The sequence below is a fragment of the Gymnoscopelus microlampas genome (genome assembly GCF_963454915.1).
Source record: "Gymnoscopelus microlampas genome assembly, chromosome: 16".
NCBI lineage: Eukaryota > Metazoa > Chordata > Actinopteri > Myctophiformes > Myctophidae > Gymnoscopelus > Gymnoscopelus microlampas.
The window spans coordinates 38220311-38341029 of NC_139953.1; the positions used below are offsets into that span (position 1 = coordinate 38220311).

Genomic DNA, 120719 nt, shown 5'->3' on the forward strand with positions numbered 1-120719 from the left:
AACAAAGACAAATGTTCCCTCCAAATATGGGAACAGACAGGCCGCAGGTGCAAGACTCGGCGTTGCCATGTCAGCTTATTATAAGCTACGTTGGGCTTGTTTTTCTGTAAAGTTGCTTGTAAATATTGGTAGTTGCGGTTTTTTTGGCTTGTTAATAAAGTGTAGTTGCTTATTTGGGCTTGTTTCCTAAATGTTGTTTAAACCAGTGGTTCTAAAATATTGTCATCATGTCTGTCAAGTACCCCCCTAATTAATATGTATTTGTTCACATCTACAAGTTCTGCTATTTTCAAGATAGCCTATATATATCGTTTCTTTTGGGCTTGTTTTCATAGACCTGGTTGCTTATTTCTCTCGCAACATCTGGCAACGCTGCATTCAACAGCAGAGCTGAGCGCCAATATCAAAGCAGAGGGTTTTAACTTTGTTTGTTATTATATTAACAATTAACTAAATACATTTACTCAAGTATTGTACTTAAGTACAGTTTTGAGATATATATATTTTTTACCTTAATGGAGTATTTCCAAGTTTCAATACTTTTACTCCACAGTACTACAGCTCTGAGGAAAATATTGTACTTTTACTCCACTACAATTATTTGAAAACCTGGTTACTATTTAATTTACTTAAAGTATAATTTACTTTAAGTACTTTTACCAAAACTGGTTATTAATAATAATAACCGTTTCCATAGTGGAAATCATGAGATCAAATGTGTCTCTCGTGTCTCGTTCACGTCAGAGGAAGATGGCAGAACGTTTGGGTAACTTTTAGACCAGACAATCTGACAACAACAATTGAATCTTCAGTGTAAACTACAGGACAACTGCGTCAATGCAGATAATTATCATGTAACGATGAAGATGTTTCATCAGAGAATCAACTGAATTCACAACAAATCGTTATGAGCATCAATCATAATGGAAGACAGACACAGGCACAGCACCATGCCTTTACAACCACAGAGACACTGGTAAGAAGCTAATGTTCAGCGGTGGGACTGGGAAAAGTACTCAAATGTTTTACTTAAGTAAAAGTAGCATACTGCAATATAGAAATACTCTGTTACAAGTAAAATCATTCTAAATGTAGGTCTACTTGAGTAAATGTAAGTACCAAAAGTAAAAGAAGGCCTTCAGAATGTCCCATTTCAAGTTTTCAAATGTATAAAAGTATTAGTAGCAGATCTACAAGCTCACAATCATTGTGAGCTTGTAGATGTGCTATTTTCAAATGGTCTAAAAGTATATACAGGGGCTAAATGTAAATACAGGGGCTGAAGTGGAGTGGTTAGTGTGATTTGTAATAATAATCAAAATCTATAAAGTAACTAGTAGCTAAAGTTTTCATATAATTGTAGTGGAGTAAAGGTACAATATTTCCCTCTGAGATATAGTGGAGTAGAAGTAAAAGTATTGGAAATTGTAAATGATGAAGAAAGTAAAAAATACCAAAAAATGAGTACAGTACTTGAATAAGTGTACTTAGTTACTTTACACCACTGCTGGTAAGTAGCTAATGTTAAGCCAATGCAGTTATCCTGATGTAGACCAGAGTGATTCCCAACCTTTTTAATTTCAAGGACCCTTCAATTTGAGCAGAGTTTTTATCTCTGGGATCCTCCTGACCTACACTCACTATACAATCCACAGTGTTAAAGGTGCTGTAGTGATATGTGTTGGTTAAAACTAAACCAAATATTTTGTTAAAAAGTGAAAGAGCTCTATATTTCCATTCACAGAGTGTTTGTTCAGTAACAGGGGTCTTCCTGTCTTTCCAGCTCTTTTACCCATTTACCAGCTTCAATTTTATAGTGTTCCAGTTCAAAATGTGTAATTTCTTTCTTTCATCACTTTTTCTTATCCTGTATCCTGTGTGTGAGTCCCCTCTCCTGATTATATTACATTTGTATCCTGACCTGAAAAAGGTCTATTTTCTGCATATTAAAGAGCTGGAGAAACAGGGAAACCTCTCTAGTAGTCTATAGCAATGATTACTACTATTACTATATTTGGACCCCACTTTGAGAACCACTGGATTGGCACAATAACCCCGGCTACGCCGGACAAGCTGCTTGTTGTGAACTTATTCACTGACATCTTTTCCGCAGATGATGTCCAACAAGAGGATAGCCCCCCGCCCCCACCTGAAGGGTCCGTGGCCCCCCGTTGTGACTCCCACTAGGCATGATCATGATGTTGAAATCCTCTCTACTAGAGACAGCAGAGCTGAAGTGTTCTCAGAGATGGCAAGCTTCAACGCAGGTGAATTCACTTACCGCTTAAAACTCTAGCTAGCTCAAAGAGCTACTATGTTGTACACATCCAGTGGTCGCTGGTGCAAGACAAAATAAATAACAGTGAAGAAAATAAATAGAAGTCTGCACACAGCTGTAGCTCTGAATTGTTTTTACTGTGCAATCATCAGAAACACATTTTTTATCATACACCCAAGTACAATATTGCTATACTAAATCCCACCAATATACAAAAACAATACGAAAAAGAATCCTTTGCAAGTATCAAAAACCAGTGCAGGTATTAAGAGAAACGGCACTGCAGTGCAAGCATCCAAACACTGTCAAAGAGTGTTAAGTATTCAAAGTGCAACATAAAATATAAAATGACCCTAACCATAAAGTATGAGGCAACAAAGTACAGGGTGAAGTTATATTAGAAAGGCAATATGTAAAGTGTCAGGATGTCCTTTCTTTTTTTTAAGTGTAGAGCCACTGAAGTTTTAGTATTATTGGTTCTGATCTGTGTTCGCTGATGCGTGTTTTCAGGGGATCTGCTAGTTTGTCCCACATAGCCAAGACCAGCAGGACACTTAAAGGGATATTTCACTTTAAAAAAAAATGTTGGTCATTTTATCATCTACTCAGGCTTTTGTGAGCCCCCCAGACAGTTAAGTTGCTTGATTCAGTATTTAGATATTTGATATTCCTTCTATCATACACGCCCCCTTCCTATACAAACCCATTATAACTTCAAACTCCATTTTCAACATGTTAGATTAATCAAAAACACCCGTCCTTGGTTCTGGTGACTCATCCTGCCCTCCTAATACGTTAGGGGGGCGTTTTTTCCCCGATTACTTTTCATTTTCCAAAAACAATATTACAAATAAATGACAAAAGTAATTGAAAAAAACACGGTCTCCTCACATATTAGAAGGACAATATCAGTCACCAGAACCCCGATTAATCTAACATGGTTAAAATGGAGTTTGAAGTTACAATGGGTTTGTATAGGAAGGGGGCTGATAAAATTTATACCAAATATCTAAATACTGAATCAAGCAACTTAGAAACTGTCCGGGGTGCACCCAAAAGCCTGCATAGACGATAAAATGACCAAAAAATGTTTTGAAAGTGAAATATCCCTTTAAGACATCAGTGGTGAAATATTGAGATACATTTGAAGTTACCATTGGAATGTTATCCAAGAAAGTTCGGTCCAGGGTGGGTATGATCTGACCTGTCCAGTAGAGATCTAATATTGGGAACTCTTTTGTTCACTATTCGGGGTAGTCCTTGATAAATAGACTTCAATGCATTGTTGGAGTTAATGATATGCCAGTGTTTTACCAAAATGTTATTAATTTCCTTACTATTCTGCCCTGGCAATTGCGTCGTAGCAAGGCTTAGACAGACAGATAACAAAATGAAGTTCCAGTCAACCGTTTTGGTGAATATGGTGCATATGTTCTTCAGACCCATACAGGCCTTTCTTTCAGCTTGCATCATGTTGTTACATACTCTTGCATTCACGTCTCTTTCCACCAGATGGCAGTATGTGTAAAGGGATGCATTCCTTCCTTTATAATATCTGGACATACTGTAATGGAATATCTGGATATCTTGACTTGGTTCCATCCTGACTATGTAATGTTTACTACATGTTGTATATACTCTGTTACCTCATTGTAATCCATTGTACATCATTATATATTTTATGTTGCACTTTGAATACTTTACACTCTTTGACAGTGTTTGGATGCTTGTGCTGCAGTCCTGTTCCTAGGACTGTGCCATTTGCTTCCTTGCATTTCCAACACTTTTTATCTTGTATCAGGCCCAACGTAAATAAACGTAATAAATGTTTGTATCTATCTATGTATGATTTAGCAATGAGTAAATGTACTTCTGTTATATTATATGTAGCCCAACCAATATCATGTACCAAAAGTCCCTTTGCCAGATTAGCCATATGGTAAATGTAGACCCCACGATGAGCATGGCTCTAGTATGGAAGCTGTGCGTGTGCCACGCCCATACAAGTGCATTAGACGCACGGTTCAGGAAAAGATAGACCAGAGGCGTATTTTTAAGGAGATATGATGACCAACCAAAATCCCACGTTAATACCATAATGGACAATATCTGTTTCTGAGTTAGCAGTTCTTTCAACACGCACAGAAAAAGGAAAATGAATTGTTTTATTTTGTCCAATAGCTCATTATTGTATAGTGTCTATTCAGGTTCATCAGCCAATGTTTTAAGCTGGTCAGGCTTCATGATGGAGTCTTCATTCTTTGACACTGGGATCTTCTTGTTCTGTCCCATTTGGGTGAGTTCCTTGGCTGAAGGTGGCCAGACTACACACACAGCAGCCTTGCCGTCACGGATGACTTTTGGCCTGGAAACAAAGCCCACCATCATCTCCATTTGCTGCACCATCTGCTCCAGAGTTGAATCCAGTGATGCTGAGGCTTCTGGCTCCTGGACTTGTTTCAGCTTGGTTGCGAGGCCATGGGTGGCGATATCAGAGGAAACGGCAAGCTCCTTCACCAATGCAGGCCCTGCCTTCGCTTTCTGTTAATCCCGCAACTTCAGCTGCTCTCCGTGGATCTGTTTGCCGCTCATTGGCCGATAGACGGGGGGTCAGTCTTCTGGTTGAGCAGCACCACCTTGGGGCTCTGCTCGTCCATCGTCCGCAGGGTGCATGGTGACATCAGGGATCTCCATATATGGGCATAAAAGGGACAAGGACCTCCATCTTATATAAAAATTGGCTTAAGGGAGGACCGGCTGGTGGGCGGACCACGCCGTCACGCTCATGTCACTATGACTCAGCCATAAGGAGTTCCCAATGCAGCTACGCCCAAATATGGAGTGTACTGTATTATGGGCATAAAACTGATATATGCAGACAGACAGATACAGAGATCTCCATATATGGGCACAAACGGGACACAGACAGACCGGTACAGCAGATACTCTGATAAAGGGTACAATGGGTATTGCATAACCGGGTGGGGCATGCATTCCCAATTTGCATCGTTCCCGAGTAGATCGGTGCCGGTCTAGTCAGTGTCAGTGTAAATCAATGCTTTCTGTTCTGTGTGTGACGTCAAACCAAAGCTCCATCAGAGAGGGAGGAGGGAGAGAGAGAGAGGAACTTATTTCATCCACATGAAAAACAATACATGGATTAGCACTATAACCCTGGCTATGCCGGGAAAACTGCTTGTTGTGAATAAACTTGTTTACTGACATCTTTTCCACAGATGACGTCCAACAAGATGATGGCCCCCCACCTGAAGGGTCCGAAGGCCCCCCGTTGTGACTGCCGCTAAGCATGATCATGATGCTGAAATCCTCAAACGTGTCCTCTACCAGAGACAAGTATTCTCTGAGATGTCAAGCTTCAACGCAGGTGAATTCAGTTACCTCTTAAGACTAAGAGCTATGTTGTACACATCCAGTGGTCGCTGGTGCGAGACAAAATAAGTAACAGTGAAGAAAAGAAAAAAAGGTCCATACTGTGTATGGACCTTTTTTCTTTCTTTTAAAATGTTAAAATTAAAATTATAACGATCTAACTTTAAGAGGAAATCTCTCTCTCTCTCTCTCTCTCTCTCTCTCTCTCTCTCTCTCTCTCTCTCTCTCTCTCTCTCTCTCTCTCTCTCTCACAACCCAACCGGTCAAGGCAGATGGCCGTCCTCCTAGAGCCAGGTTCTGTTCGAGGTTCCTTCCCGTTAAAGGGGAGTTTTTCCTTGCAGCCACCGCCAACTGCTGTGCATAATTGCAGTCCCAGGTTGCCAGTAGGCATACCTGTTTCCTGTTCAAATCTGCTGCTGAGCCAATCAAACAGTTATGCCAGCTTCTCGAAACCTGGGACTACAGTTATACACAGAACTGATTGTTGGTCTCCGTACATTAAAGGGTAGTGTCTTGAGTCTTGACCTGCTCCATACTCCACTTGACCTATTATATTAAGTGAGAGATAACCTTTTTTTTCGCATTTTGGCACTATATGAATAAAACTGGATTGAATTGACATGCAGGTTGGAAATGTTTGCGTAGTCTAGATATTGTTCTAATTCCTAAAATGTTAATAATAGCTTATTTGTAGCACAACAGAAATTAAATCAAATGTCATTAAACTTTACAGGTTAGAAGATTTTGTGAAATCTGCAGGATTCGGTGGTCGGTCACTTATTATCAGGGCCACTCGAGATGCTGGGAGTTAAGTGACTGAAAGTTGATTAGAACAAAATATCAGTCAACAAAGTGGGTTCTGGGGACCTTCTGGGTTCATTGAGGGGGTTTTAAATGGACCCTTACATGTCTGTAACTCTGAGAGTGTACACATTTTTACACACAAATTCGTACACTCTCAGAGTTATGGGGGTCTGTGGCCTAATGCACACCATTGATACCAAACCTCTGTAATTAAACAGTGTGAGAATCACTGCACTCCTGGGACCTTGTGCCCAGCAGTGACCAGCTCCTTTTGTCAGGTGTAATACAAACATAGGCCGGCAGGTGTCAGGACCGAGCTATTGACTAAAACTCTACTGAGATTCGAATCAGTGATGCTAATACATTTTTTTGTATTTTAATTTGTATTTGGCTAATAGCTAGTTTTCAAGTATTATTTGAAAACTATGAGTCTAATTGAATAAAAAATAATAATGATCACGTTTGAAGGCACAGAGGCTCCCAATAATATTTAATGTGGCTTTTTTAAATATGTCACATGGCTCCTTTTGAATAATGATCAGGCATACATATACAGTAGTAAAAATGGCTCACACTTATAATTCTGGGCAAACATTATATAGATTAATGTTAGTCAACAAAAAATGTTGTGGAGCAGTTGTAGGCTGGTATACCAACTAACTGAGAAATCCTGGATTATATGTTCTATTACGTGAAATTAGAATTTTTATTAAAATTATTATTATTATTATTATTTAGATTTTACAGTGTATAACAATAAGGCATAAGGATAATAATAAGCTGACATCAGGGAGCGTGCGCACTCAGTGGAACGGAGCTGAGTCAAATCTACCAGGGATGCACTAGTGACGTCACTGACTAATACGCACCATGGGACCCCCTGACAATTTGTTAATTTTATTCATAAATAGTTTTTATCAATAAATCAAGGCTGGAATTACTTGGGTGGAATTTCATTTTGTTATTTTTTTTTGCGATGACAAATGCAACTAGGTGTTTTTAGTCATTTTTAATTAAACATTTCATGAGAGAGAGAGAGAGAGAGAGAGAGTTTTTTTTGACAAAATATCCACATTACAATTATAAATAACAGGACAAAATACAGTTACTACACTCGAAAAAGAAAATAAAAATAAATAATATATATAGCAGCAGAAGCACTTCCTCCTCCAGACGACGCGTAGTAGTGACCTCACCGACGTATCCTTGTCGGTTTTGCGCCGTTTAATTGTAAGTCCTCCCTTCATAATGATGGCTGCATGAGCACACACACACTCACACACACAGACAGTCATCCACATCCACACACACAGCACAGAGAGACACATAACGGGTCGGTGTGGTACTGAAGAAGAACGGGGGGGCCTGCTGGAAGCAACACTATAAAAAAAAACGTCTGCGTTTGATCCAATTTTTAATTAATCTAATTTATATGTGTGTGTGCGTGTAATACGTGTGTACGTGGGGGGCTTTTAATTACATCCACACTGACTGATAGGTTTCCTGGGCTTCCTATATCCGCAACATTGTGTGTGTCTCTGTAAATGGATGAAGAAGAGGCTAGCTTTATTTAGCTTCAACCTGATGATGAGGACGAAGGAGACGATGATAGTGGACGATGATCGGCGTCGATGATGGAACCATCGCCTCCTGAGAAAATAAGATTCTAGGGCTTTTTTTTTTTTAATAATGGATCCTACGACGTTGCTGGGGAAGAAGAAGGAGATCGAGGGATCCACCACCACCACAGCGGTGTGGATCCGTTGCGATCAACGACATTCATGATGATGCACCTCCCCGTGGATGATGATGATGACGAGAGGATGGGATTATTATTATTATTATCATCGTCGTTGTTGTGTTATTATTGAACTATTCGATCTATAGATGATCTTCTCCTATCACCGGCCATCGTCGATTCGAATAACGGCTCGGTTTAGTTGTTCGATCCTTCAGACAACTTGATCGAGATGATGTGTTTTCACTGTTGTTGTGGATGTGGACGCTGCTGCTGCTGCTGCTAACTGGACCACTGAGTGATCTACTTCGGTATTAAAATCGTTTTTTTTTATTATCGGTTAATCGGGACATCTCCTCCTGTCTCTCTCGTCCTCCCAAGGACGGTTCGGTGACATTTCATTGGGTGAGTATCTTTACATGTTACGATGAATTGAATACACACAGCCTGGACCCCAATGGAAACAAGCCATATATATATACTGTAGTGATTTCTTGGGGTTATCCTTTTAGCATCCTTTTGGATGAAACTGTGCTTTTTTTTTGCAAACTGTTAATAAAGTAATCAATCAATCTAAGGATAACAAAAAAAATCCATTCCTGTAATCTGGGAAGTGTTTACAAATGTAACCAAATGGACCCCTTCCGGGGTCCATTTGGTTACATTTGTAAACACCTCCCAGATAAATCCCTTAACACTGAGGATTGTAGGTGGACTCAGGCTACATTCTGGAGTTATATTCACACTGATCGTACTGTACTGTACTCTGTGTGTGTGTGTGTGTGTGTGTGTGTGTGTGTGTGTGTGTGTGTGTGTGTGTGTGTGTGTGTGTACTGTGTAAGCTTAACTCCAACGTTACGTTACAATGTGCAAGGTAATCGGAGTAAAAGTAACGCGACGAAATGAGTATTTCCCAGGCGGTCTCCCCACCTCCTCATGCATGGCATGTTTTGGGGGTGAGATGAGATCTGATGTTGTGCTGGCCCCCTGATGCTAGCTAGCAGGCTAAGCTACACTCACTGCTGCTTATGATGGTCCTATATTATACTGTGTATATCTCTCTTATACATTATTAGTACTGTAGGTAGATCAGGGTCTATGATACTGGTTCTCAACGTTGGGTTCAGGGACCAACATGGGGTCACTCCAAATGGAGCCCCTTATTGAGTCTTTATAACTCAAAAGGAAGCAAAAAAGGTTCCTTCTTGTACACCAAAATGAGTTTGCAAAAGGAACTAAATTATGGACCCTTCATTCATTGGGTCTGTAACTCTGACAGCTGTGCAAATGGAACGTGTCCATTTGGTTCCATTTGTACAAGTCTCTGAGTTAAATGAACGCTGATGATTTTACGGTGTAGATTGGGGTCCTAGAGATTAAAAAAGAGGTATCATGGGGGGGTCCATGGTGTAATGCATATCAAAGGGTCCTTGAAATGAAAAAGAGGTTGAGAAATCACTGGGGGTCCCAGTCCCTGACTGACATTATCTTTTCAAACGGGGGTCTGTGTGTGTGTGTGTGCTAATACAGTATGTTGCAATTTGAGGGTCCATGACATGCTGGTGTAATCAACTGGTGTCGTCAACTGGTACAGAAGAACCTTTTGGTTGTATAATCTCTTCCTGGCACAAAACCATTTGGTCATACTTTACAATCTGTTGTCCTGGCACAAAACCATTTCAGCATCAGAATCAACGTTATTGTCTTGTCACAGGTGTAAAGAAGTGGGTGCAATTAGTTTTTGTGCATGCTCCATCATTTGTCATTTTCAGGAGGGAAGGGGGTGGGGGGTGGGGGGGGGGCAGAGAGAGAGGGAGAGCAAGTAGAAGACTAGCCTCGGAAACCCAGCCATTTTTTTTGTTACAAAAGAAAAAAGTCTGGGGGAACGATGCAGGAACGATGGTCTTTGAAGCTTGTTATCTCCTAACCATTGAGAGTGCAGAGGGGCGTCGCTCTAAATTTGGTGACGTCAGCCTGCTCCGTGCACAGACCGGGGGGGGGGAGGGGGGAGGGGGGGGGGGAGGCGGGGACATAGATTGGTGAAGCAATCAGAGGACGCGCCTGCTCCGGGCGCCTGGGTTTGGATCCGCCCTTCGAGACCATGGATTGCTCTCGTTCTCTCAGTCTAGTAGAAGACAGAAACAGGCCAAAAGAAAGATAAAAGATATTGTTGCTGTCGGGCAGAATCCTCTTATCTCCATTTTCTGACTTTGTGTTTTTTTCCCTGTAAATTAATGCCCTACTTGATCATACTACACTAACTACAGCATCACACAAAAGCATGAAAAGTAGCAGATCCACAAGCTCCACGTTTCGAGCTTGTAGATCTGCTACTTTTGTAGTAACAGTTTTGGACATACAGTATGAGTTTTCCACCTGACAGAGACGATATGTACATTCATCCATATAGCATAAAACATAGCAGGTATATTTGTACATGATGTCAGACATAAGGTGCATGTTAAAAAAAGATAGCAGGTTCAGTACATGAGGTACAGCACTAGAACAGCATAGACATATAGTCTTATGTGCTAGTGTTATATTAGTCTACATGAGGTATAGACCAGGGGTCTTCAAAGTTTTGAGCTTGTAGATCTGCTATTTTGGGCTACTGTTCCCCCCCGTAGTAGGGATGTGAGGGTTCATGTGGTTAATGTAAAATCTAAGTCCCTATCACACAAATACTTGGCAGTATCTCTGAGGCAGTATCTCTGAGGGCCCCCTGTTGAAGACCCCTGGTATAGACCATTTGAGAATGTTTGTAAACAAACATGTGTAGGGCATGTATTTCTAAGGTAGAATGTTTTATTATTCTAGTCTAGTGTCCAGAACATTAGATATGTTGTCTAGTTTGTCAACCTGTGGACGTTTAGAACAAAATAATCTATGTCTAATTCAATTGTCAGTAACGATATCAGTGGGGCCTGTTCTACCAGATATAAAGGTTAATGAATAATACTGTTGCAATGCAACGCAGCGGTATCTACCAGGAAGTACATGTTTGGTTGTGAGGTGATGTCATGATGATTTGGTCTATAAAAAGAAAAAAAAAGAGAAGGAAATGCAGAGTAGGTACACATAGGAATAGGAAGGTAGTCCACCACACGATAAGGTCAAATCCACACAGGTAAAATCCACGTGGGAAAGTAGTCTGCATAGGGGAACAAAATCCACATAAGGAAAGGCATTTGGTCGTATAATCTGTTGTGTCTTCCTGGTACATACCGTATAATCATAGTCATATAATCCCTCGCCTCAACTGAAGTGTTCTGTAATCTGTGCCAGAGCTAGTTGGTGATCGTGAGCAGCAACCAACCTTCACAATCAATTCAACACGTATATTATAACGCTACATGATGTCTCCATGTTAGACCAGCTGGAATAGCTGTCATTTAATACAGTTTGGCAAAATATGCTAGTTATTCTGTTAACCCATTAAGACCTGAGGCCGATTTAAAAAATGTTTTCTAAAAATGTTTTAATGTTCTGTAATATACATCTCAAAATATTTTGTTCCATGGACCCCCAGAAGCAAAGATTTGAGTTTCAAATGTTCGCTTAAAAATATATATATATTCAAAGATTTGCACAAATGCTCACGATTTTTCAAAAATAGCAGATCTACAAGCTTTCCGCGCTATGAGCTTGTATATCTGATATTTTTGAATAACCAAAGAAATCCAAAATGACACAGATGCGTTCCCGGTCTTCATGGCTTAAAACAGCGGTTCTCAAACTTTTTCATGTCAAGGACCCCCTAATTGACACTTATTACCCCGCGGACCCCCATTTGAAAAGATAAGCCAGGGACCCCAATAAGAGAAGGTTTTTACGGCTCTCTAGCAGTGATTCTCAACCATTTTAATTTCAAGGACCCCCAGTTTGACATGCATTAGGCTACGGACCCCCATTTAATGGCATTTATACCTCTGGGACCCCAATTCACATTGTAAAACCAATGTTAATTTAACTCTGAGAGTGTACAAATGGAACCAAATGGACCCGTTAGGGTCCATTTGGTTCCATTTGTACACTCTCAGAGTTACAGACCCATAAGAGTCCATTTGGTTCCTGTCCATCATCTAGCTGGGGACCCCCTGGAACCCCCTCAAGTACCCCTGGGGGTCCCCGGACCCCACTTTGAGAACCAATGGCTTAAAAGGCCCGCTCCTCCCTCAAGGCAGTTAGCAAGCGACAGAAAGGTGCCTTTTTCTAAAAGAGTGATTGAATGACTAAATCATCCATGATGTTATTACATCACAGTCATTATGACTTAATTACATCATCAGAGGGATTTGTTTCTTTCTTGTCCAGGACAGGTTGTTTACATCAGTACACACACGTACACACCTCCATCTTATTATTCTGTCGCCCGCCGGTTATTACGGGGCCAGGCTTCCAGCATGGACCCGTATTGTTATTCGCATTATTCCATTTCTTCTTCTTCTTCTGCCGTTTTTGCCAGTTCTGGCTGAACCGTGCATACGCTTTTTATGAAACTCGGCCATATGATAGATGGTCATGAAAAACGATCAAAAAATAAATCTCACAATCTTTCGTCAAAAGGTGGCGCTATAGCACTCAGTTGAAAATGCCAACTTTGAACAGGTACAACTCATGCCCTGTTTTACCTACAGCCATAAAACTTCAATACACACATGCGTCTCCTCATGATGAACAACTTTCACGCTCTGACTTTTGACCTCTGACCCTTAGATCTCCCACCATTTCGAACTATATGAAAAACAGTTAAAACCTATCTCCTCCTGGGATTTTTGAGTAATCTGCACGAAACTTTTTACACATGAACTTTGGACCTATACCAAAAAACGTTTGCAAAATATCTTCCATAAGTGAAAAAATGAAGCTTTAATGAGCCAATGAATATTGCAGTTTTATGACAATTATTCATCTGCCCCTAACACATACATGCAGACTTACCATTCTTTGAAACTTTGCAAAAATGTAAAGGGCCATTCCAAATATCACTGAAACCAATCTTACTCCAATTGGTCAAACGGGGGCGCTATAGCAATTTTTTGAAAATTGAAACTTTAAACAGGCAAAAGTCATGCCTCGTTTGGCCGACAGCCATTAGACCTGCTTACACATGTGCCTTGACTAATGAGGAACACATCTATCACGTTGACCAGTAAGCACCGCCCTTAGATTGTCCGCAATCTTGAGCAGTTTGAAAAACACTTAAACCCAGGATTTTTCAGCTATTTGCGTGAAACTGTATCATCTGGGTGATCTCCTTTCACAGGCTCTTGTCTGTTGGTGGCTTCTCGCTTAAATGTGTGCCCCACAACCTGAAGGTCACCAGTTCAAGCCTCACTTGGTGCAGACTTCATCTAAGTTGCATTTCACACAACATGACTATCAATGAATACATCTGCAATTGTTAAAGATAACATGAAATACTTAATTGAGTGTTTTTTACATACAGCTGATCTACAATCTCACAACTTTTCAGATAGCAATGAGAGTATGTTTTTTCAATGTATAACATACTTCATTGTGAAAATAGCCGATGTACAATCTGACAACTTTTAATGGTTTGTGAGCTTGTAGATCGGCTACTTTCACTAGTTTTGCTTCTGAGGAGATGTACAATTTCTTAATTGGTAAATGGTTTGTGAACGAGTGATCTTAGTGTTAGTGAAACAGGGGCTTGGGTCATGACAGAAGGCAAGCGTTTGTCATCCTCAACAGACAACATCAGCCTGGACAAAGCTATAGCACTATAGGTAGTGTTGCAGCTACCTAAGAGTGCCTCACGACCGCAAGGTTGCTGGTTCAAGCCTCACTTGATGCACACTCATTTAAGTTGAATTGCAAAAAACATGACTCAATCTATTCCGTTTCCATGGCTCTCTCTCTCTCTCTTCAATCTATTCCGTTTCCATGTCTTTCTCTTCAATCTATTCCGTTTCCATGTCTCTGTCTCTTCAATCTATTCCGTTTCTATCTTCAATCTATTCCGTTTCCATCTCTCTCTCTCTCTCTCTCTCTCTCTCTCTCTCTCTCTCTCTCTCTCTCTCTCTCTCTCTCTCTCTCTCTCTCTCTCTCTCTCTGGCGGCCATAGCTGAGTGGTTAGTGAGCCCGCCTAGGGAGCCAGAGGCTCTGGTTGCCCCAGGTACGATTCCAACCCAGGATTTTTCAGCTATTTGCGTGAAACTGTATCATCTGGGTGATCTCCTTTCACAGGCTCTTGTCTGTTGGTGGCTTCTCGCTTAAATGTGTGCCCCACAACCTGAAGGTCACCAGTTCAAGCCTCACTTGGTGCAGACTTCATCTAAGTTGCATTTCACACAACATGACTATCAATGAATACATCTGCAATTGTTAAAGATAACATGAAATACTTAATTGAGTGTTTTTTACATACAGCTGATCTACAATCTCACAACTTTTCAGATAGCAATGAGAGTATGTTTTTTCAATGTATAACATACTTCATTGTGAAAATAGCCGATGTACAATCTGACAACTTTTAATGGTTTGTGAGCTTGTAGATCGGCTACTTTCACTAGTTTTGCTTCTGAGGAGATGTACAATTTCTTAATTGGTAAATGGTTTGTGAACGAGTGATCTTAGTGTTAGTGAAACAGGGGCTTGGGTCATGACAGAAGGCAAGCGTTTGTCATCCTCAACAGACAACATCAGCCTGGACAAAGCTATAGCACTATAGGTAGTGTTGCAGCTACCTAAGAGTGCCTCACGACCGCAAGGTTGCTGGTTCAAGCCTCACTTGATGCACACTCATTTAAGTTGAATTGCAAAAAACATGACTCAATCTATTCCGTTTCCATGGCTCTCTCTCTCTCTCTTCAATCTATTCCGTTTCCATGTCTTTCTCTTCAATCTATTCCGTTTCCATGTCTCTGTCTCTTCAATCTATTCCGTTTCTATCTTCAATCTATTCCGTTTCCATCTCTCTCTCTCTCTCTCTCTCTCTCTCTCTCTCTCTCTCTCTCTCTCTCTCTCTCTCTCTCTCTCTCTCTCTCTCTCTCTCTCTCTCTCTCTCTCTCTCTCTCTCTCTCTCTCTCTCTGGCGGCCATAGCTGAGTGGTTAGGGAGCCAGAGGCTCTGGTTGCCCCAGGTACGATTCCAGGCCAGGTCAGCAAATGTGTTGATGAAATTTGTCATCGACACAAGCAAGACTCTTAACCCCTAATTGCTCACAGGCCCTCATTGGAAACAAGACCACAAGGACTTTCATGAACTGACCTGTTAAAGGAATTATCATTTCTCTTTCTCTCTCCCGGCCCCGTATTATCGCTGCTTGCAGCTATATTTTGTCTTGTTTTCGAAGCCCTGGAAATAGCACAGCTGCAACTATCGATCCTATTCCCTCTTTTTGATTACGGTAATTTTGAATAATCTAAAATAGCAGATACAAGCTCAGAGTGTCACAAAGTTTGACGCGTTATAAAAAGCTGTTTGTCTATAATGAAATGCCCAAAATATGAATCAATAATTTTATAAAGATTCAGCCCGCTTTATGGTCCGTATATGGGCATGTTGCATTTGTAACTACCAGTTCGGTGGCTGGAGTGTCCACCTTGAGATTGGGAGGTTGGGGCTCAATCCCCCGGCCGGCGTCATACATCAAAGACTACCAGGGACGTGCACAGATAGACTCTAGGTGGTGCTACAGCACCTGCCCTTTGCCCTCTTGACCAGTGCCCTTTTGAAGTGCCCTTTTAAAAGTTTACAGCAGGGGGTCCGGGACCCCTAGGGGTCCTCAGAGTTACTACAGGGGGTCCGCCAAGTCTTTATGTGATATGATTTTTCTGTTTACCATAACCACTCGAAACCTAGCATCCCTTTTCTGAGGAGAACTTTAGCCAAAAATAGCAGATCTACAAGCACACAACGCCTCGCGCTGCGAGGCGTTGTGGGCTTGTAGATCGGCTATTTTTGGCAAAGAGGTATAGGTGTAGAGGGAAAAAAGAGCAGACCAAGTAAACAACAAAAATTATAATTTACTTGAGCACCTGCCCCTCAAAATGTCTGTGCACGCCACTGAAGACTACTAATAATGAGACTCAATGCCTCCCTACAAGTTGGCACTCAGCATAAAGTGTTGCATTGGGGATAAGTCCCCATAATAGCATCATGTCCAGCACTTGTACATCATGGCTGGGCGTGGCCTGTCACAATTATTTTGCATAATTACCATCAGCGTTTCCATGTTGAAAAATGTTCATACATTTTCAAACATTTTTGAACAATAGCAGAAATGGCAGATCTACAAGCTTACACTCACACTACAGAAACAGTAGATCGGCTATAATTTTCATGTATAAAATAGGGCTAAAGTGGTTAATGTATGTTTTATAATATAATAATGTATATCTGCAAAGTAACCAGTAACTAAAGTCTTCAAATAATTGTAGTGGAGTAAAAGTGCAATATTTGCCTCTTGAGATGTAGTGGAGTAGAAGTAAATGTATTGGAAATTGGAAATACTCAAGTACACATAGCACAAATACCTCAAAATTGGACTTAAGTACAGCACTTGAGTAAATGTACTTAGTTACTTTACACCATTGACTATGACTTCAACTGTTGGCACCCTTATGTTGTTGTGTGACCCTCTCTCTCTCTCTCTCTGCCTCTCTCTCTCTCTTCACAGACGGCGGGCATTCAGGATGGCGCCGCTCCTGGACGCTGCCCGCAAACTGGGCTGGCTTCTACTCAAGTCGTTGCTTCGCTTCGCGTTCATGTTCATCAACAACTGCGTGGCCATCCCTTCCTACTGTTTTTACCTGCTGCTTCTGCAACCGCTGAGAATATGGGACAGTGCCGCTTTCTGGCACGTGGAAGGAGTAATGTTCAAGTGGTTGCTGGCCATGGTGTCGACGTGGGGCTGGCTCGCGGGTTATACGGGTGAGTTTGCGTTTTCCTGGTCGCTCTTTTCCTCTTTTGGGTCACCGGTAGGCAGGTTTCTGAACGGTCCACAACACTCCTCTGAGACACTTTAAAACCCTTTAAGACCTGAAGAAGCATCTGTGTCACATTTTCATTTGAGCTAAAAAAGCATTATTTTACACTTTGGCTATTCAAAAATAGCAGATATACAAGCTCATAACGCGGCACCGAGTGCCGCGCTATGAGCTTGTAGATCTGCTATTTTTTGAAAAATCATAATTTTTTTTGCAAATCTTGAGATTTGAGTTACAAAAGCGAACATTTGTAACTCAAATCTTTGCTTCTGGGGGATTCAACAGTTTTTTGAAAAAACGTATGTAGCCATAATATCAGTGGTTCTTTTTTCCATGTCAAGGACCCCCAAAATGACATGTATTTGGCCACGGACCCCCATCTAAAAAAATATGTTCCAGGGACCCCCGGAAGCAAAGATTAAAGTAAATTTATTTCGCTTTAAAACAATTTATATTCAAAGATTTCCACACATTTTCACGTTTTTTCAAAAACCGCGCTACGAGCTTGTAGATCTGCTATTTTTGAATAGCCAAAGTGTAAAATAATGCTTTTTAGCTCAAATGAAAATGTGACACAGATGCTTCTTCAGGTCTTAAAGGGTTAATTAGGCAGACATGGAGCCGTCTTATAATTAGGGTTGGGATCCATTCCGGTTCCTCAATGTTGGATCCGGTTCCGGGATCCCAACCCACAAGAAGATGAGGTTTTGCAAATGGGTGAATTGGTCCTAGGCCATCCTGCTTGTGTGTGTGTAGAGTAGACATTATGCTGTGGAAAAATTTAGCTGTGTCTGTAGCACCCTGTGTTCCATGGTGAAAATGAACAGGCTACAGTTCTACAGTCCAGCTGTTGGAGCACACTCACTGACAAACAAACATCACTTAACTCATTCAAACCGGGAATGCTATCTGTGTGTAACCACTTTATCCATATTTTATAAGCTTGTAGATCAGCTATTTTTGGAAAATCGTGAACATTTTTGCAAATCTTTGAATATATATATATATTTTTTTTAAAGCGAACATTTTGTAACTCAAATCTTTGCTTCTGGGGGGGTCCCTGGAACTAAATATTTTGAGATGGGGATCAAATACATAATTTTGGGAGGTCCTTGACATGAAAATGTTTGAGAACCATTGATATAGCAACATATGTATTTTTTTCTCCAAAAAACATAGTATATATTCAAAGATTTGCACAGATTTTTCAAAAATAGCAGATTTACAAGCTCATAGCGTGGCACTCGGTGCCGCGCTATGAGCTTGTACAGTACTGTACTTGTACTGTATATCTGCTATTTTTCAATAGCCAAAGAAATCTAAAAATGACACAGATGCGTTCCCGTTCCCGGTCTTAAAGGGTTAAGTCATTAAGTATACACAGGAAACATACAGGAAGTTGTTGTCTTGGCGTTATTGATGGAGGAGAGACATAATTGACTACATGTATGCATAGTAACTCACACAGTAGTTTTACATAGTGAACCTCATTTATTTACTCATTCATTCCTCTCGACTCAGCCGCCCAGCTCTAAGGCTTTAATGTTGTGAAGTGATTCTGCCGTGTCAGGGGTGTTTGGTTGCAACGGAGCCACAAGCAAAATGCTTACAAATTACTAAGTGCTGAACATGACGAGCAACAAGGCTCCCTGCTTAATAATGCAAGGCGTTCTGCCTATAGCAGTGGTTCTCAAACTTTTTCATGTCAAGGACCCCCTAATTGACACTTATTACCCCGCCGACCCCCATTTGAAAAGATAAGCCAGGGACCCCCATAAGAGAAGTTTTTTATGGCTCTCTAGCAGTGATTCTCAACCATTTTAATTTCAAGGACCCCCAGTTTGACATGCATTAGGCTACGGACCCCCATTTAATGGCATTTATACCTCTGGGACCCCAATTCACATTGTAAAACCAATGTTAATTTAACTCTGAGAGTGTACAAATGGAACCAAATGGACCCGTTAGGGTCCATTTGGTTCCATTTGTACACTCTCAGAGTTACAGACCCATAAGGGTCCATTTGGTTCCTGTCCATCATTTAGCTGGGGACCCCCTAGAACCCCCTCAAGTACCCCTGGGGGTCCCCGGACCCCACTTTGAGAACCAATGGCATAGAACACTTGATCTTCACTTCAACATTAGTATATATCTATCACAGACCTTGGTGAGCAGTAAGATATGACATGGTGTTTTATACGCCATCTCTACAGACTTGGTGTAGAGGGAGGAAAGGAGGGGGCCTACTATAGACTCCTTGGGGACTCGGGTCAAAGAAGTACATAGGGGTTAAGGGGTTAAGGGCCCTATCTTGCGCGCCGCCTTTACCCCTTATCCCTAAACTTATTAGACATATTTTACTTTTTTTTTTTAAATAGTTCAACTAGTAGATTGGCTATTTGCACTATTTTAAAATGTTTTTCAAAATAGTAAAAAATGGTCAAAAAGTTTAGGGATAAAGGGTAAGGCGGTGCACAAGATTGGGCCCCAAGTGTCCTGCTCATGGACACTTTGACTGTGGGGCTAAACCAGCAACTTTCCAATTACCAGACAGTCTCTCTACTCACTAATATTATACCTATGTCGTCGCTGTCGGGTGGAAACCTTGTATGTCCAAAACAGTTACTTTTCAGGGGATGGGTAAAAAAGTGGAATGGACAGTAATTATTACAGTCACATGGACTGTAGTTATTATTTTATCAAAAGCTCTCGTTACTAATACTTTAAATTGGAACAATATTTATAAAACCCACAGACACACTTAACCACTTTCAATTTGACATTCTTTCAAAAATAGCAAAGAATTGCCGATTTACAAGCTCACAAACGCGTCACACTGTGAGGCGTTGTGAACTATTTTCGCAACTTTTGTGCGACGTGTCACTTGAGCGACGAAGTAGGGTGTTCATGTACAAATAAAGCATTAAAAGCTGATATATGGAGATAAGAGGTTTCTACCCGACAGCAACTGTATGCTGTATACTTGTCCTTTGCCAATACTCTTCCATCAAAGCTTGTTATTTATTATCAGAGCAGCTAGGATGAGGTACAGATAGGGGGACCGGTGTGGTGGTGGTGACATCATTTGCTCAAGGACACTTTGACATGGATGGATTCTGTGGGGTCGGTGATCAAACCTGTGACCTTCCTCTGACAGGACGGCCTGTGTGTGACAGCCATAAGTCCACTCTGCTGATCTTTTTATTTATTTTATTGGAACAAAGATTTAAACTTCAGTCCGCGTATCCAAGGTCACTGTTTCACCGTTCCTCTGTGGAATGGTGCTGTAAATGATTGATTTAATTTCTTTTGTCGAAATGAGATAAATAGCTCTATACATTCTGATAGTAATCATTGCTATAGTATAGAGTCTTTGTTCAGTAACGGGGGTCCCCTGTGTGTCTCCAGCTCTTATGTAAACAGGAACATGCATTTTCAGGTCGGGATACCGATTTGATCTAATCGGGAGAGAGAAGTCATATAGAGTACAGGATAAAGAAGTGAAATTGGAAGTAACGAGACAAAAGAAATGAGCAGACAACATTGAAACTGGAACACTATGACATTTAAGCTGATAAATGGGTACTCTCTTCCTGATTGGATCAAATTAGAAACCAACCTGACAATGTCTGTTTACTAAAGAGCTGGAGAGATGGGGAGACCCCTGTTTAGGGCCGTTCAGTACAGTAGGTATGTAAACACAGTTTAATTAATTTAAATTAATGATGTAATAATCATCCCATTGATTAACGATTAAACCAGGGGTCTTCAACGTTTTCAGGCCAAGGACCCCCTAGCTGAGAGAGAGATGAAGCAGGGACCCCCTCTATATTGTAAAACAATTGTATTTCAGATAAACTTTTGCTGCTCTTTTTTCCCTCTACACCTATAAGCTCACAACGCCTCGCGCTGCGAGGCGTTGTGAGCTTGTAGATCGGCTATTTTTGGCTTAAGTTCTCCTCAGAAAAGGGATGCTAGGGTTCAAGTGGTTAACCCCCTGTAGTAACTCTGAGGACCCCCTGTTGAAGACCCCTGGATTAAACAGTCAACAGTGGCACCAAACATGCGTTGCGCAGTCCAGCTGTGAGCACTAGTGTTGCCAAGTATGCTTATTATAGCCAACTTTGGGGTTGTTTTTCTGTAAATTCACTTGTAAGTTTTGGCTTATTGGTGCTGGCTGTCTATTGTTGTTTAAAAAACCAGTGCTTCTCAAACATTTTCTTGTCAACTAAGGACCCCCCAGATGAATATGCATTTGTCCGCGGACCTCCATCTGAAAATATTTGGTGTCAGGGACCCCCGAACCAGATTTGTGTTGTTAATGTGTTTTAAAAAAAAAAACGTTTATGAAAATAGCAGATCTATATGCCCACAATGCTTGGCATCGCTTGTAGATTGGCTATTTTCAAATAGCTGATGTGTGTGTATATAGGTTTAAAAGTGCTCATGTCACTTCTTTTGGGCTTGTTTTTGTAGACCTGGCCGCTTGTTACTCTTGCAAAATCTGGCAACAGTGCAGTCTCTTCCTTGTGTCAGAGCCCACAGGGAGAAAGAGTGGTGCTGAAAGACGAGCTTGATAGGATATATGGATCATCTGACTCTTGGTTATAATTATAAGGTGGCGAGCTGTACCTGAGCTAGCTCAGGTACAGCTCTCCTCCTTTAATGAATAAATAAGGAGGCGATGATTAATTATAAGGATTAATTATGAGGAGGTGAGTTGTACCTAAGCTCAGGTACAACTCACCACCTTCTAATTAAAAATCAGAGTCAGTCAGATAGATTATCCATATAGCCTACCAGCTAGTGTCAGGTATTCATAGTCGTCTCCACGTCTCCGTTCGAAGCGTTCCGAGGGTGAAAGAGACTGATTGCATATCCCACATGTCCTTCTGATGGATTCTGATTGGCTGTCGATGTTTCCGTCGCTCATGAAATCGCTCTGAAAGCGATCCATACTATATCGTTTACGGCCAGTACTTTTACTTCTGCTCCATTTCATCTCAGAGGCAAATATTGTACTTTTACTCCACTACAACTATATGAAAACTTTAGTTACTTTGTAGATTTGGATTATTATTGGAAAATGTGCATTAACCACTTAAGCCCTATATACTTTGGCTATTTGAAAACAGCCGATCTACAAGCTCACAACGCACAACACACTTAATGAATTCCAGCATTTAGTTTGAACGCTGGCGAGGTAATTTGGATGAATGACTAGCTGTCATAATAGTGACGCATGGTTTGGACCGGCCCTCTCGCTCCCGCAGTCGGAGCCTTTTGGATAGATATCACTATCATGAGGCAGCACAATGGTGCTCTGTAGGTGACGGGGACCTGTTCATTTGGTTAAACAAATTGCAGGCAGAAAGTGACATGGATATATATATGCCTTATCGTGCATAATATGTAAATATGGACTGGAGAAGTGTCACCACGGGAGTTATGGGTTAGAACAGGGGTCTTAAACAGGGGGTCTGGGACCCCAAGGGGGTCCTCAGATTACTACAGTGGGGGGGGGGTCTTCCTGATAGTATGTTTTTCTTTTTTTTACATTAACCACTTGAACCTTAATATCTATTTTTTTTAACTTAGCTGTACTATTTTTAAATGTTTTGAATAGGGCTTAAGTGGTAAAATAAGCATATATTTATTACTGGTTTGATTAATCAATTGTGACCCACCACGGCACACAGCTTTTTTCATTTTCATTTTTCATGTCATTTGAAAGCAGGGAATCATAGCTACAGATGACATAGTGGTAGTGCAGTTTGACCCACCGGTTTTGGAGATATGGCTTATAGAGTATATATGTCTTGCATAGATGCAGAGACTTGAGAAAACTGCTCCTAAAGAGTCCCAAGTCTTTGTTCTGTTGAGAATTTCACACGTATTGGTCAAAACATCAGTAATTGGTGGAATCTAGGACTCTCCAGACTTGTGATTGGCATTGGACACCAACAAACCTGGCATCGGCAGTGTGCTATGTTATGATGAGTAGAAAGAACTGTGCTTGAATCACTAATGAGGTGGCATGACTGCGAGCCGCCTCCAGTGCTGTTATGTATTCTGCTGAATGTAATTATCCTGCCTGCAGCATGGCAGACAGGAGCTTGGCCTGGGACTTGTTTACCTTTTTGATGGATAATTCGCCATTCAAGCTATGCTTCAGCACGAAACTCTAAACACCATCTGTACACCAGCGGTTCTCAAACTTTTTCGTGCCAAGGACCCCCAAATTGATTTATATTTGACCACGGACCCCCCATCTGAAAATGTTTTGTGCCAGGGACCCCCAGAAGATAAGATTTATAATTTAAAAAATACAAAATTAGTAATTTTTTAAAATATTTTGCTAAATTGTTAACCACTGCAAAAGTTAACTACTTTTGCTGGGTACACACCCCCAAGGACCCCTGGGGGTCCACGGACGCCACTTTGAGACGACGGCTTTGCAAAAGTAAAATAATTAGACAAGCGACGCTTATGACATGCCCAATGCCATGCTGAAAGTTGTAGACTTCTTGTGTGTCGCCGTATGCCTAAACATTTTTACAGTTTTTTACTATTTGAAAAACATTTTTAAAATAGCTGATCTACATCGACACGTGAGCTTGTTGATTGGCTATTTGAACTATTTTTAAATGCAAGGTATAGGGCTCTTAGTAAACAGGACCTGAGTTGAGCTCTGTGTACTTATCTTGGAAATCTCTTCGCCAAAATAGTCAGCGTTGCGACGTGTTGTTGTGAGCTTGTAGATCTGCTGTTTTGTAGCTGAAGTTCTCCCCAGAATATGGATGGATGGATGCTAGTGTTCAAGTGTTTTTTTAAGTGTACTTAAGTTAAGCTAAGGGAATCTTGACCAGCTGGAGTTGATCAAATATATTTCAGTCTGTCACAGATGTTTTGACACCTTACTGTCAGAAGACCAGGGTCATTTGAAATCATATTGTCTCTGTCGGGGTGGAAACCTCATGTGTCCAAAAACTGTTACTTTTGCAGGATTCAAATTCAAAAATGGCAAAAGTAGCAGATATACAAGTTTTTTTTGTTCTGTTCTTGCCGGAAATATATTAGTGTAGAGGGGCAAAGGAGAGGGCCTAGTTTGGAGTTCTTTATAATGGCTGTGTTGGGTTTAGGTGTGTCAATATATACACTGGCAATACTGTTGACTGACTTACTTAATACTTACATACTTACCCATGGCTCTAGGCACACCTAGAATCTTAACACACACACACACACACACACACACACACACACACACACACACACACACACACACACACACACACACACACGCCGAGTCCAAGACCAACGTCTAATATAAAAAAGGGAGAATGGCTCACAGTCACACTATTGCTCTCAGTAAAATTATTATTTATTTAGGCAACATTGTGTGGCTGCCAGAGCTCTTTGCCAGGCACAAAGAAGACAAAATACAGAACAAGAGCTTTGGTGGGTTTGAAATGCTGGTTAATAATGTATTTATTGGGAGCAGTAGTGTGCCTTTTTTTTGTTAGAAACTTGTAAGAAATCTACTGATCCAGTCAGTCATGCAGGACCGGATGGAACGTTTGATTGATTCAATACTTTTATTAGTCAAAAATCTAAACAGCACGGAGGTACAGTAAAACATTTAGGATAAAATAACGTATAGAACACAAAAAAAGTCCAGGGGACTTGTTTCCATTGTGGTGAGACTTGGAAGTCATGAATATTTTTTTTAGTTTTTGTCCCATTCCTAAGCAGTGGTGTCGTGGAGGCCACACAGGGTAGGACGGCGTGTGGCCAGTAATTATTTCACGCGCAAGGTACGGCACGGTACGGTACAGCACGGTACAGAGTGCACGCGAGAACGAGCCAAGTACCCAAATGGTAGCCTGGTAAACCCCCCTCCCTCCGGAAATCTCATTTGCATTTGATTTCAGGAAGGAGGTCTGGGATCACTCGGGGAGTAAAGCCGCCCGAACCGCTGCGTGTTCGAACCAATCAGTGGCTGCTAGGGGCGGGATCATCCAATCACCTGCCAAGTAGCTTGAAGAAATGAAAATGCCGTCTGTCATCGATTCTGCTTCAGGAGTCTCAGATGGAAGTAGGCTGTGAAACAAAATGTGTGTCGCAAGCTTCTTCCATTTGACAGAGTCAGGTTACCCAAATGGCTACTTTGCATAACAGGTTTACAAGTGAGTGTGAAAATGTTTCCTCAAATTCCGCACACCTCGCATCTATAGGCTACAGACAAGCAACACAGCATGTTGGCTTCAGTAGGGCTGCTGCCAGTATCCTATCTGCACGCAACAATGCCTCAGCTACCGTCAAAAAGAAAAGAAGAGAAAGATACTTGTAAAGGGGGGGCGCATGCTACCATTTTCGGTGATCACCCTCTCATCGCGGTGGTTTGAAAACTACAACATGACGTCACTGAGCCGCGGTGATAAGCGATTCACCGCTCACCTCAACACATTTCTCTGTTTTTACTAACCGAAGTCACCGGACTATGAGCGCCTAGTATCTGAACCACCGTTTCGGTGGTCACAAACGGTGATAGGGTGGACCACCTCATTTGGTAGCATGCAGGAGCCATAACTCGTTCAAAGCAAACTTTTAGTTTCAGCTCTATAATTCATGGCATTCCTTGAATTTGTATTGTATCGCACGCACGCTTTGTTTACATGCACTACCGCGTCGGGGCTTCTACAGCACGAAACGTATCAACGTAAGTGGATGGAAGAAATGCAGGCACTGAACGTATAATATTTTAATAAACCTCTGGCACCCGATGTGTTAAGGTAAAATAAAATGCGCACAGTGTGCGTGTGACATAAAAATACCGTCTTGCCAGTAAAAAAATCACCACGACACCGCTGTTCCTAAGCCAATAATTTGATGACCAGTGGACCGGTAGGCAGCGGTTCCGCTAGGAGATACAAAGAAGACTCTTTGTGTCTCCTACCAGAACCGCTGCCGGTCTTCAAATTATTGGGTTAGGAATGTGACAAAAACAAAAAAATATCCATGAATTCAAGTCTCCATGGGGTGTGTAATTGATAGGAAAAAAAGTTGTTTTGGGGTGAACTATCCTTTCAATACATGTCAAAAAAATCTAAATGGCTATATTTTCAGAGGAGAAAAAGGAAATCCCTCATTTCAAGGGGTCCTATATCTATCTCCACCTGTAGTTCTCTTAACAGATGCTTTTTCAGGCCAGTTTTTTGAAAGAAGCCAGTGATTCACATCGTTTAATGGATGATGTCGAGGCATTCCTCATGATGGTGGCAGAGTAGTAGAATGAACGTTTTCCCATGTTTGTGCCAAATTTGGGGTGGTACCAGACCGGAGGCTCTGCTCCCTCTGGTGTTGTTGCCTGTGTGGGTGTCACTGGCTCTGGAGAAGTAGTTAGACATGTATGTATGTGGGCACTGAGTATCTTAACCCTTTAAGACCGGGAAGGGAACGCATGTGTGTCATTTCAAGATGTCTTTGGGCTATTCAAAAATCACACCCTGTGTGAAGTGAGTGGTGCCTTTGATGAGCCCCGTATTGACCCCCGTATTGATGTTGTCATCAATGTTTGTGGACAGACATACATACATACATTACATACATACGGACACACGGACAAAGTCATGTATAGGAGTGGTTGCCTTCGGCACCACTCAAAAATAGCAGATATACAAGCTTGTGCCGCGCTATGAGCTTGTAGATCTGCTATTTTTTTTAGAAAAATCGTGAAAATGTGTGCAAAATTTGTATATACATTTTTAACTCAAACCTTTTGCTGCTGGGGGTCCCTGGAACAAAATATTGTTAGATGGGAGGGGGTCCAGCGGACAAATACATATTATTTTGGGGGTCCTTGGAATGAAAAAAAATTGAAAACCATTGATAATTATAGCAACATAAATAAAATAAAAAATAGAAGACATTTGTAAAATCCCCAGAAGCAAAGCTTTGAGTTAAAAAACTTTCGTTTTAAAAAAGTATATATATATTCTAACTAAAGATTTGCACACATTTTCAATATTAAAAAAAAAAAAATAGCAGATCTACAAGCTCATAGCGCGGCACTCTGTGCCGCGCTATGAGCTTGTATATCTGCTATTTTTATATAGCCAAAGAAATCTTAAAATGACACACAGATGCATTCCCGGTTTTAAAGGGTTAAATACCAGTCCCATTGATATTTGCTTAACCCATTCAATCAAACACATCTCTGTAGCTATTTTTGAAAAATTGTGCAAATCTTTGAATATATATATTTTTAAAGCGAACATTTGTAACTGTCAAATGTCTCAACAAATGTCTTAATTTTTCTTTTGCTATAAACTTAGCTGTGCTCAAACCTTTTATACTTGTCAAGGATCCCCAAAATTATGTTTTTGGCCGCTGATCCCATCAAAATATGTTGTTCCAGGGACAGCTTGTATATCTGCTATTTTTGAATAGCCAAAGAAATCTTAAAATGACACAGATGCGTTCCCGGTCTTAAGTAAAAAAAATAAATCTGCTACATCTGTAATGCACGAAGAATTCTCTGCAGATAAAGCTAGCCTTGTCTGTCTGAGATGAGAGATCAGATTCCATATTTGCTGAGCTGCTGGGACGGTGTTCAGATCTCTTGTGCTGCTCGCTCAGCCAATCGATCCAATGTGCAAACAGCAAAACCGTTGTTCTTTTGTTGATCCTGTGGGCCGTTGGTTGATTATTTCTCACATCCAACAGGTTGTTATGTTGATTATTATGACTAGTACGGTGACCAGGTGTCCCGGCTTTAAGCTGGATGACAAATTTGTTTGGGTTTTTGAAAATACGGTCACCCACTCACCCTAATTATGACAAGTTGAATGTTGAAGAAATGTCACGTCCAGAATTGATTGGATTGAGCTGAGCTTAACCCTTTGAGGTCGGGAAGGGAACGCATGCGTGTCATTTTAAGATTTCTTTGGGCTATTCAAAAAACGTTATTTTTTTTTGAAAAATCGTGAAAATTTGTGCAAATGTTTTATATACATTTTTAACTCAAATCTTTGCTTCTGGTGGTCCCTGGAACAAAATATTATTATTATATATTAGACAAATACATATTATTTTGTGGGTCATTGACAAGAAAAAAGTTAGAAAAACATTGATAATATAGCAACATAAACATTTCTAAAATCCCCAGAAGCAAAGATTTTAGTTAAAAACTTTCGCTTTAAAAAAGCATATATATATTCAAACTAAAGATTTGCACACATTTTCACGATTTTTCATAAAAATAGCAGATCTACAAGCTCGTAGATCTGCTATTTTTATATAGCCAATCTTAAAATGACACAGATGCGTTCCCGGTCTCAAAGGGTTAACCACCTACCTCATATTTGGGTTGAATGTTGAAGAAATGTCACGTCCAGAATTTGATTGAATTGTGAGCTGAGCTTAAACACCTACAGTACCTCATATTTGTTGACTGGGAGTTGTACTGAGCTAAATGTTTGCCTATTTTCACTGAATGTCTGCCTACTATACTATGACGTGGTTACACCCTGTATAGAGTTACTATGACGAATAGCAAAAATAGCCAATCTGCAAGCTCACAACACGTTTTGGTGTATTATTTGGACGTTTGACTATTTTTGACAATTATAATGACATGACCCAAAATAGCAGATCGAGTGCTGCGATATGAGCTCGTGTATCTGCTATTTTTGAATAGCCATAGAACAGTGGTTCTCAAACTTTTTCATGTCAAGGACCCCCAAATTGAGACTTATTAGCCCGCGGACCCCCATTTGAAAAGATATGCCAGGGCCCCCTATAAGAGAAGATTTTTTACGGCTCTAGCAGTGATTCTCAACCATTTACATTTCAAGGACCCCCCAGTTTGACATGCATTAGGGCTACGGACCCCCATTCAATGGCATTTCTATCTCTTGGACCCCAATTCATATAGTAAAATCTATGTTGATTGAACTCTGAGAGTGTACAAATGGAACCAAATGGACCCGTTAGGGTCCATTTGGTTCCATTTGTACACTCTCAGAGTTACACACCCATAAGGGTCCATTTGGTTCCTAATCTATCATTTAGCTGGGGACCCCCTGGAACTCCCTCAAGGACCCCTAGGGGTCCCCGGACCCCACTTTGAGAACCAATGCCATAGAATAGCAAGAATCCAGGTCCACTCCAATCCTTGGGTTCGACCATTTACTACACAACCTAATGCAACATTACAACAGTGTTACATCGACCATGTAACATTACATCAGTCTAAAAGTGGTTAACCGCGTGACGATATGTTGCGGTGTTTTTGCGGTCAACAGAAAACGCCGGCTCCCACGCTCACCCCCCCTCTCTGTCCAAATTCCCACGCTGCTGTGAACAGGTGAAAGCCATGAATAATTATCAGCGTGGCAGCGCTCCGGTGATCACGCCCACCACCTGCCTAATACTAGCAGTGGTGGAAAAAGTACTAAAATTCTTTACTTAAGTAAAAGTACCAATACTGCACTATAAAAATACTCTGTTACAAGTAAAAGTCCAGAATTCAAAATTTACTTGAGTAAAAGAACAAAAGTATTGGCATCAAAATGTACTTAAAGTACCAAAAGTAAAAGTACTAAATAGTTGAAAATAGCAGATCTACAAGCTCACAACGTGTCGCATCGGGGGGGGGGGGGGGGGGTTGGGGGTCCCCAGATAACAGTAAAGTGACGGGGGGGGTTGGGGGTCCCCAGATAACAGTAAAGTGACAATTTAAGGCCTTTTAATACCTTTAAAAAAATACGAAATGAAATGAAAAAAAGACCATTACTGCATCAGAAGTAATCAACATACTATACTATACAAACTATTCAAACATTGGCCAAATTGTCAAATAATGTAAGAGAGAGGCAACGATTGTGAAAATAGCTGATCTACAAGCTCACACGCCTTGTGAGCTTGTAGATCGGCTATTTTCCACAATATTTATCCGTGGAACAGAGTCAAACTAAATGTAATGCCTTAACTCAAAAATGAATATATTGGGGGGGTCCCCAGTTCAAATATGATTATTTTGGGGGGTCCCCAGTTCATATATGATTATTTTGGGGGGTCCCCAGTTCATATATGATTATTTCGCAGCCTGAAAAGGTTGAGAAGCACTGAACTATAACAGCTGTTATTTGAAACCCTAGTTTAGTTCATCAAGGCCCTGTAGTCCTTCAACTCTGAAGATCTGTTTCCCAGCAGACATGTTGTGGAAGCCGGGTCATCGTGACATTGCGTCTTGTCCTTCTTCTTGCTACAAGTTCTACTGCTATCTTACTGGCCCTTTTTATCTTTTTATCATTAACCCATTAAGACCGGGAACGCATCTTTATCATTTTTTTTATTTCTTTGGCTATTTTTAAAAAATCTTGTAAATTTGTGCAAATCTTTGAATATATATATATATTTTTTAAGTGAACATTTGTAACTCAAATCTTTGCTTCTGGGGGATTCTACAAATGTCTTCTAAATCCTAACAGTTTTTTGAAAAAAAACGTATGTTGCTATAATATCAGTGGTTCTCAAACTTTTTCATGTCAAGAACCTCACAAAATTGTATGTACGTATTTGTCCTCGGACCCCCTCATCTCGAAATATTTTGTTCCAGGGACCCCCCAGAAGCAAAGATTTGAGTTAAAAAAAATGTATATGCTCAAAGATTTGCACACATTTTCTCGAAAAAAAAAGCAGATCTACAAGCTCATAGCGCGGCACCGTGAGCTTGCATATCTGCTGTTTTTGAACTGCCCAAATAAATCTTAAAACGACACGGATGCGTTCCCGGTCTTAATGAGTTAACAGTTCCGTGGTTTTAAGTGCAAAAAGAGGAAGCGGAGTTTTCAGGAAGTGACACCACTATTAGTTTCTGCTGTAGGATGTAGGATGTTGTTGACGCCCTGTACTGTAGATTAACATGACAGATGTTTGTCCAGGTGTCTGTTGTTGTAACTAGATAAGCGCTTCCCAACCTGTTGGCCGGGGAGCCACTGGCAGGCCGTGAGGATGTCGCAAGTGGGGCCCGCCAAATAATTGTCAAAAAACACTACGATTTTGACAGCCGGGGGCGCAGACAGGGTTGCCAGATCTGCTTATTATAAGTTCCCCGCAAGATTTTATTTGAAAATAGCCGATCTACAAGCTTGTAGATCTGCTATTTTCAAATAGCTGATGTATATGTTGAAGCACATCACGTGGCCCTTAGTCGCTTCTTTTTTGGGCTGGTTTTCCTAGACCTGGTTGCTTGTTTCTCTCACAGAATCTGGCAACTCTACTCTCTACTGCAGCCTGGCAGCGTGTCGCAGGTTCGATTTCCCGAGCCAGACAGCCTTTGCTGCTGCGTGTCACTCCCTGTCCACCTGATCCGGATGCTATCAATGCATTGAATGGGACGTTATCACGTCGAATCAGACCATTGAATGGGCGAAGTAGGTAGGGGCACGGTGGGGCAGTCGGTAGCGCTGTCGCCTCACAGCTAGAAGGTCCTGGGTTCGATTCCCGCCGGGGACGCTGTGGGCGTGTCTTCTCCTCCGTGTCATCAGCGCCCATACCCTAGGTGGGGTTGGCGAAAGGGCCTACTCTGTGTGGAGTTTGCATGTTCTCCCCGTGTCTCCTAGGGTAGTTAATACCCTCACAAAAACATGTAGTAATCCTGGTCACTATACTGCCTCCCCCTGGTCAGCCGGGGCGCCTGATGGAGGGGAAGGGAACTGGTTGGAATAACGTGTTCCTTCCACGCGCTACGTCCAACCAGGGAAACTCCCCCCTGTCAGGTGACAATAAGGTCAGTTGGCTCTCATGCATTGAAGGAGGCTTGAGCTCGGCCCTGGCCTCCCTAGGCTGGTGGGGGGAGTGTAGTGCCCAGGATCACTTAGCAAATTGGCACCGGGTGAAAAAAGGGTTACAAAATCGAGGGATAAAAATCATTAAAAAAAAAAAGAATGGGCGAAGTAGGCGACATACTGACCTACCCGCGATTTATCGGACCATTCATTGGGCGTAATCGGGAGTAACTGACCTACTGACGGAGATGACTTATAGAACTTTTTATTTATTTTTTTGACCATGACAGAGGCGCGCAGTCTCAAGCAAACTGGAGCCACGTGAGGCACCACCGAGCGAGCTAAAGCGAGCGAGTTGCCGTGCCGAACGCTGCGACGTTTGCTTGAGCCTACTCAGCGCCGTCCCGAGTTATGTACCGATAGGCAGGCACAGAATGGTAAATCATGTTATGGGGACTGCTCTGCCTCCAGGTAGGTCAGTAGGCCTATCTCCTGATAACTCCCATTGAATGGTCTGATAAATCGCGGGTAGGTCAGTATGTCGCCTAACTTTGCCCATTCAATGGTCTGATAAAACGTGATCATGTCCCATTCAGTGCATTGATAGCATTCGAAGCCGGTCCCCCGTCTTCTCTTTCCATGTTTCCTATCACACTCTCCTGAACTGAAATGGGAATAAAAGCAGAAAGGCAGAAAAGCCCCCAAAACATCTTTAAAAAAAACTAAAAGTGTGTGGACAACGATGTGGAAAATAATGATGGAAATTTAACATCCTTAAGGATTATGCAAAAAATAATTGAGATAAGATCAAATAATTGCGATACGGTTATTATGTAATTGTTGTGACAGTCCCATGGCTTCTTCTTGTTTGTTCTCCTGAACCGGTTCCTGTGTCACTGTGCCCAGAGCGTTGGATCAGCCTCTGTTGTCATGTGGTCGTATTATTACTAGTCACCATCATGACATGTTAATTGTCCTGTATAATTGCGATCGACGATTTAACCCATTCAATCCGGGATCGCATCCGTGTCATTTTAGATTTTAGCTATAGACATTATTTTATATTTTGGCTATTCAAAAATAGCAGATATACAAGCTCATTGCACCACGCTATGAGCTTGTAGATGAAACATCTTGAACATGTGTGCAAATGTGAGTTACAAAACGAACATTTGTAACTCAAATCTTTGCTTCTGGGGGGTCCAAAATGGAACAAAATATTTTGAGATGGGGGTCCGCAACCAAATACATATATATTTGGGGGTCCTTGACATGAAAAAGTTTGAGCACCACTGATTTAGAAACAATAGTTTTTCAGAAAACTGTTAGGATTTAGAAGACATTTAGAGGCGTTCCCTGATTGATTGAATGAATGAGTTAATTGTGTTTTTGGCATTGATCATTGGAACATTATGAATAACAAATTCCAATTCTGTTTGACTTTTTAAGCTTTGCGTACAAACGTTTCACAGGACGGCTATCGTCGAGGTGGAAACCTCGTTATGTCCAAAACTGTTACTTTTTAAGACCTGGAACCGTGTCATTTTTAGATTTGAGCTAAAAAGCATTATTTTACAATTTGGCTATTCAAAAATAGCAGATATACAATTTTTATTTTTATTTTTTATTTTTATTTTTAAAGCAATTTTTTTTAAACTCAAATCTGGGGGGTCCCTGGAACAGAATATTTTGATGGGGGTCCGCGGCCAAATACATATAATTGTGGGGGTTCCTTGACATGAAAAAGATTGAGCACCACTGATATAGAAACATACGTTTTTCAGAATACTGTTGGGATTTAGGAGACATGTAGAATCGGCTTCAGGTCTCAATGGGTTAATAAAGCGGCCGATGATGAGTGTATGTATATATCAGCCAAACCGATATACCGGCGATAAACGATCTGGTGCAGGTAGCGGAAGGTGTGCCCAAGGTCGACTACACACACACACACACGCACGCACGCACGCACGCACGCACGCACGCACGCACGCACACGCACACGCACACACACGCACGCACACACAGCAGCCCTGCCACCGTTCTGTAACTGTGTCATCTCTCAAAGACAAGCTCCCTAATGAATTCAAAGTGACAGATGACCCATCTCTGTGATACTACTTAAACGTCCCTCTACGGCTCCATGGCAACGGAACACGACCGAGCACAATGCGGGTGGAAGAAAGTACTCCAATGTGTACTTTTTACTTGAGAGTAAAAGTAGTAATACCACAGTTTAGAAATACTCCTATTTCTTTCAGAAATATTTCAAAAATGTGTCAATCATTCAAAAATAGCAGACGTACATAAGCTCACAACTGTGTATAGATAGACAAGTGTAAAATATGGCTTAATTGGTTAACCCATTAAGACCTGGAACTGTGTCATTTTTAGATTTGAGCTAAAAAGCATTATTTTACACTTTGGGCTATTCAAAAATAGCAGATATACAAGCTCATAGCGCGGCACTCGGTGCCGCGCTATGAGCTTGTAGATCTGCTATTTTTGAAAAATCATGAAAATGTGTGCAAATCTTTGAATAGATATATTTTTAAAAAGAACATTTTTAACTCAAATCTTTGCTTCTGGGGGTCCCTGGAACAAAATATTTTGATAAAATATTTTGATGGGGGTCCGCGGCCAAATACATATAATTTTGGGGGTCCTTGACATGAAAAAGATTGAGCTCCACCGATATAGAAACATACGTTTTTCTGAAAACTGTTGAGATTTAGGAGACATGTAGAATCGGCTTCAGGTCTCAATGGGTTAATGCATGTTTTCTTTACAAAGTAACTCGTAAACTAAAGTTTTCAAATTATTATTGTGGAGTTAAAAAAAGTACAATATTTGTCACTGAGATGTACTGTAGTTGAGCAGAAGTATTTCAAGTATTGGAAAAAGGAACCCAAAATTGCAGCTTTAAGTACAGTTCTTGAGTAAATGTACTTTAGTTACTTTCCACCACTGAGGGACGTGGTGATAAAAGGGACAGGGAGGCGGGGGGGGGCTTGTGCGCCCTCAAGAGTGATAGATGTGTCATTTTATGTCACGGCGTGTCGTGCCGCTCAACAAGAGGATTGATTGTCATTGTGAGGAGGTGACAGAGGGGACGGGGAAAGAGACCTAAATTGAACAACATGCCAACAAGTTGTCTCCTTCCTTTCTTCTCCGTTTTTCTCTTCCGTGGCGCTGGTCCCCAGTGGTCCCCGGTGGTGCCACCGTGCCAGCTGGGTCACCCAAGGCCAGGCTTTGCCCTTCGGCCAGGACATTCAGTCAGGATATCGTTGCTGTTTCAGGCCGAAACGTCTTATCTCTATATTCTAACTTTTGTGTTTTTTTTTGGTAAATTAATCCATTAAGACCGGGAACGCATCTGTGTCATTTTAAGATTTCTTTGGCTATTCCAAAATAGCAGATATACAAGCTCATAGCGCAGCACAGAGTGCTGCGCTATGAGCTTGTAGATCTGCTATTTTTTTGAAAAATCGTGGAAAATTTGTGCAAATCTTTGAATATAATATATATTTTTAAAGCGGACATTTGTAACTCAAATCTTTGCTTCTGGAGGGTCCCTGAAACAAAGCTCCAAACGCTCAACGTTTTGATCTTGTAGATCTGCAGCTTTTGCTATTTTTGTAATCCTGAGAAGTAACAGTTAACAGACATAATGAGGTTTCCACCCGACAGAGACGATAAAAATGATAAATCAGACAAAGTATAATTTAAACCTGATTGTATTGGTGTTGTGTTAGGCTCCATAAACCCACAGCTCCATTCAAACTATATCAGCACCACATTTATTAATCAGGTTTCATATGAAATAGAATATCAGGATTTATGACGCTTCAACTTTACACTAAACCAGATCGATTTTTGTAGTTGTTGTTGACAAAATGAAACTTAACCCATTAAGACCTGGAACGCATCTGTGTCACTTAAGATTTCTTTGGCTATTCAAAAATAGCAGATATACAAGTTCATAGCGCGGCACAGAGTGCCGCGCTATGAACTTGTAGATCTGCTATTTTTGAAAAAGTTTGATTTTTTTTTTTTTTCCAAAAACTGTTAGATTTTTTTTTTTTTTTCAAAGAATTGCCTCAGGTCTTAATGGGTTTTAAAGCAGTGCTTTTGTCAGATTGATTGAAAGCTAGACAGCCCTGAAAGAACACATTTCAACTCTTATTTTGTTATCCTTCACTAAAGCAGTGATTACTGTGAGGTATAGGAAGGGATTGATTTGTTAAAGGGGAAGGAGAGGGAGGGGGCATTTTCACTTAAGCCCTATGTATACATTTACTACTTATTATGACAAATAGTGAAAATAGACATCTACAAGCTCACAATGTGACGTGTCTGCTATATTAGCTGTTTTGGCATTTTAGATTCATTTGAAAAATGTGTGTGTGTGTGACTGGGTGTGTAATGTGTGTCCTCCTGGAATATTTCTGCTTCTAGAAGTGCTGAATGAACAGGTTGTGTTTTTGGCAGTCAGTCTGAACACTAAACGTGTGCATGCAGGCTTTTGTGCCAGCGAGACCAAATCGCAAAGGACAACTTAACTTACTACGCCATATAGACAACAATAACAGTTGCTATTTTCTTTTTTTACAGTCTGACACTGTATGTGAGTGTTTGTGTGTGTCTTGCAAACCGCTGGACAGATCCTCGCCAAATTTTGTATCGCGTTTGTATTGCGTTGCGACGCGTTGTGAGCTTGTAGATCAGCTATTTTTGCCGAGTTGCAGACAGTTCCAGGATGAGGCCGGGCAGGGCACTGTGTCAGGCACCCTGGTATAGAGCGCACTGGTAGGAGGGGAAAGAGGTGCGCCACCTACGTAGTAGACGCACTGTGGCGTGACAGCGCAGCTAGCAACACTGCAGAAGAGCTCAAGACCCTGACCAGGGTTCGAACGGTCATGAAATTCCTGGAAATATTTTGAGAGAGAAAAAAAAAAATCCAGGAATTATTATGATTCCAAATATTATGATTATTTGGAAATAATCAAATGTTTTGATTTTTTTGGGATATAATTTACAGTTTTTGGCTATAAAACATATCTAGAATTATGTGAAATACGTGTGGCCTAATGTATACAGGACGTCACGGGACAAATATAATAGATCTACATACATCATACATGTATGTTGCACAGTGATACGTTGTTAGCTTGTATATCTGTTCCGTTTGTCACAGGACCTCGAGCCTGTCTTGGTGCATTGATAGAACACTGGTGTATATAGCCTCATTATTGCACCATATGATTGCTATTGGCCTGGAAATGGGTTAAAGTACTTATGAAAGGTTTTGAAAATTCATTGTTAAAAAGGTGTGGGAACCCTGCCTGATGCTAGACAGGAGGGAGTGGAGTTCCGGGATTCCAGGAGTTGGTGTTGTTGGCTAGTCTGCTCTCTCCCATCGCTTTTTCATAGAATGTTCGCCTATTATAACCAGTTGTGTAAAGTAACTAAGTACATTTACTCAAGTACTGTACTTAAAGGTAGGGTAAGTGATTTGCTTTGGTTAAAATAAGTGTTAAATAGCTCTATATTCTGATAGTACTCATTGCTATAGAGTGTTTGTTCAGTAAAGTCTCCCATTATGTCTCTCCAGTTCTTTATTAAACAGAAAATGCATTTTCAGTGCTCTCTCCTGATTGGTTTAAATGTTGTCACCTACCTAAGAATTCTGTTTACTAAAGAGCTGGAGAGACCCCTGTGACCGAACAAACGCTCTGTAGCAATGATTACTATCAGAATATAGTACTTTAACCTTTTTAACAAAAAAAAAATATATATATATATATCACCACTTTTGAGGATTTTTTACTTTACTGGAGTTTTTCCCATTTGCAATACTTTTACTTCTTAGAGGCAAATATTGTACTTTTACTCCACTACAATTATTTGACACTTTTAGTTACTAGTTACTGTGCAGATTTAGATCATTATTACAGAACATACATTAACCACTTCAACCCTATATGCATTTCGGCCATTTGAAAATAGCCGATCTACAAGCTCACAATGCGTCGCGATGCGACACGACACATTGTGAGCTTGTAGATCTGCTATTTTCAAAAGATTTGTATACATTATGAACTTGTGAAATAAGACATTCTGCACAATGACTATTTTTACTTTTGGTATTTTAAGTATATTCTGATGCCAATACTTTTGTACTTTTACAGTGAAGTGAAATTTGTAACAGAGTATTTCTACACTGCAGTATTGATACTTCTACTCAAGTAAAAGATGCAAGTACTTTTCCCACCACTGATTATAACATGCCCAGAATAGGGACGCTGTGGTTCAAGGGGTTAAAAGGGTGGTGAAATAGAGGAGATCATGACATGCTTGACTGTACTGTAGGTGCAGCGTAAAGGTTAAACCCTAATGGCTAGATTTACACCGTGCAGCCATGGGAGAGAGTAGTGAAACCAGACCTTTAGACACACTTACATAGGCTTGTAACATAAATCGCACCGTCACCACGTTTGGTGGGAGAGTGAGGTTGCACTTTCAACCAGACATCTACCTAACATATCGTAGCTGTCGGGCTGGAAAACCTTGTATATCCAAGACGATTACTTTTCAGGAAATGGGGGGAAAAATAACCTGTGTTCCAATGGATCCAATGTAGTTATTATTTAACCCTTTAAGTCCTGAAGCCGATTCTACATGTCTCCTAAATCCCAACAGTTTTTTGAAAAACGTATGTTTCTATATCAGTGGTTCTCAAACTTTTTCATGTCAAGGACCCCCAAAATTATATGTATTTGGCCGCGGACCCCCATCTCAAAATATTTTGTTCAAGGGACCCCCCAGAAGCAAAGATTTGAGTTAAAAATGTTCGCTTTAAAAATATATATATTCAAAGATTTGCACACATTTTCACGAATTTTCAAAAATAGCCCAAAGTGTAAAATAATGCTTTTTAGCTCAAATCTAAAAATGACACAGTTCCAGGTCTTAATGGGTTTAAGTCACAAGCTCTTGGTAATACTTTTCATTGATTCAATGTTTATAAAAGCCACATTCACATTTAACCCCTTCAATCCGGCAACGCATCTGTGGCATTTTAGCTATAACTTTTTTACATTTTTAGCTATAACCATTATTTTTATACTTTGGCCATTCGCTCATAGTACGAGCTTGTAGATCTGCTATTTTTGGCTAAAGTTCTCCTCAGAAAGGGGATGGTAGGGTTCAAGTGGTTACGGTAAAAAAATAAAATCATGTCACACAAAGATTTGGCCGACCCCCTGTAGTAACTCTGAGGTCCCCCTAGGGGTCCCGGACCCCCTGTTGAAGACCCCTGGGTTAAACACTTAAACCTTTGCACGATGCTCCCATCACGTTGCATCGTGACGCACTGTGCTTGTAGATCGTCTATAGTTTCGCTCTCGTACGACGAAGTAGGGCATTAAATTTAGGGGGAATACGGGGAAAAAACGTTGAAATACGGGGATACAAGGTTTCAGCCCCGACTGCAAAGACATCCTAGGTGTTTACGTCATTGGTTCTCAAAGTGGGGTCCTTGAGGGAGTTCCAGGGGGTCCCCAGCTGAATGATAGATTAGGCACCAAATGGACCCTTATGGGACTGTAACTCTGAGAGTGTACAAATGGAACCAAATGGACCCTAACGGGTCCATTTGGTTCCATTTGTACACTCACAGAGTTAAATTGACATAGATTTTACAATATAAATTGCGGCCCAAGTGATAGAAATGCCATTAAATGGGGGTCTGTAGCCCTAATGCATGTCAAACTGGGGGTCCTTGAAATTAAAATGGTTGAGAATCACTGCTGGAGCCGTAAAAAATCTTCACTTATGGGGGTCCCTGGCATATCTTTTCAAATGGGGGTCCGCGAGCTAATAAGTGTCTATTTGGGGGTCCTTGACATGAAAAAGTTTGAGAACCACTGGTTTACGTAACACGTGACTGAAACAGCAAGCGTGTTTGTTCCAGGAATACGAGTTTGCATGAGTAACACGAGCAGGTGACTGTGTGTGTGTGTGTGGGGGCCCCCTGGGGTGAACTTGAACATGATCGATGTTTTCACTTCTCATTCGTCACTTTTGATTAGAGGATGGATTGACGGACGGGTCGATGAGAGGTTCCCTGCTCCCACACGCCGGGGATCGGGTGTCACATCTGTAGCAGTAGTACAGGGTGAATATGTTTTGATCCAGTGGTGGAAAAGTAACTTAACCCATTGAGACCTGAAGCTGATTCTACATGTCTCCTAAATCCCAACAGTTTCCTGAAAAACGCATGTTTCTATGTCAGTGGTGCTCAAGCTTTTTCATGTCACGGACTGTGTGAAGATTTGCACACATTTTCACGATTTTTCAAAAATAGCAGATCTACAAGCTCGTAGCGCGGCACTCAGTGCCGCGCTATGAGCTTGTATATCTGCTATTTTTGAATAGCCCAAAGTGTAAAATAATGCTTTTTAGCTCAAATCTAAAAATGAGACAGTTCCAGGTCTCAATGGGTTAAGGTACAATTTTGAGGTACTTTTACTTTTTCTTGATTATATTTCCATTTTTCAACCCTTTATAATTCTACTGCACTTTTCTTTTGGGGGGGTGGGGGGCTTTTATGCCTTTTATTGATAGGATAATAGGCTGACATGAAATGGGGGGAGAGATGGTGGGTGAGCAAAGGCCGTCGGGATCGGGACTTGAACCCGCGACGCGCTGTCAGGCTACTTTAGAGCCTATAGGTGCCTGGACCGCTACGCCAGCGGTCTAGGACAAATCTTGTTGTTTGTGGGAGGATAGAGGTAGAGTAAGAGCAGGAGAGAAAAGAAACAACAGAATAGAACGGGTGAAATAAACAACATTATAAGACAGTTTGAACAAACTGTCAAAAACATAATAAAAAAAAACAGGAGTTGTCTTTTATTTATTTGACAGTTGAGCTTGTTGTGGAACATTTATCTGTGGAACCGAGTCAAACAAAATGTAATGCCTACAATTCCAAGTGCTTGTCAGGGTGCTTGTCAGTTCAAATATGATTATTTTTTGGCGGGGTCGCGGCCTGAAAAGGTCCGGAAACCGTGGGCTAGATCAGGGTGGTCTTGCTGCTTATACTTAAAGTAAAAACAGTAGTTCTTCCACCACTGGTTCAATCACCCCAGAGGCCGGGAGACCAAATGTCTTACACATAGACATATAAAGGTAGCCGCCTCCTTCGGCTCTGAAGCGTTCGTATCTCGGGCGCGCTTCCTTGTTCCGCAGGGCTAGCCCATATAAGGCCTGGGCTAGCCTTCCACTTCCTTCCGCTTCAGCAGGGCAAGCTGGAAACTTCCGTGTGCGTCACAGAAGGGGGCGTTCGGTAGGATATTTCGCAACTTCCCGCAATTTCACAGCATAAAATTGCAAAAAAACCTGCATATTTCGTTGCAAAATCAAGGATTTTAGCCCGCATAATCAAGAGTTTTAGCCCGCATAATCAAGGATTTTTGCCCGCGTTTTTCTGGAGGGTCTATGTTATGAAAACAATTAATTCTATTTCTAAAATCTATGTAGTGTTTTCTGAGAAGAACAATGTGAAGAAATGAGTTCATAGCATTTCTCTTGCTAGTTCTACTGAAACTGCAACTCTCTTTGCAGAAGTTATTGTAATATTTAAAGTCCTGCTTATTATTGTAGGCCTATATAAGCAGGGTCATGAAGCTTCAGGGCATTACTTCACGCACTGTGATACATTGTGAGCTTGGAGATCCGTTGTCAGCTGTTCTTATCAATGATGGACAAAAGCTCCTAACTCCACTTGAGCTGGATTTGGGTAAAGTGGTGATAATATAATGACTCATGATGCAAGAATCTGACAATAAGTTACCAGTGAGGCATTATTGCTTTGTTTTAACCCATTGAGACCTGGAACGCATCTGTGCCACTTTAGATTTCTTTGGCTATTCAAAAATAGCAGATCTACAAGCTCATAGCGCGGCACCGAGTGCCGCGCTATGAGCTTGTAGATCTGCTATTTTTGAAAAATCTTGAAAAAACATTTTTTTGATTTTTTTTCCAAAAACTGTTATTAAGAATCGCCTCAGGTCTTAATGGGTTAAAAAATATAGGGTTTTCTTCATTTCCTGAAAAATGAACATTTTGGAGTTAGCTGGTTTCTGCCCGACGACAGCAGAGATATAAGATCGGGGGGGGGGGGGGGGGGGGGGGGAGCTTTAGCCTGGCACCTCTGCAGATGTGGTCCTCCTCCTCCTGCTGGCTGTTAATTATGCACAGTTTTCCCAACCTGTTACAGTTGCAAAGCAGAGAGGCTCTCCTTCCATTTGGTCCCGGGGGAGGGGGGGAGGGGGAGGGGGGTGTCATTGTTCCCGGGCCCTCACAGGCAGCACAGGGGCCCATGGTGGTTTCATCCATTGTGTTGCATCTATCTTCTCCTGTGTGTTTGCTGTAAACAGTCACACACCAGGGCGGGAATGCTTAATCAAGTGCTGCTGTTTGAGAAGCTCTTCAATGAATGGAGGTGTTTTTTTTCCCTTGTAAATCAGAGACAACAGGGCTCCGCTTTCAACACCCCCCCCACCCCCCCCACCCCTCCCCCCACCCCCGCACGCTCCAATCAGCGCCCACGCTGAGACCTCTGGGATCAGTGGTTTCCCAAACTGTGGGGCTGGGTCCAGTTTTTTGGGTCACGTCGCGAGGAATTATCCCCCTTTTTTACATTTACTATATATACAGTATATATATATAAGTGGTGGAAAAAGTGGTGGAAAAAGTACTCAAATGTTTTACTTAAGTAAAAGTATCAATACTGCAATGTAGAAGTACTCTGTTACAAGTGAAAGTCCCGAATTCAAAAAAAGTAAAAGTACAAAAGTATTGACATAAAAATGTACTTAATGTACCAAAAGTAAAAGTACTGTACTAAATGTTTGAAAATAGCAGATCTACAAGCTCACAACGCTTCGCATCGCGACGCGTTGTGAGCTTGTAGATCGGCTATTTTCAAATAGCCTAGGTATAAAATAGGCTAAAGTGGTTAATGTATGTTCTATAATGTAATAATTTATACATGCAAAGTAACTAGTAACTAAGGCTTTCAAATCATTGTAGTGGAGTAAAAGTACAATATTTGCCTCTGAGATGTAATGGAGTAGAAGTAAAAGTATGGAAAATTGGAAATACTCAAGTAAAGTACAAATACCTCAAAATTGTACTTAAGTACAGTACTTAAGTAAATGTACTTAGTTACTTTCCACCACTGTATATATATATAAAAGAAAGTATTATTTCGAAAGAAAAAGAAAGATTTCCTACACCCGTCAGACTGGCTGTCTCTCTGACAGCTTTTTTGAGACCAGGAGACTGTTCTGCGACTGTTTTCAAACAACAAACAAACCTGTGTGTGTGTGTGTGTGTGTGTGTGTGTGTGTGTGTGTGTGTGTGTGTGTGTGTGTGTGTGTGTGTGTGTGTGTGTGTGTGTGTGTGTGTGTGTGTGTGTGTGTGTGTGTGTGTGTGTGTGTGCGCGTGCGCGCGCGCTTGTATTACAATACTTGTGTTGAACTTGTGACCGTGCCAAATGTCACCACAAGTTACAACTATATAGTAGAATTTGAGAAATGGGACAATTTCCCTGGTCCTCAAGAGAAATGGTTGTTTTATCGTCAAATAAGATGTTTTTTGCGTTAGTAGAGATATATAGGTTAGGGTTAGACATATAGAGGATAGCTTTAGGGGTTGGAGTTAGGATTAGATAGAGGTTAGCTTTAGGGGTTAGAGATGGTGTTATTCCTGATTTATATAATTTACTTGGTTGTGCATTGGTGTCATGCGCCATAAATACCACATACAAGTGCACAAGCTCCTCATGAATTCCAGTTACATTTTAATCACATGAGCCCGTACTTTGTCGTATGATGAATAGCAAATAAAATGGCAGAGCCACAAGCTCAGTTGTACATTGGCTTTATTACTATTTTTTATTTAATCAGTTTTCCATTTTCTCCTATAATGACGTGCCCAAAATCGGGAAGCCGGGTTGAAAGTGGTTAAATCATTAAAAATATCAAATCTTTGTCTTTACCAGCAAGTACAGATTATTTGAAAAAGATGAAAGATCCGAGCACTCAAAAAGTTATTAATGCGTTTTTGAGTGCTTGGATCTTTCCTCTTTTTCAAGTTTTTGTTCCCGTTGATCCTAGAAGCACCAATCTACATTTTTAACTCAACTTTCATCTTCATTGATATCTCTCTCTCTCTCTCTCTCTCTCTCGCTCTCTCTCGCTCTCTCTCGCTCTCTCTCGCTCTGTCGCTCTCTCTCTCTCTCTCGCTCTCTCCCCCCCCCCCCCCCAGTACAGTTTAGAGAGAGAGAAGGAGAGAGGGTGGGTGTGCTTGTGAGTACAGTGTATGTGTGTGTTTGCCCGACAGTGAGTATAGTTTATTGCTGTATCTATTCTTGCTGTGTGGTTTATTGCTGTATTTATTGTTTATTGTGGTGCACTTTTTTTTTACTTTTCCAACACTTTGTGCTGCTTTTTACGGCCTGAATTTCCCCCTGGGACATTAATAAAGTGTTATTATATCCTCTCCTGTTTGAAAGCACCCACGTTGTGTGGGTGTCTCAAACCGTTTGTTCCGACCGTACGTCAAAAACCTTCCTTTTTTATTTAGTTTTAATAGTAAAAAATTAAATGGTGAAAATAGACGATCTACTTTTGTGTGACACTCGTATGAAGTAGGGCGTTAATTTACGAAAGAACTTAAAAAGTTGAAATATGGAGATACAAGGTTTCTGCCTGACAGCAACGATATGTCTCATTTTATCTAGAAGCCCACAGCACATATTATGCCATATTTGGGATGCTTTTAACCACTTATACCCCGTATACTACTTTGTTGACGGGGGACCATCTGAAAATTACATGTCACGCCATTTTTGTGGCAAAAATAATTGCGATTAACGATAAATGAAATGAATTTACCGAACCTGCCTACTCATGCTGTCACTGGTAGGCAGGTGTTTGGAGCTGTCCACAGCTCTCCTCTGAGACACAGACTGAGTAGACAGACATGTTGCCCTCTTATAATGAGCATTAAGCCGAGGACCAATTATATGAAGATAAGGTTGAAAATGAAGGAAAGTGGTCCTTTAATGTTTTGTTTGTGGTCACTGCAAGTGCAAGCTCCATCAGTTGAAAACGGGTGAAGTGCTCTGTCCACAGCCAACAGATGAGACGCAGAGAAGAAATTATGCCATCTTATAATGAGCATTGCTGAGGACCAAGATATGTTGAAAATGGGTGAAGTGCTCCTTTAACCCATTAAGACCTGGAACGCATCTGTGTCACTTTAGATTTCTTTGGCTATTCAAAAATAGCAGATCTACAAGCTCATAGTGCGGCACTGAGTGCCGCACTATGAGCTTGTAGATCTGCTATTTTTGAAAAATCTTGAAAAAAAAACAACTTTTTTTTTTCAAAAACTGTTAGGATTTAGATTTTTTTCAAGAATCGCCTCAGGTCTTAAAGGGTTAACCCATTCGATCCGGGAACGCATACTGTGCATACTGTGTCATTTTCGATCTACAAGCTCATAGCGTGGCACCGAGTGCCGTGATACAAGCTTGCAGATCTGCTTTTATTTTATTTTATCGTGAACAATTCTGTGCAAATCTTTGAATATATTTTTTAAAAGCGAACGTTTTTTAACTCAAATCTTTGCTTCTGGGGGATTCTACAAATGTCTTCTAAATCCTAACATCTTTCTTTGAAAAAGAACGGATGTTGCTATAATATCAGTGGTTCTCAAACTTTTTTCATGTCAAGGACCACCCAAAATTATATGTATTTGTCCGCGGACCCCGGTTCCAGGGACCCCCCAGAAGCAAAGATTTGAGTTACAAATGTTCGCTTTAAAGATATATATATATTCAAAGATTTCCAAGATTTTTTAAAAATTGCACATCTACAAGCTCACAGTGCGATGAGCTTTTTATTAATAAAAGTATAAAATAATTATAGCTCAAATCTAAAATGACAGAGATGCGTTCCCGGATCGAATGGGTTAAAGATATATACAGGGTCCACACGGTCATGAAATTCCTGGAAATATTTTGAAAAAAAAATAAAAACAAATCCAGTACTGGAAAAGGTTTGGAATTGATCAAAGGTCCTGGAATTTATCAAGGGTCCTGAAAAAATATTTGGCTATGCATTGTTTTTGGCTATAGATTTTTTTTAATACAAAACATTTTCATAAACATGTATAACATTACACGAAATATGTAACATAAGTAGTTTTTCGCCGAACGGGCTGTGTAACACCCCATCCGCACTGCCAGCGATGCGACGTGACGCGAAGCGAGCGGGCGATGAAATCTCATTAAAATACATGTTTTTGAATGAGACCGTCCTGACCTACCGCGAGCGACAACGAACCGTGCAACGACTTCGTCCACCCCTCCTATTTTCGCTCGCAGGGTCACTATGCCCTAATTTTGCACGAAATGTTGAATGAAATTGTACTATTTTATATTCTATGCTTTATTTTTGCTACACTGCCAATCTTTGGGCATTGTACATAGGAGTAAGAGACACATTATTGCGCTGAATGATTGTTTTATAGGCCTGGAAATTGGGCTAAATATTCTGGAAAAGTTTTGGAAATTCATTGCTAAAAATGTGTGGGGACCCTGTATATATATATTCAAAGATTAACAAGATTTTTCAAAAATTGCACATCTACAAGCTCATAGTGCGATGAGCTTGTATAGCTGCTATTTTTTTAATAAAAGTATAAAATAATGGTTATAACTAAAATCTAAAATGACACAGATGCGTTCCCGGATTTAATGGGTTAAAATGCTGAAGTGCTGTTATGTCGAAACCAAACTGAAGCTCAACTTTGTTGTCCCATCACATCACAAGTTTACACCAAGTACAAAGGAGTGTGTGAAATTATTTTTGTGCAAGCTGCCCGGAATGACTGCAATTAGGCTACGTTGCTAAATAAAGAATACAAAATAAAAATAAAAGACTTGAGAAGACAGCATTAATTAATTAACGTATTATATAGGCTCCGTGACAACGGGTGAGTGCACTCACTTCGTCCTTGACACAGTGTGTAGTTTGCTGCTGGTATTGTGAATAATTGCTTGTCATATTTGTTAGACCTTTTGTATAATTTATATCAGCACTTATTTGGCTACCCCGTTATCAGCTGTGGAGAATTGCTTTGCGTGCTTGTGCTTGACAATGAAGAGCTACTTGTGAAGAGAAAAAAAGAGCTGTCCTGGTTATTATCTTAAACCAGGGGTCTTCAACAGGGGGTCCTCAGAGCTACTATAGGGGGTCCGCCAAATCTTTTTGTGATAGGATTTCTTTTTTTTTTACGTGAACCACTTGAACCCTAGCATCCTTATTCTGAGGTCTACAGATCTACAAGCTCACAACGCAGCTTGTAGATCGACTATTTTTTGCAAAGTGGTTTGGTGTAGAGGGAAAAATACTACTATACACCAGGGGTCTTCAACATTCTTCAGGCCAAGGACCCCTTAGCTGAGAGAGAGATGAAGCAGGGACCCCCCACTACATATTGTATAAAATTGTGTTGCAGATTAAACTTTTTCATAGATTTCATAGATCGCTTCACTGACTATCAGTGTTGTTGTGTGATGTTTTTTTTCAGACATTTAACCACTTAAACCACTTACCCTATATACTTAGGGTGCGTTCGGATATACAGCACTGAGCGCACTGGCCAATACAAACTAATAGGTGAGTGCGCTCCCGCTGCGCATTTCCTTAGTAAGCTTGACCTTTTGGCTCTGTACTTGGTTTGCTCTTTCTTCCCTCTACGGTGTAGAGTCTGCGCCAAACCTCTTGGCCGAAAATAGCCGATCGACAAGCTCGCAACGCCTCGTGCTAGCTTGTAGATCGGCTATTTTTTTAATGTTCCACAGAATATGGAGGCTAGGGTTCAAGTGGTTAATGTAAAAGAAAAGATCCTATCACACAAAGATTTGGCGGCCCCCCCTGTAGTAATGCTGAAGACCCATGATCTACACCAAATCTCTTTGGTCGTATATCTTTCCTGTGTTTTGTCCTTGCTCTCCGTCTCTATATCCCCCCCCCCTAAAAACAGCGAATGATGGAGCCTGCACAAAAGGAAAAAAAATAAAAATCTTTACACCTGTAAACCTGTGACGTGTCAATAGAATAAAAAGTTGACGATCAATTTTCACACGAATAATTGCGATTAACGATTTAATTGTGTTTTTGCCATTGAACATTGGATTATGAAGAAAAGAAAATCTGTTTGCCTTTTTTTAGGCTTCGTAATCAAAAATTGCACAGGGCAGACATGACAAATAACTTACATTTACAAAGAAATTATTGACATATTTAATCATTTTATATATGTAAAAATAGCAGAAATGGCTTACAACGCGTGACAGGCGTATGTGACACAGGCCTATATCCACCACCCGACAGTCGGCGTCGATGATATAATACCTGTTTTGACTGAAGTGCGTTTTTCCTTTTCTTCCCCCTGTTCACAGTAATGGAGTGGGGTGACGACGTGAGGCCTATCTGTGAAGAGGAAGCCATGGTCATCGTCAACCACCAGGCCACGGGGGACGTGTGCACGCTCATGATGTGCCTGCAGGACAAGGGCACGGTAAGGACAATGACATCATCGCTCAGCAGCAGCAGCATGTCCCTGTTAGCATCATGGGCGCCGGGACAAGTTCTGGTGAGGGGGGGATGACATCATGACAACAAGGTCCCGTGCAGATGTCAACGAACCAGCTGTGTGATACACTAACGTTATCGTTATTTTTAAGCAATTAATTGCAAATTAAGCCTCTCTCTCTGTCCCCCTCTCTCTCTCTCTCTCACACGCACGCACGCACGCACGCACGCACGCACGCACGCACGCACGCACGCCTTGACGGCATGTATACGTTTACACAGGACACAATCTTTTATCTAACCATAATCGTTGCTGGTGAAAACCTTGTCCAAATCAACTCCTTTTTTATTTTTTAAACCATTTTAAATAGTGGAAATAGCAGATCTAGCTTGTAGCAAAAGTAGCAGATCGACAAGCTCAAATCGCAGCTCGTTTCGAGCTTGTGGATCTGCTGCTTTTGATGCTTTTGTGTGACGCTGTAGTATGATCAAGTAGGGCATTCATTTACAAAAAAACACAAAAAGTTATGATATACTGTAGAGCAACAGCAACGATATCATTGGCTAGTTGTAGCCTACATGATATCAAACTATGTACTGTATAAACTACAGAAAAGCACAATAACTCAAAGATATAAATTCAGCCAGACATGGTTTGTCAGGGCTAAGGTAATTAACTGAAAATATATTGAAACCAATATTTAGCGCCAATAATCGACTTAATCTTGATTTAATCAAATAATCAAAAAGCTGTTATTTATTTATGGTATTTATTTGTAACAATTTCTGTCTTCTTATTATGTCAACATAATCGATTAAATCGATTACCTTAGTCTGATTAAACACTTAACCCTGAATTATACTTTGTGGTAAAATGGTGGGGTACAAAAATAGCGATGCGACTCGTTGTGAGCTTTTGGATCTGCTAATTTTGCGAAGAATTGAGTACTTGTCTTTCGCTTTGGTACTGTATGTATATTTTGTGGCCAATACTTTTGTAGTTTTACGATTTTTAGAGTAGTTCTTCCACCACTGTGCATGGGTTAGTTTCCTGGCAGTGATGTGACCTTGTGGGTGCCATCTGAAACCAAGGGGTTTCCCAGGCTATTAAGGACGTGTTTGTATTTCCAGAATGTGTCCGGTAAGAGATAAGTTAATGTTTATTTAACCGCATAAACCCTAGCGTCCCTATTCATTCATAGTAGGAGACCATTTGGCGAAAACAGGCGAACATTCGTCAAAATAGCTGAGCTATTAGGTCGGCTATTTTCGGTGGAGACTCAGAGATTTGGTGTAGAGCACGGGTCTTCAACGTTTTTGAGGCGAAGGACCCCATAGCTGAGAGAGAGATGAAGCAGGGAATTCCCTACTGTATGTATATTGTATAAAATTGTGTTTCAGATTAAACTTTTTCCCCTCTAAACCTATACCTCTTTGCCAAAAATAGCCGATCTACTGAGCTTGTAGATCTGCTATTTTTGGCTAAAGTTCTCCTCAGAAAAGGGATGCTACTGTAGGGTTCAAGTGGTTAATGCACGAAAATAAATCATATCACACAAAGATTTGGCTACCCCCCTGTAGTAACTCTGAGGACCCTCTAGGGGCCCCGGACCCCCTGTTGAAGACCCCTGGTGTAGAGGGAAAAAAGTAGGGGGCAAAGTATAGAGCCCTGGCCTGTGGGGTCAACAAAATATATCCGGAACCGGATCCAACATTGAGGAACCAAAATCTTCTGCTATCTCACCATTCGATTCCGATTCTTGGGGTCACGACTCGATTACAGATCGATTCTCATTTAAAAATGATTCCCAATCAGTTTTATCTAAATTATTTTAATTCACAACAGTCATTTTGCTTTCATCTGGACTTTAACAACCAAGTCTAGCCTACTTATTTCCAACAGCTCAAAATAAAAATGACATAATACCAGAGAGGGTTGCTTGTATAAATTCTTTGCTTTGATAAAATCTATATTAAGCGTAATTGTATTTGATGCAGAAACTCAACATAATTGCCTTGATGCAAGTAACATTAACGAGCTCTTTAGTAAACAGAAAATACATGTTCAGGTGGGTAGCAACATTTCAGCCAATCAGGAAAAAGTACCCATTTATCAGCTTCCATTTTATAGTGTTCCACTTAAAATTATGCTCATTTCTAGTGTGCCATCACTTACAATTTCACTAGTTTAATCTGTATTCTGTGCAAGTTCTCTCTCCTGATTGGATAACATAGGTATCCCCATCTAAAAATGCATTTTCTGTTTCCTAAAGAGCAGGAGAGACAGGGAGACTCCTGTTACTGAACAAACACTCTATATCAATGAGTACTATCAGATATAGAGCAGTATCACTTTCACAGTATCACTTTCACTTGTTTTAACAAAACAATATCACTTACCCTACCTTTAAGTGTAATGAGAGATTCTCATCAAAAGCAAAACAGTTCTCTCTGTTGAGAAACGCTAAGCCCCCTTTTCATTTTATTTTGTTAATTCTCCTGTAAAGGGAAGTCTTTTGGACGTGTTTTTGGACGTGCTCAACAACACCGCCCATGATACATTTAAAGTCCACACAACAAGTCATGTAATGGGTGGATACCTTTCCTTTCTGAAACGAGCTTTAAATATTTATCCAGCGATGGGCTGTTTCGATGGTGACAATGCTTGTTGCCAACAAAATGGATTAGACACACAAGGAGCGCGCGCACACACACACACACACGCACACGCACACACACACACACACACACACACACACACACACACACACACACACACACACACACACACACACACACACACACACACACACACACACACACACACACACACACACACACGTAGCCTGCATTTTCATTTCCTTTCAGAACAGAATTAATATACTTTATCGTACGAATAGCAGAAATAGCCAATCAAAAACTCCCGTGCTGTGAGCTGAGTCGATCTGATATTTTTGCTATTATTGAAAATTGCAAATGTTCACCTATAATATTATTTTAATGTGGAGAATAGAACACTGGTTCTCAAAGTGGGGTCTGGTGACCCACAGGGTTTTTTGAGGGGGGGGGGCACAGGTATGTAACTCTGACTGTGTACAAATGGAACCAAATGGACCCTAATAATGCATATCGAACTTATGGGTCCATTTGGTTACATTTACAATAAATAAATGAAATGGGGGTCCGTGGCCTAATAATGCATATCGGGGTCCTCGAAATGAAAACGTTTGAGAAACGGTGGAATAGAAATGTTCACTGACATGACATTGTGTACGTTTGCCTTTAGCTTCTCCTTGGCAGGAGGGGCAGATTGTGATCTTTGCCTCGGCAGAACATTGAGGCTGCAATCGCTGCGCATCATGTCACTGATGCACTGGTGGAAGACCTACTCGCATGTTTTACTTAAGTAAAAGTAGTAATATAACAATGTAGAGAATACTCTGTTACAAGTAAGAGTCCTCTATTCAACAATTTACTCAAGTAAATTGCTGAACAATGCACTTGACCTAGTTATGACGACCATGGTGGTAATTTGCTCTCGTGTTATAGTTCTCTTCTTGACCACATTGTACAAATGTAGTTATTTAGGTTCATTGTTTACCTGGTATCCTTTAGTTTCAATGCACAGATTTTTATTTTGATAGTATATCGTTCAGACTGATGCTAGGTTCTTGGTTTACTCGTGATCCTATAGTTTCCTGAGGCACTACACTGTCTCTCTGCATTTGATGTACAGTATGTGTTTACCTTGCTTTTGTAAATACATTGTAAATTGAATACAGGACTTTTGTTTTCGGAAGAATTGAACACTCAAGTATCGTACATCAAAATTGTACTTACTGTAAGCACTATACTTGAGTAAAATTAATTGGTTACTTTCCACCACTGACGTCAGAGACTCAAATAGTCTCTTTTGTGTCTCCTACCGGAAACGCAGCCGGACATCATTATTGGCTTAGAAATGTGTTTAAAAAAAAGGATCTCCATGAATTCAAGGCTTCATGGGGTGTGTCATTGACAGAGAATAAGTATTTTTTGGGGTGAACTACACCTTTAAGAGACAGCCAGTCCTCTTCAAAACCAGCTCAACGTTTTCACCCAGAGACCTGCAGTTGTTTTTCACTGTGCTTGTACCTGAATGGAGCTGTTTTCTCCAAGCCGATTTCTCCCTCTGTTTGGGACAGGGCCTTCATTGAAATAGCAGTGTGTATCTGGAAGATATGTTTTATAGCAGTGGTTCCCAAAGTTTTCAGCTGAAGACTAAACAAAACGTACATTTGGCATCTCCCCCGGGACGCAAACTTACAAACATTAACCACTTAACACATTCCATGCCAGAGGTTAATCTCATAATGTACTCACCAGTGCCAACGTTTTATTGTTGTTTTTTTGTTTTTTTTTCACGTCGCCATAGACCTCGTTAAAATCCTTAAGATCGATCATCAAAGTGTTTGTAAACACAACCACGATGTGTCTGCGTCGAGCAGTGAAATCCATTTGATAAACACGGTCGCCATGTTATAGTTAGAACGGTTTATGTTAAACAGTGATCAGCGAGGAGAAAAACTACAAAGAGAAAATGGCGTTTCAGTTTCCTCATTAGATCCGAGGCCGACGGGATCGGCAAAACCGGATCCCAGATAATTCCGTTTCCGGTGGTGCTACAATGAAATGTGCCGTATGGAAAATTGAAAAAAGTGCAATGTGAACTTTTTTTCAAAAAAAAGAAAAAAACACCACTTTGCGTATGTCTACGCGACTGGCACGTGGCGCCTTTAAATAGGTTCGCGTAGCTCTACGCGATTGGCAGTCAATGTGTTAAGCCCTGTTTCAAAAAGTTGTGAAATTAGCCGATGTGATGCCACGTTGTGAGCTTGTACAGTACAGTAGATCGGCTATTTTCACTCTTTCTTCATTTTTTTGATTTATTTAATTATTTAGATTTTCCAATTATTATTAAAAAAAAAGGATATTTGCTCAAGTCATGATCCATAAAAATGGGTATGTGACCCAAAAATGTATCCCAAAACCCACTGTTTTGGGAAACACAGTTTTATAGAATCAGGGCCTTCATTTACAGTAAATGGCAGTGCTGTGTCTTTATCTGGAGGGCATGTTTTATAAGAACCAGCGTCAGCACAGTGCTTTATTAGAGGTGTTGGCAGTGGCACCAGGATGGCTCTGGTCAGGTTGTGTCGGTCAACAGGACTGTGACCAGGGCTATGCGTATTTTAGTTCTTATAACTATAATCACACAGTGTTATAAGCTGATTATAATTCATTATAGACATGGGATGCATAGCAAGTGTTACCAAAAACACCAATCTTAGCCCATATCCCCACCCAACACAACAGTGGTCCCCTGGTTGATTCTTAGTCAGGGCGGTGGTCCCTGGTTCACAATCAGCTGAACACACAGTGGGTTTGTCTTCTCTCTCAAAGAGAGGAGAAATAGGCACTGGTCTGCACAATTAATCGAATATGAACCGTAATCATATTTTTGTCTTCCCACAATTAAACAAACACGATCGTCCGGTTATTGACATGTATTCATGGGTTGATTAGCAGGAGCACTGAATGCAGTGCTCTGATTTAATTTAGTGTTACATTTTGGTATTCATGGACCAATATACCAATACCTTAATCACATGTACAATGCTCTTTTTGTTTTTTCTTTACCGCACCCTAACTAGCTAACTATGTGTGAATTGATCGTTTGTTTGTTTTTATTGATCTCTCTCCCTCTCTTCCCTTGCCCCCCCTTTCTTCTTCTTCCCTTTCTCTTATGTAAATAACAAAAAACAATGGAGCTTGCACAAAAACAAATTCCACCCGCTGTTTTACACCTGTAAACATGTGATGTGACGATAAAGTTGATTCTGATGCACAGAATTTACAGTAGGTGAATTTGGAGGAACATTTTTTTTGTGCGCATTAGCAGGAATGTACAGAAGCACAACATGAATGTGAAAGCAGTTCTTTTTATGTGATTGTGCTCTCAATATTGATCAAAATAATTGAGATAATCACTTTGGCCATAATCGTGCAGCCCGACTTGAATACATTACATTGCTGTTAAATAGGAACCACAGCGCTTAGCAGACCCGCTCAAATTGACTGGCTTACGCTTAAGGCTCCACATGTTCAGTGTGAACTTGGAAGGTCATGCTTTCTGTTTTGATGCTCCAGCCTCATGGAATAATCTACAACTCACACCAGAAAAGTATACCCCAATATCCTGTGGACAATTTAAGTTGTACAATATTGCAAATCTAGAATAATCATAGTTTATCATAATAAAACCACCATAGTCTATTTAATGTGCATAATAAAAAACAATCTTCACTACCTGAGGAGAAAAGTGCTTTGCACTTCAAACAATAACGGAAAAAATAAAACTTCTAACTGAATATAGCGCTTGATCTCGTTTCATACACGTATCAAATTTTAGCCATGTAATCCAGGCAGGTATTAACTGGACTTAATATAAAACGAAACTAAATAAGATCAGTCCTGCAGATTGCATGAAAATCCAATTTGCACATCTGTTGCCGTCTCAACACTAAACTGTCTGTGTCTGTGTGGTGTCTCAGTCAGTGTGAGAGTAGTTGGCGCCGAGAACTAGCACTCAGTACATTAAAGCAGTGGTTCTCAAAGAGGGGTCCTTGGGGGTTCCAGGGGGTCCCCAGGAAAAGTAGTTAACATAGCATCACAATCATTTTATCTATTTAAATGTTGGCTATTCAAAAATTGCAGATGTACAAGCTCACAGTGCCTCACTTTGTGCCACGCAGTGAGCTTGTGCATCTGCTTTTTTTTTTTTTTTTAAGTATTGGAAATGTTTGGGAGATTTGGAATAATGTACTTTTTTTTAACACAAATCTTCTCTTCTGGGGGTCCCTGGCAAAAAAGAAAAAAAAGGATGGGGCAAAACATTTTCAATATTTCATTGAATAATGTTGCAACCCCCCCCCATACAGGCCCCAGCCATTTGTGCCACACTATGATTTTCCGCCGTTTGTCAGACAGATTTGTCATATACCTGCCTTCCAAAGTGTGCAGGCCCCCGGGTAGGCAACCCGGCCTGGCGGAGACTTGCGCTCAGAGGAGCGCACTATTCTAGTTGCTGTTGTTGTGTTGAATTGTTTGATTGGGACTAGAGCTCATGTTGTTTCCATCTCCTGCAGGTGGTACGGAAGATGATGTGGTTGATGGACCATGTCTTCAAATACACCAACTTTGGTATCGTGTCGTTCATCCACGGGGACTTCTTCATCAGACAGGTAATAATAATAATAGTAGTAATAGTATTTTCTCAAATGTATATCGCGCTTTTCTAAGTACCCAAAGATGTTTAAATGTGGGGGAGGAGGAGAAAACAATAAAAGAAAATCGACTTTATTAGGAAGAAAACACAAAGACAAGGCGAAGAATCAATAAAAACAGTAGAATGGTGAGACAGGGGGGTGTGAGAGAATCCTGTAGTGTGTGATGCCCTTAACGATTATCTGATAAGACAAGATTATCCTGTAGTGTGTGATGCTACCAGATTTCAAAATCATTTAAGATTGAAAAAATCCTGTAGTGTTAGGCCAGCTTTAGACTAAACACTAAACACAAAAACTAAATGGTGTGTTATTCAAAAGACTAAATCAAAATTTGCTGTCAAAATGAACACTGGTAGGTACCATGCAGTGTTAATTGTATTGACCAAGACTAAAAGACAAAAAATATTGTATTATATAAATATTTTGATGTTTAGTTGACTAAGACTAAACAATTTCAGATGACTAAAATAGGACTAAAACTAAATGATGTGTTATTCAAAAGACTAAGACTAAGACTAAATCAGAATCAGGTATCTATTTCTGCTATTCTTTGTACAACAAAGTATACAGTCAGTCCAGGGCTCAAGTGGTTCAGCGGGACACAAATGCAGGACAGCGTGCGTGGGAATTCAGAGGGTAACCTGAGTTTATTGCTCCAGTCAGACACTATACAGCAGAGATTCACTAACTTTTTCAGCGGGATGTCTTCCCGGATGTCTTCCCGGTTATACATTATGAATTACTTAACCCATTAAGACCGGGAAAGTATTTCTTTGGCTATTAAAAAATAGCCGATCTACAATGATATGTATTCGTGGCCGAATACATATCATTCTGGGTGGTCCTTGATATGAAAAGGTTTGAGCTCCACTAATATTATAGCGACATACGTTTTTTCAAAAAACTGTTAGGGGTTTAGAACACATTTGTAGACTCGTATCTCAGGTCTTAATGGGTTAACTTAAGCTCCATTTAAAAAAAATAGGTGCCAGGGTCCCATATAATTGTGGTCGTCTTTGACATGAAAAAGAGAACCAGTGGACTGGACTAGAGGAACTGTAGAGGATAATGAGGTGTGCGTAGCAGCAGGACACAGCAGTATAATCCACTGATCAGCAGGCTTACAGGACACACACACAGGACACACACTCACACTAACATACACACAACATTCCAACACACACCAGACAAGAGGGCGGGGCTCAAACACACACACACACACACACACACACACACACACACACACACACACACACACACACACACACACACACACACACACGCTCACACACACACGCTCACACAGGACACACACAGGTGACCCAGAGTGGTGCAAACAGAGAGTGGTGATAACAGAAGTGTACACAATACTTGGATCGTGACAGAATCAACTTTAGTGTCACGTTTACAGTAGTCTCGCGTAGCCAGACCCCACAGAAAATGAAAAACAGCGACCTCTGCTGTTTCTGATTTTGTCTGTGGGGTCTGGCAGGAGGCAAATGGAAGACCAGTGCGCAGGGAAACCGGGGTTTGTGTCTGCCTTCAGCGCATCACTTCCGGTTGGTGCGACTACGTTTTCATTCCCACTAACAATATTTCTACACGGAACACTAACACCACTTCTCCCAGAGAACATGGATGGTTTTGGTTATAAGCCCACTTGTTTCTATGATGAAAGAGTAATTTAAAATGTGAATATCTTTCCGTGGTTTTGTCCGCTCCGAGGACGCTATTGCTAAATTAGTTTCGGCTAGTTTCGAGGGGGGAAGGGTGGATGGACACGTGAATCCCGCCCACTACATTTGATTGGGTAAAGCGCGGCCTGCTTCCTGATCTGAAGGCACGCCCACTTGTAGCCAATGCGCACACGTTATGACGAACCTCTCCGACAGATTCCACCGCAGGGCAGAATCTGTTCTTGAGAGATTACGTTTACAGGTGTAAAGAAGTGGGTGGAATTCTTTTTTGGGCAAGCGGCAGCATTTTGCTTTTTTTTTTTTCGGAGGGCAAACTATAATGACTCCCTCCCACACCCACGGCACGTGCACACGCATATGTGCGCATGGTCGCCGAATGAAATAACCGCTCTATTGTTAGCACATTCACTGCCAGGGGTTTTCTAAAACAGGCTGTAGCTTCTGCCAGCATTTTTAAGCATTCTGACTAATCTGTCAAGAACCACAGTAATATTTATCTCCAGTATGATCGATTCCCTGATGGTTGCTAATCACGGAGGGTTTCACTGTGCTTCTGTGGGGGAAAAAATGTCATTGCGACTTCCCGTTCCCTTGTTACACGCCGTTGAAAATAGCGTGTTTCGCCAAAAATACAGGAGCTGAGATACAGAATATTTCCCAAATACTTTAACCAGGAAGTGAATGGAGTAGTAAATCTTTGGATCACGTTATCTCCTGGTTCTGTGTGAAAAACGAAAAACGAAATAAATATATATATATTTTTTTTAATGACGGAGATCCCCGTCAATGGTGGTGAATATGTTAAGTAGTTAATGTGTGAATTACTTCAAAACTCCAACGGCCAGCAGTCATTATCACCTCAAGACAATAGCCTCAGACGCCACTTTATCACATGAAAAAGGCTATTTGAAATTAAGTTCCCCTCCTCCTGCGTATCTGATGCGCTTCCCTCGGGACGCTTTCTGGATGGCTACGCTTGGCTAACGTTTTTTTTCTGCAGGTCACACTACGTATATAGCGTAACACGGTAGAACACACCACTGATTATGTCATAGATGACTGATGTGCTGTCGTACATCCAGGGTGGCAATCTGAGTCACTCGCAAGGTTGTCCGGCCAGCACATTCTTGAAGGGCCTTGCTCTCATTCTTCACCCCCCCCCCCCCCCCCACACACACACACACACACGCGCACACACACACACACACACACACACACACACACACACACACACACACACACACACACACACACACACACACACACACACACACACACACCCCACAGGCCCGCATGCAGCACAATCTGCACCCTCTATATTTACGCCTGTAGGTGACACAAGGTGGCTGGCGGGCCAGTGGTGTAAAGTAACTCAAGTACATTTACTCAAGTGCTGTACTTTTACTTTACTGGAGTATTTCCAATTGTCTATGCTTTTACTTCATACTCCACTACATCTCAGAGGCAAATATTGTACTTTTACTCCACTACAATTATTTGAAAACTTTAGTTACTTTGCAGATATGAATTATTATTACATTATAAAACATACATTAACCACTTTAGGCCTATTTCATACCGAGGCTGTTTGAAAATAGCTGATCTACAAGCTCACAACACGTCGCATCGCGATGCGTTGTGAGCTTGTAGATCTGCTATTTTCAAACATCTTAGAACATTTACTTTTGGTACATTTTGATACCAATACTTTTGTACTTTTGCTCAAGTACATTTTTAATTCCAGACTTTAACTTGCAACAGAATACTTCTACGTTGCAGTATTGATACTTTTACTTAAGTAAAACATTTGAGTACTTTTTCCATCACGGCTGGCAGCCAGTACAGGCCAGCGTGTTAAATAGACCTGAGCTGGTGGAGTTATTCACTCCAACAACAAGCAGCCGCTCTGCCACTGTTGATCATGCATTGTTGACATGGTGTGTCGGAACAACCGGTGCTGGACAGAGTAATTTAATAGTTCAACAGTTTATTTCGATACTCTTCTTTTCAGTGAGACATTACAAGAATCATTTTTTTCTTTTAACCTGATCGAAAAGGTATAGGCAGAAGCTTGTACCTTATTAACCCATTAAGACCTGGAATTTTTAGATTTGAGCTAAAAAGCATTATTTTACACTTTGGGCTATTCAAAAATAGCAGATATACAAGCTCGTAGCGCGGCACCGAGTGCCGCGCTACGAGCTTGTAGATCTGCTATTTTTGAAAAATCGTGAAAATGTGTGCAAATCTTTGAATATATATATTTTTAAAGCGAACATTTTTAACTCAAATCTTTGCTTCTGGGGGGTCCCTGGAACAAAATATTTTGATGGGGGTCCGTGGCCAAATACATATAATTTTGGGGGTCCTTGATATGAAAAAGATTGAGCACCACCCTCATATAGAAACATACGTTTTTCAGAATACTGCTGAGATTTAGGAGACGTGTAGAATCGGCTTCAGGTCTCAATGGGTTAATGCCTATCCTTATTGCATGTTGTTACATTTTACAATGTAAGTACAAAAGTATTACAGATCCAAAATACTAAAAAAAAAATGTATTCCAAATACTCAAGAAAATGTACTTTGTTTACTGTCCACCACTGCCAAACAACAACCAGCCCCTGTGGTGCTGTTGATCATGAATTGTTGACTTCGTGCGTCGGAACAGCCCGCAGTCAGTCAGTCGCACAACACCCCCCCGCCACCCCCCCAACCACCTCCCCCCCCACACGCATCTGCTTTGTTGTCACACTGAATCATTCTACACAACGTTAACGCAGCAGTATCCATTCCATGCCCATGCAACATCCCAACTACACACACATATGCTGAGATGATACATAGAGCCCAGCTTCTCAAACGTTTTTTTTGTTGTTGTTGGTGTGCCAAGGACCCCCCAAATTGATACGTATTTGGCCGCGGACCCCCATCTGAAAAAGGTTTTGTGCCAGGGACCCCCAGAAGACAAGATTTATGTAAAAAGAAAAAAAAATCGAAATCATTCAAAATGTCACGAACATTTTCTATGTTTTTCAAAAGTCTTTCAAAATAGCCGATGTACAAGACAAGGCGGTTTAAATGATTGTGATGCTATATTAAATACTTTTGCTTGGGGGGGGAGGCTGGTATAGGCTGAAATGTGAGAAAAACACATTAAAAAAACCTGTCAAAAATAATTACTAAATTAAAATTGCCAAAATAGCCGATCAGCTGTTCTAGCTGTGTGTGCGTGTGTGTGTGTGTGTGTGTGGGCGTTAGAGAGTGTGTGTGAATGTCTGAACTTACGTGTGAATGTATGCACAATTGTAAAGCCCTTCTGTATAAAGGCGCCAATTTACCATAAAAGCACCATTTACCATTTTTACGATGACTTCTATGGGCATAAGTGGGTAATCATCTACCCGTGTTTGGTCTCCACCAATGAACAGCAGTGTCACGCTATGAAATGCTTCCATGTTTGCATTCTCAGTGAGTGCTGCGAGCACGCAGTCACGTGCAGCTTCATAATCTGTATTCACATCAGCCATAGCTACAGTATTCACTAAAGCATGGTTCTATATTTACATCAACCATAGCTACAGTAGTCACTAAAGCATGACTCTGTATTCACATCAACCATAGCTACAGTAGTCACTAAAGCATGGTTCTATATTTACATCAACCATAGCTACAGTAGTCACTAAAGCATGACTCTGTATTCACATCAATCATAGCTACAGTAGTCACTAAAGCATGATGCACAGACTCATGTGTCAAATAGTCAAATAGTTTTGTCTTTCTGCCTTATGTTTGCTGCTAAAACAGAACCCAGGCAATGAAAATGCTACTGTATGAAAACAATAAGAAAGAAATTGTATTTCCATTCAAACATGGTTTTATGAATACAGTATACTATATATAACACCAACTTAATACCATTTCACTGCTTCTAATATAAACAAAAAAAAACATCCTTTATACCTGGATTGTTGAAATGAATAAAAACATGAAAACAAGTAAAACATGAAATAAAAATCTCTTTGGCGATATGTAACAGTCTTCTTTGATATTGCACATGTTGATATTGCGATGACGATGCATTTTCGATATAGGTAGTCTGAGAGTAGGGATGTCCGATATTATCGGCCTCCCGATATTATCGGCCGATATTAGCATAAAAATTGATATCGGGAAAATATCGGTATCGGTTTGTTTTTTTTGGGCTTTATAAATAAGTTACAGGAGTTCTTACTGTATATGGTGTGTGTGATATGAAATTTGAGCTTACCCTAATCACAATAATCCCCGCATATATCGGTATCGGTTGATATCGGTATCGGTAATTAAGAGTTGGACAATATCGGTATATCGGTTATCGGTAAAAAAGCCAATATCGGACAACCCTATCTGAGAGACTCATGTTCTCATTCTAACCTGTGATAAGAATAGATCCAAAGAATAGACAGTGATGACAGATCCCCCAGATCTAAGTGCAATGAAACAAAAAAGTGTGTCTGTTGTAAGATATTTTAGTCAGACTACATGACGTCAAGCAAGTACTCCAGTCTTGGATTTGTCACTCCGGATAAGAGACAACATGGATTAAAGTTCTCAGACGCCACCACTGATTTCTGTCATTTTTATGAGATTAACCCATTAAAACCGGGAACGCATCTGTGTAACCACTTAAGACATTATTTTATACTTTGGCTATTAAAAAATAGCAGATCTACAAGCTCATAGTGCGGCACCGAGTGCCGCACTATGAGCTTGTAGATCTGCCATCTTTGAAAAATCGTGAAAATTTGAATATATATATTTTTTAAAGCAAACATTTTTAACTCGAATCTTTGCTTCTGGGGGGTCCCTGGAACGACATTGAGATGGGGGTCTGCGGCCAAATACATATCATTTTGTAAAAAAAATGTTGTACATTTGTAGAATCCTCAGAAGAAAAGATTTGAGTTACAAATGTTCGCTTGAAAAAGATTTGTACAAAATGTTAATGATTTTTCAAAAATTGCAGCTTATATATTTGCTATTTTTGAATAGCCAAAGTATAAGGTTATTGTTATAGTGGTTAAAATCTAAAATGACAGATGCTTTGCCGGTCTTAATGGGTTAAAGAGTATTAGAATGGGTCAAAAAAAATGTTGAGCCATGAGATTTTCCCCCATCTCAAAATATTTTGTTCCAGGGACCCCCCACAAGCAAAGATTTGAGTTATATTACAAATGTTTGCTTTAAAAATATATATTCAAAGATTTGCAGATATACAAGCTCATAGCTTTAAGCTTGTATGTATCTGCTATTTTCTATAATAGCCCAAATAAATCTAAAATGACACAGATGCTTTCCCGGTCTTAGTGGAGACAACTACATTTTGTTTCTTCAGGTTCACACAGTATCACTGTATTGACTCAACGTCAACAATCATCTCAAAGTTCCATTTGTTGTGTGTGTGCACTGCCAGTAGGTCTCTGTCCTCTCCTCCACATGACATAAATGTTTATGATGTTGTACAGGTGCAACCTCGTAAACTTTTATGTTTATATGATTATTTTTGGCATAATTTCTAGTGACAGTGAGAGAGAGAAAGGCAGACGGAGCACAGGGCAATGACACACAGTACACAGTTCGGCCACCACCCCGTAAAGTTTATGACGTTGTGCTGTGCAACGTCATGCAGCGCGACGTCGGTCCGGTGGCCGCAGTCAAAAAAGATCCACGCATCTGAAGTCTCACTAGACTTAACCCATTGAGACCTGAAGCCGATTCTACATGTCTCCTAAATCTCAACAGTATCTTTTTCATGTCAAGGGCCCCCAAATTTTTATGTATTTGGCCGCAGACCCCCATCAAAATATTTTGTTCTAGGGACCCCCAGAGGCAAAGATTTGAGTTAAAAATGTTCGCTTTAAAAATATATATATTCAAAGATTTGCACACATTTTCACAAAATTTCAAAAATAGCAGATCTACAAGCTCGTAGCGCGGCACTCGGTGCCGCGCTATGAGCTTGTAGATCTGCTATTTTTGAATAGCCCAAAGTGTAAAATAAGGCTTTTTAGCTCAAATCTAAAAACACAGTTCCAGGTCTTAATGGGTTAAACCATTAACTCATTCACTGCCAGACTTATTTCTGGCTGCGTTTGCCCACTGCCAGCTATTGTCGTTTTCCTTACCTTTTCAACTGGTCACAGAATATTTATATCCATGTATGATCGTTCCCAGGACGGTTGATAACCATCACGCCACGAGATAGAAAAAAAACTCACCGCGACCCCCCCTTCCCTTGTTTACAGGCTGTTGAATATAAGATCTCTTGTCAAAAATGCACATTTTTCTTGCCTTTTCGACTGGTCACAGAATATTTATATCCATGTATGATCGATCGCCCGACGGTTGCTAATCAAGTGTCACTGTGCTGGCGCGAGAAAAAAAGAAAAAGTCACCGTGACCCCCCCCTTGTTTAATATAGCATGTCTCGCCAAAATGCAGGGGAAAAAAGAGATCTAAACTGGAAGTGGATTGGGGGGGGGGTGGGAAATCTCCTGGATCTGTTTGACTTTTTTTTGAAAAACATATATAGTATGTTGCTGCATCAGTGGTGCTCAAAACGTATTCATGTCAAGGACCCCCAAAATGAATATGTATTTGGCCACAGACCCCCATCTCAAAATATTCTGTTCCAGGGACCCCCAGAAGTAAATGTTTGTGTAAAAAATGTTTGCTTGAAAAGAATAGTAGTAAGAAGGTAGGGATTCTTTGAAATGAAATAAAGTTTGAGAACCACCGAATTAAATCGATTACTTTGTTGCACCCTCATTAACCCTTTAACTGCCAGAGATTATTTCTGAAAATTTCTAGCCAGTGCCAGAGATTTTTCATTGAAAAACAAAAAAGTACTTAGGAGCAGAGATGAATATTTTTTAAGTTTTAAGTTAAAAAGGAAGTGGATAGACCCCTATATCTTCGATAAATCATATATCCTTGGTCTTTGGGTCAAATTGGACCAAAAAAAAAAAACTTTTATTTTGATTTTTTTTTCACTTCACGTAGATCTACGCGATTGGCACGTGGCGGCTTTAAATAGGTTCACGTAGATCTACGTGATTGGCATGCAATGGGTTAATGTGCTGTGTCATTCTGCATTGCCCCTCCCCCCCCCCATCTCCTCTCAGGGTAAAGCCCATCGCGACCAGCAGCTGTCCATCCTGCGGGACCACCTGGACAGGTACTACCACAGCCGGGACAGGAAGTGGATAGTGCTGTTCCCCGAGGGCGGCTTCCTGCGCAAGCGGCGGGAAACCAGCCAGTCGTTCGCCAAGAAGAACTCGCTGCCGCACCTGACGCACGTCACGCTGCCGCGCCTGGGCGCCACGCAGGTCATCATGAAGACCCTGGCCGCTCAGCAGGAGAACGGCAGCGTCAGCCAGGACGCCGGGACCCCTAACCAGTCAGGTAACGGAGAAAAACACACACACACACACACACACACACACACACACACACATAGGGCTGTCACGATTACAAGTTGACGATTCATTGTCTCTCAAATAATTGCGATCAACGACTTCATTGTGTGTTTGGCCATTAAACATTGGAACATATGAAGCCTTTTAGGCTTCCTGATTGACATATTTAATATTTTTTATTCATGCAAACATAGCAGAAATAGCTGACACGTTGTAAGCTTGTAGATCTGCTATTTCTGCTTTTTTTTAATATTTGAAAATGTGTGAAAATCTTTCAACATGGAAACGATTATGCAAAGAAAAAAGCGATTATCTTAAATAATTGCGATTAGGCGATTGTGTAATAATTGTGACACACACACACACACACACACACACACACACACAGATTAAAGTTCTCAGTCGCCTCGACTGATTCAGTCATTTGGATTCCATAGACGTCAGCATGTCTTCTATGGAAGCAATGCCACGCACCGAAAATACTAGGCTATGTACAAGCTTACAACACGTAGATCTGCTGCTTTTGAATCATTTTGAAAAATATTTAACATAAATCTTCTCTTCTGGGGGCCCCCGGCACAACATATTTTCAGATGGGGTCCTCGGCCAAATTCATATCAATTTGGGGACCCCCCATGGGTCCCCAAATTATTTTGGGGGGGGGGGCCCAGATTGTTTTCTCACTCAACAGTAAACAAAGCAATGTACAGTATAAGTGTATAAAGGGTATATCTGCACATTTCTAAAGTTACAATTTAATGACTTTTAAGACCTTTTTTATTGGCAAACTAAATGTAATGCCTACAATTCCAAGTGCTTGTCAGGGTGGGGGGGGGGGTCCCAGTTCAAATTATGATTATTTTGGGGGGGTCGTGGCCAGGCCCCCCGAGGAACATTGAAGCTGCCACCGAAGTGGCCAAAGCTGGAACTGCAGGCGAAGCGGAATACATGCATGAGAAAAAAATACTGAGATATTTAAAAAATATAATATAATATAAATATGTAAACATATTATACATAAATACATATGCATTTACATCTCGAGTGTATTTAATAAATATCTCGCGTTCATGGCTCGACACACAGGCTCGTTCATGGAGGTAGGTTGTGACGTAGGACGCAAAAAGGACACTAGTGCGCATGCTAATAGCTGGGGGCGGGGCAAAAAGGCCTAAAAGACTTGGGAACCCCTGCTCTAGTGGATGAGATGCGAGACAAATGAAAACACAAGGAGGGTGGGGTTCATAATAACGCCTCTATGGAGTCTTCCGCTCACTGAAGTAGCTTGGTGTGTGTGTGACTATAATCGTCATTATCGTTTATCGTGATGAAATGCGTGTCCTTTTTTGCAACAGTGCTGATCAGATGGCATCCATCCCAACCACGGTTATTATTAGTTTTGACTTTTTGTCTGCAATTTCGGTTTAGTTTTCATTCGTTTTTAAAGTGGGTTTAGTTCAGATTAACGTTTAGTTTTTTATTGCAATATGTATTAGGGGCAAGATTCAAAATGGTCAGTAAACTAGCAATAATAGCTGATCTCAATACATCAGTGTCCCATCGCCACGCGTTGTGAGCTTGTAGATCTGCAATTTTTGCTAGATTTGATGATGTCTGACATACACTAAGTTTTAGTTATTCTGTAAACACACAATACAGTTTCAGTTAGTTATAATTTTTTCGTAAGAACCTCCTTTTGATTTCTATTGCATTTAACACATTTTTTTTCATTTATTTTTATTTTATTTTGTTAGTTTTAGTTAAAGCCTCACTATTAACTTTTTTTTAATGAATAAAATGTAATTTTGTCCAATCTGCATGGTAGGGTATGTTAATACAATATAACTTATACAATTGGGGTGGTTGTATTTTGTCTCCATCCTCTTCTATTGAGACATTTAGATCATGTAAAAGGTCATGTCTCACCTAGACACAGGATCTGACACAAATTTCGACCTGATGGTCAAGATTCAATTCATCCCCTGAGCAAGCAGGCCGGCTCTATTAGCTCAATGGTAAAAATGTCAGCACTTGCGCAGGAAACCGGGAACCCGAGGAAAGTTACATAGTGCTGCTTTAACTATAATAACCGTGCTGCGGGGTCTCCTCCTAAAGAGGCGGAGGGCTGGGCCTCGGAGGGATCATTCCCATCTCGGCGCTGGTAAAACAGTACATAGGCTTCTTCAGTCACAATCTTATCCTCTGAGGCAGACTTAACACTGCTATCGTCAAAGTAATGCCACTTTCCGTCAAATTTATTCTTGCCATAGGCTGTGTAGTGGCCTCCTCCCAGTCCGCCAGTATGGTTGGAGACAGCAATGAGGTCGTAAACACAGGGGGCAGCCTTGGGACCGCACAAAAACTCTGACATATCCAGCTCCCTGACGGGGAAGTCCACCACGGTTTCCAGCTTGTCCCTACAGTATTTGTTGTAGGAGAAACGTTTTAGGTGAACTACCAGGATGCGAGGCAACGACCACAGGTCAAACTTTTTGGTGGCCTGCTGGTGTTTCTTACACGTGGGACAATACCATGGATCGTGTTTTCCAAGTGTCTCCGTGGCCGTGAAGAGCTTGATGCATGTCCTCAGAGCCACTGTGGCCTCTTCCTCCTTGGGTTGGAGCATGCTGTCGTGTGTCTCGAAGGCCTTTGCTTCCTGGTGGTCATAACACAGTTCCTTTGTGTCCGAGTCCCAGTCGAGCGTCACGGTTGAACGTGGATCCAGTTTAAGGGTGTTTCCATTGAAAGGCAGTGTTCCAAGGGTGCTTCCATTGAAAGGGCCAAGGGCGTTGATCATGAGGGTGAAGAGCTTGGGCGATGTGGAGCACAGCTTGGCTTCAGGTCCGTTTTCGAAGTCAGATGTCTCCGGGTCCTCCTCGGAGCCATTTTCTGGCTCCGGTAGGCTTGTCTCGTGGTCCATGCTCGCCTCCTCCTCATCAATTAGCTCATAAGAAGTCTCCTTGTCGTCTTCCTCCTCGGAGCCATCTTCTGCCTTCAGGCTGCTCGACTGGTCGTCCATGTCCTCCTCCTCGCAGGCCCCTGAGTGGTTGCTGCCATTGCAGTAGTTGGCACTGCAAGAGGCCCCATCTGACAAGGGGCAGAGACTGAATGAGGTGGAGAATTCAGCAGCCTGGCTACAGCCGGTGAAGGTGGCTGAGGCCGAGGCCCTGCTTTCACTGCAGGGGCTCTGGGGATGCTTCACGTAGCGTCCCATCCTTTCTAGGATTTTATCGTACAGAACATCTGCTGTGAGGTTCTGCCTGGGCACGGTAATGAGTAATGGTAGGCCAAAAGGTTTTGTGTATGAAGACCAGCGGGACCACCTGGCACACAGGTACACAGGCACGCTCATCTCACTGTCCTCCTCCTGCACCTCGTACACAAAGATTTTGAAAGATAAAAATGTCTTTATGATCAGGTCGAGGCCATCTTCCCGCTTGAAGATTTTATAGAAACTGTGATTGTAAACGTCAGCCACCACCATACTCTCTGGAGGGATTCCACAGAGTTGAGACAAGGCGCTGCACAGGTCCATAACAGTACCCACCTTGGGGACCACCACCCTGTACTTTGTGGGTCTGGACTGAGGGTCTGATCGGACCAGGACAACCTCCATGGTGCAGTAATTGCTCATAGGCAGAGGCAGTGAGAGGTAGCAGAATGGGTCAAAGGTGACAGAGACCGTGGAGCACTCTGGGCACACCAAAGTAGACTTGAAGAGGCCGTGGAATATGTCGACTATAATAGAGTCATTGCGCTTGCGATGATCAGTCCAGGCTTCTTTAGCTACAGTCTCATCTGGACGGCCCTCCACATCACGTAGGTCTAGGTAAGGCTTCTCTTTGACACGGTTCAGATCTTCATGCAGCCCATCCAGCAGAAAGGCCAACAGCTCCTGGGAGTCCTGCTGCTGGTAGCCAGAAAACTGGGGGGCGAACCGCCCAACCTGCTTTTTGAAGTCATGTGGGGACACGTATCTGTTCTTTCGCCACATGTTCTTTACCAGGTCAGCATAGGCCTCTGCAATCTCCCCCTTCATCCCCAGTGGATTCTCCCGGTTAATCTCCGCCCCATACTGATCATCCAGGAAGTATTTGGTGAGTGGCGCTGCATTGCTCAGGCACTGGAGGGCAGAGTTCATGAAGCATGTGTTGCCTAGATTGTTGAGACCACACAGGCCAGGCTCAGACTGTAATAACCATTTATTAGGGTATCTGGACAAACTATATCCATTGTTGTGTGAGGTGCTGCTCGAGTTACTACTGTTAACCCCATTGGTTACTGGTGGGATCACTAAAGCGGTTGAGTAGGTTTCAGTGGCGGGAGTGGAAACCCTGGCTGAGCATAAAGCGGTTGAGGAGGTTTCAGTGGCGGGAGTGGAAACCCTGGCTGAGCACTGGTCCAGTGAAGGTCCTGTGGCAGTGCTGGATTTGGGATGGCCCAGTGGAAGTCCTGAGGGCCACGTGCCATCCTCATTCTTCTGTTCAATCACAACCAGCAAATCTTTGTGTAGACAAGCATCCTGCAGGGTGGTGCTGTGAGGTTTGTCCAGCTGCTCGCACATCGTGTCTTTGGTAAACGCCAATGTCTCCTTTCTCAATTGCACATTCTGCAAACCGAGCCGCGTCTCTTTCTCCGTTGGAATTTGAAAAAGTGACCTCATCTCCTTTTCTAAGGTACCTATAGTGTCAGCTCTACTGAAATGCCACGTTTTCACCTTGTCCATCTTGTCAATCTCACACAACATCAGTTCCAACAAATAGACCTCCACTATACATATCTTTGTAAACATGCCCTGTTCAACTACCTTCCTAACAATGGCTCTCTGACCCTCAAGACAACCGTAACAGCTGACCAGCTTGTTCCATGCTTCAGTGGGAACCAGATCATAGTCTAGCCCAAATTGAAGGTCCTTCTTCAGGACTTGGGTCTCATGGTCTGAGAACAGCCCAGAGTTATCAATAGCTCCTGGATTGAGGTGGCTCCTGGATTGAGGCGGCTGTTCCACATATTCCTTCCACTTGTTGAGCCACCGACTATCTATCAGGTACCATTCGTCGCCGTTTTGCAGAGTCTTGGTAGGAAGTGCTCCCATGGTCTGTTGCTGATTTTCAGTTGAAGGTGTCGGTATCTGAGCGGCTACGAGCTCGGACTCGGACTCGGCCAACGAGCTCGGACTCGGGCTCGGCTCGGGCTCGGCCATCATGCTGTGGGTGTCATGAATGCGCGGTTCCATAGCCCCATTTGTTTTCATTCTATTTTTAGAAAATAGGGCACCCAGGTTGAGTTGAAAGTGAGTAAATGTTGTTGTCTGTTGGTTTTATAAGTGCTGAAGCAATGAAAACTATGAACAACAGATGAAATAATAACTATGCAATAACATTCACAGATGATTTCAGAACAAACTACTGGGCAGTATTTAGGATGGCTTGCAGCTGTCAAAGGTTGAAGTGGAACAGACCTTTTGACTGAAACTACGGCTGCCTTTAATCAGGTTTGCTGGGTTCGCTTGTGTCATCGTGGTGATGTCATGATCATCCATGTTTAAATATAGAATCCTCGATTGTCCATGCCCATATATGGAGACCATAAGGTCATTAACTATTATGTCCAAATATGAAGTCCATGAGGTCTGGACTCACTCTGACCTCTTGAGTAGGGTTACTCAAGAGGTGATCCAAGCTGGAACACGATCGATTGCTATAAACATGCTCTGAAAATGTTCACCGCCCACCCATCTGACTACTTAACTCATTCAGTGCCAAGCTTATTTATTCATGTTTATGGAATTTTGGCTCTGAGTGCCACAGCCAAAATTCATTGTAAAAAAAAAGTGCTTAGGAAGCGAGATACAGCCTTTTTAAGTTATAGGTTAAACAAGGAGTGGATGGAGCAGCAAATCTTCAAATCATCATATCTTGGGTTCTGAACATGTTTTTCCCCCCAAAAAAAACAAAAAAAAAACTTATATTTTGATTTTTTTTTTTTTTTATGACGGATTTGACGGATTGTGGCGCTCTGGGCGTCAGGCCACGTGACGGATTTGACGGATTGTGGCACTCAATGAGTTAACTTAGGGCATCCAGATTTTCACAGTTTTAAATAAAGTTGTATTTATTTTGTTCCTGTTTTTGTAAAGCGACTTTGAGTATTTAGAAAAGTGCAATATAAATTGTATGTATTATTATTATTATTATTATTATTATTATTATTATTATTATTATTATTATTTTTATTACTAATCTCTGGCACCGTTGGACCGATCGGCACAAAACTTTGCACGCACGCTCCCTGGAGGCCAAGGAAGATTTTTCATATTCCATCCTGATTGGCTAAGATTGGCTTCAAAGGTTTGCAAGAGTGTCCCGTTTTGAACAAAATGCCACAAATCACGCCGTGTCCGATTGCCGTGAACCTTTACATGCACATTTCCACTGGGCCAAGGAAGAAATGCCACCCTACATTTTTCAAATCGACTTCATGGTGGCGCTATAACAGGACGATTCACGTTCTGGCCTATAACTCTTGAACCGTAGGTCATACAATCAAAATTACCCCCCCCCCCCCTGGATTCCTTGGATAATTATGCAACTCCCCAAATAAGCCATGCCCATTTCCACCTGACAATATTAACGCCATTTTGCGTTTTCTTTGCACAACACCGTTTTTGGTACACCATATCTCAGTAGTCATGTGATCAAGATGTGTCTGTCAGATTGTTCAGATCCCATTCCAATTGCCTATGACTGCCTTCCAAAGTTTGCAGGACCTGGTTAGGCAACCTGGCCTGGTTGAAACCTGTGCTCCGAGGAGCACACTTTTCTAGTGTATACCTTCCAGTGTGCGTGAACAGTTCCACAGTGGACCTATGAATAGAGTGGTACAGCTCTGCTAGGCCGAGGCAGCAACATAAAATCAGTGTGTCTCCGTCACAGCGCGTCCTCTGGGAGGGAGGTCTTAAAGGACAAGTCCGGACTAAAATAACATATAGCCTTTTCTTCCTACTTATATTGATCCCAAATGACTGGCCATGGTGTCTATTCGCAGAATTGCCCCTGTTGACCAGTTTCCCCAGCAGCCTCCATAGTATAGAGTGAAGCCCATAAGCATATATCGCTACTTATGCTATTTGTTGCTGTCAAACGTTTGAATCTGTTATTATTTATCATTACACATGCAAATGACAGAAGCCCTTAGCAAATAATGATTATTTATATAGTTTTTCATCTGGAGACCAGTCCCTAAATAAATACAACCAATGACTAGGGTTGTCACGAATCACAATCATAACATTTTTGTTTTTGTCATACAAGTAATTGCTATTTAGAATGTAACAGTTTTTGGCATTGAACATTGGAACGATACATAAAAATAACATTTCTGTTTGACTTTTAGGCTTTGTAAACAAACAATGCACAGGGCGGAGCTGACAAATGACTTAAATATACAAAGAAATGACTGACAATGACCGCTACCAATCATCAAAATAAATAATGTACTCTGGCCAAAATAGGCCATATTTAAAAAATGTATACGGAATGGAATGAAAATAAGGGAAAATATCGCATATAGCCGATTGATGCATTGTGAGCTTGTATATCAACCATTTCCGCTATTTTATGAAAATGGATGATTTTTTTTCAACACGGGAACGATTCGGACAATAATTCTCGCAATCATTTGAGATAATCGCAATCATTTTGCAGAATTTATGCAAAATGATCGTGATTATCTCAAATAATTGCGATAAGGTGACCCCCCAGACTTTCTTTCTTCCTTATTCTGGGCCTGTCATAATGGTTAACATTCTGTGACAATAGCTGATCTACAAGCTCACAACACAATGTGTTGTGTGGCATTTGAGCTTGTAGATTAGCTATTTTCGGGAGGAGATTGGGTGTATAGGGAAGAAAGAATGGACCCCTGTGGGACCTAGGTCAACAAATTATGTAGGGTTTTAGTGGTTCCTAATATGTCTGAGTCATAGTGTCAGGGGCTTTGTCAGAGTACCCGTTGTACCCGTCTGTCTGTGTCCCCTTTATGCCCATATATGGAGATATCTGTATCTGTCAGTCTTTGTCCCTTTTATGCCCACATATGGAGATTCATGATGTCATCAGTACATGTCCATATATGGGCATGCTGATATGCCCATACAAGGAGATCTCTGTATCTGTCAGTCCATGTCCCTTTATGCCCATATATGGAAAATTCCTGATGTCATCAGTATATGCCGATATATGGGCAATTGGGAATGCCCCCTTTTGTGCCCATATATGGAGCTGACTCGTGGGGGAAACAATTGGCATAACAACTAAATTGGGGATAAAAAAAAGCACACAAAAGAAACATAACAAAAAACAACCACACATCAAGGGTCCGTCGCTAACGTGCGCAGAAGGAAAGTCCCCCCTTTTTTCACTCACACAGGGAAATGTCTTTGGCTCGACTTCAGAATCCATTGGAGAGGAGCGCTGTCTCAGTAGTATTTTTTCAGCAGAGTGTTAGGAAGAGCACTATTGCAGGCTGGGTGACCCAGGGGCCCTGCTAAAACCCCCATGGTCTGCTAACGCAGCGCTCCACGTGCTACCGCCTCAGCACTAACACGCGCCTGAGTCTGAGGATGTCGAGAGGGAAGTAAAAAAAGGACAACAAAGTCGAATAAAATTACTATTTGATATTAACTCATTCAGTGCCACTGGACGTCTAAGACGTCCGTTGATATAAGCCCTGAGTGCCACTGGACGTCTTAGACGTCTATTTTTTATTTATTCATTTTTTAGAAAAAAATGTTCAGAACCCAAGATATGATGATTTGAAGATTTGCTGCTCCATTCACGCTTTGTTTAACTTCTTACTGAAAAAGCCTGTATCTCGGCTCCTAAGCACTTTCTTTTTACAATGAATTTTGGCTGTGGCACTCAGAGCCAAAATTCCATAAATAAGCTGGGCACTGAATGAGTTAAAGGGACGACTTCACCCATTTTCAGTTGCAAGTGTTCAACCGTCAGAGAGCAGTCATTTATCAGCTACAATTTTATATTGTTCCAATCCAGTTCCGTTTTTGTCTGCTCATTTATTTGTCATCCGTTGCTTATCCTGTGTGAGTAAATATACACCCGGCCACGTGTTTCGCCAATTGCAACTTGGCTTCCCTATTTTGGCCACTTCATGATATCACAAAAGGATATTTATTCAAAATAAAGATGAAATTGGGGGCATAAGGCATCTGCCCAGCTACGCTATAGCCTATATAAACTGTATAACTAAAAAAGTGAAAATAGCCGACCTACAAGCCAAATTATTTTTTTCCATCATTGGCCTTCATTGTAGTTTTTCAACCACTTCACTCATCCTCCATCGCTAGTGGAAACACGCGATCGACGCGGCACGACATGGCACGGTACTATAATGGGAAAGTACCTGTTGGGTCTTTGATTTTGGGGTGTTTTTTTTCCTCTTGCCTGCAGGTCAGTGGTGGAAAGTAATTAGGTACATGTACTCAAGTACTGTACTTAATACAATTTTGAGGTATTTGTACTTTACTTGAGTATTTCCAATTTCCAATACTTTGACTTCTACTCCACTACATCTCAGAGGAAAATATTGTACTTTCACTTCACTACAATTATTTGAAAAATGTAGTTACTAGTTACTTTGTAGATTTAGATTATTATTACAAAACATGCATCAACCACTTCAGCCCTATATACATTTCGGCCATTTGAAAATAGCAGATCTACAAGCTCACAATGTGTCGCGATGCAACGCATTGTGAGCTTGTAGATCGGCTATTTTCAAAAGATTTTTAGACATTTGAAAACTTGAAATGGGACATTCTGCATAATGAGTACTTTTACTTTTGGTACTTTTAAGTACATTTTTATGCCAATACTTTTGCACTTTTACTCAAGTAAATTTTGAATTCCGGACTTTCACTTGTAATGGAGTATTTCTACATTGCAGTATTGATGCTTTTACTTAAGTAAAGCAATTGTGTACTTTTTCCACCACTGGCGGTCGGTCAGTGCCGTAGGACTTGACCTTCCCTTTGAATGTAGATAATAACATTAAAGTGGGGAGGAGGGACCGAAAGACCGCAATGTCCCCGGCTGTCCTCTGCTGTTTGTCGGTGTGCATAGATGCATGCATGCATTTGCATGTGCCTGCGTGTTGCTGGCTGATCAAAAGCACAGGACTCTCTCTCTCTCTCTCTCTCTCTCTCTCTCTCTCTCTCTCTCTCTCTCTCTGACCCTGGCTGATGCTTTACAGAGGTTTACAAGTCATGCTGACTTAGGGCTGGGCAATATTATATCCATATCGTGATATGAGATGTTTTGTGAGCTTGTATGTTTTCTTTTTTCTTTTTTTCAACATAATAAATGATCATTTACGCTATCGTTGCAATATCGAGATATTGTCTATTGTCTCTGTGTGAGTCGGTATACAGTAGTCCTGTATGCTGACTCATACAGAGACGGACACAGAGACAGACACAGAGACAGACACAGAGACAGACACAGAGACAGTTTAAATTGGGTCCCAAGATTCCCTTCCAGGAAATGGAGGGTAAAAAGTATACATTTCTATTTGAAACGTAGCGTAGTGAAAGTCATGGGGTAAAAAAAAATCACACCTGTGTGAAGGTAGCGGCGCCTTTGATATATTTTGTCATAGATATGTGTTTCTACTAGAGAAACAATATTAAAAGGCTTCCAGTGGCACTAAATAGTGCCATTGGAAGCGAATCACCAAATGCATTCCAAGGTAAGTGGCAAAAACTGATCTGTCATAGCTGATAGAGTGGGTACCTAAAAAATAAACTTTAGGTACCCACTCTATCAGCTTCTATCTTCGTAGCTTTTTGTAGCAGATATACAAACTTCGCGCTCTATACCTTTAGGCTCTATACCTTTAGGTATAGAGCGGATATTAGCCCTCTATACCTGGCTTTTGCGTCAACGTTCTGATTGGTCAGGCTCGCCAAGGTTCTGATTGGTCAGGTCCGTCAACGTTCTGATTGGTCAGGTCCGTCAACGTTCTGATTGGTCACTATTCATGACATCACTATGTTACTATTCATGACATCACTATGTCATGAATAGTGACCAATCAGAACGTTGACGGACCTGACCAATCAGAACGTTGACGGACCTGACCAATCAGAACCTTGGCGAGCCTGACCAATCAGAACGTTGACGGACCTGACCAATCAGAACCTTGGCGAGCCTGACCAATCAGAACGTTGACGCAAAAGCCAGGTATAGAGGGCTAATATCCGCTCTATACCTAAAGGTATAGAGCGGCTAGCGCCGCTAAAAAGTACAGTACTCAAGTAAATCGTCTATGTCGGGGTGGAAACCTCATTATGTCCAAATCAGTTACTTTTCAGGATTCAAATTCAAAGCTGATCAGATCTGCTTCTTTTTTATGCTTTTGTGTGACGCTGTAGTATGATCAAGTCGGGCGTTAATTTACCGAAAAAACACAAAGTTAGAATGTGGAGATAAGAGGTTTCTGCCCAACAAAATGTACTTGGTTACTGTCCCACCACCACTGACGGTAACATACAGTCTTCAAGGCGTGCAGCAGCAGCAGCGTTTCACGGCTGCAGCTCCTTCACGCCCGCTCCTTAAAAAAACTCCCTGGCGGTCCAAAGGTAAAGGAGCTGCGTCCGAGAGTAGCTACGGCTAGCAGCCCCCTTATCTCCTTCCTTTATAACAACCAATCAGAGATCTCCCTACCCCCCCCCACCCCGCCCTTCAGGAGGATGATGGGGAGGGAAATACGGTGGTGACCTTCCTGGCCGCGTGATTGGCCCACACGGTGGCCTGATGGCGCGCCCAGACATCTGCCAGCGTGTGTTCCTTCCTCCTCTGTTAGTGTTTACTAAAAGGGCACGGCTCCTCTCTCTCTCTCTCTCGCTCTCCCTCTCTCTCTCTCTCTCTCCTGTGTGGGTTTTTTAAACATTTGCTCCAGTATTGTGTCACTGCACGGGGAGCCTGTGTGGTGACACTTTTTGGCACGGGGCCTGGTTCTGTGGGCAGGGACGCTTTGCAGGGGAGAGCAGAGACGATGGCTTCGCCTTTCAGCGCAGAGGTATCCCATTACCCCCCTGCCTCGCAGGGACCTGGGTTACTATAGTTAAATAAAAGTAACAAAATAACTTAACAACTAGAGTTGGAGGGAAGTGGAAATAAAAATAAACCAAAAACGAGGCTTTACACAAAAAACGTAACTAACTCAAACTGTTTTTTTTTTTGTTTTCTTAGGGCTTTTTATGCCTTTATTATGGATAGGACAGTAGGCTGACAGGGAAATGGGGAGAGAGAGACTCGAACCTGCAACACGCTGTCAGGCTACATCACAGCCTAGGTGCCCGGACTGCTACGCCAGCGGTCCGGGCTCCTTAAAACTAACAAAAATCATAGAGAAGATGCCCTCAGTTTCAGTCTTTGTCAAAAATATTCAAAGATTGAAAAATAATTGTAGATCTACGCGTTGTGAGCTTGTAGATCTGCAAAGAAAAACTAAACTGAACTAGCAAATCCGCAAAGCGAATTAAAACTAAAAGCTGAAATTGAAAAGTCAAAAGGAAATTTGAATTTAAAAAAATGCAGGAAAAAAAATGCAGAACTATAAAAACCTTGAGATGGGGGCTGTGCCGTTAGCCTGAACTTCCTCAATTTAGTCAGTTTGGTTCCTAACTATCTGTCATTTAGCTGGGGACCCCCCTGGATCTCCCCCAAGGACGCCCGGGGGTCCCCGGACCCAAATTTGAGAACCACTGTTGTACGCATTGCCAGTACGCTTCAGAAGTACCTCCACTACTTTTTTTTTACACATAATATAAATAGATAAATAGATATTTAACTCTCATTTTAGAATGGAAGTCAATGGGGCTCTGATCGGGCAGAAACCGATATGTAGCAATGACGTACTGTATGAGTAAAAATGATTAGTCGGGCAGAAACCTCTTATCTCCATATTCTAACTTTTTGTGGGGGTTTTTTTTTAGCTTGTAGATCTGCCACTTTTTGATATTTTTCAATTTGAATCCTGAAAAGTAACAGGTTTTGGACATATGAGGTTTCCATACTCAACAAGTGTACGATAAGATGACTGACGTCGCAGGCTGGCCCACATGAAGTCTCCAGATCCACATTGGAGTATGTAGGTCTGGACTGGAGCCATTAGATAATTCCTTATCAATACTGTTATGCAGATATCAGTTGTAAAACCATTCTTGCTTCCTCATTCCAGGGATTAGATGCCTGTACAAGGTGTCTGCACTCTGCACACACCCACACCACCATAACTCTGACCGTCTAGACTATAGACGGACACACCCTAAAACACTGCTACATTAAACTCAACATTTACAGACCTGCAAGGGTTCTTTTTGGACCCCTGGTGGTCCCCAGACCGGACGTTGAGAACCGTTGCTCTCTAGACCAGTGGTTTGCAAGCGTTTTAGCTCCAGATCCAAAAGAGAAATTTGATTTATGTGTTTATTTTATTATTAGAACATTTGTTTTTTGTTTTTAAAATGTTCTGTTTTTTTTATTTTTTTTATTATATTTAAAAAATCACACCCAGTGTGAAGTGGGCGGTGTGTGGTCATCACAACATGACTCACTTTAAAAAAAGGATAAATGACTTTTTTTAAAGTCCATACTGCTATTCATAGGGCTGCACATGTGTCATGTGTTTCTCTAGCCAATCACAGTCCTGAATTTGCAAAGTCAGCCAATCACATTACAGTTAGTGGTGATGACACTAGCTGTAATGTGATTGGCTGATATGAAAAAAGTATCGATTTGCATTAACAATGGAAGGGTTAGGGGGTACACAATTTTTTTGGTCGGTGTCCAAAACTCACTTATAGGGGGCGGCTACACCGCCCCAAAAATCACACCCAGTGTGAAGTGGGCGGTGTGTGGTCATCACAACATGACTCACTTAAAAAAAAGGACAAATGACTTTTTTCAGTCAGCCAATCACATTACAGCTAGTGGTGATGACACTAGCTGTAATGTGATTGGCTGACTTTGCAAAAGTATAGATTTACATTGACTGTGGAAGGGTTAGGGGTGTAGACTGCGTTGTAGACTATTGGCCAATCACGGTGCAGGATTGGTCAGTGTCCAAAACTCACTTATAGGGGGCGGTTACACCGCCCTAAAAAAAGTAGGAAAAAGTTATATTTACTCTGCGACTCAATGTGTCTTGCAACCCAAAACTGTCTAAGAGCCAGCAGTGCTCTAGTCTAGACGGCCACACCCCTAAGATAAACAGGACTTTCACCTGTGGGTGAGACTGGATGCTGCTCAGGTTTATGTGGGTTAGTGCCCTTTGTCTTGAAAACCTTCCTTCAGTGAGTTACGGGAGTTAGCAAGAAAAACGTTTTTTTTCTAATACCAAAGCCAAAAATTACAGACCTACAAGCTCACAATGAGTCGCCTGGATCTTTTACTAATAAACCTGACTGTAAAACTTTTTTTTTTCACCATAAAACAACAATTTCTCTTGTAAGGACCAGGAAAATCTTCCTTGCGATGTCTATTTCTCTTCTATTATATTTTACTATACTTGGCCCTCACAAGTGTGTACACACACACACACACACACACACACCTACACACACACACACACACACACACCACAAAATGTGACATGAATCCTGCAGGCTTTATTAAACAGCATGGAGGCAGCTTAATGGATGAGGCGAAAGGCTGGAGATTCCTAATTAATCATTGTCCCTCGTGCAAAAAAAAAGAAAAAAACTATCTTCCATTATTTTATATCAAAGTGTGTGTGTGAGTGAACTCAGAGCTGACACTGCACACCACACAGCTTACATCAACTTTTATTTTTTTTTATGTTCGCCTATATTGACATAAGTACACCGGGTTGAAATTGGTTAACCTAACTCTTTCTCTGCTTCTGTTTTTCCTGCCAATGACAGGTAGCAAGTGTAAAGGCCTTCAGTGGGTGGTGGATGTGACCATAGCGTACCCCAAAGCACGGCCCATGGACATTCAGACCTGGATCTTCGGCTACAGGCCTCCCACGGTCACACACGTGCACTACAGGTAAGGATGAGGCACGGATAATTACACACTAGTAAGAAGACACTGATGCTGGCCTACAAGGCAATCCAAGGCATGGCATTTGGACGTGATCCAAATCTGACATAGCCTTCTCGATCACTTACATCAGCGTACACAGGAATGCTGTCAGAGCCTTTGCTAAAACAGTGGTTCTGAACCTTTTCAGGCCGCGAGACCCCCAAAATAATCATATTTGAACTGGGGACCCCCCAAAATAATCATATTTGAACTGAGGACCCCCCACCCTTATAAGCACTTGGAGGCATTACATTTGGTTTGACTCTGTTCCACAGCTAAATATTGTGAAAATAGCCTATCTACAAGCTCACTAGATAGTCTATTTTCAATTTGTTTGCCTCTTTCTTATACTATTTGACATTTTAGCCAATGTTTGACCAGCTTTTATAGTATAGTTTGTTGATCAATTGTGATGCAGTAATGGTCTTTTTGAGGTATTAAAAAAGTCTTAAAAGTCATTAAATTGTCACTTCACTGTCACCCGGGGACCCCTCCAAAATCATGTGGGGACCTCCCTGGGGGTCCTGACCCACAGGTTGAGAACCACTGTGCTAAAACACTCTGGACAAAGCTCCACACGTCCGAGACTCTTCTCCCTTCTGGCTCCCAAACTGTGGAACAAACTCCCCATTGCAGTCAGAACTGCAGACTCACTCCCAATTTTCTGCCATAGTCTGAAAACTCACCTCTTCAGACTCCACCTCACCCCCTCAGCACTTGACTTGTGTCCCTTCTTGTCAACTTTTTGTTCAATAGACACTAGGTTACAATGCAGATATTCCGTGTTAGTCAGTTGTTCTCATGCTTTGGTTTTGTAGTTGTGTTGTTGTTGACTAGAGTTCATGCTTACTCACTCTGCTTATTCCGATCTCGCACTTCTCAAGTCGGTCTGGATAAGAATGTCGGATACGGTTTTAATTGTGATCAAGTTTACGCCTAATTTACCCTAGTTGTGATTTTCTAGATCTCCTATTTTCGGTGCGCAACCCATTCTAAATCGGCCTTCAGTAAAAAGGTGAACCTACTTTAGGTACCTTCATTTATCTCCTGCTTCTCTGCACTGAGAGAGGAGCGATGACATTTAATGAGGTTGAGGAATCAGTTTCAAAGCCACGCTGCTACTAGGGCTGTCACGAATAGATTACACATTTAAGTTGACGATTAATTGTCATTCAAATAATTGCGATCAACTATTTAATTGTGTGTTTGAACATTGAACATTGGAACATATGAAGCCTTTTAGGCTTCGTGATCAAAGATTGCACAGGCCAGATATGACAAATAACTGAAATATAAAAAGAAATTATTGACGTGTTAAGTCATTTTTATTCATGTAAAAAATTGCAGAAATAGCTGCTCTACAAGCTTACGACGCGTTGTAAGCTTGTAGAGCAGCTATTTCTGCCATTTTTAATATTTGAAAATGTGTGAAAATCTTTCAACATGGAAACGATTATGACGATTACGCAAAAATAATTGCGACTATCTCAAATAATTGCGATTGGACGATTATGTAATAATTGTGACAGGCCCTTGGACAGCACAGCCCAAATAGTTTCTAAAGCACGGTTATCCCATGGTAACTTTAGCCGTTAGCTAACTGTTTACCATGCAGCCATTTTTAATTAGGGCCGGCGCAGCAGAAAAGGGCAATGTGTCGTTCTGTGACACACGAACAACAATCTGAAGACACGCCGCCAGAGAAAAACGCTGCCCTCCATTATGACACCGCCACAAACTGGATTCTCACTCCAAAGCCTGTCATTCACAAACCAGGAGGCGTGAAAGAAATGAGATCTTAACGATTAAATGGTTTATGTAATAGAATGTCACGCGTGACTTCAATGAACACAAACTGTTTTCCAAAATGTGCACAAAAGTAAGCTGTATACTTAAGGATAAGGATAATTCCTTTTAACAGGTCGTTCATGAAAGTCCTTGCGGTCTTGTTTCCAATGAGAACCTGTGAGCAATTAGGGGTTAAGAGTCTTGCTCAGGGACAAATTTCATTTCATCGACGCATGCTGACCTGGCCTGGAATCAAACCTGGGGCAACCAGGGCCTCTGGCTCCCTAGGCAGGCTCACTAACCATTCAGCTATGGCCGCCCCTAGTTGGTTTTACTTGGTTTTGTGTAACCCATTAAGACCGGGAACGCATCTGTGTGTCATTTTTAGATGTCTTTGGCATCTAAAAATGACACACTTTTGGAAGCAAAGATTTCAGTTACAAATGTTCACTTTTAAAATATATATATTCAAAGATTTGCACACACTTTCAAGATTTTTCAAAAAATAGCAGATCTACAAGCTCATAGCGCGGCATGAGCTTGTATATCTGCTATTTTTGAATAGCCAAAGAAATCAAAAAATGACACACGACACGGGCTGCGTTCCCGGTCGTAATGGGTTAAACTACCAAGTTTTAATTCCACAAGAGGAAGAATTGTTTGTTTTTGTTTTGTTTTATTTACTTTATGCTGGTATCAGGTGTATTTTAGATCATATCTCCTGGCATGAGAAAAAAAACATACTTAGAAAGTTATGGGTCCTTGTAAAACCTGCATATTTTATTAGGAAATTATTCTTCCAGATTATTTAAAATGGAACTCATTTAACACTGTTTTGCTGAGACTGGTACCGGAAACAAAAAACTCTGGCTGGACTGGGTTCTGGTGAGCCTTCCTCTCGTGCTGCTGTGGTTTTGTCATGTTACCTAAGCTAAGGGACTCGTGTTACGAGCAAGTGGCATCATAGTTCTATAATTGAATTAGAGCTCATCTCATGTTGGCACGCAGGGACGCTGACACACCACACTACTTGAACCCCTGAACATGTGACTCTGTAGCGTCTGTGTTGTCCAGGGGTGGAAAAAGTATTCGGATATTTTACTATTTTTTAAGTAAAAGTAGCAATGCCACAATATGAAAATACTCTTGTTACAAGTAAAAGACCCGTGTTCAAAATGTTACTTGAGTAAAAGTACAAAAGTATTGGCATCAAAATATAGTACCAAAAGTAAAAGTACTAAAATGATGAAAATAGCCTATGTATAAAATAGGCCTAAAGTGGTTAAAGTATGTTCTATAATATAATAATTTATATCTGCAAAGTAACTTGTAACAAAAGTTTTCAAAGAATTGTAGTGGAGTAAAAGTACAATATTTGTCTCTGTGATGTAGTGGAGTAGAAGTAAAAGTACTGAAAATTGGAAGTACTCCAGTAAAGTAAAAGTACCTCAAAATTGTAAAAGTACAGTACTTGAGTAAATGTACTTAGTTACTTTACACCTCTGGTGTTGTCCTGTACTTTTGGACCAGGCACTAGTATACAACCCCTGATAAGCAAGTTTATATTCAGGGCACACCTGCAATTATAGTGTTTATTGTAATTATTGCTGTCCTTTTTCTGTAAGTGGATCATATAAGATGAAAAGCAATTCCAAATCAACATAGAACTCTTTGGGCCCTATCTTCTGCCATGGCAGTGCAATCATCACTGCTATCTTTCAACCGTCGCAGTTGTAATTTTTATGCCTGGCGCCCACGTACTGCCAAAATACCAAATGATCTTGCGCCTATTTAGCACCCATGGGCGTGTAGGTCTTAAAATGAGGTGTGGTCTGGAGGAGTCAGGTCCAGTCAGGTCGCACTGCTATCTTAAACACAGACTTTGCGCTAAGACCAGCATTTAGTTGGTCTTACTTTCTTGTGCACTGTCAGTGCGGATATTTCCTTACTATTAAACAGCACATTATTGTTAATAAGATGTGCCTGGGTGATTTACAATGTACGCACACTGATTGCAATCAAAATCCATCCAATTTCAATACCACACTCACAACAATTGAAGTGACTATTATTCAAGCACTTAATTCTTCCTTAATCCTATTAATAATAAAAATTGAAAGTTGCCACTGATTGTCTGAAAAGTGTATTTCCGTAAGTAGCCTGCCTATTTTATTGCTGATATAATGTGTGTTCAAATACCTCTCATCATGTTAAAATGTGGTGAATTGCCTCCTGGCAGTCTCTGTAGCTACAGTAAGGTCATCATCAATATCCACATGGGGCTCCGAGGACGGCGCGTGTTCCCGCTGTGTCTCTATCATGCTTCAATATTCAGTTTAAAAATAACTGAGCATTGAGTTGAAATGTCAAGTTATCAGAGATGTCTCTTGGACATGAGACAGGCTCCTGACATCACTTTATCACATTATTAATGCTACTCCTATAGATGGTGGAATGCAATTTTCCTCAGCAGTTTGCGTCTCTTCCAATTTGCTAAATGTGTCGTTTAATTAACAGTGCGCTACGATGAAGGCGCACCTGCTTCTTAAAGGTAATGGGAGCCGACTCTCTGATTGGTTCAATTAATGCCCAAAACACACCCATGACTAAATCAGACTCTAAATACAACCCTTTAGCGCCTTTTGCCGACCTTTAGCGCCCAGAGAGGCACCGACTAACTAGCAAAATTGGAGGGAACATACCCCTGATGCAATTGACGACGCGCGCCATAGATGGTCTAAATAGGGCACTTTGTATTTGTAATGGTGGAGAGAAAAGTGACAGGTCAAAATGTATTTCTCCTTCCCAGCAATAAAAAGCAGTTGACTTAAATCAACGCTGTGCTCTTTTTATGTGCATTTCAGTTTATTGATGCTGATGGTTATCATAGTCTATAGGAACTAACATTTTTTTTACAGTACAATTAGAATAATTCCCACGATGCATTTTGGCAGGCAAGAACCAGCCTAGTATATGTCCACATTGTCTATGGCTGCCATTCCATAAACCTGACTCATACAGATAAAATCACTGTGTTTTGCCATAAATGACGTGAACAAGAACAATGCCACAGTTGCTCAAAACCAGGAAGTACTGTAAAACGACATCACCGACAGTAAACATTTCACTTCAGCAGCGTTTCAGAGACACAGGAGAAGTCCTCCGTTTTATGACTGCTAGTGAAACATTATCCCTACAACAAATATTGTCGTTGTCGGGCAGAAACCTCGTATCTCCATATTTCAACGTTTTCCGTTTTTCCGTAAAATGAATGCCCTACCACAGCGTCAGTCAAATGTAGCAAAAACTAGCCAATGCATCGCGCATGCATTTCAGAGGCAATGCATGCGTGATGCAAAGGTAATGCATGCTTGCCCTGGTTTACCTGGTTCATGTCCATGTTGCTAATCCCCATTGGGTGTGGATTATACGGCGTGTAGGACTTGGCGTGAGATTAACGTGTTCCTCTGTTGCATCACCTTCACATGCTAGATGAATGGGAGGAGTGTTAGTCTTGTGGGAGTGGTCCTCTCCACTCCTGCCATGCGAGAGTGCAGACTAGCCGACACCAACTCGGGACTACGTCACTGGGTCTCGAGCTCTGTCTGCAGTGTTGTCAGCTCTGCTGTCCCGCCGCAGTGTGTCTACGTAGGTCTTCTACGATTGCTTTGTCATGGGTTGGCTCCCACAGTGTCATCTTGCTCGCCACCAGTTCCCGGGAGCCTGACTCCCAGAATTTCTTAACCCTTTAACACATTGACTGCCTAGATCGAGTTAACTCGATATTACCGTTTCATCACTTGCCTGCCAAGATCGAGATAACTCGATTTTAGCCAAAAATTTTTTTTTCCAAAAAACATTTTTTTTTTTTTTTTTTACCCAAAGACCAAGGAGATATGAATTTTCGAAGATCTTTACTCTCATCCACTTCCTTGTTAACTTAAAACTTTAAAATTTTGTATCTCGGCTCCTGAGTACTTTTTTTTTCCAATGAAAAATCTCTGGCAGAAGACTGCAAAAAATCTGAAATAATTCTGGCAGTCAAAGGAACTGTGTCATTTTTAGATTTGAGCTAAAAAAAAAGCATTATTTTACACTTGGGGCTATTCAAAAATAGCAGATATACAAGCTCATAGCGCGGCACCGAGTGCCGCGCTACGAGCTTGTAGATCTGCTATTTTTGAAAAATCGTGAAAATTTGTGCAAATCTTTGAATATATATATTTTTAAAGCGAACATTTTTAACTCAAATCTTTGCTTCTGGAGGGTCCCTGGAACAACATATTTTGATGGGGGTCCGCGGCCAAATACATATAATTTTGGGGGTCCTTGACATGAAAAAGATCGAGCACCACTGATATAGAAACATACGTTTTTCAGAATACTGTTGAGATTTAGGAGACATGTAGAATCGGCTTCAGGTCTCAATGGGTTAAGGACGAGGCGACCCTGGCAGTTCATCCATCTCTCTCTGACCGTGTCTGTCACCTGTAGTCTTAACCCTCTGTGTGCTTCTGTTGTACATGCATGTTTAGTAAGTTGAGGTTGAGGACGAAAAATAAAAGTGGGATTCAGGATTCTACAGCATTGTTTCCCAAACACACCCACAATGGGCCGTGGACCTGTGTGTAAGGGTCACCAAGTAAATGTCCATTTCTTTTTCGGTTGACACATCGGTTGCTCAATTGCCAATGCCGATTTCGTCACAGCACATGCACGGTACAGACATGCACGAGTGTAGCCAGGTTTTGCAGGAGAAATAAGCAAAGAAAGTCTATGAAAACAAGCTCAAAAGAAGCGACTAGGCTATGGCTATTTGAAAATAGCCGATCTACAAGCTCACAGCACGTTGCTATGCGACGCATTGTGAGCTTGTTGATCTGTTACTTTCAAAAAATGTAATACAAAATATTTTTAGATGGGGGGGGGGGGTCTGTGGAAAATTACTATATGGGGGTCCTTGTGATGAAAATGTTTGCGATGAAAATGTTTAAGAACCACTGTTGTATAAACAACATTAGGAAACCCAAATAAGCAACTACACTTTAGTTTAGAAACAAGCCCAAAAAAAACACAACTACCAATATTTATAAGCGCCGACTTTACAGACACAAACAAGCCCACGGTCACTTATAATAAGCAGACATGGCAACGTTGACGTGCGCACACACATGGGACACGGGACAGCACTGGAGCTTAGCACAGAGGCCCGCGCACGCCGGCGCACGGCGTACAAGAGGATTAACCTGCTGATTAAGGAGAGACTGTGTGGGCGTGAGCGTGGGCGTGCTCATGCATATGCATGAGTGTGTGCACGCTGACGCATGATGGCAGCTTGCTAGAATAGAATAGAGGGCAGTTTAGCTGTGAAGTTGCAGATTGGAAGAGAAGTACTAAAGTTGCAGTAACTTCTATTTGTCTCAAAGGTCAAATCAGCCAAACAATTAACTAGAGAACAGATGTACAATTAGTGCAATATCACTTTTATGTTGATAACCCATTGGGCTGGCCAATTGAAACACTTAAAAGCCCTTTTCATCAGTTTAATTCTTTGCGTAGTTACTGCACTTTGACTTTGTACTAGGGCGGTACAGTCAAAGGAAAGAAAACATACGACCTGTGCAATAGGCAATAGCCTGTAATCACAGTGGCATTGCTATGAAAACCATCGCCATCTAACATCAAAAAGAGAGTCACTCAGACACTGTTGCTCTTCGTCCTGACCAAGAGCAATTGTGGGCTGAAAATGTGGCCTAAATTAATTAAAGGTGCGTTATGGGATATTTTTTGTTGAAATCGCTACAGAGTGTTTGCCCAGTAACAACGGTCTATATGCCTCTCCAGCTATTTGGTAAACAGAAAATAAATTTTCAGGTCACGATACCTAATCTGGAGGGAGAAATCATACAGAATTGCAATTGGAAGTGGTGACACAAAATAATTAGAAGACAAAATTGGAACTGGAACCCTGTAAAACTGAAGCTGTTTACTAAAGCGCTGGAGAGTGTCACTTACAGCTGACACTGGCAGCAATAGTGTGCAGGTCTTCTTTTATGTTCCCTACTTGTTTTGGACTTAGTTATATAATATAACTAAGTCCAAAACAAGCAGGAAACATAAAAGAAGACCTGCACACTATTGCTGCCAGTATATAGTATTGATGTGTGTGTGTGTGTGTGTGTGTGTGTGTGTGTGTGTGTGTGTGTGTGTGTGTGTGTGTGTGTGTGTGTGTGTGTGTGTGTGTGTGTGTGTGTGTGTGTGTGTGTGTGTGTGTGTGTGTGTGTGTGTGTGTGTGTGTGTGTGTGTGTCTGTGTGTTTAACTTTGAGCTAGCTAGAATAGAGTGGTCCAGGGATGATGTGTTTCTGTGTCAAGAAGCAAGAAGTTAACACCTTCTCTGGTTCTTTCCACAAAGGCCAATGTGATTTTTGTACTGGATTTTTGATTATTGCCTAAAATAATGTTTTACATTTCGTGTCTGTGTTTTGGGGCGACAAACTTTGCCCGTCTTAGTATAGGCGTGGTATAGAGTCTGTACTCAGAACAGCAAGTAGCGGCGTATGCTTGGCAGTGTTAGGATGTCAGACGAGTGAGTGTGCATATGATTACACTGAGACCCAAAAGAGACATTTTATGCTTCCCCAGGACCCAAACTAGTAAAAATAGCAGATGATGCGTTGTGAGCTTGTAGATCTGCTATTTTCACTAATTTTTCGATACTAGGAGCAGTACAATTATATTTACAGAAAAACGGGGGGGGGGGGGGGGGGGGGGATTTATTTATTTTGGTAAAAGTACAATATTTGTCTCAGAGATGTAGTGGAGTAAAAGTATTGAAAATTGGAAATACTCCAGTAAAGTAAAAATACCTCAAAATTGTACTTAGTTACTTTATACCACTGCGCTTTAGGATGTCAGAGTGAGTGTGCATATGATTACATTGAGAGGTGTGTGATTCACCCATCTGGAGATGCTGCTCATCAACCGCTTCAGATTTTCTGATATCTCTCTTATAGAGCGACTTGTGCTTGAGAGTGTTTTCATGGCATGGTGCCGGAGGGGACAGTTGTCTAGAACAGGGTTGGTCTCTATCTCTGTCCCCAATCACAGCACAGCAATAAAAAAAACACAGCCAGTGCAAAAATACCATTGACTTTAGTCCAAGACCAAAATAGCAAGACTCACCGTCTCCGGTTTACTTCCCGTATCTGTGTGAAGTAGGCGGACGCCTTTTTTTATTTTTATTTTTTATTTTAGATTTTTTTTTGGCTGTTTAAAAATAGCAGATATACAAGCTCATAGCGCGCGCAGCACTGAGTGCCGCGTTATGAGCTTGCAGATCAGCTTTTGTTTTTTTATCGTGGAAAATGTGTGCAAATCTTTGAATGTTTTTTTTAAAAATATTTTTAACTCCAATCTGTGCTTCTGGGGGTCCCTGGAACAACATATTTTGAGATTGGGGTCTGCGGCCAAATACATATCATTTTGGGGGTCCTTGACATGAAAAAGTTGGAGCACCACTGATATACAGTAGCAACATACTGTTAGGATTTAGGAAAGAAATGTAGGTATGTATTTGGCCGCAGACCCCCTTCTCAAAATATTTTGTTCCAGGGACCCCCAGAAGCAAAGATTTGAGTTAAAAATATCTGCTTTAAAAAAAATATATATATCTATACATATTTAAAGATTTGGACAAAAAATTGCAGATCAGCTTGTATAGCTGCTATTTTTGAATAGCCAAAGAAATCTAAAATGACGCAGATGCGTCCCCGGATTTAATGGGTCGGATTTCAACAACCGCTTCGGGAAAACGGAAGGTTTCCGGTTCGAACTCGGGCTCCCGCAGAGCTTTAAGTGTCCTTGAGCAACACACTGAACCCCTAACTAACTGCTCTTGATGAGCAGGTTGGTGTATTGCATGGTGTCCTCTGCCGTCAGTTTGTGAATGTGTGAGTGAATGGGTTAATGTAAAGCACATTGTAAACCGCTCTGGATAAAAGTTGCGATATAAATGCACCAATTTACAATTTCTGTCAGTCCAGTATGGAGCAACCATATTCACTATGAATCCACTTCCTAGAAACACTACAGTCTCTCTCTCTCTCTCTCTCTCTCTCTCTCTCTCTCTCTCTCTCTCTCTCTCTCTCTCTCTCTCTCTCTCTCTCTCTCTCTCTCTCTCTCTCTCTCTCTCTCTCCCTCAATCTCTCCTCTCTCTCTCTCCTCCTTTCTCTCTTATCTCCCTCCCTCCCTCTCTCTCTCTCTCTCCCTCTCTCTCTCCTCCTTTCTTTCTCTCTCCCTCCCTCTGCTGTCTCTTTTCCTCTCTCACTCACTTTCTCTCTCACACCCAGTCTGTCTTCTTGTCTCTCTCTCACACATACATATACTCTCTCTATCCTCCCCCCTCTGACACTGAGTTTTTCTCACACACAATCTCTCTCTCTCTCTCTCTCTCTCTCTCTCTCTCTCTCTCTTCTCTCTCTCTCTCTCTCTCTCTCTCTCTCTCTCTCTCTCTCTCTCTCTCTCTCTCTCTCTCTCTCTCTCTCTCTCTCTGTGTCTCTCTCTCTCTGTGTCTCTCTCCCTACATAATCTCTCTCTCCCCGACAGTAGGATCATAAGCCTCATGTGATGTGAATGGCAGATGGGAGCGCTTGGTGGGTGTAGGAGGAGGGGAGGTGTTAAATAGGTTGAATTCTATATCATTACTGTCGGGCAGAAACCTTGTATCTCCATAATTCAACTTTTTATGTTTATTTTTTTAACCCATTAAGACCTGAAGCCGATTCTAAAATGTCTTCTAAATCCTAACAGTTGTCTGAAAAACCTATGTTTCTATGTTGGTGGTTCTCGATCTTTTTCATGTCGAGGACCCTGAAAATTATATGTATGCAACGCGTATGTTGCAATGTGTTTTATAAATATTATTGACCCAATGAAAAGTATTATAATAAGAGCTTGTGACTAAATAGAACTACATTGGATCCATTGGGAACACGTTTATTTATTTTTTACATTTCCTGAAAAGTAGCGGTTTTGGACGTGCAAGGTTTCCTACCCGAAAGCGACTATATCTCTTTGTTGTTGTTTTTTTTGTCCTTTTCTGCTGCTCTTTGCGTTTCTGTCTGCTGCCGTTTGAGAATCCAGCCGAGGTGACATGATTTATAGTCAGCCTCAGTCTGCCTGGTCATCAGATGGATGCTTTGTACCGACGTACCTGACAGACACACACACACACACACACACACACGCACACGCACACGCACACGCACACACACACTATGACATTTCCTATTTGTATACACTTAACCACATTAACCGTGGCGTCCCCTATTTTCAAGACTCCGTTCAAAAATAGCCGATCTCCAAGCTCACAATGCGTGGTGTCGCGTGTGAGCTTGTAGATCTTGTCTATTTTCGCTATATAGGCTGGGATCAACTTATGCAACAAATCTGGAAAATGTGTGTAAAACTTTGAATATATTTAAAGTGAACATTTACAATTCAAATCTTTGCTGGGATGTGGGAGGTCCGCTGCCAAATACATATCATTTTGGGGGCCCTTGACATGAAATGTTTGAGCACCACTGATATAGAAACATAATTATGTTTCCTGTTCTTAATGGGTTGATGAAAGGAGTCGGACCATACCAGTGGTGTGACATCATGTTTAGTTGTCATTGACATAAGACTCATGGCATCCTGTACTTGTACTGTACTTATACTGTACTGTATACTGTACTTAACATTACTGCCGACCGTTTTCCAAAGCGTTTTCCAAACTGTGATTTGTTTTAACCCAGTGACTTGAGGACGAATTTTATTTAAACTCTTCTAAATCCCACAGCATCTGAAAAACGTATGTTTCTATATCAGTGGTGCTCAAACCTTTTCGTGCCAAGGACCACCCAAATGTATATGTATTTTGCCTTGGACCCCCATCTCAAAATAGTTTCTTCCAGGGAGCAAAGATTTGAGTTAAAAATGTTGCACAAAATGTCAAGATTCTTGAAAAACAGCAGATCTACAAGCTTGCAGCGCGCCACAAAGTGACGCGCTGTGAGCTTGCAGATCGGCTATTTTTTTGTATAGACAACGCTAAAATCTAAACTGACACCGATGCTTTCCCAGCACGGTATGAAAATGAAGTTGCACAGACTTGAAACTCCAAACTCCACCAACACTTTTGTGCCTTCATTTATTTTTCATTACTTTTTTTTTATGTTACCGTTGCAAAATACTGTAGCCCCTGTAGTTAAGATTGATCTGTGAGTGGACTTATTAACCACGCCATGACGTTTAGCCAACATTGACTCAGTTGCTCAGGCATTTTAATGACTATAGAGAAGAGTGTAAACAAACACCTGATCTAAAAATGAAGCTATTAACAGGTTTATTTATGTTAACCACTTAAACCCTATAGGAGTTCCCCAGGGATCTATACTAGTGTCGTGTCCCGCCCCCTCCAAATCTAGTATATAATTGCTGGCAGGCAGAAACCTTTTCATAAATGAAGGCCCTACTTCATCCTACGTGAGTGTCGCACAAAAGCTAAGCAAAGAAAATAGCAGATCGTCTAGTCTAGGATAAATCTAGTACATGGTCTCTTTCGAGTGGAAATATGTTCACAATATCTCATATCTCCAAAAAAATATATTAAAAAAACGTGCTCTTCAGGATTCAAATTCAAAAATAGCAAAAGTAGCAGATTTTTGAGTGACGCTGTAGTATGATCAAGTAGGCCTTTAATTACGGAAAAAGCACCAAAAGTTAGAGATAAGAGGTTTCTGCCCGACAGCGACGACATCTAGTACAAATCTAGTATATCTAGTATAAATCAAATCTAGTGCATACTGCATACGTGTTTTTTTGCCAAATGTTTGCCCCAGAATAGGGACTCTAGGATTCGTGGTGTAACGAAACACCAATTTGAAATTTGAAACGTCTTCTTGTTTCATGTGGTCACACATCAAACCGTTTCCCTGTCACTTCTCTGTTCTCTCTCTCTCTCTCTCTCTCTCTCTCTCTCTCTCTCTCTCTCTCTCTCTCTCTCTCTCTCTCTCTCTCTGTCTCTCTCTCTCTCTCCCCCTCTCTCAGACTCAGACACTCAGACACTGATCTGATGAGGGAATAATGAGAGTCTGGGGGATTGTAGACGGCCCTCGGGGGATCATAGATGATGAGAAGTTTACCCTGTGTTTTTTTACAAGTGTCTTCTCCTTAGAGAGTTGGCGTTGCCGTGGAGATGTGATACGGGAATTGTGCCCTCCTCACCTCAAACTGTGTGCCACTGCACGCACACACATGCACAAACACACTGTTTCTCTGTTTTTCTTCCTTTTCATCTCTGTCTCTCTGACTCTCTCTCTCTCTCAGTTTTTCTATTATTTTCTCTCTCTCCAGGCCAGCCAGGTCTGCCTATGGCGGCCAGTGGCGTGCACAGACATTTTGAGGGGCAGGTGCTCAAGTAAATTATACTTTTTTTTGTTCACTTGGTCTGCTCTTTTTTCCCTCTACACCTATACCTCTTTGCCAAAAATAGCCGATCTACAAGCTCACAACGAGGCGTTGTGAGCTTGTAGATCGGCTATTTTTGGCAAAAGTTCTCCTCAGAAAAGGGATGCTAGGTTTCGAGTGGTTATGGTAAAAAGAAAAATCATATCAAATAAAGATTTGGCGGACCCCCTGTAGTAACTCTGAGGACCCCCTAGGGGTCCCGGACCCCCTGTTGAAGACTGGAAAAAAAGGGCACTTCTGGTCAAGAGGGCAAAGGGCAGGTGCTCTAGCACCACCTAGACTAGAGTCTATCTGTGCACGTCCCTGATGGCGGCCTTTCTCGGTCGCCAGACTGTGTTCACTGAGTCTGCACATGGTCGAGGCTTTTCTTTGTTTTGTTTCAGTTGGTCACTGTGCTCAGGTATTCTGCCGCTGTGTGTTCTCTGTTTAGGGCCAAATAGCATTCACTCTGCTTCTTTTTCTTTTGCTGTTTCTTTCCAATGTGTCAGGTTTCGTTTTGCTGTCTTATAGTTTGGTTTGGTTTTAGTCCAGTGGCTTTTCTGTCTGGTGGCTCGCTCTGGTGTTTGTGCACAGAGTCTCTCTCTCTCTCATAAGGATACACCATATGTCTTAACCCATTAAAGGTAGGGTAAGTGATATTTTTTGGTTAAAACAAAAAGTATTTTGTTACAAGGTTAAAGCACTATATTCTGATAGTAATCGTTGCTATAGAGTGTTTGTTCAGTAACAGGAGTCTCCGCGTCTCTCCCAGCTCTTTAATCAACAGAAAATACATTTTCCGGTAGGTGTCAAAATCTCAGCCAATCAGGAGAAAGTACCTATTTTTAAGCTTCCTTTTTATAGTGTTCCAGTTCCAATTTTGCCTGCTCATTTCTTATTGTCATCACTTCCAATCTCACCTGTTTAATCTATATCCTGATTGAGTTCTCTATCCTGATTGGATAAAATTGGAAATGAAACTGAAACTGAAACGAAAATGCATTTTCTGTTTTATAAAGAGCTGGAGAGACAAGGAGACTCCTTTTACTGAACAAACACTCTATAGCAATGAGTACTATCAGAATATAGAGCTATTTAACACTTATTTTAACCAAAGAAAATCACTTACCCTACCTTTAAGACCGGGAAAGCCTATACGAAGTTATACCTTTAAAACCGGGAAAGCATCTGTGTCATTTTAGATGTTGCTATGTATATAGCAACAGGATTTTTTTTTTTTTTTTGAATAAAAATAAAACAAAAAGAAGGTTAGGATTTAGAAGACAGTTTTAAAATCGACCTCAGGTCTAAATAGGTTAAACCCAGAATTATATGAAAAATTGCCGATCTACAAATTGGAGATACGACACAAGAAAAATGTGCAAATTGGACTTTAAGCACCAGCATTGACTTGTGCATCAAAAATCGTCTGTGAAAGATTTGAGCATCCATGTTACACACAAAACACACGCACGTGCACGGGGCGGCAGCAGTTTATCTCAGGTCATGTTGTCCCTTATCTACGTGGGAAAGTTGTTTAACGGTCAGTGAGTGATAAGCGAGACAGCGTTGTGTGTGTGTGTGTGTGTGTCGTTGACCTTCAGACTTTCAGTCAGTCCCTAAACGCTCCGTCTGGCGGGCACGGCCGTGACGTCATGACTCGGCAGAGCGCGGTCACCAGGTGGACGTGTGCGCGCATGTGTCACGTTCATTTCATCCTGTTGATGTGCGGTGTGTGGTGTGGAGTTTGTGGTGTGGTGTTTGATCTGTAATTCTAAATTTACTTGAGTAAAAGTACAAAAGTATTGGTATCAAAATGTACTTTAACCCATTAAGACCTGGAACTGTGTCATTTTTAGATTTGAGCTAAAAAGCATTATTTTACACTTTGGGCTATTCAAAAATAGCAGATCTACAAGCTCATAGCACGGCACTCGAGCTTGTAGATCTGCTATTTTTGAAAAATCATGAAAATGTGTGCAAATCTTTCAATATATATATTTTTAAAGCGAACATTTTTAACTCAAATCGTTGCTTCTGGGGGGTCCCTGGAACAAAACATTTTGATGGGTGGTCCGCGGCCAAATACATATAATTTTGGGGGTCCTTGACACGGAAAAGGTTGAGCACCATTGATATAGAAACATACTTTTTTGAGAATACTGTTGAGATTTAGGAGACATGTAGAATCGGCTTCAGGTCTCAATGGGTTAAGTACCAAAAGTTTTCAAATGTATAAAATGTCTAAAAATCGTATGAATATTTTCAAATGGCCGAAATGTATATAGGGCTGAAGTGGTTAATGTATGTTTTTGCGATAATACTCAAAATCTACAAAGTAAATAGTAACTAAAGTTTTCAAATAATTGTAGTGGAGTAAAAGTACAATATTTGCCCCTGAGATGTAGTGGAGTAGAAGTAAAAGTACTGAAAATTGGAAATACTCCAGTAAAGTAAAAAATTCTCAAAAGTGTACTGAAGTACAGTATTGAGTAAATGTACTTAGTTACTTTACACCAGTGGTGACAACCCGGCGTGGAGTCGTTACCGCCTACAACCATGAGAAGTTCATGTTGACGTTGTTTGAGCTAAGCTATTTGTGCTGATAACACCACGTCATTTTGAACGTGTGCGTGTCAACCTGCATGCAAAGAAATGGCATTTATAAAATTGCCATTCTTCTTTTTTTTTTGCTTTTTACCCCCTTTTTTCCCCCAATTTAGTCGTTATTATTTCCTCTCCACATACATTTCTGTGTCGTCACTGCTATTGTGATCCTAGTGACTCACCTGCCAGTGAGGAGCCCCCACCGGGAGGACTTAGAGCCTTTCGTGCTACTCCTCCCGCCCGACAGGCATGGCCGGACTGGGACCAAAATTCAGCCCTGTCAATTTGGTCCGGACCAGCCCACCACCCATCACTGCTGAAAAGCATCCAGCCCAAACATTAACGTAACTAATAATTGGGCCGCGCGACCCGGGAATGACCGTAATAATCCTAAAACGGGAGCAAACGTTTTAATGTACCAAAAGAAAAAGTACTCATTGTGCAGAATGTCCCATTTCACAAGTTCAAAATGTTTAAAAAAATTATTTAAAAAAAGCAGATCTACAAGCTCACAATATGTCGCATTGTGACGTATTGTGAGCTTGTAGATCTGCTATTTTCAAATGGCCGAAATATATATATGTATATAGGGCTGAAGTGGTTAGTGTGTTTTTGTAATAATAATCAAAATCTACAAAGTAACTAGTAACTAAAGTTTTCATATAATTGCAGTGGAGTAAAAGTACAATATTTTCCTCTTGAGATGTAGTGGAGTAGAAGTAAAAGTACAGAAAATTGGAAATACTCCGGTAAAGTAAAAAATACCTAAGTAGTAGTAAGTACATTACTTGAGTAAATGTACTTAGTTACTTTACACCACTGTTCACAAGTATAGTAATACAACCGTGTGTGCGTTCTGTTTGCTTGTGTGTGTGTGTGTGTGTGTGTGTGTGTGTGTGTGTGTGTGTGTGTGCTTGAGTAAAAACCATCTGTGCCGTTGCTTCACGTTTGACCCGTTTACCTCAGACAGAGGTGGAGCTGTCCTGACCGCTGTGATGTCACACAGAGTGTTTGCTGGAAGCCATGGGCGCCGCGGCGTCGCGGCGTGCAGCCAGAGGTTGACGCAGATTAAACCCTAAATGGACCCAATTAACAGCTGGGATTTTAGTGCGGGCCTGGCATCTGTCTGATTTTTAGAGAAGCACTTTTAAAAAATAAACGTTAAGCGTTGCACCGACCATGTGCTTCACGTATGGACCCCAGTGACCCCCATAATAATAATAATCATTATTTGAACTAGGACCCTCCCACACACACACACACACTCTGATAAGCACTTGGAATTATAGGAGTTGAAGCATTCTATTTTGTTTGACTCGTTCCACAGTAAAAAATAAATTGAACATTTTTACCTCTTTCTTATGTAATATTTGACAAAATAAAGTATAGTCAAGTTTGTTGATTACTTTTGACGCTTATTTTTCATTTTAGAGGTATTAAAACGGTCTTAAAAGTCCTTAAATTGTCACTAGACGTTTGCAGATACCCTGTATACTTATACTGTATGTTGGCTTGTTTACTGTTAAGTGAGAAAACAATGTTACACATTAAGCTAATCCTCTGGGAGCCATTCCAACAACATGGTTTTACTGAAAACATTGCACCTGGCTACTGCTGCTAATGACAATTAATATACACCACCAACATAGCGATATAGTTTCTCACCGCTCCGCTTAAAAAATGTTCTTCTAATCTCTACAAAAACAACTTTTATACCTGAATTGTTGACATGAATAAAAACCTGAAATCAAGTAAAATAATTAGCAGGCCGGGCTCCAAGTGATTGGCCAAATATATGCAGAGTCTGAGTACATGCAATGCAAATATACCATTTATTGCCGTTCAAGCAGTCGTTTTTGACATGCATACTGTGCATGTTGATATTGCGATGATGATAAATTCGATATACTGTGCAGCTCCTAATCACAAAGTCACTTAGCAACGTTTTAGCAACAAATCGACCTGCCCCCTACCAACTCCCGCTGGTAATTAGCTGGCAACACTGATGCCAGTGTGAGAGCCAAATGTCCTCACAGGTATATAGCTTGAGAAACCAAATAGAACAGGGCGCCACTTCTCCATTGAACTCAATGGACGCGATCGTCCTGTTCTATTCGGTCGCCCTATTACTTTGAATGGCGTCCTCAAGCTCCATAGTAGAATTTGATATATAGACATAGTGAGGACAAATGAAGAACTTTTTAGCAACAAATCGACCATGCCCCCCCTAGCAACTCCCCGCTGGTAATTGGGCTGGCAACACCGATGCCCGCTACGGTGACATGCCAAGCAGCTGCCAGTAACAACGCCCCCCCCCCCCCCCCCCTGCTGTGCTTTTGTTTGCGGCGCGGGAGCGATGGAAACACGGCGCTACAGTATCAACACCGTGCTGAGTGAAGGAAACCCAGTATGACTGTGTTGTTTTGATCAGATGTGCTGAGTCGCGACAGTGATAGTAGTACTGAGTGTACTCGGTGGTTCGAATGCCCTGCCGTGTAGTGTGGGCTCCTCTTCTCTTCTCTTCTACCCTCACCCACTTGGCAGCGGTCCTAGAGGTTAACCCGACACCCTGGCCCGTGCAGACAGACAGCTGGGGGGGATGTGGGGGGGGGGGGAGAGGGCATCGGGGGCATCGCTTTCTCCCTGTCGATAACCTTCCTCCAACATCAGCCGTTATAGTTTATTGAGCGGCTCTTGGAACGCAGAGGGCTAGCATTGAACCGCTAATCTCAGCGCCTTTTGTTTGTTGTACCTTGGAAGTGACATGGTGTGCTGTTATGTTTGAGGGTCTGGGTCATAATTCTGGGTCTGGGTCATAATTCAACATAAACCAAACCAATCACATATTCGGCTTCGTTTCAAAGGCAGGGGCAGCAGATCATTTAAAATGCTGGACATTCAAATAATGTGAGAAATAAAAACATGACTTATGTTATAATTTGGCATTCTCATAAACAAAAAATGTCGGGTGGACAGTTTTGGACACAGCAATGTCCAAAACTGTTACTTTTCAGGATGCAAATTCAAAAATAGCAAAAGTAGCAGATCTACAAGTGAGGCCTTAATTTACCAAGAAACACAAAAGGTTAGAATATGGTGATTACCGGTAAGAGGTTTCTGCCCGACAGCAACAAAATGTTTAATGAAATGGAGGGAAAAAAGGTGTTTGAACAGCTAAATCTGACCTGCCCCCCAAAATTCAGTTGAGATAATCATCAAGAGGCTTCCAGAGCGTTGCAAATATATCTGGTTTTGAATGCTAGACATTTACAATGTTAATTTATAGGCCAGTATTGCACTCAAAGTACTGCCAATATAGCCAATATTGTGTACAGCTAGTGCAGCTTCCTCCACTGGTCACTGTGCACTCACATTCTGCTACCAGTAACTTTTCAATACGTCTCATTTTAGGTCATTTCCAGAAACTGACATTTGGACTAGTATGTAAATGTTATCCATTTGAGATTTGTTTTAAATGTAAAGTGCAATATAAATGTATTATTTTTATTATTATTAACCACTCTCAGCCTGGAATCTCTGTTTTGAGCATGTCATAGGCGAAAATGCTAAGCAGCAGCCGGTGAGCTTTTAGATCTGCTATTTTCGCTATTCGTCATATGACAAACTGTACAGTGTTTTAAGTGGTTGAACTCGTTTGAATAGAATACAGATATGTACACTGATGAATACATATTCTTACATATGAATGTAAGAATGTGGCCACAATATGCATATTTAATACAGTTGTACGTATCAGTTTGCAGGTCGCTGACATGATAACGTTTGAGAACCAGTGATTTATGTGAGCGTTCACCCTGTCGTTAAATGTCAGGTGTGTGCACACGGCACACGCTGTTTGACACTGATGGCTGACGAGACACTGACTGGAGGCCTTATTCTACTGTTGAAAAGCTCAGTTGCTCAGTCAGAGGTGGTACAGCATATTGTCGCTTGAAACCTTGTATCTCCATATTTGTATATTATGTTTAATTTTTTCTTCCTTAATTTAACTGTCACACTACAGTGCCACACAAAAGTAGCCGATGTACAAGCTCACAACGAACTCGTCATAGGTTAGCTAATTTTTGCTATTTTTAAAAAATGTGGTTCCGTGTGTCTGTGGGTTAGGGTTAGATATCGAACCAATGTAAAGTATTAACAAGAGCTTGTGACTGAATAATAACTACATTGGATCCATTGGAACACAGTTTCTTTTTTTTCCATGTCTTGATAAAGTAACAGTTTTGGACACACAAGATTTCCACCCGACAGTGACGATATTCCACCCAAAAACAAAAAAAGCTCCATTGGTTGTAAAGTAATGAATATTCTACTGTAAAAAAAGAAAGAAAAAAAGAAAAACCTGTCTTTTGGGGTAAAGTAATGAAAGTGGCTGAACAGTGACATTTGAAGCCATTGTGGCCGGAGGATGGAAAAGTTAATTTCCTGCCTTGCACCTCATCTGTCTCTGGTTGAGATAAGAGACTGAGCATGACGGCCCTCCATGCCCTTTCTTTGACTGTGCTGCCTTTGTCATAGCAACATGTTACACGCACGCACACACGCATGCGTGCACGCGCACACACGCACGCAAAGATGGTCAGCTGTACTACTAGGTCAGTATTCATAGACCAGTCCAATTACAGTAATGTTGCTGTGGGCAGAAATCTTGTATCTACATATTTTTATCTTATGTTTTTTTTGTGTAAGTGACTTGCAGTCACTAAAGAAATGTAGACCTTTATGAATCCACAGGGGGGGGGTTGAGTTTCAGCTTCACCCAGTTGGCGGCTGCTCAGATGGTCATCCGGTGACCAAATCTTGTTTGGGGGGGGGGGGGGGTCACAGGCACAACATATTTTCAGATGGGGGTCCGTGTTAGGTCCTTGACATGAAAATGATTGTTTGACTGACCAGCCCTAGTCGCTTATTTTTAGGCTTGTGTTCATAGGGGCGGCATAGGGGCGGCAGTGGCTCAGGGGTAGAGTGGCCGGGTAGAGTGAACTGGAAAACCGCAAGGTTCCCAGTTCGATCCCGGGCTGGGGCGCTCCCCTAGAGTTAGTGTCTAAGTGTCCTTGAGCAAGACGCTGAACCCCTAATTGCTCCCGATGAGCAGGTTGGTGCCTTGCATGGTTTCCTCCGCCATCGGCGTATGAATGTGTGTGTGAATGGGTTAATGGCACAATCAATGTAAAGCGCTTCGGATAGAAGCGCTATATAAATGCACCATTTACCATTTTTTTATTTAGACCTGGTTGGTTGGTTGTTTCTCTCGCAAAATCTGCCAAACACTGATTCAGGGCTTGAAGCCAGCCTCTTCCAAAACCTCAGTTACCTTTCACTGACGCACCGATTTCCTCCATGAATATTTGACGTGCGGTGTGGCAGGCAGGCTGACAGCCACCTGCCTGGCCTGGGTCTTAACCCACTGAGACCGGGGACTGCAGCTGTGTCATTTTTTAGATTTCTTTTGGCAATTCAAAAATAGCAGATCTGCAATTTTTGAAAAAGAAATGGTGAAAATGTGTGCAAATCTTTGAATATATATATGTACTTTTTTTTTACTCAATATTACTCATATTGAAAGATTTTTCAAGATTTTTCAAAAAAAATAGCAGATCTACAAATTTTTGAATAGCTAAAAGAAAAAGGAATGACACAGCTATTCGTTCCCGGTCTTAGTGGCTTAAATGCTCCACGACCTGCATGTATGTAAGTAAGTGGCCCTGCTTCCCTTTCCTCCCCTCCGCTAGGATTACACAGCTATCGGCTTACACTCACAACAAGACTCGCTGTACGCTAGGCTAGGAGGAGCAGGTGTGAGGAGGTGCCAGGGCCACTTCACTGCTCCTCCTCTGCTGTCTGTCAGCACTGTGTGTGTGTGTGTGTGTGTGTGTGTGTGTGTGTGTGTGTGTGTGTGTGTGTGTGTGTGTGTGTGTGTGTGTGTGTGTGTGTGTGTGTGTGTGTGTGTGTGTGTGTGTGTGTGTGTGTGTGTGTGTGTGCCAGGGCCAGCCATGTCACACACTGCCACCAGTAGGGCTGTCACTGTCATGACATTTTTGTTGACCGATTAATTGTTTTGTAACAAGTAATTATGACTAAAACTACTATCCTGTGTCGTCCTATCCTCCTACTATTAACCCATTAAGACCTGGAACGCGTCTGTGTCATTTATTTATTTGAGCTAAAAAGCATTATTTTACACTTTTGGCTATTCAAAAACAGCAGATATACAAGCTTATAGCGCGGCACCGAGTGCCGCGCTATGAGCTTGTATATCTGCTATTTTTGAAAAATCGTGGAAAATGTGTGAAAATCTTTGAATATATATATTATTTTAAAGCGAACACTTTTAACTCAAATCTTTGCTTCTGGGGGTCCCTGGAACGAAATATTTTGAGATGGGGGGTCCTTGGCCAAATACATATCATATTGGGGGTCCTTGACATGAAAAAATTTGAGCACCACTGACACTGACATAGAAACATAATTTTTTTTCAGAATACTGTTGGGATTTAGAAGACATTTGTAGAATCGGCTTCAGGTCTTAATGAAGTTAAATGAAGAAACCTCTCTGTCTGTGTGGAACCGAGTTTTCTCAAATAGTACCGGCAAACATGACAAATAACGCGACTCAAAATAAGATTTTTTTTTTGATTGATTGATAATCAATCAATCCAAAATAATTGTGACCATCTCAAATAATGTGTGATCAGGCGGTGTAATCATTTGACGCTTTGGGTGCTCCAGGGCATTGGTTCTCAAAGTGGGGTACTTGAGGGGGTTCCAGGGGGTCCCCAGCTAAATGATGGACAGGGACCAAATGGACCCTTATGGGTCTGTAACTCTGAGAGTGTACAAATGGAACCAAATGGACCCTAACGGGTCCATTTGGTTCCATTTGTACACTCTCGGAGTTAAATTAACATTGATTTTACAATATGAATTGGGGTCCCAGAGACATACATGCCATTAAATGGGGGTCCGTAGCCTCAAATGCATGTCAAACTGGGGGTCCTTCAAATTAAAATGGTTTAAATCACTGCTAGAGAGAGCCGTAAAAAAACTTCTATTATGGGGGTCCCTGGCTTATCGTTTCAAATGGGGGTCCGCGGTCTAATAAGTGTCTATTTGGGGGTCCTTGGCACGGAAAAGTTTGAGAACCACTGCTCCAGGGTGTTTGTCAGGCTGTCAGCCTGTGTGCCTGACCACACATCACACCGCCACCAGTTGCTGGGAGAAAATGTGAAATTAACACATTTTATTCCGCCTCAGTGCATCTCACATAAGGAGACGTAAAGGGACATGACAGCCGATTGTGTGGCTTGTTTTTTCCAGTTCAGGTTAAAAAAAACTACAGCAGATGGGCGCCCGCTAGGACTAGTGGTCCAGGCACATACCACGTGTAGGCGTTAATGCAGCCTATTTTCACTGTAATACTATCAATAAAGGCAGAAAAGCCCCAGAAATATATATATATATATATAAAAAAACACTTTTTTTTTAACGACAGCAGATTAACAAACATGGCAGGCTAGCAAGCAACACAGCTGCTGAAGCTAATACAATCAGGTTAAAGAAGCACTTAAGCCATTTTCAACCTTAATAGGCTCTATGCACAGCAGCCATATTATCACTTCCTTCACAGGTGTTACCAATGATACCAATGAAGGTTCTGTTCCATTTAGTGTAGCACAGTAGTTCTCAGACGTTTTAATTTCCACGACCCCCATAACTCTTGAGACTGTACAAATGGAACCAAATGGACCCTTACGGGAGTTACACACCCGTAAGGGTCCATTTGGAACCCCCTCAAGGAACCATGAGGGTCCCTGGACCACAATGTTAGACCCACTGGTGTAGCAGTGGTTGTGTTTCCAGCGAGCCGATATATGAGCAATATCAGCACCCTGACTCTGTTTGACCAGAATGGAACAGAGCCTTCATTAGTATCATTGGCAACACCTGTGAATTTCTTCACTATATGGCTGCTGTGCATAGAGCCTATTGGTCCTCCTCACTAATGCCCATTATAAGATGGCACTAGTTCTTCTGTGTCTCAATGGTGGGTTATGGTCAGTTCAGAAATGCCTTCTAGTGTCCCCGGCACACAGGTTGACGGGAGGCATGCGTTAATCCGACAGACCTTTTCTCCGACTATGTGGCATCCGCGTGCGGTTAGGGTTAGGGTGCGGGTTTGGTTCGGGTTTACTGTTTAATGTCGGAGCACTGCGCTGTCGGAGGAATGCGCTGTCGGACTAACGTATTGCACCCCAGGTTGACAACCGCTGCTTTACGTCGACTGTCAGAGCGTTGGGTCTAAAAACAAAGCCTGATTTATACTTTAGTTGCACACTGGTTTTGCCTACCGTAAATAGCAGATATAATGTGACACGTTGCGAGCTTGTATATCTGCTATTTTGCTGAGCATAAATCGGCAGTATAAAGCAGGCTTTAGCTGGCGGGGGTTGGCACGCAAGCGAGACCCAGGTGGCAGCAGCCAGCCAGCCAGCCAGGCAGGCAGGCAGGGCTGACATGTGATCGCCCCGGCCGCTGTGGCAGAGGACGGGGCAGGGTGTGGCAGCCGGCCCGGGTCCCTTGTCACCCTATCAGGTGGCATTACTGTAGACCCAGTTTTGGCCATAGCCAATCACAGGGGGGAATAGCTATTTTTTTTTCTTTTTCTTTTTTTCCCCCTTTGGGTGACACTGTTGTTATGTTTCAAATCCCCACCAATTTGTTCAGGAATGCAGAAAAACAGGCTCGTCCATTGAATACTAGTGCCATGTTGTCCTGGATTTTTAAAGACCCTTGTGGCATGAACCTTGTTCTCGCCATAAAGGGCCTCGTCAGACCTTTTGGAACGAGTAGAAACACGAACGACTACAGTTGCTTGTGTTGTTTTGTTTTTTTACAGCAACAATAAAGCCTGGTTAGAAGGCCAGGGGAGGGGCTGCATGTGTTCAGACATGTCACTGAACCCTGGTGCTGGAAGAAGTACTCTGATTATTGTTTTTACTCAAGTAGAAGTAGCCGTACCGCACTGTAGTTATTGTTTCTGTCGGGCAGAAACCTCTTATTTCCATATTTTAACTTTTTTTTTCCCCATATATGAATGCCCTACTTGATCAATCATACTACAAACGTCACACAAAATCTGATATTTTTGAATCCTTATTTGAATCCTTAACCCATTAAGACCTGGAACGCATCTGTGTCACTTTAGATTTCTTTGGCTATTCAAAAATAGCAGATCTACAAGCTCATAGCGCGGTTTTGAAAAATCTTGAAAAAATATTTTTCTGATTTTTTTTTTTTCAAAAAACTGTTAGGATTTAGAAAACATTTTGAAGAATCGCCTCAGGTCTTAATTGGTTAAAAGTAACAGTTTTGGACATTTGAGGTTTCCACCTGACAGAGCTGTTATTCTCTCTTACAAGTAACAGTCCTGCATTCAAAATGTCACTTGAAGAAAAGTACGCAGGTATTGGCAAAATTGGCATCAAAATATACTGCAAAAGTAAAAGTATCCTCACTTTTCGCCATTTGTAAAACTGTTTTCAAATACAGCTGATCTACAAGCCCACAACACGTCGCATCGTTGTAGAGCAGCAGCTATTTTCAAATAGCCTGCCCTAAATATAAAATAGTGTTTGAGTGGTGTGGTTCATGTATGTATTGTTTTAGGTATCTAAATCTGCAAAGTAACTAGTAACTAAAGCTGTCAAATAATTGCAGTGGAGTTAGAAAATACAGTATTCGTCTCTTGAGATGTACTGTTGTAGAGTAGAAGTAGGAAGTATTAGGAAAAAAAAGTAAATACTCAAGTAAAGTAAAAGTGCCTCAAAAGTGTACTGGAGTACAGTACTTGAGTAAAAATACTTTCCAGCGCTGACTGAACCCCAACCTAGATTGAACAACGCTCTGGTAATGACACAGACTAAGCTGCCAAAGGTGACACGTTTGACGAGGCGAGGCACCGTTAAGTCATCAGGGGATTTTGTTATCTTTTCCTTCCTGGTGTGGCCATTGTACAGTCAAAAGATCTCTGATATATTGCCAAAATAGACAATCCCACGCCAGAATCCAACAAGTTCTGATGATTTAAATTGTGGAGAGGCCTCATGCTTCCATAGACGTACATGAGGCATACGTGCATTAGTAGGCACCGATATGTGGCTCATGGTTTTGATTGATTGATTGATTGATTGATTGAATACTTGTATTAGTCACAGATGTAAAGAGCACTTGAGCTAAAAGGATAACACAAAAAAAAACACTACGGTTCAGGGTTTTCTGTTTAACCCATTGAGACCTGAAGCCGATTCTACATGTCTCCTAAATCCCAACAGCATTCTGAAAAACGTATGTTTCTATATCAGTGGTAAAAAAAAAAATTTGTGATACCATGAGATAGCAGAAGATAGCTCCGTAGTGGCACCGTGTCGAAAACAAGATCGGCGGCCGGCGTTAGCTGTGCGCTGTTTACCGCCGCCCACGACGAGCCAATGACCCCCGGAAGCTACGTGCAGAACTCACACGATAAACACCAAACACCGGCAATGGCGCTGCCGTATAGAACCATGGCCGAACAAGTCGTCTATATACTTGGTCCCCCCAGGGTGCTATCTTTGGTCCCCTCCTTTCTTTCTTTTCCCTCTACACCAGTGTTTCTCAAAGTGGGGTTCGGGGGCCCCCCAGGCGGTCCTTGAAGGGGCTCCGGGGCGGTCCTCAGCAAAAAGTTAACCCATTTAGACCTGGAAAGGAAACCTATAAGTTGTTATACCTTTCAATCCAGGAAAGCATCTGAGTCATGTTGCTATGTACGTATATAGCAACATTAATATATGAAAAATAAATATTAAAAATTAAAGCTTTTTAGGTTATGATTTAGAAGGCGTTTAAAAAACTCGGCCTCGGGTCTAAAAATGGGTTAATTTAACCCATTACTATCTATAACCCTATATATTGTACATACATTGGCTATTTGAGAACAGCCAATCTACAAGCTCACAACGCGTTGCGATAGCGACGCGTTGTGAGCTTGTAGATTGGCTGTTTTCGAAGAACACTCACATCATAATGACTTGTCCAGAATAGGGACGCTAGGTTTGAAACGGTTAAAGAGCTGAATAGCTGTTACTGTAATGAGCGTGCCTGCCTGGCTGCCTGGCTCGGCTGCTATCTGGCACCCAGTCTCAACCTCAGACAACATTCCACAAACACAAGTCATCCGTCTCCGTAATCCCCAACGCTTCAAACTGTTGCCTTTGTGGAAAAAAAGACTCTCTAATGAGTATATTGACTATTTTCACAATCAATCAATAACTGGCACTGCCTGCCTCCGCCTCTGCTGCTTCCCTCGCTACCTTTTTACTATTGTTCTGGCGGTGGAGGAATGACTGAGCGAGTGAGAGCATGTAGGAAACGCTTCGAGGGAGGAGAGACTGTAATAACCTCTGTCTGAAGGTGATTGGGGAGAGAGAGGGGGGCTGGCTGAGTGGGGCAAAACAGTCCACTGGGGACACCCGCAGGCCAGCGGCAGAACTGCAGCAACACTCAATAGTCCCTGGCAAGGGGGTTGGCATTAACTGAAACTGTGTCATATGTCACGTCTCACAGGTGTAACAAAGTGGGTGAAATATATTTTTCTTGTACGTAGTAATGATAAGAAGAAGAAGAACTTTATTTGTATAGCACCGTTAATACATAAAATGCAGCCTAAAGTGCTTCACAATAGCATAACAAATAGTAGAATGCCAGATTAAAAACAAAAAAATAAAAGGCAAACGGGGACATAACTAAACGGTATAGTTTAAGCTAGAAGAGCAAGACAAAGTAGGGAAAGAGCATTACAAATGAATCAAATTAAAGGTAGGGTAAGTGATTTTCTTTGGTTAAAATAAGTGTTAAATAGCTCTATATTCTGATAGTACTCATTGCTATAGAGTGTTTGTTCAGTATAGGAGTCTCCTTGTCTCTCCAGCTCTTTATAAAACAGAAAATGCATTTTAGTTTCAGTTTCATTTCCAATTTTATCCAATCAGGATAGAGAACTCAATCAGGATATAGATTAAACAAGTGAAATTGGAAGTGATGACACTAAGAAATGAGCATGCAAAATTGGAACTGGCACACTATAAAAATGAAGTTTTAAAATGGGTACTTTCTCCTGATTGGCTGAGATTTTGACACCTACCGGAAAATGTATTTTCTGTTTATTAAAGAGCTGGAGAGACGGGGAGACTCCTGTTACTGAACAAACACTCTATAGCAATGATTACTATCAGAATATAGTGCTTTAACCTTTTAACAAAATACTTTTTGTTTTAACCAAAAAATATCACTTACCCTACCTTTAAATAATAATAATAAAAAAAGAACATAGGACGTGAACATAAGCAATATTGAAAAAATACAACGTCTGCTTACTTAAAAACAGTTCCAGTGGCAGTGTGTATTCCACAGCGTAGGGCCATAGACCCAGAAGGCGGCCTCGCCAGTGTTTTTATGAAGTGCTTTTGGGAACATTTAGTAGGAGAGCGGGAGGGAGACCTGAGTGTTCTGGTTGGAACATAAAAGGTACTAGAATCTTTAATATATCGTTGCTGTCGGGCAGAAACCTTCTATCTCCATATACTAACTTTTTTGTTTTTTATTAAATGAACGCCCTACTTGATCACACTACAGCGTCACACAAAAGCATCAAAAGTAGCAGATTCGCGGCGCGTTTCGAGCTTGCGGTTCTGCTACTTTGGATGCTTTGAGCTTGTAGATCTGCTACCTTTTGCTATGTTTGAATTTGAATCCTGAAAAGTAACAGTCGTGGACATATTATGAGCTTTCCACTCAACAGAGACGATATGAAGGTGCCAAGTTATTAAGTGCTTCGCAAAACAAACAAAAGTGCTTTAAGACGCTCCATTGGTTTGTGAGATTAGCTTCAGACACACAGGCCGACAGACACCCTCTTATAAACAACTAGACTCTTGCAGAGCTACACCATAAAAAATTACCTCGTAACGTAATCATCAAGGCAGGTCTTGTGTTGAATTTTCCGTCTTACATTTCTACGGTTGGCTAACCTGGATGAAATGCAGACAAATAGTAGTGTGTCGTAACGATATTAATTACAAATGTTCACAATGCACTCGTGTAGGACTATTGCTTCTGTAATCGGACTCTGTTTTGTTTTTGTTTTGTTTTTATCTTTTATTTACCCAGGGAAGTAGCTGACCACGGGTGCTCATTTTCACACACACACACACACACACACACACACACACACACACACACACACACACACACACACACACACACACACACACACACACACACACACACACACACACACACACACACACACACACACACACACACACACACACACACACACACACACATTAAAACCTGGGCGCTGAGTATAACCACAGGCGTATACTTTTGTTCTCTGAACAGCTCCACTAGAGCGTTTGGGGGTTCCGTGCCTTGCTCAAGGGCATTTCAAAGTTTTTTTTTGGGGGGGGGGGGGCTCTAAGTGGTGGCCATTCACCTCCCCATCCCGCCGGTCTGGGGAATCGAACCCGGAACCTTCTTCTCCTCTAACCTTTAGGACACCACTTCCCCCGTGTCTAGTAACACCGTCTGTCTTGGAAACGTGGTGGTTTAATCATGTGATCCAACTCAGGAGACGTAAACATATTAACCACTTAATCCCTATTTACATAACATCATTGACCAGGGTCTCCCCGGGGGTCTATTCTTGGTCCCCTACTGTTTTCCCCTGGGCTTGTAGATCTATTGTGGGCTTAGATCTATTAGGACGTGCTCAGAACGGGGCCGCTAGGGTTCATGTGGTTAATTATGTGGGAATATCTCCAGTTGAATGTTGATATTGTCTCTGTCGGGTGGAAACCTCATTTTTCCCAAAACGGTTACTTATCAGGATTCAAATTCAAAAGTAGCAGATCTACAAGCTCAAAATGAGTCGCTTCGTGCTTGTAGATCTTCTACTTTTCATGCTTTTCTGTGACGCTGTAGTATGATCGAGTAGGGCGTTAATTTACGCAAAAACACAAAAGGTTAGAATATGGAGATCAGAGGTTTCTGCCCGACAGCAACGATATACATTTAGGTTGCGTATTGCTGACCCCATCCCTTAAGGGGGCAGACCCCCCCCCCCCCCCCCCCCACACACACACACACACACACACACAAACACCCCTCCCATCCCTCTCAGCACTTCTGTCATCTGCTAGCCCTCTGATGAACCTGCAAGCTAATGAAGTGCCGAAAGAGCTGAGCTTAGAAACACACACACACACACACACACACACACACACACACACACACACACACACACACACACACACACACACACACACACACACACACACACGCACACACCGCCGGCTGTCAAGTGGAAACCTTGTATGTCCAAAAAAAACGTTACTTTTGGTTCACTGGTTCAACATTTATAAAACCCACAGACACACTTTTCACTTCCAAAATTGTTCAAAAGTAGCGAAAATACGCAATCTACTAGTTTCGCTATGCCTTCACTGTGATACCACGAAGTAGTGCATCGGTTTACGAAACAATGTAAAAAGTGTAAACGGAGACGGAGATACGTGGTTTTCCGGAAGACAGTGAGGACACATACTGTAGCATCGATAGGCTGAAGCCAGGCAGGGACCAGGCTGACACCGCTGGTTCCAAACACTCCTTTAAACACCCATCAATTCAGACAGCCTGTGCTGAGCACGACTTGAATAATCTGTTGTTTCGTTCTTTTTTGGTCTTGTCTCTGTCTGTGTGTCTCTCTCTTTCTCTCTCTCTCTCTCTCTCTCTCTCTCTCTCTCTCTCTCTCTCTCTCTCTCTCTCTCTCTCTCTCTCTCTCTCTCTCTCTCTCTCTCTCTGTATGCAAAGGAGCTTTACTGGCACGAGAATACATAAGTTTACATTGCCAATGCAAATGTGAAATGGTCAAAACTCATAAATGCATGTACAATTAAAAGGAAATTAAGAAATGTATTTCTCTCTCTCTCTCTCTCTCTCTCTCTCTCTCTCTGTCTGCCTCTCTCTCTCTCTCTCTGTCTGCCTCTCTCTTTCTCTCTCTGTCTGCCTCTCTCTCGCTCTCTCTCTGTCTGTCTGTCTCTCTCTCTCTCTCTCTCTCTCTCTCTCTCTCTCCTCTCTCTCTCTCTCTCTCTCTCTCTCTCTCTCTGAACCCTCTAGAATGTGGGTGATTGAGGATTTATTTTGTGTCCGGAAGATCTGAATTTAATTGTGAAATGTAAAATGTTTTGTTGTTTTTAAAGGAAAAGTGCCTGGAGCATTTATTTTTTGCTTACTGTACTTTATGTGAGAATATTGCATAGTGTGTGAAAACACGGGTATCGTTTGAATAAAGGTTTTGATAAAGTCTCTCTCTCTATGTCTCTCTCTCTCAGAATGTACCCCATCAGAGAGGTTCCGGTGGACACAGAGCCGCTGACAGACTGGTTGTACCAGAGGTTTGTGGAGAAAGAAGACCTGCTGGCTCACTTCTACGACACAGGTCTGTCTGTCTGTCTGTCTGTCTGTCTGTCTGTCTGTCTGTCTGTCTCCTCCACGCCGCCCCGCACGGGACGCCTGTTTCTGACAGGGTGCTCAAAGTGCTCAAAGTGAACAAAAACGTGACCTGGGTCCTCTCTCTCTCTGTGTCTCTCTCCCCCTCTCTCTCTCAACAGGAGCGTTCCCTCCGGCGAAAGGCCAGAAGGAGATCGCCTCGTGGCCGATGAACCTGGACGTGGCCTGGCTGTGCGTCATCCAGGTCATGGCCTTCACCTCCGGCTACATCTGGTACTCCGTGTTCCGCTACCTGTACGGCTGCGTGTTCTGAGCGGGGGCGGGGCCGGCGGCGCTCGGCTTTTTAAAAAAAAGAAAAGAAAACAACGAGGCGAAGTGGAAGGAAGGAAGGAAGGAACGGGACGATGAGTCTTCGGTGGAACCGTCGGCGAAAAGCCTCAGGATCCGTTTTTTGTAGGGGAGCGTAACGGCGCCCCCTATATACCCCGCCCCTCACCCCCACACCCCTAACCCCCCCCCCCCCCCCCCCCCCCCCACGATGGATGAATGTACATTTGAGAAAAGAGGAAGAGACTGAAAAAAAAAGACGAAGGGAAACGTTACGGGTTAGACGAGTGCACAGACAATACTACAGACGAACATAATGCATACGAACTTGGTCTCTCACACACACACACACACACACACACACACACACACACACGCCTACATGACACACTCGCTCCGAAACCCTAGCAGAAAAAACGTATCGTTTTGGCGATCCCCTCCCCCTCCCCCCCCGACCCCACACACACACACGTCGATGTTGTTTACATGTTCCTCATTATGCGTTGGCCTCGCCCACTTCGCTCATAAACATTTTTACTTTATAATAATCTTAAACGATCACGAACGAGGCTCAGGACCATCCCCCCCCCACCCCCCACCCCCCCCGGGCCACAGACCCCCCCCCCCCCCCCCCAAGCCCACCAGGAGCTGTGCTGGACCCTTGAAAAAAAAATGGGAAAAAAACCCAGAATCTCTTTTTCCCCAGGCTTTCGCCGTAGTCGTTTTACAGTGCGTGCGTGTGTGTGTGCGTCCGTGCGTGCGTGCGTGTGTTTGTGGTGTCTGTGTGTGGTTATGTGTCTGAGAGAGTACAAATGGAACCAAATGGACCCTTACAGGTCCATTTGGTTCCATTTGTACTCTCTCAGAGTTAAATAAACACTGAGGATTTTCCAGTGTAGATTGGGGGTCTCAGAGATAAACAAAAAAAAAAAAGAAACGAAAAATGTAATAAAGAAAATCTCTTTTCCCCCGGGCTTTTGCCGTAGTCGTTTTACAGTGCGTGTGCGTGTGTGTGTGTGTGTGTGTGTGTGTGTGTGTGTGTGTGGTTACGTGCGTGTGTGCGTGCGTGCGTCGGTATACATGAGTTCTAAAAAAAAGCGTAATGTCTGCCCGTTGAATCCTTCCTGGTGAGAACTGAACTTAGGCCCTCTGGTGGAACTTTGGGTGGCTTGCGGGCTGAAAGCGGAACCAGACCGGACCACCACCACACCCCTCCCAGACGGGCTCCATTGCACTAAGGATCCATACTGCCCTTCCTGTAGCCCCAATCCCCACCACCCCGCCCCCGCCCCGCCCCCCCCCCACATGCCCCCCCAGGAAATATTCCTGGAACGGTAGCTGTTGATGTTTTTTAACTTTTTATTGTTTTTATTTGTTATTATTTTGTTTTGTTCTCTTTTTTTTTTCCTGCCCCCTTTTACCCTCTTTATGTCCGATGTTTTATTTTTTGGTTTTGTGTTGTCGATGTGTTTGTCTTCATTGTCTTTCTGTCTGTGAGACAGTATTCTGATCTGACTGAGGGAGAGCGAGAGAGAGAGAGAGAAAGAGAGAGAGAGAGGGATAATCAATGTTTACACTGGAGGCCCGTTTAGGGCCTGAAGGGATGATGACTTATTAGGGCTGGGCTATATATGTCCATATCCATATCGTGATATGAGACTGGATATCAGTATGGCATTAAGTGTTGTCTTTTCCTTGATTGATTGATTGATTGATTGAATACTTTATTAGCACGTATGACAAACGGCACAGCGGTACGGTTTTGAAAACAATGCTAAAAAGTATTATCCTGGGACCAGACCAATCTGCGAGTGCAAAAAAAAATTGCACTCTGCGATTTGGGTCTGGCACCGCTCCATAGAGAATCCATTTCTGCTCCGGAAGACGTGTGTAACCAATCAGGGCCCAGTATTCGAATATGGGCGACTGTAATTGGTAGTTGGTTGTAGGTCTAACCAATTGCGTCGAGGGCCATCGTTTTGATCCCGCCCCTTGGGAAACAAAACGTCCTCATGGAAACACCAGACTCATATCCACGCAGTGATATACTCTAGCTACGCCAGGCTAAAAAAGGATAACCCAAAAAGCCCCTCCTGGGGCTTGTTTCCATTGTGTACATAATCAAGGTTTTTAATCACTTATCACTTTTCAAAAAACGTGCAATTGTGGGGAAAAATGAAAATAATAATTGATATCGTCACAATACAATATTATCGTGGCGGTATGGGAGGTATCTGGTCAGAAATATGGTGATATTTGATCGTGACCATATGGCCCAGCCCTATACGACGTACGTACGGCGCCAGGCTCGAGTGACGCCCTAATTTAACGCTCTGTGGTTGATGTCGATGGGAAAGGATCTCCAAGCTAACGGCACTTGATTGAATACTTTATTAGTCGACAATGTCAAAACGGCACGGAAGTACAGTGAACTCTTGGACTAAAAACTTTGCGTCACTAGCTTGCCAGATCCGTTCTCCTCGGCAAGCGACTAGGAGTCGAGCTTGTGGAATTTGTGTCCCGTGTCTGGGACTGGGTGGAGGGAGGGGTGGGGTGGGGGGTTCTGAAAGAAGAAGGAAGAAGAAGAAGAAGAAGAAGAAGAAGAGGTGAGACTGGGGGACGTGGCCCGAACGCTGAATGAAGGCACCACTGATGGCACACGGGACAGAAGTTTGGTCCAGTACCCTCTTCAACCCCCCCCCCCCCCCCCCCCCCCCTTGGATATACTGTATAAAAGTGACCCCCAAAAAAAGACTGCTGCTCAGATCGAAGACAAGCCCTTCTGCAGCGCCTCCACCCCCACCCCCACGTGCGCACACACACATACAGCACACACACGAAAACACAAATGCACACACACACGCACACGCACACACACAGTGGCGTGCACAGACATTTTGAGGGGCAGGTGCTCAAGTAAATTATACTTTTTCTTTTTGTTTACTTGGTCTGCTCTTTTTTCCTTCTACACCTATACCTCTTTGCCAAAAATAGCCGCTCTACCAGCCCACAACGCCTCGCAGCGCGAGGCGTTGTGGGCTTTTAGATCTGCTATTTTTGGCTAAAGTTCTCCTCAGAAAAGGGATGCTAGGTTTCGAGTGGTTATGGTAAAAAGAAAAATCATATCACATAAAGATTTGGCGGACCCCTATAGTAACTCTGAAGACCCCCTAGGGGTCCCGGACCACCTGTTGAAGACCCCTGCTGTAAGCTGGGAAAAAAATAGTTTTTTTCACATTTTTTTCAAAAGGGCACTTCTGGTCAAGAGGGCAAAGGGCAGGTGCTCCAGCACCACCTAGAGTCTATCTGTGCACGTCCCTGCACACACACACACACACACACACACACACACACACACACACACACACACACACAGCCACATGCGTCTTAAAGCTCTCACCTCAGCCAGACTGAGCTGAAGGGGCAGCAGACGCTGATTGGTGGACCTCATCATCGCAACCGCATCCTTTTTGCAAATGATTAAGCCATAAAGTTTATTGTCGTTAGCGTGGGACAATGACATAATAAGAAAACATTTTTTTATAGAACGCTACCATGATGTTCTGCATTCTAAAAGAAAAAAAAGGAGATTTTGGCTTCCAGGAGCGTAGGTGTCATTACTGTAAATTTACAGCATAACCTGCCTAAAGTGAGTGTGTGTGGTTGTGCCCCCCCCCCCACCCCCCCTCTTTATTGTTATTTTTTTTATATAATATACGTATATAATTAACGTCATGTCGCTCTGTGGTGTCAGAGTTTTTGGCGGCGAAAAAAAAAAAACACTGTCAAGTGGTCCTGTTTTATTTCATTTTTAAATTACTTGAACTTAGTCCTCCCATTGTCACGATATGTTTAACCTTGTACATAAAAAGCTGAGGAAGAATTAATTGTTCTGAATGACTGCAAAAACGTGCTCTCTCTCTCTCCGTTCCGTAACATTTCTGATTTGTTTTTTGTTTTGTTTTTAGTTAAAAAAAATATCCTGAATGTTTTTTAAATGAGCGGTTAAAAAAAAGAAAAGAAAGTGAGGATTTCTCTTGTCACTCAGTGTTACTTTCGGTTTCTTATTTCTTCTTTTTGTTTGAGAACCCCTGACCTGGATGTTAATGTTTGCTTAAAATGACACTGGAGCTTGGGGCCAAAGGAAGGCCCCCCATCCTCCTGGCTCCGGCGCTGCCCGATCGCTCAGTCGGGGGCCCCGGTTTCAAAACGGGACCCCTTTGGGGAAAACGATCTGCTGATGACATTTCTTTTAGGAGAACTGCTAGTGAAACAGTTTCTTAGGATCCCGCGGGACCTTCGGCTCTCCGCTCTGACCCGTGTTGGACCTTGTAGATGGCTTTAGCGTCACCGGCGCCCGGGCTTATAGCGTTCGTTTTGTTGGGTTGACGATAATCATTAATTATCAGTTTCTTAACAGTTAAGAAAATGCGGCCGGAAAATCGAGGAGTCACGCTGAAACTGGGCCGTTTGAAGGAATCGTTCTTTCACTCTGAAGGGGGAATTCTCGGGACGGGGTCCCGGCGCTGACACGGCTAACCTCCCTGCCAAAATGTTCCAGTTTTCATGGTTTTGAGGTGAATTGTGTAGTAATTACAAAACCTATTTCTATTAGGTAAGACTTAAGGCCCTAATGTATGCTTTGTGGTGCGACATAGGGGCACAATAGCCTGGAATCCATACTGAGGCGCTCGTTCAGCGTTTTTTTTTCTCCTCTCTTTTTTCTGCCCACTTAGCTTCTCAGTATGGCAGTCTTCCATTTGAGCCTGATTTCCGAAAGTCAACTGTTTACGTAGGCACGTGATTGCTGATTGGATACTGCAGCTCAACAAATCGCAGTAGAAAGGGAAGTGACTTGAATTTTACATTGGAAGGCTTCAAGGCTCTAGTCAGCAGTGGCGTGCACAGACATTTTGAGGGGCAGGTGCTCAAGTAAATTATACTTTTTTTTGTTTACTTGGTCTGCTCTTTTTTCCCTCTACACCTATACCTCTTTGCCAAAAATAGCAGATCTACAAGCCCACAACGCCTCGCGCTGCGAGGCGTTGTGGGCTTGTAGATCGGCTATTTTAAAGTCCTCCTCAGAAAAGGGATGCTAGGTTTCGAGTGGTTATGATAAAAAAGAAAAATCATATCACACAAAGATTTGGCGGACCCCCTGTAAACTGAAAAACAAAAAACTTTTTTTCCCCTTTTTTTCAAAAGGGCACTTCTGGTCAAGAGGGCAAAGGGCAGGTGCTCTAGCACCACCTAGAGTCTATCTGTGCACGTCCCTGAGAGTGACGACATTAACGTTGACTCCCATTGCAAGAATGGAATGCGGAAATGCTTGTTCTATCTCAATGAGACAGTTCCAATGTTTGGAACTATAGCCCATAGCGGCCCGCTTTGCGGCGAGATCAAAGCGTGTCATAACTCTCTCTCTCTATGGGTCTGGGCTCTAGTCCCGCCCCGCAGACCAATCAGAATCCTCGGGCTCCCTGGTTTCCGCCCCCCTTTCACATAGGAAGACTGCCAGACTGAGAAGCCAAGGGAAAAAAAAAAACTTCTCAGTTTGGATTCCAGGCTAGGGGATCACAAGACCTGTTCTTCAAGCGATGTGATGTGGCGTTAGCTTGCAGATCGGCTATTTTTTGCTCTTCGTCATATCGTCTCTGTTGGATGGAAACCTTGTATGTCTAAAACGGTCAGTGGCGTGCACAGACATTTTGAGGGGCAGGTGCTCAAGTAAATTATACTTTTTTTTGTTTACTTGGTCTGCTCTTTTTTCCCTCTACACCTATACCTCTTTGCCAAAAATAGCCGATCTGCGAGGCGTTGTGGGCTTTTAGATCTGCTATTTCTGGCTAAAGTTCTCCTCAGAAAAGGGATGCTAGGTTTCGAGTTGTTATGGTAAAAAGAAAAATCATATCACACAAAGATTTGGCGGACCCCCTGTAGTAACTCTGAGGACCCCATGTTGAAGACCCCTGCTGTAAACTTCAAAAGGGCACTTCTGGTGAAGAGGGCAAAAGGCAGGTGCTCCAGCTCCACCCAGAGTCTATCTGTGCACGTACCTGAAAACGGTTACTTTTCAGGATTCAAATAAAGAAATATCAAAAGTAGCAGATCTACAAGCTCAAAACTTTTGACGCTGTAGTATGATCAAGTAGGGCGTTAATTTACGGGGGGGGAAAACACGAACTGTTAGAATATGGAGGTAAGAGGTTTCTGCATATAAAGTATGCACAGAGGATGCTTCTCATAGTGATCCAAAGCTGTGTACGGAATAGTCGGTTAAAGTTTGATAAAGAACCCGTTTGGAGTGTGGGAGGGGGGAGGGGGATGTCGCGGGCCCCTCGAGGTCGCCCTTCAACGTGAGAGTGACCAGTAATGAAGCATCATCTCTTTTTGACCCCGTCTCTCCAAAGAAGGCAGGGGAAGGGGGAAAAAAAATCTAGTTTGTTTTCCTAGATCATGGTTTTAGGAAATGAAACACCATATAGGAGTTTAAAACAAATTATACTAGAACTGTCTGTCTTTTTTTTTTCTTTTTTTTTTTTTTCTTTTTGTACTTCTCCTTTAATTCCTAGCGACACAGCCATTTTACAACACAAAAAGAACTTGTGCTGGAATAAAACGTAAAGATCCTGATGTTGTATGTTTGCTTTTTTCTTTACATTTGAGTTACTGAGGCAGACGATACAAGACAAGTCGGTGTTAAAGGAATAGTTCACCCAAAAAAATACTTATTTTCTATCAATTACACGCCCCATGGAGATAGGAGGTTTCTGCCCGACAACAGCGATATGCAGATGTGTACATAAACACGGCCATAAGGCCATGAGGTTAAAAGGTAGCAGCAGGTACAGACAGTGTTGCTGAGGTGCAGGTCACTACAGGTTAAGTGTTATTTAACTGTGGTGTCTTTCACTGGGAGCTCAGAGCTGTTGGTTTAAGTTACACAGACGACTCCTATTTCCCTGCTGCTCAACGGAGCCTTAACTAGTTGCCTGCCAATAACGCATATATGCGTTCTTTAGAATTCATCACTTGCCTGCCAATAACGCATATATGCGTTCTTTAGAATTCATCACTTGCCTGCCAATAACGCATATATGCGTCTTTAGAAAAAACATATTTACATTTTTATTTTTATTTTTGACCCAAAGACCAGGGAGATATGATTTTTCGAAGATCTATCAAAAAATTCTCCATGAATTCAAGGCTTCATGGGGTGTGTAATTGATAGAAAATAAGTATTTTTTGGGGTGAACTACTCCTTTAACCACTTAAACCTTAGAAATGTAAGGTTAATACACTTTTAGTGCCACACTGCTCCGGGTATAGTTTCCAAAAGCTTGAAATGCAGTCAGCCCAGGAAGTCAGGATAATGTTGGCAACTTGGCATGCATGCTTTATGTTCCTCCCATGGGACACCTATTAGGATGGGTAGTTAGGTTGAAGATAAGATAAGTGAAACCACATAAACCTAATCACAATGTTTGATATAATTCACATATAGGCCTCAGAATGTATAGAACTGTCTATCCCGGATCAGAAAACTGCATAAGGAGTTGACCCCTGCAGTCACTGTTAAAGGGGGGACTTTGAACCAAGAGGACAAAGGGGGACTATTGTGGATTTATCTTATATATCATCAATTGGTTTATTTCCATGCATTGTGTGTTTCTATAGAGGACCACTTTGGAAATTAATGTCTTCAGCGATGCTTTTATAGTGCTTACCTCTGGGATTTTATGTCACAACACTCCTTTGAGTTGTTGTGCTTTTGAAATTCCTAATAAAAGTCTAATAAAAGAATCTCTACACCTGCTGTTCCACTCCCAGCTACTATGAACACCCACATGTTTGTATTGCTATACTTGTGAGGACATCAACATTTTAGGACGCAATTTCATTTTCGGAATGTCATTGTTGTTGTTTTTTAAATGCTATTTTTTATCCTAACCCTACAGGTGAAAACAGCCGATCTACAAGCTCACAATGCTTAGCACTGCGACCCATTGTGAGCTTGTAGATCGTCTATTTTCGGTGTGTGACACCGTCACACGAGTGCAAATCAGGTATAACTCTAACCTAACCCTCCAACCACCTATTAATCCTAATCCGAACCCTCCACCATACCTAAATATTTTACTAATTTTAAACCTATTAATCTAAACATCATTTAAACAACCATTTCTCTTCTGAGGACCAGGAAAATTGTCCTCACAATGTCTATTTCTCAAATTCTACTATATTTGATGGGGGGTGTTCGGGCTCGCACAAGTATAGCAATACAAGTACAGACACACACACACACACACACACACACACACACACACAAAGCTTCACATTTTAATAGCTGTCCCCTGTCGACCACAGGGGTGATTGCAGCTTGTCTTGAGTCAGCAAACAGTAAAGCATCCAGCTGTGTGACTGAAGGCCATACAGGCTGCCAGGCCAGGGTGACCTGCCTGGAGGGACGCAAATAGAAGCAGAGCGTCACACTGCTGCAGCAAGCCACAGGACACACCCACTCCCCCTAGCCCCTCCCCCTTTTGCCAGACAGCGTGCTGGGGGTGATGATGCTGACTACAGGCCACGCCCCCTCGGTGTGATCTGCTTCGCATCCATCCATCCATCCATCATCGTGAAAGGTCTTCTGTTTATTGCGTCTCATTTCATGAGACTGACAGTGAGTGGG

General features: G+C 41.8%; 2 protein-coding genes across 2 annotated transcripts; one reads left to right on the plus strand and one right to left on the minus strand.

Moving 5' to 3' along the window:
- The first annotated feature begins 7750 nt into the window (after positions 1–7750).
- Positions 7751–112069, plus strand: lpgat1 (lysophosphatidylglycerol acyltransferase 1). Its single transcript, XM_084083398.1, has 8 exons — positions 7751–8615; positions 16854–17107; positions 48502–48620; positions 55822–55917; positions 64826–65105; positions 80088–80214; positions 111586–111692; positions 111865–112069. The coding sequence occupies exons 2-8, from the start codon at positions 16870–16872 to the stop codon at positions 112014–112016; spliced, it is 1119 nt and encodes a 372-aa protein (XP_083939524.1). The 5' UTR covers positions 7751–8615; positions 16854–16869; the 3' UTR covers positions 112017–112069.
- On the minus strand, positions 67200–70322 carry LOC311063830 (ubiquitin carboxyl-terminal hydrolase 4-like; the record flags this gene model as incomplete). The annotated part of the gene is made up of 1 exon (XM_084083441.1): positions 67200–70322. One exon carries the CDS (start codon positions 70320–70322, stop codon positions 67200–67202), a length of 3123 nt encoding a protein of 1040 aa, XP_083939567.1.
- Positions 112070–120719: the final 8650 nt, after the last annotated feature.

Coding starts and splice junctions, on each gene's coding strand:
- lpgat1 (XM_084083398.1), top strand. CDS start 16,870: ATGGCGCCGCTCCTGGACGCTGCCCGCAAACTGGGCTGGCTTCTACTC. Junction 48,621..55,821: donor GCCTGCAGGACAAGGGCACG/GTAAGGACAATG, acceptor CATCTCCTGCAG/GTGGTACGGAAGATGATGTG. Junction 65,106..80,087: donor CGGGACCCCTAACCAGTCAG/GTAACGGAGAAA, acceptor TGCCAATGACAG/GTAGCAAGTGTAAAGGCCTT.